This window comes from Hydra vulgaris, chromosome 09 (genome assembly GCF_038396675.1).
Source record: "Hydra vulgaris chromosome 09, alternate assembly HydraT2T_AEP".
Taxonomy (NCBI): Eukaryota; Metazoa; Cnidaria; class Hydrozoa; order Anthoathecata; family Hydridae; genus Hydra; species Hydra vulgaris.
This window is the reverse complement of record NC_088928.1, coordinates 7805001-7930000: the sequence shown is the minus strand read 5'-3', so window position 1 is coordinate 7930000 and position 125000 is coordinate 7805001. Positions and strand designations below refer to the sequence as shown.

The 125000-nt window shown below is 27.6% G+C and overlaps 4 protein-coding genes and 1 long non-coding RNA gene across 5 annotated transcripts in view; 4 read left to right on the top strand and 1 right to left on the bottom strand.

The window, feature by feature from the left end:
- Positions 1 to 9460: 9460 nt before the first annotated feature.
- Positions 9461 to 51304, top strand: LOC100199212 (TOG array regulator of axonemal microtubules protein 1). The gene is made up of 18 exons (XM_065804642.1): positions 9461 to 11272; positions 23593 to 24007; positions 26966 to 27051; positions 27363 to 27424; positions 29970 to 30778; positions 31227 to 31308; positions 31531 to 31635; positions 38018 to 38123; positions 38642 to 38728; positions 38813 to 38961; positions 40166 to 40439; positions 40750 to 40874; positions 42311 to 42356; positions 44293 to 44427; positions 49482 to 49526; positions 49710 to 49881; positions 50558 to 50644; positions 50729 to 51304. The coding sequence occupies exons 1-18, from the start codon at positions 9536 to 9538 to the stop codon at positions 50968 to 50970; spliced, it is 4764 nt and encodes a 1587-aa protein (XP_065660714.1). The 5' UTR covers positions 9461 to 9535; the 3' UTR covers positions 50971 to 51304.
- Positions 51305 to 51778: 474 nt separating this feature from the next.
- LOC100202798 (uridine diphosphate glucose pyrophosphatase NUDT14) lies at positions 51779 to 54853 on the top strand. The gene is made up of 4 exons (XM_065804643.1): positions 51779 to 51973; positions 52057 to 52100; positions 52216 to 52280; positions 54332 to 54853. The coding sequence occupies exons 1-4, from the start codon at positions 51887 to 51889 to the stop codon at positions 54781 to 54783; spliced, it is 648 nt and encodes a 215-aa protein (XP_065660715.1). The 5' UTR covers positions 51779 to 51886; the 3' UTR covers positions 54784 to 54853.
- Positions 54854 to 66548: 11695 nt separating this feature from the next.
- Positions 66549 to 68537, bottom strand: LOC136085236 (uncharacterized). The gene is made up of 3 exons (XM_065806525.1): positions 68393 to 68537; positions 67042 to 68341; positions 66549 to 66933 (listed from the first exon to the last, which is right to left on the bottom strand). The coding sequence occupies exons 1-3, from the start codon at positions 68535 to 68537 to the stop codon at positions 66549 to 66551; spliced, it is 1830 nt and encodes a 609-aa protein (XP_065662597.1).
- Positions 68538 to 99544: 31007 nt separating this feature from the next.
- Positions 99545 to 101348, top strand: LOC136084533 (putative nuclease HARBI1). Its single transcript, XM_065804641.1, has 3 exons — positions 99545 to 99875; positions 100210 to 100447; positions 100697 to 101348. The coding sequence occupies exons 1-3, from the start codon at positions 99617 to 99619 to the stop codon at positions 101016 to 101018; spliced, it is 819 nt and encodes a 272-aa protein (XP_065660713.1). The 5' UTR covers positions 99545 to 99616; the 3' UTR covers positions 101019 to 101348.
- Positions 101349 to 119614: 18266 nt separating this feature from the next.
- LOC136084998 (uncharacterized) overlaps positions 119615 to 125000 on the top strand; it is a 13290-nt gene continuing 7904 nt past the window's right edge. Inside the window, exons 1-3 of the long non-coding RNA XR_010640987.1 lie at positions 119615 to 119925; positions 120037 to 120181; positions 122234 to 122352. This is a non-coding gene — a long non-coding RNA (uncharacterized LOC136084998). The remainder of the gene's footprint in view (positions 119926 to 120036; positions 120182 to 122233; positions 122353 to 125000) is intronic.

Here is a 125000-nt window from a genome sequence, read left to right as displayed (position 1 = left end):
CAGGCACATCTTCCACAATTGCAACAATGAGTTGACACTTCACACCTGTGTCACGAGCAATTAAGTTTGTGAGTAGGTGTGAACTTTTTTGTTGAGGACTTTTTGACTCGTCAACTTCTTCTGTGCTTATAATGCCAAGACTAATTTTCAGAAATGAACCACCACCATCTATTCCCAGCTTGACTAAATGCTGAGGGGCGTAATATCATGAATGCAAAACATGATTCGTTAGGTCTTGCAGGTTTTTGCAGTGAACCATTGATCCTTTTTCTTCTTTTCCCTTTTCCATGGTAAAATTTGACTCTGACAAGGTGAAGAAATCTGGAAGAGTTTGTCCAGCAGCAGCAAATTTTTGCTCAAAATATGGCTCAACTAGTTGAATCCCAGTGGATTTGTTTAGCATTGATGCTAGAAGTCTCATTCCTGTATTGGAAAGTCCAGTATTTAGTTGAACATTCACTAAACTTTGTGTTATAAGAGGTGTGCTGTTTACTTTGTGAGCAATGGAAGGGCCTGAATAAAAAAAGAACAAACGAGTTCATCTCTTTAAAAATAATTTCACAACATAATCTATTTTTTCTAGCTTATTGGTATAAAGTTCAGACCATTGCATAGGATGGTTCTCTATTGGTTAAACAAAATTCAAAGAAGTTACAATAATAGAACTATTATACACCTATTTTGGCCACAATTTTGATTGCTCTAAATCAAAACTATGTTATTTTATAGTATTTCATTGTATTGTAACAAGTAATGTGGTATAAATAAAAAACAGCTATGCAAAATTAATTTGAACGGTATTATTTTTTAATATGTTTACCTTGCATAGCGGACAAAAAATACTAAAAACCAGAGGAAACATATAATACAAATCACTGCATATTTTTGATATGTAAAGAAAAAAATACCTCAAATCTAAATGTGTACATGACAGTTTCCAGTAGACCGATATGAAATGTATGTTATTAGCATTGCCATTTTGCATATTGCCATTTCAAGAAGTTTTAGTGCACATATATAATATATTATAGTATACAGCAGCAAATTTAATATGCAAGGGGTCAAAATGATGTGTCTAAGAGATGAACTTCTTTATTCAAATGTTACCTGGTGTAACTGGAAACAATTTTCCACCAGTTCCTTGACTGAGTCTAACTGTTCCATGAGGAGAAGCTTCTTTGTTGCCAATGACAGATACTGCAATTTGCTCTGCCCCTTTAATGTCATCTTGCACCAATGACTGTAAATTTCTGTGTCTTGTTCCAGGTGTGCAAAAATGTCTGTGACCTCGAGTTATGACTGACTAGCATTGTGTTCAATTTTTTTCTGAAGATGGAGGTTGTTGATTTGCACTTGATGTTCCTGTTGTTGCAATAGTTTGTTCCTTAGTTTGTTGCTTAGATGAGGATTGAACAAAGATTGGATGCTGTTGATTTAAATTGAGCCTACTGATTTGGAAAATGAGGCATTCACACCTATTTCCTGTTTCTGTAAAAGGCTTTATAACAATGGAATCAAAATTGTAAAGTGGTGGTAGTGGGCTGTTCAAATCACCATTGTCTCTTTTTTTTTAGAAGAATACGGCAAGTGTTGCAAATTCCTCTTGGAACTCTTCACCTCAAATTTCAAATCACTACAAGTTTCAGCACTTGTGCAATCATAAAGTCAGTTAATTCTGTCACATTTTCTCATGCACAAAAAGCAAACAGTTTTTCTGCAATCTTCATGAGTTCTGGCTTTGCTTGGCATTTTGATTTGTAACATAAATGTTTTTCACCACTGTAAACAAAAAACTTGATATTTATATTTTCCTCAGAGTTGTTTACTTTCTACTTTTTATATTCTTTGGAACCTAAAAAGAATTTTTTCGGGAACTAAATTACTAAATATTTTTTAAAGTTCAGCTAGACATTTTTTATAATTTTATTCAATTGACAAATACATTTACTTTTAGCACTTTTAGCCAATAATTTCCACATTAAAATATATTTTATAGAAAATGGTGTAATTTAATTTAAAAGGTTGAATTCCTTGCTTTTGCACTCAAATACTGATTAAGAGCAATTAACTAAATTACAAAAAGAAACTAAACAGGAACTAAATTTTTCCAGACACTAAGCAAAGTACAAGAAAATTAGCAGTAACTAAATTTAGTTCCACCATAAATAAGTTACCAACCCTAATTTTCAGGTATTGTTTTTTTGTGTAAGGGTGGTAGAGGGGATTATTTTTAAATGTGAGGTTATCCCCATTTTAGGAAATTTCAAAATATTTTAAACTAAATTTTTACAAAGCAGGAATTAAAAATATATCACATTATTTGTGCTAGTCATTTTATTCATAATAATATGGGTAAAAAAATATTTCGATGAAATTACTGTAAGATAAAAGTAAAACTATTCTAATTAATTGTGTTTTGTAATATTTTGGTATCATTGTACAAGAACATTTCACTTTTGAAGAAAAGTAATGCCAATAAACAAAAATGATTTTTGACAATTTTTGGTTCTTTTTTGGATATTTTTACTAAAAACTTCAAATTGCTTTTTCTCCCTTGGACGGCGGTAAAAGATTTTGAAAATTTGCCAGGTAAGTCACCTATGTGTATATAACAAGACCCCAAAAGGGTTTTTTCGGTGCTATCCAAATGTATTAACGTCCAATATTTACAACCCTCGGATTTAGGGTCGGCATTCAGCAATGCTGACCTAACTGCCGACCTAAAAGTGTTTGGGATTGGCAAATAAATTGCCAACCTTGTTTTGATGTTTTATTTTTATTATTATTACATTTTTTAATAATGCAATCCTCAGTCTCAGATTGTTCTGATTTTTAAACAACATAAATCCACCATTTTAAAAAATTGTTTTGGTCCTAGTTTTTATTAGATATGTGTTGTTGAAAATTTGTACTTTTTTCATATTTTGGGGGAAAGAATCCAATGAAACAACTTAAAATATTTAAAAACAAACATAACACCTCGTTTATCACAATTTTACTTGGGCCAGTCACATTTTCTTTTTAGAAGCTGTCCTGAATGGTTAAGTTATGTTATTACAAAGAATTGGAGAATGGTCTTTTCTAAAACAGAAATAAAAACATGGTCAAATCTAATTAAATTTATTGCCTAAAAGACAGGTTTTTTGATAAATTGAAAAAGAAAAACAAGCAATAACTTGACAGTTTTTTAACTGAAACCGTTTTGGCTACATCAAAATGTTATTTTAGTTGTTGTTGACTCGCTGTTACTGTTTCCTTTGTACTTTTATAAAATCTGATTCTAAAAAATTATGGTTTCAATACTCTAAGACAATTAGAGCACAAAGAAGTTCAAGAAACAAAACTAATATTTAAAATTTAAAACTCAACAAATTGAAATTTATTAGTTGTAGTATTATAATCATTCACATGTTATATGTTTGCCCTGATTTTGTTGTTGGGACATTGAATACTTCAATCAAACTCGACAATGGTACCCAATAGATATCATATCTCTGTGGCCAAATGAAGTTTTGAGAAAGACAGTGAAGGTGCATAAACTTAATTTGAATATCATTTGTAGTAACATCTATCTCTTTAACTATGCCTAACCACCAAAAGAATCATACATGCATGCAACAAATTCATTTAGGTTCAGTATAATTACAACATCAGACATTACTGCTTTTGATAGTATAAATCTGTCTACACATTGAACTTTTCCTTTTAAAAACTAATTTCAACTAAAAATAAAACTAACTTCTGGCTCCTGGAACAGTATTGCCTTTTCATCTTCAAATTCAAGTTTCAAATCGATCGTTTTGTTGCTGTTGCCTTGCTTTTACTGTTTCTTTGGTAATTTTATTCAATATGATGGTGTTTATGACACAAATGGTGATGCAAAACTCAAGCATATCATTAACTGTCAGTATTTGGTTCTTCAATGGTCTTTGTAAACTTGCTGTAATCTTGAAATCTGCTCTTTATAAAAACTTTTTATAAAGAGCAGAACATCTATCAGAGAAATAATAAATTTTATTGATATCCACTAAATATTCTTTAATGTACTCTACAATTTTCTTTTGAAATTTATACTCAAAGGATGTATTATGATCTTTGGTCACAGAGTTTGTACAGCTTGGTCCCACACTAATACACCATTTTGGACACAAACTACAAAACTTTAAAAATCCTATTTTAAAATTAGGGTATTTACTTTTAAAATCAATATAAAGTTCATGAAGTTTCCACAACAATAATCTTTTTTGTTGTGGGGGACCACCTTTAACCTTAACACAATCTTTTTTACCAGTCATCATTTAAAGCTTTTTTGAATCCACAAGATTCCATTTTATCAATATACTGTCATACGGGGCTACTTGGACCCGAATTTGATACATGTTTGATGTTTGTGTTTCTCTCTCATATTTATGTCAATGTAAAAAAAACTTGTTGTTGCTAATTTATGAACTTATTAATTACTAATGATGATTGTAGATAAACAAATATTCGGTCCCCCTTTTTTGGGGGATTAAGGTTGGGTTCAAGTAGCCCCTGTTGTGGGGCTACTTAAACCCATATTGTAAAAAGCCCTCCCCCTTTTGAGGTATCTGGCAAGTCTCTCGGATTGCTGATGATGTTTAGGATTTCACAATAATTCAAAGATTAAATGATGTCAGTGGGTAGCCAAAAGTTGAAACTTTATTCAAGTGATCACAAAATGACAGTTCTTCTTCAGGCGTGAAGACAGCTGGGTGCCTTGCATGTTTCTTTGTGAAAATAAGGCGTCATCTTTGAAGAGCTCTCTTAATGCTGGAACAGCTGATTTTAAGTTGATCTTCAGTAAATTGTTGACTCATAGCTCCACATTCAATATTAATATAGGCTTTCTCTAAGTCTTGATTGGTATAGTCTTAGTAAGCTCTAGATCTCAATTTTCTTTTATATCCGCGAACCATTCTGGTAGAACCAGTTATGATAGCCCGATGTATACGCAAAAAGGTGTATAATAATAGCTTTAACCAACCATCAACATTATTTAGGTATGCATTTTATAACCTAACAAATATTAAAAACATGGTTAAAATAACAGATATATCAACTCCTTTTAAATATATTATTACACTTTAGGGTTTAATGTTAATGGAAAACAAGTTTAATCATTTTCAAACATAAGCTGCTACAATGACATTTGGGTTTAAGTAGCTCCAATTTTGAACTTCAAACATAAAAGGCAACTATAAATTTTGATTTTTGAAGTTCAAAATTTATTCCAATTTTGAACTTCAAAAATTAAAGGCAATTATAATTGCTACATTTTGTAGCAACTGATACTTCTTTTATGAAATGTTGTTAAATAATTTTTATCTTTTTTGGTTTTTCTGGACAGAGAAAAGTTTTACACTAAATTTTTACCATTATTGTAGTTTCCTTTAAAAAAATATTTTTTTGATCACTTGCAAAAAAATTTAATCTTTTTTTTTTTTATGTTACTTGATTTGAGTAAGTGTATGATTAACTTATTTACTTTCATACCAAATAACTCTATAAAAAATAAACAAGTAAATAAACATTTTATTTTTTTGGGTAACCCTAGTAACCCCAGTTAGCTCAAGTAGCCCCGCATGACGGTACTATTATTTATTATCCCTAAAAAAGAAAGAAAAATGTAAAAATCATACAATGTGTGCATGTGGTCAAGGTTGTTCAGGATTAGAAAATTTCAGATCATTAATGAACACTCCTATATATAAACATTTCTGAATAAAACTACTAAGGAAACAGAAAAAGAAAGTCAAAAACAACTAAAATAACAGTTTATTATAGCCCAAACTGTTTTAGGTACAAAACTTTCAAGTTACCAACTTTTTTTTCTGTTTTGATTTTTCAAAATATCTGTTTTTTGAGTAATAAACTTAAGTAGATTTGAACATATTTTTATTTCTGTTTTAGAAAAAATTACTCTCCAGTTCTTTGTAATAACTATAAGTTAATTATTCAGGGCAACTTCTGAAAAAAAAAAAAGTTGAGCTACATCAGCCTTTTTGTGACTCGCCCCAGTAAAATTGTGATAAACATTTAAATTTTAGGTGTTATGATTGTTTTTCAATATTTTAAGTTATTCCATTGGATTCCTTGCCCTAAAATATATGAAGGTACAAATTTTCAACTTTCCAACACACATCTTACAGAACTAGGACCAAAACCATTTTTTTAAAAGGCAGATTTTTGTTGGGTAAAGGCAAAGTCAAAAAAGCTTTAGAACTGATTAAAATTAGAAGATGAAATTTTTAGAATGTCCATAATTTACTAAAATCTTTAAGTGGTTTAAAAATCAGCAAAGTCTGAGATTTATGGTTACATGCCAAGGATGTTTTCACATGGCATTGCCCAGTAAAAGATTATTACATCTGTCCAAAAACATCTGTAAAGTAGTCCAAGATCATCTGTACGCTATTTTTCAACATCTGTATTTTTTTTTAACTCCATTAACATCTGTCCAGTATCATCTGGGAGTTCATTGAACCCTAACAACATTTTTAGGAAGATGTAACAACATCTGGTAATTCTTCTCTAAGTCCAATAACATTTGGAAGAATTTCTTCCAGATGTAATTATATCTGAAAAAAACTGTATAAGTAACTACATCTAGTTAAAATAATGCATTATTGTTTCATAGTTTTTTCCTAATGTAATTACATCTGAAAAAGTGCAGTTATTTTTATTTAATTGAAAAGATGTAGCTATATCTGTAGAAATCACAGATGTATTTGTACAGATGTAGTTAATCTTAATATAATTAAAAAGGTGTAACTACATCAGTAAAATCTTCAAATGTAGTTGCACGAAAGTTGTTATATTTAGATAATTAAAAAGGTGTATCTACATTTGTCATATTCATATACTTTTTGTACAGATGTTGTTGGACAGATGTTATTAAACCTCATTATATTTAGAGATGTTGCTGGACTGATGTAATTAGACATAGCAAAAACTGATATTGTTACCTTAGTAAGTGACCGGGGCCCCGGCTAAAAATGAGACTTTTTTCAAACCTGGTCCTGGCCCCGGCAAAACTATAAGATTTAGCAGGGGTTGATAGTTAGCGCTGTAAAATCTTCAAATGTAGTTTGCTGTAAAAAATTTAAAATGCATCAAATATTATAATTTTATGCTTACATTTGCTTAGTTTAAATACTAAGAAACGGTTAAATAAAGACTTTAAAAGTTATTGGTTGTATAAAAATAGAAAATATAAAGATGGGTAAGAGTTATAAGGTTTTTTTTTGATGTGCGAAGAAAACAACTGGATTAATAAAAGTTTTTAAAGCATGAAGGGACAAATACAGTAAAAGGATGCAACTTATTGAATAAGAAACAACCAAGAATGAGTTATCGTAATAGAGGTGATAGTTTGTTTGAGCATCGAATGTGATGGTATTTGAAGAAAAAAGAAAGAAATACAACCTTACAACAATGGGAGTGTGGCTGAAGCTTAGCAGATAAAGCAGGTCTAATTACGTTAACAATCTGCTTTTAGACTTTGTCTAAGAATAAGAGAGTTGTTATTCATCAATGTATGATTGCCATTATTATTGCAATATTTTTTTGCAGTAAATAAGTTCTGTTGTCTAACAAAAACTGTGGATTTTAAGTCCAGAATTTAAATCCATAAGCCACTGCAAGCCTTTGGCTGTTACAGAAGAGAGATCAAATTCAAAATTGGCTGCTTGTTGTAAGCAATCAAAAAGTGAAGATTTTTTGTCAAGACAAGAGTATGAAGTTGAGTTGTCAGCAAATAGAGCCGCTTTAGATGTAAAATTTTCATGAAGATCGATATTGTAGATACAATACAGGAGCAAAGATAGAGCAATACAGGAGCAAAGATAAAAGCTTGTGGTACCCTTAAAGTTACTTGAAATAAAGAAGAGTGTAGGCCTTCAAGAATAACTTCACTACTGCAGTTATAAAGAAATAATTTAATAACCTTAAAAACCTTTATATAAAGAAACTAATAACAGAGTGAAGACTAAAGTGTTTTCTAGATTTTGAAAAATTGGAACCACTTATTTAGCACTTTTTAAAACTTTTTTTTTAACCTTAGCATTGGAAGCCAAAGTGATTTGGATGTTTAACAATGGGTTAATCTGTTTAACTGGAAGGAAGAGTATGGCCATTAGATTCAAGAGTCAAATTAGAATAAGATTTCTTTGCAAATAACTATGCTTTATTCTGGGGAGAAGTAAAAAAATCAGACCCATGAATTAGAGATTAAATGTTAGATTTACTAGTTAATGACATTGTTGAAGATTAAAAAAACTAACTAACATCTGATATAAGATACAAGATTTAGTAAACTGAGAATAACAGAGCTTAATATCAGATGGGACCTTTTTACATTGGCTTCATGGAATAATAAAAAGACATTTGTTCTTAAGAGAGATGTTCTTGGTAAAAAGATGAAATAAATGATTAATAAAGCAACTGCTCAAGATGGTGAAAAATGTGGAGTAGAATGAGGCTTGACTTAAAATTGAAGAATAGAAATAAAGGCTTCCAAACTTTTAGTTCAAAAGAAATAAAAGCTGCCAAGGTACACTTTATGCATACATATTATGGATATAAATATATATGTTTGCTATTTTTTTAGATGCTGGCATTTGATATCCTTTCATATTTAAATTTAAGTATTTATATGGTATTTGCCAAAAGAGAAGATGATCCAATGATGATGATGATGATGATGATGATGATGATGATGATGATGATGATGATGATGATGATGATGATGATGATGATGATGATGATGATGATGATGATGATGATGATGATGATCATGATCATGATCATGATGATGATCATGATCATGATGATGATGATGGATGATGATGGTTATGATGATGATGATGATGATCATAATGATGTTTATATATGCATATATATACAAAGTATAAAATAAACTTTAAATTAAAAAAAAATACTTTAGGATGTATAAATGTTTATACAGCCCCAGTCTCAAACCTGGCCCCGGCTATATTTTATCAAACCCGGCCCAGGCCCCAGTCAAATATCAACCCCAATTGCTTACTATGTTAAACTGACCCAATTGCCTTTTTTGATAATTTTTGAGCAAGTTCTCCCTATTTTGGTAAACTAGATGTAGAGAATATGCTCTCTTCCATGTTCTCCTTTTTTATTTGGTTAATGTGTGTACTGAAGCCCCCAGTAGCTTCCTATTTTCAGTATGATGTCAAACTGCCTATTAAAGTATGCATTGAGTTATATAGACCCATTAGAATGTGCATCAACTGAAACTTTTAGTTTTATCAGGCACTTTTTTAGTTAAAAGAAACAAGAAAAGTTTTCTATTTTATTTCAGCCTAAACTATGTTATTTATATATATATATATATATATATATATATATATATATATATATATATATATATATATATATATATATATATATAATGTTTAACTTTTTAGGAGAATTTTAACATAAAAATACAAATGCAGTTAATACTTAAAGCTCTGACTTTAGTCAGAATTTCAACATCATGATTCCAAGTGTTTTAGAGTTTGAAAGATCACATAAATTTCAGGGATGCAATGGGTTTGATACAGAATCAAAAAGAGTTTCATTTCTAGAAAAAGTCCAGGAGTCTTTGAAACGAACAGGAGGAAGATTAGTTTATGATAAGCCATTAGATTTAATTTATGTTCTTAACCAAGCTCTATATGATGAGTTACCACATACAAGATGCATAGCAATGACGATTTTAATTGATGCAATACCCCTATATGGAATGGAACTTGATAATCATTTAAAGTTGCTATTTCCTGGAATTCTCGACAATCTAGTTAATTGTAATCCACCAGTAAAAAGATGCGCTCTTCAAGTGCTGCATTTATATTTTAAAAGAAATGCTGATAAATCTCTTATAATTGACTGTTTATTGCGTCATGGTTTTACAAACAGTAATAAAGTATTGCGCAATGAAGTATTTTTAATTGTTCCTGCATTGGTTCGTTCAGGTTTTAATAAAAAAGATTTGAAAGAACTATTTGTATCAGTTTTAAAAATACTGCCACAGATCGATGTTGCAGATTCCAAACTTCCAGTCTTGCTGTGTCTTGAACATATAAAGGATAGTATTGGTGAAGAGTTTACTAGTTTCTTAACATCATTAGAAAAGAATTTAATTGATTCATATAACAATATAATGCTTAAAACAAGTTTTTCAAGGAAAGAAAATATTATAGGTAAAAGGAGGCTTATAGCTGTAAATGAATCTCCAAATTTTAAGGAGTCTTTTCATGTTGAAAATAAATTATCTTGTGATCTACTTTTTGGATTTCTTCCGCAGACAGTTATGGATAAATTGAATAATCGTGCTAGTTTAGAAGATCGCTCATATGCTTGCAATGAGTTTATTAAGCATCTTTCTTCTGCAGAGGTTATATTAGTTCAAAGCAATGCTGAATCACTTTTAGAGATTATAAGTACAATACTTGTGGAGTCTGATTTAAGTGTTGCCCTGCCAGCGCTATCTCTCTTACATAGACTAATTACAGTTATTGGTCATAGTGTTAAAGAACACTTAAATATTTTAACAAATCTTATGCTTAAAACAATGAATGATCCAAGAGCTGTACTTAGAAAATTGAACCTATGTATTGGGTTAACAGTCATGCACAATCTCTCTCCAGATGTTTTTCTTCAAAATATTATACCACATTTATTCAACAAAAGCGCAAGGGTTAGAGAAGAAATAATTAATATGATTATTGGAGGTTTACTTACCTTTCCAGCATCTAGTTTTAATTTAAAACAGCTTCCATCACAAATAACCTTTTGTTTGTTAGATAAAAAGAAAAGAGTCAGACATGCATGTTTAGAATGCTTAGCAGTTCTTGCTCATTCTCTGGGATCAGGACATCTAAAACCTTTAGTTTTAGCAGTTGACAATCTTGAATCACAATATGAAGGAGTGTTAGCTGCTGTTCAAGCACGATTAAGCCGCTCTTTGCTTCCAAGTATAAATGAAGAAGGTCTTATTCAATATGCTTTAGTAATACCTTCAAATGTTGATAAAATGGTTTGTCACTCGCCAGATGTTGCATGGATTCTTTCTGGGACTGTTGTAAATAATCACAACAATTATGAGAGTCAATTGCATAGCAATTCGAGTGCTATCAAAAGTCAACTCCATAAACATAATGGTATAGAAGATGCAAATTTACAGTTCGCTTCACAAAGAAGTGCGGTTGTTCGTAGTGCACCACTTTACCAGGTATTTTAGTTTCATTATCAATAATTATTTTATTACGGTAAGTATTATTTTATGTTTTTATAAATTATGTTTTATAAATTATTATCTAGTAGGGGCATTTCACATTAATTGACCCTTAGGGTACCACCTCAGACTTGCTTCAAATTTTATCTACCCATATATTTTATTGGTGGGATCATGACATATACTATCTTCATTATTCATAACTATACTAGGCTCAGTTAGGCATTTTTTTATTTGTTCACAGTGTACTTATGTACCTGAAGAGTTATTCCTCAATATGAATGCATTGTTTAGACCAGCCTGAGAAATAAATGAAGCAGGTTCAGGTTTTAAATCTGGTCTTTGGCAATACCATAAGGGTGTTTCACTTTCAAAACTCATAGTGAGAGGAGATCTCAACTGTCTCCACATCATCTCGGAAGGACTCCTTTATCTTCCTGCATTAAGTATTGTTCTGTAACTTCTATGTGGTACTGGTGTAGTGGTAGAGCGCTCGCTTCATAAAAGAGAGGTTCTGAGTTCGATCCCCACTACGTCCCTCATAGTACCACGCTTACCTTGCTCGTCAAGGTTTGTGTTTCAGAGTTAAAGAGTTGAGAGAGAGTTATAACCACAATTAAGTAGCCTCCTCGTCTGTAGTGGCCTTCTGGGCCTTGAGGAGGTGAATTTAAAAAAAACTTAAAAGCATTCTGCTTAAATATCCACATAATAAACCTTTATCCGGTGAATAAGCTTTTAAACACATCTTGGCTGTCTTTACCATTCTTTCAGCTGCTCCATTCAATTGAGGATCGTAAGCTGGGGTCTTATAAGGTAAGCAACCTATTTTCTTCAGCCACTGGTATAAGGTATTATCATGAAATTCTCTAGCATTATTGGATACCAAGACTTCCGGAATTCCATTTCTTTAAAAAGAAACTCTGTAATACTGCCTTCACTATGGCAGCTTAAAAAAAATCTATTAGAATTAAAAACAGTCCGACACCCTGTAAATATAGTAAATGACCGGGGTTGATATTTGACTGGGGCCGGGTTTGATAAATTATAGCAGGAGCAGGACCGGGTTTGTGACCGGGGCTGCATAAACATCCTAAAGTATATTTTTTTATTCAAAATTCATGTTATATTTTGTATATATATGTATATATAGACATCATTATTATCATCATTATCATCGTCACGATGATGATGATGATGATGATGATCATCATCATCATTATTATTATGATCATCATCATCAACAGCATGAAAGAGGAAGGCTAAAGCCTGATGGTAATCATCATTACCGTGATCATCATGATGATCATCATCATTATCATCATCATCATCAGACTTTAGACTTCCTCTTTTATGTTTTTATGTTTTTCTAATATAAACAATCTAGAGCATTTTTTTTTACTAAACTAAAGCTCATTCATACAATATGTAAGGTACTCTCTTCGAGTTTTCTTCTTCTACCATTACCATTTTCTACTTAAGCTGCTACCTCTCTACATGCTGATACCTAAATTCATTTAATCTTTTCTAACAAATGTTGTACAATACAACATTTTTTCTAATCTGTCTAAGATTATGCCTCCTTTACTTGTCTTGCTACAGTCACACCACACATCCATCTGATCATCTTCTGTTTCTGCAAATACTACACCATATAAATACTAAAGTTGATATAACAATGAAAGGATATTGTATGCCAGCATCTAAATAAATAGCAAACATATATATTTATATCCATAATATGTATGCATAAATATTATGGATATGAATAAATGTTTGGAAGCTTTTATTTCTTCTCATTTTAAGTCAAGCCTAATTCTACTCCACATTTTTTACCATCTTGAGCAGTTGCTTTATTAAACATTAATCATTTTTTAAATCTTTTTTACAAGAATATCTCTCTTAAGAACAAATGTCCTTTTATTATTGTAAGAAGCCAATGTAAATGTAAAGTCCTGTCTGATGTTAAGCTTTGTAGATACATAAATACATTTATTTCACTATAAAATATGAAAATTTACAATAATATTTATAAACTCACATAAATAAGGTTAGGTGTCACTCATATAGTTAAAAACTAGTCAATGGAGTGACACCTAGAAAAAAAAATTTATAACCAAAATTAAAACTATATAAGTAATATAATACAAATAATAACAAAGCTCAAACAAAAAACTACAAAAAAATAATAATAATAATAATAAAAACCAAACTTATAAAAAATAAAATTTAAAAACTAAAACGACACCAATAATAACTAAAGAAAAAAATTAAAAATTAAGTAAACATAACAACAGCAGCAATACAAGAAACTCTTGCAAAGTAGAAAGTAAAAAATAAAATAAAGTCCAAATAAATAGATTAGTATTTGTTTTTTACTTACGATTAATCGTAAGTAAAAAGCGAATAGAAAAAATCAAATTTAAATACCAATAGGAATGATAATAATATTAAGAATAATAATAGCAATATTATTAATAAATTAAGTGACAATTATTACAATAAAGTAACTATATAATATTAAAAAGTCAATATTAATTTTCAAACAAAAATTTAATTTATAAGTACAGACAGGCGAAGTTACAAACAGTATATACTGACAAAATGTAACAATTACAATATACAGCCTACCACACGATACAAACATTTATTGTAAAAAAATAATTTATAATATACAAAAATACTAAACTTATGCACACAACAATATGACATTATAATGACATATACGATAATATAATAAAAATACATGAGAATATAAACATCGCTCATATAAACATCGCACAAGGCAATATAAAAAAAGCACAAAAATACATAACAAAACTAAACAAAGATTAAAAGTACACAACATTATAAACAATGTACAAAAATATATTTCAATCTTTGTTATTCTCAGTTTACTAAATCTTGTATCTTATCTCAGATGTTAGGTTCTAGAGACTTTTAGTTAACATTCAACAGTGTCATTAACTAAAGTAAGGCAAACATTTAATCTATAATTCATGGGTCTGATCTTTTTACTTCTCCCCAGAATAAAGCATAGTTATTTGCAAAGAAATCTTACTCTAATTTGACTCTTAATATCAATATAAATATATATATATATATATATATATATATATATATATATATATTTATTTATTTTTTACAATCGAGGTTATTTACAAATAGTTAAAAACTAATCTTAAGTAAATACCATGAAAGAGCATTAATAATACAAATAATAATGATAAAAATAATGATGATAAATTATAAGAATAATAAGAAAATTAAATGATAATAAATCAATATCAATTTTAAAACAAAAATTGAATATAATGCACAGACAGAAAAGTTACAAACAGTTATGTACTGACAAAATGTAACAACCTACCATGTAACTAAAACAATAACTGCAAAAAAAAGTAACAATGATTTAATAAATATAAGTCTTAATATCAATAATCATATAAATAAAAGTAATATAAATATTTCATTAAAAAATAACAATAAATAAACAAACAAAAAATTTTCAGTAATACTCACAAATAAAAACGTGTCACCCACTTACACACAAACATTTAGTCACAAAAAGTATAGAGTTTTCATAATAAATGACAATATTAAACTAAAAAAGTAAATCATATCAAGCAAACACATATAGTCTTTCAAAAATAATAAAATTTAAAAAATATTCTTTTTCCTTTCTTCAAAAATGGAGCAATTTTTATATATTTTTTTAAGTCTTTTAAATTACTTTACATTTTCGAATGTTTTTTTTCTTTTAACTTTGGATTTTTGTCTTTCCTTTTTCTTATCTCATTTTTTTCTTTCGTTAATTTGTTTAATTTGGTTTTTAATTTTTTTTTAGTTTTTGCTTTTTTATCTTCTTTTTTTTTTTTTAATTCTCTTTATTTTTATTTCATTTATTTTTCTTATTTTTTTCTATTTTCTTTATCTTTCCCTTTTTTTTTTCAATAAATATGATGCTTAAATATAATGATTATACTCTACCTGACAGTTAAACAGATTAACCCATTGTTAAATATCGAAATCACTCTAGCTTCCAATGCTAAAGTTAATTCTCAATTAAACACTTCCACAGTTTATGCTCCAGACAAGATTTCCATCATAGTCTTAAAAAAGTGTTAACCAGAACTCTCTTCAATTTTTGTTAAACTTTTAAAAAGTGCAAAATAAATGGTTCCAATTTTTCAAAACTCCAGAAAACACTTTGACCTCTCCAACTATCCTACGATTAGTCTTCACTCTGTTATTAGTTTCTTTATGTAAAGGTTTTGAGGTTATTAAATTATTTCCTTATAACTGCACTAGTGAAGTTGTTCTTGAAGGCCTACACTCCTCTTTATTTCAAGTAACTTTAAAGGTACCACAAGCTTCTATCCTTTGCTCCTGTATTGTTTCTAATCTACAATAACAATCTTCATGAAATCTAAAGTGGCTCTATTTGCTGACAACTCCACTTTATACTCTTGTCTTGACAAAAAAATCTTCACTTTTTAATTGCTTAGAACAAGTAGCCAATTTTAAATCTGATCTCTCTTCTGTAACAGATTAAGGCTTTTTTATTTTTTTTTTAAACATCTTTGCTTCCAACAAGGCTGCAAGCAACCACTAATTAGAGTTGGAAGTTACTGAAAGAGAAAAGATGAAGATTGTAGAGCACTTAGGTACAGTCACAGAAAAAGAATGACACTTAATTGAATGACGAGTAACACGAGAATGAATTTTAGTAGATGGCGCAAGAGACGCTAGCTCTTTAAAGCAGTGCCCATTATAGTATTTGTAGAAAAGCGAAAGAGAAGCAACATTACGACGATGTGATAATGGTTGGAGGTTGGCTGCAAGGGTAAGTCCAATTATGTTAACAATGCGTTTTTGCACCTTGTCTAAAAGAGAAAGGGCATCATTAGAAAATCCGCCCCAGATATAGCTGGGGCAGATTTTCTAATGATGCCCTTTCGTTAACAGTATTCCATACAAGGTCGAAGGTGTTTCAGAAACAGTATTCCATACAAGGTTGAATTTGAGATTTATAGAAATAGAGAATAGAATCCGGAGTAAGAAAGTGTCAAGCTGGATAAAGAGATGCAACCCTAGCAGATGCTAATTTTGCAATGGATTTGATATATTGTTTCCAAGAGCAATCGGAAGTAAAAGTTAATCCAGAAGATGAGGGGTAGATGACTCATCGAGTAAATTATCGTTCATAAATTTAGGAACTGAGTGTATATCAGAGAGTGTTGGCTTCTTATCATGACAAGAATAAATGGTAGTATCATCAGGCAACAATGCCACCTTAGATGTGAGAATATATGGAAGATTATTAATGTAAATTGAAAAGAGTATAGGGCCAAGGATTGAACCTTGAGGAACCCCAGAAGATACAGAATAAAAGAAGAGTGTTGTCCATCGAGGACAACTTTAATACTACGATTGGAAAAAAAGGATTCAATAATCTTAAGGATGTTACCAGGTACACCGTAAGAAGAAAGCTTATGGAATAGACTAGCATGCCAAACCTTATCAAAAGCTTTAGAAATGTCATGAAGGATAGCCTTAACCTCTTCACATCTATTTAATGCACAATAAAACCTTTCGGTTATTACTGTTAGCAAATCAGCTGTAGAACGAGAAGATCGAAATCCATTATGATGATCAGAAATTCAGTTATTAGATTCAAGATAATAGATTAAGTGTTTGTTAATTAAAGGTTCAAAAACATTGCTTATGATAGGAAGAAGACTAATGGGTTGGTAGTTTGACAAATCAGATTGCTCTCCAGAATTTTTGAAAATAGGGATAACAGATGCCGCTTTCTAGCAGGTTGGGAAACAAGTTTCTGAGCACTTGTTGAATAGTTTTAAAAGTATAGATGACAGCTACGGAGAACACTTTTGCAAGACTATAACAGGTATGTTGTCCAGATCACAAACTGTAAAAGAGTCTAAGCAGGAAATCACTTTAGATACAGAAGCTGGAGTGATACAAATGTCAAGCAATGGATCAACCTGTTTGTTGGCAATATCAGGAAGAACGCAGCTAGTGGAATCAAGAGATGATATTGATGAAAAGTTTTTAGCAAACAATTCAGCTTTGTCTTTAGGAGAGGTGACAAAGTCTGAACCATACAAGAGAGGTGGAATAACAGATTTGCCCTTATTATTGATACTATTAAAGATTCTCCAGATGTCACAAGAGCCTAATTTTTGTGATGAAATATGAGATTTCATGACCTGAGAATAGCGGGCTTTGGCGTTAGACAAAACCTTTTTACAATCATTTCTAGCAGTAAAAACAGACGTCTGTTTTCTTGAGAATTGTTTTGCTGATTGATATGGAAGTAATGGTTTCGATTGGCAATTGCAGCAGCACGATGTGAGGAAAACCATGGCGAAGAGTGAGGCTTGACCTGGAATTGTTGAGAGGGAATAAAAGATTCCATGCCTGAATCCATGAAGTTTTGTAAGAAGCACATTTGTCAACAGGAAGATGAAGATTTCTACCCAAGGGCCATCACAAAGAAAATTATGGAAGGAGTCCCAGCAGCTTTAAGGTAATTGTGAGAGGTACGATGATAGGGGGATTCAAATGATGAAGAAGAATGAGATAATAGTTTTAGAGAGATCAAACTGTGATCAGAAGCACCTAAGGGTGAATGTGGAGAAACTGAGTACTGACTAGGATCAGAAACAAGTCGAGTAGAGAAAGTAAATGATTCGGGTTATCTGGAAACCAAGCTGGAAAGTTGACTGCTTGAGTTAGGGATTGAGAAAGGCAAAAGTTGTGGGGTTTAATACCTGCGTGGGGTTTAATACCTTGGCTCTAGTGTCACTGACACTAGAGCCAAGCTATTAAGTGTGATGAGCATTAAAGTCACCAACAACAACAATATTAGCTGATGGATAAAGAGAGAGAGCTTGGTCAATATGATCAGAAATAACATCAAAAAGAGTGCAGTTTTGAGATGAAGGAGAGCGATATAGAACAAAGTGAAAGGCGGTAGAGTGAAGTGGTGCTAAAAGAAAGCACATGAAAGAATAGTCTGTGTTTCCCGACAAATGGGTGAATTGTTACGAATGTAAATGCCCAGGCCAAGCATGTGGCTATTGGAGTCTTTATGAATTAAAGTAAGATAACCATCAACACTAAGATCACAAGATGAGACAGCTGAACTCAAATTAGTCTCCCAAAGAGCAAGTAGGTCTGGTGAACTTTGCAAGAGATAAGACTTAACAGAAGAAAAGTTACTTCGAAGACCACGAATATTGATGAATGATAGGTTTAGAGAACTTGGTGATGATGATGGTTTTTTATATTTTATAGTTTTTGGTACTTTATTCATTTTTAAATTTGTTAAAGAACTTGACTCAAAGCATAGATAGTACTCAGAACACTGTTTAATACCCCAAGCAATTGCCTCATTACTATCAATAAACCCTAAGCTGTAACAAAGGACTCCAAATGTGGCCTTGACAATGCACACCAAAAGTACAAACAGGGACACCATCCATTAATACTTTGATATTTTTCAGCTGTTGATGGAATCAGCCTCTCTGAGAGCTACCACAGAGTTCGGGAAACCTGACTACCAGCAAGCCTCAGAACCATAAAACTGAGTTTTAGAGCTGTTCCCTCATTAGGAGATAATAGAATGAGTGCCTAGTCATAAAAACAGAGACACAAGCAAAACCCATGCATTGAGTCAAGTAGATCCAGCATTCAACATCCTAAATTGGAAGCAATGTATTAAAAATACATCTGCGCTAACATAATAGATGAAGGAGGGGTGCGAGGCTGGTCAACAGATAGAATCTATTTACCTCTTAAGTGGTAGTTAAGATTGCAATGGCTCATAGATTTATATTCTGGACCTAAAATCTAAAAATTTTGTTAGATAACAGAACTCATTTACTGCAAAAAATTTTGCAATATTGTTGGTATTCGTATATTGACAAATAACAACCCTTTTACCCTTAGACAAAGTTTAAACGCAGATTGTAAATCTAAATAGACCTGCTTTATCTGTCAAGCTTGAGCCACTCTCCCAATGTTTTAAGGCTGCATTTTTTTCTTTTTTTTTACAAATACAGTTATGATCCATGCTCAAACTAGCTATCATCTCTATAACGATAAACCAAAACTCATTCTTGCTTGGCTTTTAATTCAACAAGTTGCATCCTTTTACTGTATCTGTCCTTTCATGCTATAAAAACTTATTAATTCAATTTTTTTTCCTTGAACATCAAAAAAACCATATAACTCTTACCCATCTTCATGTTGTCCTTTTTTATACAACTTACATTTTTTTAAGTCTTAAGTTATACGTTTCCTAGTATTTTAACTTATTCTCTTTTTTAAAGTGACTTATAACTTAATTGTGGTCGCTTGCAATCTTGTTGGAAGTAAATTAGAGTTTAAAAATATATGAATGTAATAAATAGTAAATGGAAGCATAAAATTATAATATATAAAGTATTATGTAAATAATACATAAGTATTATATAAGTAATATATGAAGTTTTTTTTCTAGCCCCGGCTATCAACCCTCTTCTAAATCTTATAACTTTGCCGGGGCCTGGGCCCCAGTCACTTTCTATATACATGGGCATGGCCCATATGCACTCTGCACCAAGGTTTATTTTCATTTGGTCACATATGTAGCGTCCTCTCTTTCTTTACTTTTATCTCATTTTTCACAGTTTTTTACATATTCTTCAACATCTTGACAGTAGCCAGCCCACCAAGCTTCCAACTTTAATCTACATCAAGTTTTCATTGTGCCACAATATATGTCATCATGGATTTGATGAACTTCCTTCTCATTGTTTTAAAAAGTACAACAAGATCGCCATTAAATACAACTGTATTTTCAATAGTCAATTTATTCCTATTAGATTTATAAGGTCTTTCTGCCACAGAGCACCTGCTCCAATTATTTTTGCTAATTCTGGTTTTGATACCCATCAATACTCTATCACTTTCTGTTTCTTTTAGTATCTGCTCAAGATTCACAATATCTTGCTCTAATAAGTGTATAAAGGTTTCTCAGTCCTTTTTTTTATCTTGTGGTAGAAAAGACATCTCGATCTTGTGGTAGAAAAGAGATCTCGATAATGCATCAGCATGAGGAATGTTTTCTCCCTTTTTATAGCTTATTTTGTAGTCAAAGCCATCATTCGCAGGGCCTGTCTTAAAATTCTAGCAGATGTCTCTTTAGACAGTTTTTTATTACAATCAAATATAAACTCTAATGGTCTGTGATCTGATATCAATTTAAATTTCCTACCTAACAAAAAATGCCTAACTCTGTGAGTAGACCATACAATAGTCAATGCTTCTCTCTCTATATTAAATATCTTATCTTAGCCTCTGATAAAGATCATGAGAGATACAATACATGATGACTATTTTGTAAAAGTATTCCAGATATAGCTCTTTCACTGACATCAGTTGTTAATTCTATATCTTGATTGATGTCATAAACTTTTACCATAGGTTCTTCGCAAAGATTCTTTTTTAGCAACTCAAATGCATGTTGATGTTCTTTCCTCCACTCGAATGTAATTCCTTTCTTCCTTAAATTATTCAAAGGTAAAAAAATTTCAGCATATTTTTCAGTTTGTCGACCATAAAAGTTTACTAGTCCTATAAAGGACTCAAGATTTATTTTGAGTATTCTTGACCAAATTACAAACCAGGGTAATTTCCTTTTCTGACAATTTGTATCCTAAAAATGAAAGACTTTTTGTTTCATTCACTGATTTTCTTTTATTTGTACTCATCCCAGATTCTTTTTATTAGCTCAAATTTTACTCAAATTTGATTTAAGCTCTTTAGCATTTTTACCACCAACACATATATCATCTTGAAATATAATCATATTGGGAATTATATCACCAACAACAGATTCTATTGATCTTTGGAATATCGCAGTTGCAGTTTTTATTCCAAACAGTAAATATGTCCTTAACAATCCAAAAAGAGTATTAACTGTTGTTATTTCTTGTGCCTCTTTGTCCATTCTTATTTGATGATAAGCTCCCTTGAAATCAAATTTAGCAAAATATTTCATTCTTGTCATTTTATGAAATACAGTCTCAATATTTGGAATAGGGTATAAATCTGAGCATATCTTTTGGATAACACTTATTTTGTAATTGCACATATGCACAAATCTCCATCTGTTTTTCTAACAACCACAAGTGGTGAAGCCCATTTGCTTCCACCAGGAGGGACCCTTTGGAGCAACCCTTGCTGTATCATTTCATTGAGTTTATCTATCACTAATGTTCTTATGTGAATAGGAAGAGGTCGAGATTCAAAATAAGTTGGTTGTTTGCCATTTTTTAACAGTATATTTGCTTTGTAATTAATTAAATGCCCATGAACATTAGGTTCTATACTATTAACTAATTTTGTTGCATTAATATTTAATATATCCATGCGACAATAATTCGTGCAATATTCATTTTAGACTCCAAATTTGCCTCAAATTCGCCAATGACTTTAATAATTGAAGAGCAGTTTTCCAAAACTTGTTAAGTCCATTTTTTCATCTGAATTCGTATCATGACTTACTAAGTTTTGGAAAAATGTCAATATTTTGTACTTACTTTATATTGCCATATAACAAGTTTTGCATGAAACGGTTTTATTCATTAAATAGACATCAGAGAGAATTTCCAGAAAAATGAGTTATCTCATTTTTTTCATTTTTTGACTTAACCACTTTTGGAAAACTGCTCTTCAATTGTACCATCAAATTGTTTCAGTTGGAGATTCAGTTTTAAATTTAAGTTTAGAAATTAGTTCCCAAAAATTTTTAGGTATGATTATGACCTGACTTCCGGTATCAACTTGCATTTTTATATTGTAATCATTTATTTTTACATAAATCTCTAAGTTTGCATTATTCATGTTAATGGAATATGCATTAGCATCATCGATCTTTATTTCCTCTACTTTTCTTTCATACTTAATGTTTGCTTTTCATTCATTTTTAAAGTGGTTCAATTTTCCACATTTTTTACAACTTTTCCCAAATGCTGGGCACTTTCTAGGTAGGTGCTGAAGGCCACAATATTTGCATTTAATTGTTTTTTCTTTATTTTTATGAATAATATTAACTGAAGGTAGATCTAAGTTGTTTTCAATGTTGCTTTGTATGCTAAAAGAAGATATTTATCAATCTCAATTTTTTTAAATACATTAACATAAATACAAAAATTCAAAACAAAACAGTTTAAGCAAAAAAGATTTTAATTATTAGAAAAGTTTTTTTATATCCTCTATACAATGTTATATAAATGGATTTTCTTTTTTTTTTGCCTCCACAGCAGCACCTTTTATAGTAGCAGGACTGTCTTTCGAAATTTTTTGTTTATTAAGTTTCAGACGATAATTTTTTTTCAAAATATCCTCAGCTTGTTAGGACTAACTACCTGAACACATTAATAACATAAGTATCTCTATCATGACATGCTCAACAAATTTCTCCAAGTGTTTTGATGTTTTTAATTTTAACTTTTTTTTAAAATTCTCTTGTTATAGTATATATCTTTATATATGTTATGTTATATAATATTTAAAAACTTCCAAAGTGTTTTGTTTTATATTTTGAAAAAATCAAAAAAGATTTAAAAAAAGAAACAAGGTGCCAGTGGTAGGGTTTGAACTACAGCGCTTTGCTTCAGAAACTCTGCAAGCTAGCCACTTCAGCCACTAAAGTGTATTGATTTTGAAAGGTTTTAAAGCTATATAATAAACAAAAAACTTCATAAAACGGTAAATAAATTCCTTAAATCAAAATTAACGAGATGCATCAGTACAGTTTTCAAGTAAAAGTAAAGCAGTAAAACTTGATATATGTTTTAATATGTTTTAACATTGCATAATTTGAAGTTTGCTCAAGTTAGATATTTGAATACACTTTCATTCACATTTTCTTATAAAAAAAGTGCTGCGACTCTTCATCACTATCAACTCGGTTGCAATGACTGCCAAGAGTTCTGTGTCAAACATGCTAAAAGGGACACTAAGTTTTGCATTACATTTTTTTGTATATATGTGTGTGTGTGTGTATATATATATATATATATATATATATATATATATATATATATATATATATATATATATATATATATATATATATATATGTATGTATATATATATATATATATATATATATATATATATATATATATATATATATATATATATATATTATATATATATATATATTGTGTGTGTGTATAAATTAAATAAAACCACAAAAAATAAATATATTTTTCATTTTATTTATGTTTTATTTATAATAGATATCGAATGAAGTTGTTGATCATAAATTATCTGATTTATTGACTAGTAAAAATTTAAAGCAAAAACAAAATGAAAAAAACAAATCATTTGAGAATGAGTTAGATAACGATCAAGCTTTCCTTCGATCAGAGTCAAACAGCTCGTATTTTGAAATATACAAAACAAAAATGAAGCAGATAAAAGCTGCAGGATTGCAAGCTGATATTAATGTTCTTCAAAATGTTCTCCCTATGAATAATAGATCAAACTTCCACTCTCCTGAAATGCTTAAAAATACATTGAAAATCGAATCATACTCAAGATCATTTGTCACAAGTCCCAATTTTAATATATCACCTGTTAACTGTGGAGTCTCTTTGTCCCCTTTAGGTTTTTTGTCTACTGGAAGAAGCAATGCCCACTCTGATAAACAAGGTAATGTTTTATAATTATGCTCAGTTTTTAATTTCTTATTAAATTAAAACTAAAACCATACAGAGCATAAATAATGGGTTTTAAGTATTAATTTTTTGAAATTGTTCTAGATAAAAAACATAATGACCAACCTGACTCAAGCCAAAGCTAATTCTTTTTTTAACCCTGGGTTTAACTCATTTATTAAACAAACTTTATTATATTTTTGTTTATATTTTTATAATATTTTTTGCTACATTGCTATTTTTTTAAAAATTTTCTTAAAATAACGAATTGAATTGTATCATAAAAAAAAAGTTTATAAAAATATTAAAAGAGAAGAAAATAAACTAATCAACAACTTTTTTTAATGGCTATCATTCAATAAATTAAAAAAAAAAAGTGATTTGATTAGCTCGAATTGATCAAATTATTGAAGTTTGTTCAAGTGTAAAAACCTTCATTATTTATCATGTAATAAGTCTTGCGTAGAAACTGCTTTTATCAATAATCAGAATTGAGATAAACCTGTTGCTTGAGGTTTAAAGTAGCAGTGAAGTAAAGTAGTGATGTACTGATTGCACATTTTTGGCCGATGACAAAAAAAGACTGATACCAATAATATAACTTAAATATTACAGGTCAAATCAGGATTGAGATCACATAATCACACAGCTACTGGTATTATCTAATTAAGTATAACCTGGCATATGTCTCATAATATGTTGTACAATTCTAACTTAAAATACACCTTGTCTTGGGGTTTTTGACTGAATTTAGGCTAGAGATGGTGTTTTGATAAAAATATTTGTCTTGGGCAGATGTTAACATCCAGCTACTGTCTTGTAGAAAACTTCCTGGGCAAAAATTTTAGGGGTAAGCTGAAAATTTTTTTAGGCCAGTCTTACTCCTTTTTTATTAATAGACTGGCATTGATTCTCAACTATATTAATGATCTTTCCAATAATCTTACCTCTAAAGTGGTTTTTTCTAGATGAAACAAGCATATACTTTGGTCAAAAAAGTTATGAAAATTTAATTGCTTAGAAAAAACATCCAATCTTGAGTGTGATCTCTCTTCTAAGACAGCATGTTGATCCTGTTTTCTTTTCTTCATTCCATTCTAGAGCTTTATAAATCTCTTATTCATCCTTCTATGGAATACTCTTGTCATATTTGGGTTCTTTTAATTGTGCTCATTCATCTTTAGACATAATCCAAAAACATATTATTAATGTAGTTGGACCTGCTCTAGCTCCCAAGCTTGTGCTTCCGTCCCATTTGTCATATGATTGCATCTTTTTCTATTTTCTACAACTACAACTACTACCATGATGGCTGCTTAAGTGATGTACATCTCTCAAATATCTCTTGTTCAATCCCAAAGCTCAATTTGTTTCAACTCAAAACTCTTGTTCTACTTAAACTTAATTTCACATGACTCATCATTTAGCAAAGTTGCATTCTTTTACTGTAACTGTTCCATCATGCTCAAAAAACTTTATAAAATTTGTTTTTTACCTTAAGCACAATATTTAGGAGTCCTGTTTTCATGTTTTCAACACTAATGCAGTTTACAGTTTTAAAAGCCTTCTCTCAACCGTTTTATTTTTATTTAAATTTCTTCTTTGCTTTCTGTTAACTACCAATTTTACATGCTATTGATTGCAGTCTTTTTTATTAAAAATATATATTAAATTGAATAATTTTGTCTTAAAAATAAAAAGTATACCTATATTATATATAAAGAGTGTTTGTTTAATCTATAACTATTTTCATAATGCAGGATTAAATTTTTTTTTAAAAGCAATCGTTTAGAAAATCAGTAAGTTAATAAATAAAAGGTCAATGCAATAGCGATACCAATTGTGTAAAAAGCGGCTGATTAAGCCAATACCTATGCTGATGCCGATTAATAGATACATCTCAAAAGTAAAATTAAAATTTTTTAAAAATACTGTCTTTATTGGTGAAAAGCTGACATCTGATTGTGTTTACCATGTTTCTCAATTTCTCAAAAATTTTATGAAATCTCAATATTGCCAGTATTTTTTGTCACTTTCCATAGCCCTAATCTAAGCATAATATTTTCAAAACCAGCTTTAAAGTGATCTCCAAATGCCTAGACAATTTGTGTTCATATTAAAGAGAATTTTTGTGGAATTTTTTTGATTAAAACTAGGTTGTTTTTTTTTTGGTGAATTGGTAACCCTAGGTGAATTTTTTTGATTAAAACTAGGATTAAAACCTAAAATTCTGACTAAAATGGAGAAGGCAAACTTTGTCTAAAACTAAGTCTAAACTTTGTCTAAAAGTTAGTTTTCTTGGTATACATTTATTATTTTGTTTTAATCAAATAAAAATTCAGCCTAAACATTTTTTTTAAACATTCTCTTTGATATGAATACAACTTGTTTTGGCAATTTAGCAGGGTGGCCAGCAACCTGGAAAACCTAAAAAAAAGTCAGGGAAATTCTAAATTATGTTAAAAAGTTAGGGAAAAGTCATGGAATTTATTGAATTTTGCAAAAGTCATGGCAATTTCAGGGAATTTTAATGGATTCAGTAACGATATAAATATATATATATATATATATATATATATATATATATATATATATATATATATATATATATATGTATATATATATATATATATATATATATATATATATATATTGTTTCTGGGTAAAGTTGTTTGAATTTTCTTTGTTATTTTTTTATTGCTACATTTGTTAAATTTACATTGGTAAGTCAGGGAAATTTCATTTTAGTTAGGGAAAATTAAATCAAAAGTTGTCTGGCCACCCTGTTTAGGATCACTTTAACCTGGGTCAAATCTCTGGTCAATAATTTTTAGTCACTACTAATTATATTGAAGCCTCAGAAACCAGTGTGAGTTATTTTACACTAAACTAAGTTACTTGCTTTTATTAGTGTCTATTACTATATAAACAGCATTTTAAATAACATTTTTAGATCATGACCAACAAATAAAAATAAAGCCTACTTTAGTTCGATCTGCTTCAAGCAAAAGAAATACAAGTGCTTCACTTAAAAAAGAGGTTAAGCTTGTTTTTTTTGTTGGGCATATTACGATAATTTTTTATTGTTTTACTTTTTTTATTACATTTGTTGCATTGTGCTATATTATTTTAAATTTTATTTACTTTTAATTATTATTATTTTAAAATTTCATTTATTTTTATTTGCTACTATAAATTTTTATATAATGCAGATACTCCAGATAACCCTCAAATTTTTTTTTTTCTCCTAATGATGATGTGTTAGTTTTTAATTGTGTGATTTTGTTTTTTCGGTTTCAAAATATATTTATCAAAATAAATTTTGAATTTTTTTCTTCTTTTTGTCAAAGGACCTTCTTCAAGTTGATGATCTTGCTCACACACTACCAAAATGTCGAAGTCAGTTGCGTCGGTATACTTATTTCTTTATCATTCTTTTAATAATTTTAAATAATAATTCTATTGGTTTATCTGAATAAATTTCTCAATCACTGTTTTAGTTATATGTATTTATATTGTACATTAGTTATATGTATCTATATTGTACAATACATAATTAAAAATTATTTTTTGTTAAAATTAAATGATTATTTCTATTGTATTAAGTAGTATTTTTTTTAAATAAAATATTTCAAGTATGTAGATGGTTTGAAAATTGTTTTCCAAATTCTACAACATTAAATGTTCACAAATTTGTAAATTGTTAAAAATTTGTGACAGAATGTGTCAAGACATAAAAATGTGTAATTTGTATTATATGTTTACAAATTTTGTATGACTTAACTATGTATATAGTTTATAATATACCTATATTAATATGAATTTTTATTGAAATTCGTTCAAAATTTCGCACCCGTTTTAGGAAAGGGTTGTATCTCCAAAATGCAAAAAAAAACATCGTATTCTCTGATACATCTCTTTTCTATAATGGTTTTCAACACGATGGCATATACGCCTTTTTTTTTAAACTATTTATAACTCATTAATTATAAATAATCTAATCATAATACTTTAAGATAACATGGACAATATTCCATAGTTTATACTGTCCAAATTTCTCATTTTTGGCAAAAATTGACATACCTTCCTTTTCTATAACGGGTGCGATTTGTACAAATGTACAAATTTCAGTGGTTCCTCAAGGTTCTATACTTGACCTTATACTCTTTTTAATTTACATGAACAATTTCCCAGAAATTCTCACATCTAAGATGGCATTGTTCGTTGATGATTCTACCATTTATTCTTATCTTGATAAAAAACCAACACTCTGTGATTGCTCAGAGGGGATATTTGAGCTTGAAAAGGATCTCACTTCTGCTACAGCATTGAGCTCTCAGTGGCTGGTAAACTTTAAATCAGATAAAACTCAATTTTTTTCAGCTAATCATAATTGCAATAATCTAGATCTTCCTATATTTATGAACGATAATGTACTTGATGAGTCATCTACCCTTTGTCTTCTAGGATTAATTCTTATTTCTGATCTTTCCATAAAACCATATATCAAATCCATTGCAAAATTAACATCTGCTAAGGCTGCATCTCTTCATCATGCTTGCCATTTTCTTACTCAGAATTCTATTCTTTATCTCTATAAATCTCAAATCCGTCCTTATGTGGAATACTAATGCCATATCTAGGGCAGATCTTCCAACGATATCCTTTCTCTTTTAGACAAGGTGCTAAAATGCATTTTTAACAAAGTTGGACCTGTTCTTGCAGCCAACCTCCAACCATTATCACATTGTTGTAATGTTGCTTCTTATTCGCTTTTCCATAAATACTGTAATGGGGACTACTCTAAAGTGCAGCTAGTGTCTCTTGTGCCACCTTCTAAAATTCATTCTTGTCTTACTCGTCATTCAATTAATTCTCATCCTTTTACTGTGACTCTGTGACTGTGAATTATTATCTTTCTCTATTAACTTTATCTTTTCTCTTCCAGTAACTTCCAACTAATAGTGATTTGCTTGCAGCCTTGTTGGAAGTGAAGATGTTAAAAAAAAAAATCTAAAATTGTATAATTGTTGTATATGTATATGTTGTTAAGTTAAACATAACATTATGTTTGTTATATTGTATAATATAATTAAGTAATTTATTATTAACTGTTATTAATTATGCCATTTTACAATTCTGTAAATATAATAGAACATGATGTCAGACGCAAATAACAAAAAGGCCAGAATATATTATTGCTTTCAGGCTTAATATGTTTTCCAACAGAAAGAAAAACTTTCACTAAATCACAGCACTGTGTTTTGGCTGTACTTACATAAAAAGTTGCAACAATTACTGTATTTTGGTAATACACACTAAAAACTAAAGGTAGAAATTTTTAGTTAAGGTAGGATATGTGATATACCCTTAGTAAGGTATAATTTTCTACCTTATAAGGTAGAAAATTATACCTTTAAGTTAGAAAGTTGTATGAAAAATAATTGTTTTTAATATAATTTTCTACCTTAAAAGGTAGAAAATTATACCTTACTAAGGGTATATCACATATCCTACCCTAAGGTAGAAATTTCTACCTTTTTTTTTTAGTGTGTAGTTACTGAGTGTATATATCTGAGTGTATATATTTATAAAATAATGTAAATCAACCTTTGTGTGTGTGTGTGTGTGTGTGTGTGTGTGTGTGTGTGTGTGTGTGTGTGTGTGTGTGTGTGTGTGTGTGTGTGTGTGTGTGAAAATATATATATGTATATGCATATATATATATATATATATATATATATATATATATATATATATATATATATATTTATATATAATATATGTATATATATTTATCTACATACACTTACACATGTATAAAATATAACATGAATTTCATTTAAAAATTAAATTATATAAAAATTGTATTAACTTTAAGCACTTATGCTGGTTTTTTTGTTATGAAATTCACACATGATAGTGCGTTCCACTTTAAAGATATGATTAATGTTTAGGATTTCTGGAAACATGGGTTCTCCATTTCCTTTACGTCCTACTATACATAGAACACCATCAGGACGCATGTCAGGAAAGTATGTTTTTGAAATTGAACATCAGAGTGATTCATCAAATCTTGAAAATATGAAAATGTTAAGCATCTCATCGCCAGCTATATCAGACAATGCATTTGCTCAAGAAATGATCTCAGAGAAAGATACTATCTTTGATAGGAATATGAAATCTCCATTTATCAAAACACCAAAAGCAAGAATTATGAAATCCCCAATAAATAGCATAAATAATGAAACCGACTTAACTGACAGAAAGTATTTTAAAAACTCTATGGATCAATCATTAAAAATGCAAAGCACTTTTCAAGATAGTAATACTGATAATAACAACAATACTGCTTCATTTGATACTGATGATGTTAATACTCAGAACTTTATAAAGTCCTTAAGTGTTAAGAAAACTAGATCAAAAAATCACAACCTTTCAAAACAAGACCAAAAGTTACACAAAAAACACAAAGGAAAAATTGAACAACAAGAATTAAGAATGCAAGAGGAGGTAAGATTGTGGAAAGAGAGTGAGGAGCAGAGAAAAGAAGAAGATAAGAAATATATACTGGAAGACATCAAGAAAAGTTATGTAGTAAAAAAAGTTCCAAAAACAAAAGAAAGAATAGAAGTCAAAGATGTTGCTGATGCTTGTATGGAAAATTTAGTTGAACAGATAGATTTGCACAGAAATGTTGAGAAAAAAGATTTTTCTAACAACTTAAATTGTTTGAATACTTCACTGGATTCGCGTGATAGTTCAGGTTAGAATTTTTTTTTAACTTTTTTAAATATAAACAATAAATTTTACATATATTGCAGCAAAAAATATATATATATATATATATATTTAAACAATTTTAAAATGTATTCTACAAAATTAAGTGCTCAATGTTCTTAAAAGAACAAAGCAGTTATATATTAGTAGAAAGTCACTTAACAAAAATTTTTTCATTTTACAATGTGTTTCATCAATAAAGACTCATCAATGCATTTCTGATGAGTCTTTATTGATGATTTCTACTAATATATATATATATATATATATATATATATATATATATATATATATATATATATATATATTTATTTACATATATATATATTTATTTACATATATATATATATATATATATATATATATATATATATATATATATATATATATATATATATCTATATATATATATATATATATATATATATATATAGGGTTTATTGCCCAAATAAAAAGCACATCAAGAAAGTCTTTGCAGCTTATTGAAAACCAGCTTGTAACAAGAGATCTGCCTAGGTAGTTTTTAACTGTATTATTGTATAAATTAAACTGTTATATAGATATGTTTTATATTAAACTGTTATATAGATATGTTTTATATTAAACTGTTATATAGATATGTTTTATATTAAACTGTTATATAGATATGTTTTATATTAAATATGTTATTTAAATCTTTTTTTTGTTTATAGCAGTTCTGTGCATTTTTTAAATTTATGTTTGTTTTGTAATTTATAGTTGCTCTCCTGTTGAAGGTAAAGTTGATGAACCAGACACTTTACAAAATGATGTGTCATCCATTACTATTGCTTTGCAGCTGCTAAAAAGTAGTCAAGAAGAATGGTATATTTTTTGGAAAAAAAATTAGCTCTTTTATTATTTAAAATTATTTAACTGTTTAACAATAAACTATCAAAAATCAACTTACCAATCATTGGAATAAATGAAAATTTTAAATAAAATATAAAATATATCGTTGTTAAATGTCTTACCCTAAAATATATCGTTGTTAAAGGCAGTTATCAATTAAAAAGTTAGTGAAATTCATTGAAATTTTTTGTCATAAAAGTTCATTACGATTAAACATATTTAATATTTCACGTTTATAATATACAAAAAAATATGTATATATAAATAAAAAAAATATTGTATTTACTGTCATGCAAGTTTATTGTTATTGTTTAAACTATTTGGAAAAGCCGCATTTAAAAGTGGCATACACAATTAAAATAGATCCAAGTATCAAGCTTATTCATTCAAAGTTTAAGAGCAAACAATTGTATTGTAATAAAATGATGCAAAAGAATTTTTGGAAGAAAAAAAATGTACGCACAACTTTACAGGCAATTATTTTTTTTAAATGTCAATTTTTTTGGCCAAATTTTTCATTCTCAATAAATTCACAAAATTTATTTATTTTTATGTTATATTGAGACCTCATTTTTTAATATAAAAAACAAGTGAATTGAAAATATTTCTTGATTAAAAGTTTGTCATCTTACTTCTTAGTTTAATTATCTATTTTCTTGAGGATGAGGTTAGGTTTCTTATGCCCACATTTAACTTTCTGTTTTAGGTTTTTCAAGACTATGAAGAAATTTTTTTAATGGAAAATAAAGAAAGAGAAAAAAAATAATTTAATTAAGGTGTCCAAGTCATTATGTCAATATGTTCAAGTGAAGAAAAAGGAAATAAGAATTTATATGTAAAAAATATTAACGAATGAGATTTTTGACAAAAATGTAAACATTAATGGAAAGAAAAAGTTAATTGGTTTACAAATCATTTTCTCAAGACAAATTCTCAAGAGTCTAATTTTAATATTACTCATTCACTGTAAACACTTTATACTTGTAAGGCTCTTTTTTAAATGTTGTTAAGTAAAGAATATTTTGTGAAATTCTTATGGTACTAATGGCAGCTGCAATATTTACAGACCACATTGGCACCGTAATTAAAAAAAGAATTAGTTGAATGTTTAAAGAGTTGCAGATTTTACTGCATTCTCAGTGATGTAAAAAATATTTATCTGAACAGGATTTAATTTTTAGTTTTTATTTTGTTGTTTAGGTTTTATTTTGTTATTTTAAAAAGTTGAGTTTTTATCTATTGAAATAGCTGAGAATTCTTATGCAGTAGGGTTGAAAAAATGTATGTTAGCTTTTACAAGAGTTGTTTGTAAAAAGTGTCATTGTTTATAAACATCTTTTAGTTGTAAATCTTGAAGGAGCTTTTTTTTGTGCATTTAGTAATTTTGCTTGGTGTTATTAACTGGCCATAAATGTTACATTTGGCAACAAAGCTATCTGTGATTATCTGTTGATTATTTTTCAAATTTATCTAATTTGAGGTTGAGTGTGATTTGTATAATATATTTTCTTAATAGATAATAATAAAAACATATATATTTCCTATCATGAGAAAAAATTAAAAAGAATCTTTTAAAATTTGGAAAATTATATTTGGCAAAACCAAATTTGGTCAAGGAATCCCAAAGAATTCTTGATATATTGGAACTATTTTTAATTAGTCTTTTTACAAATGCAAAGGTAGAATAAATGTTTACCCATATAAATTGTGTAAAAAATAGCTGGAGAAGCTTTCAAACGCAAGATCATTTGGAATCTCTACTTCCGACATGTGAAGAGGGTGCCAATGAGGGTGCCAACAATGATTTTAAAGCTGATACTGATACAGATGAGTATTACTATAAAGTAAGATGGACTTTGTTTTTTTTTAAAAAGGAAGAAAAAAGATTTACACACCGTAAGTCTTTTATTAAGACTTAGTTATGCACCAAATATTAGCAGTAGATAAAGAGAAAAGGTTTAATGACGCCAGCTTCTTCATAATTTTAAAATATGCGCCATGGTTTCTAAAAATTAGAACAGCAGCCTCTGCTCCAGGATGCAACACAGCGATGTTAAAAGACTCTTATGAGCTGAAGAAAAGTATTTGCTCAAGGAAGCATCTTTTTTATTTAATAAAATGAGAATTAAAATAATACTTGCTCTATCATTATCACGAATACTATTGAACTCGTCTATACTACAAACACCCCCATCTGCAAGTACCAGTGCACCAGCTTCAAGATGCTATTCACCAAAATCTTTTACAGCAGTAACAGTTAAACCTGCATTTGTTGAGCCAACTCCAGTAGTTAAAATTGAACGCTTCATCAACTTTGTTGCATATTTTAAAAACTGAGATTATCCTGTACCTATAAAGTAATATAAACATAAACTTCTACTAAAATAAATCAAATAGCCAATTTTAAATTACAAAATATATTACTGTTTGCAAAAGTAGTCATACTGCATATACATATACATAAACACATACATACATACATACATACATACATACATACATACATACATACATACATACATACATACATACATACATACATACATACATACATACATACATACATACATACATACAAACATACATACATACATACGTACGTACGTACATACATACATACATACATACATACATACATACATACATACATACATATATATATATATATATATATATATATATATATATATATATTTATTGATAAATGTTGTATATTGCTGGAAATACAACTCTTGTCTGTTTAAAAAATAGATCAAATAATAATAATATTAAAATATTTTAAATGAGAAAATACAACTTTATAATGGAACTTGAAGTTTCATGCCATTCGGCAATCATCAGCCATATTATTCAAATATAAAATAAAAACTGTTAAAAAATAAAAAATACAAATTTAGCGTTGCAACGGCATCTGACGTCAAGTGTACGTGATCCGATATTTGCTAATCGCCGGTATCAAAGTTAGAAAGTAAAAAAATTTTCCTATGTCTACAAGCAGAAACCAATTCACTTTTTTTATTAAGTAGTAAACCACTATCAAAATTCATAATAAAATATTTTTCACTGATGCAAAGGTTACACCTTTTTGTAGATGGATTATAAGATTGGCATCTTTTAATTATGTTCCATTTAATTATAGGCATGTTACCTGCGTCTTTGTGTTTCCAGATCTCTTTGGAAAGTTCTGTATCATTTCTATATCTGGTTGCATTAAATGATTTAAGGTGGTTTGCAAATCTGAGCTTGAAAGCGTTTTCACTGATACCGATGTAATATTTTTCCGTAAGACTGGGATTAGGTGATGATAAAGTGGCTTTATATACAACGTTTTTTGATAGACATTTGTTATTTAACGGGCATGCAGTTTTCTTAATGCAGTTGCAATTTATATCATTAGTGGTGAGTTTGTTGCGCAAAATTTGTTGGTTGTGTGAATTAATAATAGATCGAATATTTGGCATGCAGCTGTAACTAACTTTTATTGTGTTTCTGTTAAAAGTTAGTTACAGTCATATTGTTTTCCAGAAAAAAGGCATATGGAAACTCAGACATATCTAGCAAACTTATTAGTAACTTTATTAAATTTAGAAGAAAGTGAGGACAAGAGTAAAATTTTCAATATTACTTGAGTGTGTTTTAAATCTTTTTAGATTGTTGATTATTTTTTAAACTTTGTGAAGGTGTATCTTTTTTAAAAATAATTTTTCAACAGTTTAAAATGCAGAAACATTTTATTGAAATCAAAAAAGTGAAACTTAAACAAAATAAATTCTAATTATATTCTAATTATTTTTTTGTGTAAAAATAATCTGAAATTTAAGTATAAAATATATTTTGTCTTATTAAACCAAATTTTTGTATCTAACTTTTTTTATGATGCTGTATAAAACATACATTGTTGTAAAACAGTTTTTAAAATGGGTGGGTTTTAAAAATAGGCAGAGTTTAAAGAAGGTAGAGATGATTTAGTCACCACAATCTTTTCATAAAATCCTTTATCAATTGTAAAACAAGGTTAAGTTTTCTTATGTAAAATTCTGTTAAAGTATAAAGCCTTAATAAACAATAATAAAAGTAATAAGATATATATAATAATAAGAATTAGTAAATTTTTAAGACTTGTAAGTATTAATAAGGGATAGCAATTATTGGGTGCGCTTTCTTTACTCTTGTTTTCAGGTAACAATCAATATAAAATTTTAATGTAATTATATTAAATCTGGTGGATTGTGCTTTGACACAACATTAAGAAATACAATTGTTAAGAAAGTATTAACTTTTAATAATTATTAAATGAACAATTTTTAACAGTAAAAAATTCAATTTGTTTGGAGGCACCATGTCTGAGAGCTGAGGATGTGTCATATTCATAACAACATTTTTGTATTTATTCATAAAAAAACATTACATATCATAACTATTAAAACTAAAAATTTGGTAGATCATATGAATTTGTTTTAAAGAATATTATAAAAATGAAGTTATTTAAAACTTTAAACAATCAATTTTAGGGAGTCGGGGAACCTAACCTTATCCTTGGGGAGGGGGAGGAGAAACTTAAGAAACCTAACCTCAACCTCCTTATGCAGCTAGCATTTTGTATACAAAATGGTGGTTTGTGTATGCATTCAGCAATTTTCCATTATTCAAAAACGTTTATTTAGGAGGTATTTTTAAATCATCTTTTATTATCCTTTATGCGATGTTTATTTAGAAAATATTAGGTTGTTAAAATTTTTATTTTAAAGAAACTGATTATTTTATAAACCATTTTTTTATTTTTTATTTAAAAGACTTTAAACTAAATATGATTTTAAAAATTTGAATCAAGTTTAACAGGAATGTAAAATAGTAAAATGTAGAATGTAAAAATTAGTTTTTAAGGAATGTAAAATATTTTTGCAATAGTTATTAAAGAAGAAAATTTTTTTTCTTATTATCTGCTAACTAGTTCGTAAACATAAAACATAAGTCTCTCCATCATAAATTAAAATGTGTGAAAGCAACAAAAAAACAAACAAAAGATATGTGTAAGATTGTTTTACAATGTTAAGTATTAAGAAATAAATTATAAGGAAATAATCTTTTTTGAATACCAAATTATATAGATTTAAAAATATAGATTTCATCAGTAATTTTTGTTATATTTGTTTGAATGATTTTTTACACGGTTAAAAATTTAATTCAATTGCAACGCAGTACTTTAAAATACGCTAATGATGCAATTTAACTTTGTAAGTATCAAAGCTGAGTTAAAGTTACATTTATTTGCGTTATGCGTTTTTATTATGCCACGAAATCTCCTAACAAGCCCTGAATATATATATTAGAGATGTGCTGAGTACCTTGCTCGGTTCCAGTTTTTCCAGGTCCAAGCACATCTAATACAGATTACACAAAAAAATGGGCAGAATAATCCAAGCCAGATACTCTGTACTTATTTTCTGATTATGTAAAAAAACTACAGGTTATTCTTCATCTCTCTATTTTGGCAGTTTTCCTGGGTATGTATGTGCTAGGTACCTGGTTCGGATTATTTGCTAGTTTTTTCAGGTAATTAAAATATATGCCAGGTGTCTGGTTTTGACCCAGAAAAAAACTGCCAGAAAAAAATTAAGTTTACTTCTACTCTATATGTTACTTAGAAACATTTATTTTCAATACGCCAATACGTCAAAATATTGTACAATTAGTTTTTGCAAACTCAAATCAATATTTATTTCATTAAAATATTTTAAAGAAGTTATGGAATATTTTTTATTTACTATTTACTTATTTTTAAGGTAAAACCTGGAATCTAAATATCTTTTATAAAAACAATAAGATTTTTAAAGTAAACAGCATGAAATTCTTTTAAGTAACTTTTTTAATTTAAAAAAATCTTATTTTCAAAATCAAGACTTTACAGTGATATATTGACCCTGATATGACTATGATATATTGGTTTTGGCACCTAAATTAATCCTAAACTTCATTTTGTTATAGTGTAAAAATAAATGCAATTGTTATACAAGTTCATTTTTTTATGTATATATATAGTATAAAACATGAATAAAATATATTTTTATATTTGATAAATAAAAAATTATAAAAATAAAATAAAAAAAGTTTGTATTAAAATGTTTTAATTTTATTGCAAAAGGTTTGAGATTAAGAGGTTCTTATTAGCATGGTTTTCACTGTATTTGAAAGTTGCAAGCTGTAACTGTCTAAAAGGGGACATGCTTTTACTGTATTTAAATGTTGTTTTGTTTATTAAGTTGAAATTTTTTCCTTTAAATTGCAACAGCTTAATTATTAAATTAATACAATTATGATGTCAAAAATCAAAACTGTTTTATATTTTTTATACAAGGGAAAATAAATGTGAAGGGATAGCTATGGTTCGCCAGCTTTTAAGGAGTCATCAAGATGCTGTGATCGGACAGTTTCATCTGATTGTAGAGGCTGTTTTAAATGAGGTTTGTTTTCTACGAAACATTTTACACACTTTTACTTTTAAAATCAGTGTTGATGTTTATTTTGACATCTGTTAAAAAATTGACAAAATTCAAAAAAAGGTTTAACATCGATGATACCATTCTTTGTCATAAAAAAATGTAATATTGTATTTAGTGAATTTTAATAATTATTAAATAAAAATTAAATTGCAAAAAAAATTATTTTCAAAAGTACCAAAATATAACTGATAATTATAATTTATAATTATATTTACTTGATAATTATTATTCATAATTATAAATTCTTAAACATTACATTGTGTATTTTTTTTGTGCATAACGTTTTTTTGTGTGTATTTTTTTGTGTGTAGTATATTTTTTTGTGTATTTGTGCATAGTTTATTTTTTTTGTGTGCAGAGTTTTTTTGTGTGTGTATTTGTGCGTTGTTTATTTTTTTGTGTATTTGTGCATTGTGTATTTTTTTAACAGTTTGTACAATTTTATCACTTTGTTATTTATTTTCTATATATATATTTAGGTCAAAAATCTTCGCTCACAAGTTACTCGTGCAGCACTGGGTTGTGTAGCTGAGCTAATTGAATATGTTCCAAAAATGGCTGAATCAGTATTTATATCTTTTTTTTATTTTTAATTTTTATATCTTTTTTTTTTAGTTGCATATATTTTTAATGCATATATTTTGTCTTAGGAGACAGAGGTTATTTTAAAAGGGATTCTGCAGAAAGCTGCAGACACAAATCAATTTATTCGCCAAGATGTAGATACAGTGATGACAAATTTTGTTGCTAACATTAATTCAGTTAAGGCGGTATCTGCCTTGATAGCTTTTGGTACCAGGTAATTTTTTTTTATTATGACTTTGTTACTGGGAAACTTTATTTATTGTTTACAGTTGGTATCAGGTTATCTTGGTAATTAGTATGTGTTAGTAGCTTTTTGTTAATAGGTACCAGCTGATAGTAGCTTTTTCTTGTTTATACATGGAGTACAATAGTTTAAATAAGTACTTTATTTGTACTTGCAATTGAATGGAACAAATGAGTGTTAAATTAGTTGAATGGAAACAACAATAATAATTAACTCTTTTGATGATTGAAATATTTTTAATCCAAGTTGACTTTTTTAGAAAAAGAGAAATAGGTAAACTTTTTGCACTATTCATTTTACTATTAATTTTGATGATTCCATCAGATGCTAAATCCTAGTTTATGTTTTTAAACCAGCTTTTCACTTTCTGTGTAACTTTTTTTCTTGATTGTGCAGCCCTTCACACTGCATCACATTACCATGTTTTGTAAATGCTTTGTTTTTTTTATTCATAGAATTTTGTGTTAGTTTTATTTTTTATTCTTAATTGAAAATTGCCATTCAACTTTTGCATTTAAGACAATCAAGTTGAAAAATTAATTTTACAAGAAGTAGAAATGGTGTCATTACTTGTGATAATGGGGTTTAAATATTGTTTAAATATTGTAATTTACTAAACTATGCCAAGCATCCAAAATATTATTTACATTTCCAACAAAACTAGCATGTTACAGTAGTGTTTTCTAAAAGTTATAAACTTTTTCTATTCTATTATCCTGGAATGTATTATTTTCAAAACTTTGAAGCCAGCTTTTTAAGTGTAGAACTGTTTAATTGTAACTCTCTTTTTTCCAAACTTTTACTTCATTTTCAGTTGATGGCTCAAAAACTAGTTGATGGCTTAAAAACTAGTTGATTTTTTAAAGAAACAATTGTGTTTTTGGCTCCATTTTATTAATATTTTTTGTTTTGTTTGGTTTTATTCCTTTGATCAGACTTTGTCTGAATGACACTATCCTTATTATTTGATTTTATTGTTCAAAATCATTTACATGAATCTGTATAGTTTTTTTTATTTTTATTGATTGATTAAAGAAAATAAGGTTGTTATTGTTGTTTAATTTTATTTATTATTTTGAGATCATTTAAACTTGCATATGAATTCATCAAAATTTTAATAGGTTTAAAATTATGTTTTCATGAATATATATTTGTAATCAATATTTATTAATAGTCATCGAAATGGGCAAGTTCGTAAAATCTGTGCAAAAGCCATGGCTGATATTGCTGAGAAAATTGGTTATTCTCGTTTATTGTCAATTCACAAAGATATTCTTGTTGTTTCTGCAAAGTTAGCAACTGATTCCCAGCAAGATTCACGATATCATGGCAGACGTATTTTAAATTGTTTACTTGACTGTCCAGATTTAGATAAACATATTGTTAAAGACCTTCCAAAAGCAAACATCATAGCAGTTCAAGAAGTCATTGAAAATCTTCGACAAAAGGCAAATGTTTTTTTATTATTGTCTATTATTCTATTTTTACATAAAAAATTTTAGGTTTTTAAAAAATTATTTATACCTATGAGTGAAAGATTTATTTTAACCAATCTCTATTAGTAAAAGATATCTCTCTCATTCCTTATATTTTTTAAAGTTTTACTTTTTGACAGCTGATGCACTTTCTATTTTAAAAAAATATTTTGAAACTACCGTGTAAAAAAATAGCATTATTGTATACAAATCATGAAATATTTCAAAAAATCAGAGTTTCATAATTTACTTGTATTTTATTTTTATTTTTTTATTCTAACAGGGTTTAGGAGAGCCACCTACTGGGTCTGCTACTTCTCGGGTTTTGCAGAGTTCTTCAGGACTATCTCCTACTAAAAGTAGCAAGATTAGAGCAGAACACATCTCTCATGAAGAAGATATTGCAAGGTCCATGATTTTTTTATTATCTATAGCCAAATAAACATAGGGTTCGGACTGTTGTAATTGTAATTATAAAAATTAAATTCAATAACACATTACAATACAATAATATTGTATTGTAATACCAGAGATGTAATTAAAACATTGTTTATTGTTATTGTATCGCTGTGATGAAAAATAATTACATAACTATTGTTTTGTTTTTGTTCTAACAATACATTGAAATCATAAAACTATTGTATTGTATTGTTGTGATGTAAAACAATTACAATAAATTTTGTATTGTATTGCTGTGATGTAAAACAATTACAATAACTATTGTATTGTATTGCTGTGATGTAAAACAATTACAATAACTTTTGTATTGTATTGCTGGGATGTAAAACAATTCTAATAACTTTTGTATTGTTTTGATAAAAAACAATTACAGGAACTATTGTGGTGTATTGTATTACTATTTCAATGTCCATTATGCATATATTATTATTTGGGCACTAGAAAGTTCAGAGACACCCATGACGATTATTTTTAGCAGTCATTTACATATATAAATTTTGTTTATTTTGAGAAGTGAAGTTAAGCCAGGAAAGCTAAACAAGTATATATATTTTGTATACTTAATAAATATTAAATTCAGGGCACCTGTTTCTAGCAACCATTTACATATAAAAATTTTATTTATTTTGAGTTCAATAATATAACTGTTTAAATAATAATTTATTTAGAATTAACATTAATAATATTCAAAATCATACAAATAAATAATTTATTATATGTTCGTAATTAAATAATTAATTACTATGTGAAGTTAAATTTTTGATTTTTTTTTTAATTTTGTCTAAACTGATATCAAAATGTTTCACCGGACGATGATGTCTAAATTAATTGATTAACTGCATAAAGCACATTTTTATTATTATAATTAAATGCTAATGAGTAATAAAAACAGCATTAGGGAATCAGGGAAACATCGACCAGGGTAATTATGTATTAGATTGTCTAAACATGTGAACTAATTTTATTTTGCAACAAATTTTTCATGTATATCTATAATCATGATCATGTATGTACATAATTAACAGTAGAAGAGGAACAGGTCAGATTATACTCACTTTTATAGAGCTATATAAAGTTTGCTAGGACAAGAAAATATTTAGTAAATAAAATAGAAATAGAATCATTAATTATATATTAGTTGTACCCTATTAGAAAATACCCTATTTTAAGGTCACATGACTCGGAGATGACATTGTTATTGTATTACAGTATTAAAATAGTTGTAAGTCAAAGGTATTGCTATTGTTTCTAAAAAAGTAAATACAATAAAAATAGTTATATTTTCTGTTATTGTTTTCATTACAATTACTACAGCCCGAATTCTAAGTAAACATCTTTGTTTGAATAAAACATTTTTTAATGTTTTAGTAATAACTTTTCTACAGGTTAACACAGAGAAAAAAGAAAACAAGTTTGAAAGAACTAACAGAAGTAAGTTACTAAAAAATGTTACAGTTTTTAAGTAAATTAAGTTTATTGTTTTTTATATACTCATTGTTTTGTCTCTATTTATATTTTATTATCCTAAAACTATCCTTAATATACTGGAATCAATTTATTTAGAATCTTATGCTTTATAAGCTCTATTTTCTGGTTCACCCTATCAGATGCACTAACTTTTTCTGTTTTTAACTGTTTCATAACATCCTCATTCTTCTGTTCCTTAAATCAATAGCACACATCAACCTGGTCATCATTTTCTTTTTTTAAAGACTCTGCATATCCTCTGCTTTTATTTTTTCAATTTTAACGTCATAAGCATGTTTAATATAAAATGAATTGTATTTAAGCTATATCACAAACCACTACACTCTTTTGTCACCTCATTGCTTACAAACTATTAACTTTCGAGTTCCAATTCCTTTCTGCTATCATCAAAATAATTTTAATACAGTTCAACAAATGTTCATTTATCTTAAGTACAATTATCCCATTATGTTCCATTTTTTAACTACATTTATTACTAACTCTTTGAATGAAATTTAGTAACTCTTTGGAGAGTTTAGTAAAATAAAAAAAAAGTAAAAAAAATAGTGATTTAAAGCCAGAATTGTTTTTGACTTCACATCTCTGGAAACAAAACAGGACTAAGGATGGAATCTTGTGGTACCCCAGAACTTACTGAAAATGAAGAAGAGTATTATCCATCAAGGACAACTGATACTGTCATTAGAAAGGAATGGTTGAATAATTTTAAAAACTTTCCCAGGTCACATGATAAGAGCTTATGGAGAACACCAGCATGCCAGACTTTATTGAAAGTCTTAGATATGTCAAGAGCCATCATCCTTACCTCATCGCTTTCATCTAATGCACAATAGAACCTTTCTGTTATATGTGTTAAAAAGTCAGCAGCAGAACGAAAGGATCATTTGTATTTGTCAAAGAGTTGTTAAGCTCAATATGATATTAGAAGTTTGTTAATTAAAGACTCAAAGACTTTCCTAATAATAGTAAGTAGACTGATAAAAGTTAGAGGGAGTGATCTCCAGAATTAAACCTAATCCTTGGGAAAGATAATAAAATCAGATCTATGTATGAGAGATGTAGTGTTAGACTTGATACTGTTAAAGATTTTCTAAAATTTGAGATTAAATACTAGATGAGACAGATATGTGTAAAATGCTAAAATGGATAATATTAAAATGCTAATTTACATAAAAGACAATGAGGTATAAACTTAAAGACGTAAAACCTTCAAAATAGTTTAACAAAATACTTATTGATGAATTTAGTACCTTTTTGTTTTGTTTTACATTTGAAAGAATAAAAAATAAAAGTTTTTCCAAAATAATTTTTTTTTAAAGTTTTTACTTTAAAGTTGAGAGGTTTTGATACATGAGTATATGAATTTTGTTTAACAGTAACATAATATGTTTTTATTAAAATTAATTTTATTTTAACAATTTTAAAATAAATAAAAATTATTATTATTTATTTTAAAATGGTTAGAATTTATTTTAAAATTTTAGATTTAGAAAATAATATGAATAAAGTTAGGGTTTTTTAACACTTATCTTCTTCAAGATCCATTTTTTATATTTTACTATTATATTAAACATAATTTATTTTCTTTATAAGTTATTAGAAGTTACAAATAAAAATACTTGAAGTTTTAAAAAAATGTTACATTAGTTACATTATTATTATTGATGTAGCAGAACTTTTTAAACCATTTTAGCAAATAAAACTAAGTATTTTTAATCCAATAGTAGCTTACCTGATTTTTTTGTTTGTCATGCTATTTAAATAAGAATATTTCTATTCTTGCAATGATCAAACTGTATATTGTCCACTTTTTTTACTAACCCCTTTCAAGATTTTTACTGATACCTTAGATTGCAAATATAGTAAGATTACCAAATAGGTTGGAAAAGCAGTTGATATGGATTCTTTACAAAAGCTAGAATCAGCAAATTGGAGTGAACGATATTCTGGGTTAGATGATTTTTACAACTTAGTGTCTATGAATCCAACTGCTGTTTCTGCTCAAGTTGTTAAGGTAGTAATACTTTGTATTGTTTAGTATTTTTTCATAGTATTAAATGAATAGGTTTACATGTATGTGCATATTTATATATATATATATATATATATATATATATATATATATATATATATATATATATATATATATATATATATATAAACAATTTTAAAATGTATTCTACAAAGTACTTTACTTTGTAGAATACATTTTAAAATTGCTCAATGTTCTAAAAAGAATGTAGCAATTATAAATTAGTAGAAAATCACTTAACGATAATTTTTCTCATTTAACACTGTGTTTCATCAGATTTTCTGATGAGTCTTTATTGATGAAACATAGTGTTAAATGAGAAAAATTTTCGTTAAGTGATTATCTACTTATATATATATATATATATATATATATATATATATATATATATATATATATATATATATATATATATATATATATATATATATATATATATATATACAAATACAAATACAAATAATATATATATAAATAATAATAATATATAAATACAAATGATATATATATACAAATAAAGTATATATATACAAATAAAAATACAAATAATATATATATAAATAATAATAATAATATATATATATATATATATATATATATATATATATATATATATATATATATATATATATATATATATATATATACAGGGCCGTAGACAACTTTTTTTGATGTTTGAGTTAAGCAACTTTGAAACATAAAGAAAACTCCATATTTAAGTATGTTCATATATATGAGGAATGAGGATGCTATGCAAAAAATTGTGATGATTGGAGACTGGGAACAACAAAAGCCCCAAAATTTTAGCCCCCCGCCCTTCCCCCCTTCCCTTACCCCAAATAAGAGGGCAATGAGTCAAATTTGTTTTTGTTTTTTTAATTTTAAACTTCATTTATATTCATTGACAAATTTCAAATTTGATTCAATAATCTCTTTTTGATCGGCTTTTATGACTTTATAAAGTTTACAACCCGAACAAAAAAAGGTTATTGAATTAAATTTGAAATTTGTCGATGAATATAAATAAAGTTTGAAATTAAAAAAAAATTACAAATTCAACTCATTGCCCGCTTATTTGGGGCTGGGGGGCTAATGTTTTGGGGTTTTTGTTGTTCCCAGTCTCCAATCGTCGCAATTTTTTGCGTAGCATCCTCATTCCTCATATGTATGAACATACTTAAATATGGAGTTTTCTTCATATTTCAAAGTTGCTTAGCTCAAACATCAAACCTAGATTTACACTAAAGGCGACATTTTTTTTATTCCTCTTTTTACATTTTTTAATTTTTCCTGTTTTTGCTTTATCGTTTACCTATTTTTATTTATACATATTTAAATTTAATATTTTGCCATAAAAATACATTTTTTGTATCTATTTTTGTTGTTTTAATTAATTGTTATATTCCATATATTTATTGCTTTATTTATAAAAACAAATATTTATAAAAATATAATAATTTTTAATTAAAAATTACTGCAGTTGATATATTGCAGTGTCAATAATACAATAAAAAACATTCACTTTAAACAAAAGTTTGCTATCTTGAATCCTATGATCTTGTTGTAAGTCATCGTAAAATAATCACTTCTCCGGATGTTTGTGAAAGTGTTAGTAGTGTTTCAGTTTCCTATTTGTGCATTTGAAGTTAAAATTATTCTCTCCCATAAATTACGGGTAAGTTAAAGTTCTGTATGCCCATACATTGAGAGTAAAATAGTTGCACGAGAAAAATCTATTTGTTTACTCTGGAGGTTGACAGAAGCTTTATTAGTTGCACAAAGTATTCTTTCCCAAACAACAATGAATACAGTGAATTCAAACTTTCCAATAGCGTTCCGAAGGCTGTTGATGTTGTTCCTCTCGATCTTGTTTAGACTTTCAAAACAATTTGTGTAAGTACTTTTATAATGTCACCATACCTATTTTTTCAGCACAGGCTGCATCTACTCAAGAAGACCACCTTGTTGGACAAAGTCTTTTTAATTTTAATGCCATTATATGTTGTGATGAGAAAGCCAACTCTGACTACCTTTCCAAACTAGATCCAAAAAATTGAAAATCTGACTTAATGTTCCAAAGAAAGTTGTGTTTATTACATTGGCTTTAACCCCGCATCATTGATAACCAAATTGAGATTATGAGAAAAACAATGTACTGATGACACAGGTGCGGTAGTTATCAAATCTTCTTATAATTTTTGAACTCCGCCTTTCTTTCCACTAATTAAACTGACACCATCATAGCCCTGGCATCATATCTACTCTAAGTTTAAACCTTGCATAGTTAGCCAATCACTTACCTGTTCTGTTAATTCTACTGTAGTGGCATCTGACATCAAGAAATCCAAGAAAAGATTCATTTATGTCACAATTTTCAGAGTTTAAATCTAGTTGGTCATATTTCCATAGTCATACATTGATGACTATGGAAATATGACCAACTCGGCTGATATTGCTTGGAGTATCAATTATTATAGCATAGAATGGACACTTCTTGATTTTTGTGATCAAATGATATTTTACTGCTTCAGACATATCAGAAATAATATTCATTTTGAATTTTAGGGCTGGCATACTTTCTGGATCCAAATGGTAAACATGTCACCTTTTTTAAAATTGGGTCAAATTTAGTTTGCCTAAAAACCATACCCAAAAAATTTCTTCCTTCACACTTAACTGTTGATATTATTTCGCGGTGTACTCGAAAAGACAGGCAACGTTTTGCAAGGGGCAGTATAATGTTAATGACTCGATCAAGAATCTTTCTCCAAAAATTCAAAGTTTCATTGCATTTTCATGATCTTTGTCTAAACAATCTGGCATAGACATTAAAAGCAGATATATAGTGACTTTCCATGCTGTCTAGTATTTTCATTTAGATGACAAGATGATCCTGTTACACCATCAATCCACTGCCAATTAAGATTCGAATCACATCGATCAGCAAACAACCATTTTTTTATCAAATTGGAACTCTTTGTTGTTTGAGGAAAGATACCACAATAGTTAGAAATTGAACTGAGGAAATATATGAATTCATTTTTACTTTTCTCTGATACACGTGTTCTTATGTTGCTTCATTTAATGAGTTTATAGTATTGATACTAGAAATAGAAATTCATTAAATGTTATATGTTATTTGCACAGATATGATTATATCAACATTTTCCCTTATAATAGGTGATTCAAAGTCAGGAAGAGAAACACTGTGTTTAGCAAATAGATTTTCTTGAATAGTTGGATCTGGAGTTTTTGAAAAAAATTGGTCAAGTCATTTTCAATTTTTTAACAGCAACTTTTGCTTTTTGCTTTTTTCTTACGGTTTCGTAAAAACGTTTTTGGTTTTAAAAAACAGTATTAAAGAGTCAAAGAACAATTTGTTTACTTGTAATTTTACATGTATATTTTATATGTATATTTTAATTTTATATGTATATTTTACATGTAATTTCATTACTTTGCAAATAAATTTATTAAAAGTTTGAAGTTTAATGTTTTATAAACTAACTTATTTAGTAAACTGTTCAAATTTTGAATAAAAATTTTATTCAAACAGTTTTGTTATAAAACAAGCAATTCAATTGCAATGCAATTCAATTTTTCTTTGATTTTGTAGATTTATTAAAACTCTAAGTATTTTGTCAGTTCAAGTTAAATTTTCCCGTTAAAATATCTTGGGGCCCTCTTCATTGTTTAGGGCCCCTGGATTTGTCCACTCTGTCCATATGATTGTTGCACTACTGCCCTAACCCTACCCCACTAACCATCAACCATTGTAATATATATATATATATATATATATATATATATATATATATATATATATATATATATATATATATATATATATATATATATATATATATATATATATATATTGAGGTCGGCAAAAAGTTGCCGACCTTGTTTCTATGTTTCATGGTAAGACCTTTGTATCAATTTTTTTTTGCTGACTTGATGCTGAACTCTAAAAGATTGAAGAAGACAATTTTCCTAATTCCGAGGGTTGGTATATACATACACATACATATATTATAATAATACTATATATATATATATATATATATATATATTATATATATATATGTTACTGTTACCCGCAGTACCAGGAATTAGCATATAACTAATGTTTATAATAATATAGATAATATAGTTTTGCAACTTGAAGTTTCATGTGTTTCTACAATCTCAGACAAGTAACAGAAAAATTTATTTTGCTACAAATTTAGAAAATTTCGGTTTTTATTCAGGTTTTCAATGGAAACTTGTAAATAATTAGTCAGTGGGTGTAAGTTATTTATTAGTGATTAGTTTATAAAACTGATAAATAAAAATTTATAATTTAGGTTATTTTGTTTTAATTAGACTGTTAAAATAATAATTGGTATTGACATATATAAAATTTAAAATGAGGTAAAATAATTTTGATTGTAAATAATTTTTGATTGAAAATAATTTTTTTATTGATGATTATGGAAACACATGAAACTCCAAGTTGCAAAATTATATTATCTATATTATTATAAACCTTAGCCATATGCTAATTCCTGGTACTGCAGGTAGCAGTAACATTTATTTATATATAAATAGCTCTAGTGTAACTATCAAGCACTCTTAATATATACAATAGTTATATGATATAATAAGATTCTTCTTTTACATTCCTATATACACACACACACACACACACACGCACACACACACACACACACATTATTTACATTTAATTTTTTTAATGTAAATAATAATGTGTGTGTGTGTTTTTACATTAGTATTTTTAATTTAACTTTTTAAAACACAGATAATTCTTGAATGTTTGTATTTTTTAATCTTCTGCAAAATTTTATTAAAAAAATCTGTTTTAGAGTTATGACAAGTTGTTCTAAATTATTAGAAATTTTATTAAAGTTAAATGCATTTTTAAATATACTAAGTTTACTTCTAAACAGTTTACTTTTTATAGTGTTAAATGTGTTTTAATGTATAATAAATTTATTTGCTTTTTTTAAACGTATCCATTTTTTTATTTTATTAAGATATTTGACAAGTTTTCTCCAAGATTGTGTGATTCCAACAGCAAAGTAAGAACTAATATATAAAAATAAGTATTATGATTTTCAGCATAATACTAATAGTAATAGTAAATAGTAATAGTATTCTCATAAATACTCTTTTAAGTAATATCTTTGTATAACATTTTGGAAACATGTAATAAACTTTTGTATATTTTTTGTAGAAACATATTTCTTTAAAATTTTGTTTAGGTAAGTCTTTATGCTTTGCAAATTTTAAATCAATGTATTCCAATTTTACGTAATGGAATTTCACCTGCAGCTACAATTCTAATTGAGAATTTAAAAACTTTATTGGCATCTAAAAATGATACAATATTTATTGCTGCCAAAGATTGCATGGTATCCTTGACTAAACTAGTTGGTAATTGTTTTTTGTTTTGTTTTTTTTTAAACTGGTATATTTATTTAAAAAACTACTTTAACTTTAATAAGCCTTTTTATCAAATATATTCTAATGTTATATAAAATATATTAAGATTAAGATTTTTTTAAAGAAGCCAAAATAATAATTTGTGGAACATGTTTGTAAACAGCAATATCCTCAAGATGTTACAAACAGGTCAGTTATTGGCAGGACATGTTATGTTAGGAACTTGAAAAAGATGTTACAGAAATTAAGAGGACATGTTAGAAACAGAAATTTGCAGAGGATGTTACAGGTATTTAGAGGACATGTTAGAAACAGAAGTTTGCAAAAGATATTACAGGTATTTGGAGGGCATGTTAAAAATCTTGGTCCAAGAAAATGAACATTAGAGTTTTTTAAACTCTGATAGGGCCTAAACATGTTATCTTGAACATGTTAAGGTGTCAGCCATGGCTTAAACCTGAATTATTTCTTTCAAAATGGCTAGAGAAAGAACTTCAAAAAGTTTTCTTTATATTACTACAATAAAATAGTACCGCATATATGGAACAGCAAGAGATGTTATAAAGGAAAAGCGCCTATTTTATTAGCAAAATAATCACTTTTTTAAACTAGTTTTACGATTGATTGTTTTTTTTTAAGTTGTTTTATTGCTGTTTTTTTATTTTAGATAATAACGCTCTTGTGTTGCCACTAGCCACAGCAGTCCAGTATTCTAATTCAAGAAACAGAGCTGAATTAACTGATCTATTAAACAGTGTGTGCTTTTTTATTATTATTAATATCGAACTACTCTTGCTGATTTTTAATCCACATATTGTTGTTTATTTTTTTGGTTCAGATATCATTCCAACAGTGTTTGCACGAAAGCCTGGCACCATACATAGAGTGATGCTTCCAGTGTTATGGAAATTACTAGCAATGCCTTATAGTAATGAGTCATCTCCTGGTCATATATCAATGCAAGAAGCTCTAGTAAAGTTCATTCATACACTTTATGATTGCATTGGTGTAGAGCTTAAAAATGAAGCTGCAACAAAAGAACCTGTTATATTGCAACGAATTGAAGAGTTAATAGGATAGTAGACCTTGCAGTATTGGGGTGTAAAAATATCTTTATCTCCTCTTTATCAGTAAAGATATAAATAAAGCTTTTGAAATCATTTTAGTTAAATTTAACTAAAATTTGAAAAAAATAAAAAACAGAAAACGCTGAAGTATTCTTCATTGATGCACTTTGCAATATAGATTTTTATTGTAAATAGTCAAACCCAAATTGTAAATAACCTGATTACGTTTATAATTGTTTTATAATTTTTTTTTTTTAATGTTTCTTAATGTAAACTATAAATTAACTTATTTAAATTAATATATTATTTTAATGTAGCAGGTCTATGAAATATAGTTATGTCATTAATATTTGATGTTTTATATTTTATAGTTTATTATTTTTTCTGTTCCTTAACATACTTAATTAAACATAACATATTCATAAAAATATTTAATTAAACTTTTTTTCCGCATTGGTAATAACGTGAAAAGGTGGCACAAGGTACATCTAACTTCCAAAAATCTGACTATTCCTAAAACCTTCCATTGGTTCTTTCTACCAAATCTGTTGGATTTTTTCAAAATTTATATAAATTTAGAAGGGGCACCACAAGTCTGAATTTTACATCAATTGCAATTTATTGAAGTTTGTTTGGAAAATTGTAAAATAATCCAGTTTTTGTAATAAAAGTAAAAATACATTGTTTCAGAATATTTGAAGTTTATATTTTCATGTACTTATGTGCACACATGCACAAAGTGTCTTCTCTCTGTGTTTCACTAATCCACTACAATATCACTAATGATGGAATTATTATGTGACGACTTATTTTAAACAATTATCTTTTTATAGAAATTATATTTAAAGATTGCATCAAGAAAATAGTAATAATTGTTTTTTTAGTCGAAAAAAACATTTTTTGGATTTTTGTGAATTAGAGATTTTATAATGAATTTTTTGGAAATTAGCAATCTAGAAGTTTCGCCAATGGTCGATTCACAATTTGTAGTCCCTTCGCGTGTTACGTTCAATCAGGTAGATTAATATTTTACTCTTTGATACGTCTTAGTTCATTTGTACTAATATTAATTTACTACTATAAATATATTTAATTTTAGAATGGAGTAAAAAGGACATGGGATTATATCAAAGCACATGATGCGTATATTTTTTTGTTTTTAATTGCTATTTCTTTTTGTGTTTCCTAAAATTGTTTATTTAAAACAAGTAATCATAACTGTTCTTAATGAAAACATAGTTATCGTTTATAATTTTAGAGTAGCGATTCTTCTTTTTAATACAACAAAGCAAGCTTTTATTCTTGTAAAGCAGTTTAGACCAGGTAAAAAATTCTGCTTGTTAAATGTTTAATTTCATTTTTGTAGTTGTGCTGATTTAGAAATTTAGAAATGTAAAAAAAGAAGCAAAATAAAAAAGTGTTTCAAAATACAAAAAAGAAAATAATTTTGAATATTTCTCAAAAATAGTTCAATACCTTTTTGGGTGAAACTTTATACTCTTGTTGATAATTTATAGATAGATAAATTGTCATCAAGAATATCTGTAAAAGTATGTCGTTACTGTAAACTTTTTTATTAGTATTTCAATAATAGAAGTAGTATAGCGACGCTAAGCTTATTTTATAAATAGAAGTAGAAGATCATTATTTGCTCATTTGTGCGGCGATTTTTACTCAAGGGTGTTACTTTTATTTTTAATTTAATTAAAGGCTCTGCGAAGGAAACCTTTTGATCTTTTTTGTTGTGTCTATTAGTTGAATTTAGCGTTGCATAATTTATGGGCATCCCTTACCCAATATCTTTTTTAATTATTTTATTTTTACCCTATATATTTTTAAATATTTTTGTCAGTAAAACAGAGTATAAAGTTGCAGGTTGATAATATATCTTTAAGACAATAAAGATAATTACACCCTTAACCAACTTTAAGTGGTTTTAAGTGTTAGCTTAGGTTTTTTTATGACAATTTGATTTTTTTTTTTGTATTGAAAATGGGATTAAGGTGGCTAGGATGTATAAAGAAAATGTTTGCAAAAACTCTTTTCTTTTTAAAAAAAATGTTTTGAAAGAACACTTTCAAAAACGAAAAAGATTTGTATGTTATCTTAAATCAATTACTTATTTCGAATTCTTAGTTTCGATACAATATTTCATATTCCTTAAAATAATGTGCCGTTTTTTGTTATAGGGGAGAGTGCATTATAATGGACCCCTTATGATGAGACGGTCCCCTATCAAATTTCTTTCTTAATCAATAAAGTTTTTATAGCAAAACTTTTTAGCAAAAGAGTATTTTAAAAGACTTTTGAAATTTTGATGATCAAAATACTTTTTAATGTAATTATTAAAAACAAATTTTGTTGTATGTTATATTTTCTAAAATTCTAATATGTTATCTTGTAATTTGTACATTATTAATTGGAGAATCGTCAATTAATTTCCTTTTTGAACTGCAAAGCAATGATATACTTTAAACGAGTTGAAAAAATTTTTTAAAACAAATTTGTAAATAATATTGACAATATTGTAACGAAAGTTACAAAAAAAGGTAACTAAGAAAAATAATTTATTAAAAATGACAACCGCAAGAATTATTTTTACAATAGTAGTTTTATACTCAGTAACGGGAGAGATATAGATACATTCTGGCTCAATCGAATTTATTTTGAGTGTAAATTTTTAATAGGATTAATGAACAGATGACTATATGTATTATCAACATATTAGTCACAGTTAATTCTCGAATAAAATTCGGGTTTTATTCAGGAGTTAAGGAGCCCGTTTTAGGCTAACACCAAAATGGTGAAATGGGCCCCTAGTATATCTCTTTTCTCTTTTCAACAGTTGCTTCTTAACGTAAGACATAATTATACTTTTAACTTTCTGATATTACACTGAAGAGCATTTTCTGAAAAATATATTTTTTGTAATTTTCGGTTGGTTGCTGCTAGTTGATTATATCATTTTTTGAAAAAGGGCTGTTTTAGGCCACTCTCCCCTACGTTGTTTAGTTTCTCGCGCTTTCTGTGATTTTTTGCACAGAAAATTTTTTTAAACTTTTAACTCTGTTTAAGAATACAACAAGGTTGTATTTAGACATTTAGCGTCAGGTGCACTGAAAAATGCTGTCTTTTTTATCTATTAATTAATGGCAATCGATATATATATATAACACTCCGCTTCAACATTCTAGAGTGTGTTTGAAACTACCTGTTCTAAGCAAGAAAAGTTTTCATTCAACTCCCTAAATTTTTATATTTTGTTTATTTCTTTTTTTACTTTGTTTTTGAAATTCTTTGTGATATTTTAGTTTTACATAAAATGTTAACTATCTAAATAAAATCTTTGGTTTTTTCATTATTTTTTTTATTAGCTCTTTATATGGCGATTAATGAAAGAGTGAACTCAGAAGATATATCTGTTTTGGAAAAAAAAGAAAAAGAGTTAAAAATATCTGTTCCTTTTGAAAAAGGTGTTTCTTATGAACTCTGCGCTGGAATAGTTGACAAAGACTGCACTCTTGTTGAAATAGCTCAAGCGGAGATATTGGAGGAAACTGGCTACCAAGTTTCTATTAATAAAATAAAGCCATTGTTTGAGTATAACGCTGTAGGTTTTTCTGGCAATCTTACGACAGTATTTTTTGCTGAAGTTACTGATGAAATGATAGTTAATGAAGGAGGCGGCAATAAACACGATGGAGAGTTTATCGAACTGTTTTACTTACCTATAAAAGATGCAAAAGAGTTTATATATAACAATGATTATCCAAAAACTTCGTCAGTCTCTGCAGCCATCGGATGGTATTTTTTAAACTATTCATAAAATTATTTATAAATAAAACTATCAAATCAGATTAATAAAAATGTTTATGAAATAAAAAAAATACCTTATAGCACTTTTCGTCTGCTGCGCAAAAATGTTTTTGTGCGAATAAATCAACTAATAAATAAGCTTTTATTTGAAAAGGTTCGTTTTTAACTATTTGGGGAAGGTTATGTTTTGGGTTTTTTTTTTTTTTTAGTTTCCTATAGAACGTTGCCACGACGAGTTATAATAGGATAAAAAATTTTTGACAGCCTAAAGGAATGTTTTGCCACTCACTTTAGAATCCAAAAGGATTGTAAAGCAATATAAGATATGAATATAAATACTGTTTTATTGATACTTGTATATAATATTGTTTTTTGATTGAGTGGTAGTTGACACGTTCAGGGTTGAGCTCAAATACAAATATTTTAATTCTAGATTCCCGAATACAATTATATGTAAAAGACACTTTCCAAATAGATATACAAATATTTGTATTTTAAATTTAGGAAAAAACATAAATATTTTTTCTTAACCTAAAATACTTAAGATAAACATTTTTTGTGTTGAAAATGAAAAAAATTGTTTGTTATAACAAAAAAAGAACGAATCTCTTAGTTTTCTTTAAAAAAAAAACGCAGTCAACTTAGTTATGGAACTACAAATACATTCATCAAGTATATTTAATTATTTTTAAAATTTTTTAATCGAATACGAAATAAATATAACCTTTTATTGTTAATTACAAATACTTATTTGACCCCAATCCTGGCAATGTTAAATAAGTTTCCTCTCAATGCAGGTTTCAAAGACATTTTGCATTAGTGTATAAGATCAAGTTTACGCTCTAGCGGCGAACGGACACGATTTTCTTACAACCAGTGAAATTAAAAAATAAAAATAGAATAACTAAAGATATATCAAGACGAAACAACCTAAGAATTGACGGCATACCTAAAAGCAAAAATGAAACATGGGAAGAAACAGATGAAAAGATCCTGAAATTCTTATCTGAAAAATTGGCCGTTGAAGGAACTGAGATAGAAAGGGCACATCGTACAGGAGTAAAAAAAGAAGGGCGATCTAGAACAATCGTACTGACGCTACTTAGGTATAAGGATAAATCTAAAATATTAAAAAAAAAGAATCGACTTAAGGGGCTTGATATATATGTAAATGAAGACTATTCACAGGAAACAACGACCATTAGAAAGAAATTGTTTTTCGAAGGAAACAAAACGGCGAAAAGGTCATTGTCAGGTATGACAAAATTATTAAATTAAACAATATCCAAAAAAAAGTAACTTTTATTTTTATTATTATTATTATTATTATTATTATTATTATTATTATAAAGTTTTTTTTATTTTTATTTTTCGGTTGCAAATATTTATTATGGAATCGACAGACAAAACAACTGAAATACAATATTTTGATTATTTTGATAATGAAAACACTCTTTCACTGAATAGTACTAACAACCCGGGTAAAAATATTTCTGAAAACATAAAATTCAACTCTAATTATTATAGTATTGAGGAAGTATCTTGTTTTATAAAAGCGTCACAATCTGCTTTCTCAGTGCTGACCTTAAACATACGCAGCATGAGTGAAAATTTTGAAAACTTTAAGGCAATGCTACATGACATAATTAACAAATTTAAGGTAATATGTCTTATAGAAACATGGTGTAGAGACGATAAATCTTAAACTCAAATTCTCAAATACAAGGATTTAAAGCTCTCCATTATACTCGAAGAAGAGGAAATGGTGGGGGTTTATGTTTTTTCATACATAATATTCTTTTACTCAAAAAGCTAGAACACTTGAGTGTACTAAACGCAAACTGCGAATTGATAAACCAAGATGAAACAAATGCGTTTATAACTGCAATATAATGATGGTGGCAATATAAAATCTTTTGAAAAGTACTTAACTCATTATATAAAATTAACTCTGGCGCGGTGTTAACTCACTTGCAAATTGCTTCCAGAGTAGTACATTAATTAGGTAATCTAATTTATAGTATTAATTGTACATTATTGCATCAGTGCAATATCTGCCCGCTTTCTCTATACTATCTTTCTAACTCGACTTCTTCTGACTTTTACTTTATTATCCTTCGTATTTCCTAAACTCACTTACTCTTGGTCTCTGAAGCGAGTGATGATGCTCCTTATGGAGTTGAAGTCGTCTTTGCAGGCCCGGTTATCTGACCCTCTATATGGCAATTAGCCGGAGGTTAAACCACAGTACCTAGATAAATTTCACTTTCTCAAAATCAAAATATATGGTCAAGTAATCTTCATTCAATGATTGTTATTTGATATTTCAATTGAGTTTTTCTACTCCGTTTTCTATATTTACGACTAATTTCTCCATGTGTTGCATTTTTTCTTCTTCTTTAAAGTATATGTACAAGGTAAACAATAAAGTATAAATAATTAGGATGTTACTTTTTTCGTTTTATAGTACTGATCTTTATTGTATTGATAAATATTGATCAAATACTTGTAATGTAATTTCATGTTCTTTCTTCGTCAGTAATAATGTTACCTCTTCTGTGATACATCTGTACAATGCTACTCTTCTGGTCTAAAGGTTTATGAATATGCACATACACATACAAACGCACACACATGCATATATAGATACATACATACATACATACATACATACATACATACATACATACATACATACATACATACATACATACATACATACATACATACATACATACATACATACATACATACATACATACATACATACATACATACATACATACATACATACATACATACATACATACATACATACATACATACATACATACATACATACATACATACATACATACATACATACATACATACATACATACACGCATACACACATGCATACATACATATACACACATACATACAGTTATGTATATATATATATCCATTTTTTTTTTTAAAAAAAACATCTTCGCCTCCAACAAGGCTGCAAGCAGCCACTAATTAAAGTTGGAAGTTACTGAAAGAGAAAAGATGAAGATTTTAGAGCAAGATAACGATATCCATATACATATAAACACATATATATCTTTAAACACACATTCTTAAGACTGTACAAAATAACGTTGATTGAAACGAAGATTGAAAAGAAAACTAAGCTTAAAAGATTACAAAGTCCTTGGATGACAAATGGGCTTATCAAATCTCCTGAAAAAAAAAACTCTATGAAAGGTTTCTGAAAAAAACGACTTATAAAAATGAAAAAACATATAAACAATATAAAAATTTATTTAAAACTTTAAAAAAAACAATAAAAAAAAAATATTATTACAATTTATTAGAAAATAATATTGGTAACACTTAAAAAACATGGAGCATAATAAAAGAGGTTACAGGAATAATATGGTCCGTTAAAAAAGATACAACTAAAATGTTTCCAAAATACTTAAGAACACATGAAAGTGATATTGCAGCCTCCAAATTTATAGACATTGCTGAGAAATTTAACAACTTCTTTACAAAAATTGGGGAAAAACTTTACAATCGCTAAAAAAAAACACGCTACAATCAAACAAAAGCCTAGGGCTTGACGACATTAGCGCAAATGTCGTAAAAAGTATCTACGATATTATTGAATATCCTTTCTGCATATTTACAACATGTCTTTAAATCACGGAATATTTCCTGAACAGCTTAAGATGGCTAAAGTTATTCCTGTATATAAAAGCGGGGACAATTCTATGGCTTCTAACTATGGACCCATTTCTATTTTGCCCTGTTTTTCGAAAATATTAGAGCGCATAATGGACAATAGACTCTATAACTTTCTAGTTAATCATCACCTTTTAAATAATAATCAACATGGATTTCAAAAACGACACTCAACAGAACACGCTGTAGTCAAACTTGTAAATGAAACTTTAAATGGATTCGATAAAAATAAATAAACTCTAGGGGTATTCCTTGATCTTTCAAAAGCATTTCAAGAACTAGAAAATTTAAACGAATGATTTAAGGCCAACAAACTGTCGCTAATGTAGATAAATCAAAGCATCTTCTTAAATCAACGTAGAAAAAAGCAAATATATTCCTTTTATAAAATCTTTTGGTTCAGACACCCTCCCCTTAAAATTTCTAGAACTGGTTATCGAGAAAACTAAACTTAAAAGAGAAGACTCGATTAACTTTTTAGGTATAATTCTTAATGAAAGTGTTTGCTGGAGTAATCGTATCAAAAGGGTGGAAAAGAAAATATCTAAAATGATTGGAATTAAGTATAAATCAAAGCATCTTCTTAATACAACTTGTTTAAAAAATATTTATTTCTCTTTTATTCACAGCTGCATCAATTACTGTAACATATTCTGGGCGAATACTTATCCAACAAAGCAATTAAAATGCAATTTACAAAAAACAAAAACATGCATGTTGCTTGATATTAAACACAAACAGAGTAAACTTTCTAGCCCTAATCTTAGATGAACATTTACGTTGGAGTTTACATATAAAAAGTATTGAAAATAAAATATCCAAAAATTTAACAATGATATATTGGACCAAACCATTTTTAAACTATAGTTCTTTAAAAAGTTTATATTTTTCTTTTATTCATAGTTATTTAATCTATTGCAATATTGCATAGGCAAGTACAAACCATACAAAATTGTACTGTAAACAAAAACACGCGTGCAGAATAATTTTTCTTCTGCGCATACTTGGAGCATTAAATATATATAAGATCAACTTACACCAAGTTTTAATGTTCATGCTTAAAACAAATATAGGATTATCTCCTAAAATATTTCAATCCTATTTTGACAAAACAGTTCATAAATATACAACAAAATTTTCAAATAACAACTTTGTTGTCCCAAAATATTATTCAAAACTAACTTCATATTCAGTTCTTTATCGTGGACTTTACTTATTTCTTATAATTGTAAATACACATAAAACTAGTATAGAGCAGTTTAAAAATGAATCAAAACAGGCATTCTTACTTATGGATTTTAATATATCCGATTTTAAATGTGTTTTTTTAATTAAAACTCAAATACAAAAAAATAATTAATACAAAAATTATGTCACTGAGTGTATCAACATTTTATTTTATTATTACCTTAACTATTGTATTACCTCTATGGCGTTTGTTAATTTATTTACGTTATTTCTATGAAGTATACTAATTTATTATTATTTCTATGGTGTATATTGATTTATTTACTTTTTATTTTTAAATCTTACTTTAAATTTTTAAGTTTTAAGCAAATGATAATATCTTATTTATTTTTTCTTATTCACTTGAACTTATTCTTCCCTTAAATTTTGATTCTTTAAATTTTTCTTTAAAAGACAACGAGTTGTTATCTATTTTACTTTTATATTTTTTTTAATAAATAGTTTGTTAATTATAGATATTTAAATATTACGGTTTTTGTAAAAACGTTAGAATGGGGCTCGGTGATAAAGCTAAATAAGTCTTCTTCTTGCCCCGCCAATATTTATTTTTATTTATATGCTTCGAAACTGTATATATTATTAAACGGCAAAAAAAAAAAACAGGTACGAAAGTGTCAAACCTCTACTAAGAGAACTTGGAGTGCCTAATGTCTAAGAAGTAAATATTCTTAACATACTACTTTTTATGTTTAAGTTAAAGAATCTACTACCAAACACTTTCCAATATCAATTTATTTCTATAAACCACAAATACCAAACTAAGTACTCAATTAACAACTTTGTTATACCAAAAACTTTATTAAAACAAGCTGACTTCTCAATATCTTGCCGAGGGCCACGATTGTGGAACTCAATTCTAACAAGTAATATAAAGACTATAACTTCCACTTTACATTTGAATCGTGCAACAAAACAACACATATTCAATTTTGATTATAAACAATTACTAACTTACTTTTACTAAGCCTTTATTTAACTTTAGTTATTTAATATCTTATATATTGAATACGTTTTTTATTTTTTTATTTTTTCAATATGTATTTTCTTCAATATGTATGGATTTCAAACATAAGTTATTATATGAACGTAAAAAAAATAATAATCATAAGAAATAAAAATAAAAATGAAAAAAATAAAATAAAAAAATTTTATGCATGTGTATTATATGCAAGATTTTATCTAAATTTGTAACAACGGGGCTGGATGATAAGACAATGCCCTCTGCCAGCTTCAGTCGAAATTTTTCAAAACTTTATATTGTTATGTTGTAAAACATTGTAAAGCTTATTTCAAAGGACGAAATAAATAAATAGTAGTGCTGTGACCAAAACTAAAAATTGTAACTAACTTAACTAAAAAAACCGTAACTAAAATTACCCAACTAACTTTTTAGTCTAACTAAAATTAGTCGACTAACTTTTTAGTCTAACTAAATTTAGTCGACTAACTTTTTAGTCTAACTAAAATTAGTCGACTAACTTTTTAGGCTAACTAAATTTAGTCGACTAACTTTTTAGTCTAACTAAAATTAGTCGACTAACTTTTTAGTCTAACTAAATTTAGTCGACTAACTTTTTAGTCTAACAAAATTTAGTCGACTAACTTTTTAGTCTAACTAAAACTAGTCGGCTAACTTTTTAGCGTAAATAAATTAGTCGACTAACTTTTTAGTCTAACTAAATTTAGTGGACTAACTTTTTAGTCTAACTAAATTTAGTCGACTAACTTTTTAGTCTAACTAAAATTAGTCGACTAACTTTTTAGTCTAACTGAATTTAGTCGACAACTTTTTAGTCTAACTAAATTTAGTCAACCAACTTTTTAGCGTAACTAAAATTAGTCGATTAAAACAAGCTTCAGTAATAAAAACTGAATAACCTATGAAGCCATGAAATTTTCACACACGATGGCACATTATTGTGGCGGTTGAATGTCCCAAATATGGTTCATAGGGGCACGTCAAATCAAATTCGTAACGTATTAAATCAACTTTGATTATTAGAATTTTGTCCCAGCTCTGAGACAACTACCAATGCGGTTGTTGCAACTGTTTATAAATGGGCACGGAATCTAAAAAAGGCACCCTTTGAACGTTTAATTAACATTCTGCAGTTTAATTTAACGTCTAATTCGGGGTTGGGAAATCCAACTTGTTGGGGGTACTTTTGTTCTCACGCTTCAATCACCGCAATTTTTTTGAGAAACATTTTCATTTGACTTAACAACATTCTTGAGTTATGAGTTCGCACGATGCCTAAAAGTGTCATATCTGAAACATCAAAAAAATCCTGCCCACGCCGCTGGTAAAACAATATACGAAAAATAAAATTTTCGCAAGAATCACAAGCGAAAAGAAACTTGCTAATCGATTCATTTCGAAAGAAGATTTTTGAAACCTACCGAAAGGACTCAGTTAAAAAATAATATCAGTTTTTTACTTCATAAAAATTTGCGTGCGCGATAATTGACACTTATGAGTAATGAGCATTTAATTACTTACTTCATTGAACGGATTTTTTTAAATGGAACATTTCAATCTTGTTTTTATGACGAATTTCACGTTTTCTTCCGTAAGTGACCGTTCTTCAAGTGGATTTATCGAAAATTTTCCTTTCGAAATAAGTTTTTTGATCATTATTTGAAATAACAAACTAGTAAAAATTTAACATGTTGCTATACTGAAGATAAAGTTTCATTACAAACAGTTTGATATATACAGATATTTTATTTTCACATTTCTTGCAGTTAGGCGAATAAACTTCCTTTATAGATTTCGAAACGTAGATATTAAAAGCGATCATTTCTCAAGTGCTACTTCCGAAAGTGAAACTTTTGGAAGTTTTGGAAGAGCATTATTTGAAATAGCAACTTGCGAAAGTCTAATTTTCAGAAGTATTATTTGCGAAAGTTACTGTGACAAATTTTAATGCTTCTATATATTCGTTACGAATAAAAATAAATGCTAATTGTATATACCCTTTTGAAAGATTTTTTTACAGAAATCTTTGAAACCTTTCGGTTAACAACCCTATTTCAAAGGCTTAAAATAGCGACATAGGAAAAATTATCCCAGATAAGTAACATTCCTAAAATTGGATTTTATTATACATTGCCTATAAATTTTCATTTTCATATTAGTGATATATAGTATTGGAGCCAGCGAGAAGGAAAGGTGGTGTTGGGGGTATGACACTCACTATCTATTACCATGGAACTATAAGAGATGGACGTGCAACCTATTGTTTTACATCAAAGAGGCCGCAGAAATCAGCGAGCCATGCGAGTTTCCGACAAACTCTAAATATTCACCCGTCAACAAAAAATTCTATTAAAATGGCTGCCCTTAGATTTAAACAGAAACTCTGATCACGTGGTTTTAGTTTAAATTTTATAGCATTTGTTTAATAAGACTGTTCAGGATAAGTAACTACTTCACGTGTTGACAAATTACTAAACAAATTACACCAAGGAAAAGAAAATCAGTTGTCGGCACGAACAGATTTTCATCATTTTTCCAAGATAAACATTTGTAAATTTGGGAACTTTTTTCGTGTAAACAAAGTTCCATCAATAATAAAATAGATCTGTAAAGATAATTGTAAAATGACTAAAAAAAGTAAAGCGAAAAGTAAAAATGCTTAAATAGTATTTTTAGTCAAGGTCTGGTTTCATGCAACTCCTTGGTCCTTCATTCACCAGCCTTAGTTTTGTGTATTTTTTGAGTATTATTTCCGATATGTCGCCATTTTTTGCCTGGACTACTCTATAAGCTCCATAATATATATTCCACTGAGTATTGTTTTTTAGTAGGTGTATTTTCTAATGGGCTTTTTTATAACTCGTTTGATAATGCAAAACCTTTTAAAAAGTTATTCAAGTTAGTCAAGGCACATAATAACCCATTTGTTTTTGTCAAATAAAAATTAGTTTATATATAGCTGGTAAATCATGCTATATTAATATTAAATACTTAGTTATTCTTGCGGTTTGCCATAAATTGGCTTTGCTAAATTCTTTAAAACTGTGACAAATTATTTTTTTCTTTATTGTATTTATATTCATTTTATGTATGAGTTATTTATCCTTAACTGTATATATTTCTGTTGTTAAACATAAAAATAAAAAATTCTATAATATTCATAAACAATAAGTCTACAGCAATATAGTAGATGGTGTAGTTCCCTGGACATGAAACCAATATTCTCTAAGAAGCTACAAAACTAGTTGATATTTTGTATTATTTGTTATATCTCTAGTTATACATGTACTAAAGTAGTTAAGTAAATGATCTCAATTTCTATATTATTATCAGTGTTATTTCTTAAAATATAAGGAATATCTAGCTATATAAAATTAAACTTAAAATCTGATTCTATTGTAGCCATTCTTGACGATTTTTTTATTATTCAAATAAACATATGTAACTTATATCATTGTATAGAGCTTGACTTGACTTAAAAAACGAGGGGTCATTCGGCCTTTGAAGTTTAGCGGATTTAAAGTTATTGAATTTTTTGTAGTGCAATAATTGATGATTTTTTGACGAAAGGTATAGGGCTATGGAAAATTTGCATTGTTATGGCACCGAAAATTTGCATTATGTCACGCAAAATCAAAACAAAAAACGTCATAAAATATGCGAAGGAAGATAGTTATATATATATACATAGTTTCTATATACAAATCCTTAGAACCTATTCTTCAAGAAAACATAAATAAATACTTGTTATAAAAAGAGGAAAGAGTAAACTTGCAATTTCCACCTGGACACTTTTAAAAAACACTTTTTTTTTTCTATAAAAATAAACCTTGAAGTTTTGAAACGCTAAGAACTAAAAATTTATGTATAAAAGTTAAAAAGTGTGCACATTCCATTTGATTCGTCATCCCTTTTTTAATGTATACGGAAAGTTTTATAAAAATTGGATGTGTTTTGGTACTAAGGAATCCTAACCTCTAAAAGCTTTGTTTTAAAAAAATGTTCCCGCTTCGAGCTTTTTTCTTAAAAGTGGTCTTAAGATATGGATAAAATTTAAATGAAGCCATATAAACCATAGTACTTTCTATATATGACTGGAAAGAGGTTGAGTAACACTAATTGATGCAAAAAACCTTAAGGTGTTTGCTTAAGCATACAAAAAGATATAAGAGAGTAAAGTTCATGAAAGTTACGTGTTTTTTTTCAAACGTCAAATGTTTTTCGTTGAGCCGTGGAATCGCTATCTATTGCTGTTATCTTGAATAACTAAGAGGAAGTTGATGTAACTGGTTAGACGAGACCAAAAGTTTTCGACGAATCCGACAGACTTTATAATTTAATTTCTATTCTTTAAAACGAAAGATTTGTAACAATGCGCAATGAGCATGGTTCGCAAAAAAAAATAAAAATAAATTGCACGTCCATCTCTTATAGGCCATGCTGTTACCGATATTTAGTTTAATCATTCGGCAACTTAAGATGTTATTATAATTATTAGCAAATCTCAGCAATCGATATATATATTCTTATACTCAGCAAGTATAATTTTTAATCGGCAATTATTTATACGGCAGTTTTTAACTTACCACCTCTCCCCCCCCCCCCTGTATACTAGTGAATATACTTAGTCTCTAAATATTTAATTTCATATAAGCGATAAGAAGTACCAATTTATTAACGCTAACTTCCATCATTTTTCTCAACAAGCTTGACATTTAATGAGAAAGCTTATATATGCAACGTTATCATTACATTCATAATTAAAACTTTATCATTTTCTCATTTTTTCAACGTACGGACAAATAAGCACGGAGTTGCACTTAAATTGGTTGGCGTATTTAGGTTATGTTTGTTACAATTTAAGTACATTTAAGCTTCGGCAATTTATTTATTCTAAAATGCATACCAAATGTTAAACGTATTAATAGAGTTTTTAAAATGCAAAACATTTAATAGCATTTACCGAGAGGCTCATCGTCCGCATTTAAAAATGCTACCTCCGCAATTAAATCGTGTAAAACTGTAAAATAAGATAAACATTCTGTTAAATGGCAGCGGTCGCTTTATTAAACCAGAAAATTTCTTATCACTTTTTAATTACTTAAAAAATGCAGAATATCTATCATTTTAAAGTACATTTTCACTTTTTGTTTAAAAAAAAATTAAGTTACGATATATTTTTCCCAAAATAATGTGTTTTTTTTGGTATCAAAAATTTAATTTTTAGTCGTATATAAACTCATTTAATTATATTAAATATGGCTGTATACTAGGCAGCAGCAATTTTTGGCTTTAAATTGCTTCAAGCTGGAGTAGATAGTTTGTTAGAAAATAAGAGTTTTAGCGTGAAAAGTAAGATCTAAAGTTAACTAGAAGCAATCTTATTTATAAAGTAAGTTTGAAATATCAACTTAAATGAACCGCATTTCAGACGCCATTTTTTGTAGAATTGTAAAGAAACGGTAAGGTTAATGAAATCATTCATTATGAAATATAAACTTGGGTGGGTCATAATTAATACATGAAAATGTAAAATACATTTACAAATGTAAAAAATAAACTTAAATTTAAGTAACATAGAATCGGGAAGACTTGCTACGTTCATATTTTGCACTTAGTTTTATAGTCTAATTAAGCAATTCGTTTTTCTAAAAAAAAAAATTGAAAATCGGATAATGATACTTTGCAAAAAATTTGCAACCTTGTTTGATTGTTTTTAAAACAAAACAGTTCAAGTTCTAAATTTAAGAGTTTTTACTTAAGAACAATAAAATAAATTCAAAAATAATTATTACAACAAGGTATTTCCGTATTACATTGATTAAATTGCACCAATTTTAAACCAAATTAAAAAATTCCAAATTTTCGTACAAAAACATCAACATTTGAAAACATTCAGCCGTCATCCTGTTTCGCTTAGCATACAAATTGTTTAATGCGTCAGAAAAAAGGCGCTCACTTGGTGCACTGGTAGCAGGTGTACATAAAATCATCGTTGAAATGCAATACAATATTGGAAAAACATATTGATTTTGATGCCAAAACTCTAAAACATTTTGTTCGTGCACTGACAATCTTATATATTCACTGTTTTCTTTTTTTAGATCTAAGGTTACATTTTTGTCACTATCACTTCCGGAATCATCTTCTTCATCCTCAAATGACAACTTAAATTTTTTTGATTCCTTTGTCACCTTTTTAATTGGAATTATTTCACCAACTCTTTTTGAGAGATAAAAATCTGACTAAAATTCTTTCACAATTTTTAAATATTTCTTTTTTTCGTACTTTTCAAAGAATTGAAAACTTTTATAATTTGGATCCAAAAACGTGGCACACAATAAAAAGGAATTATTCTCTAATTCATATAAATCTTTGTAAGTTTGTAAAGATTCTAACAAATGTGATTTCAATATTAGAATTAAAGGAGGAGTTTCACTTTTATTCTTACTCAGCTGCTTCTCAAGGTACTTTATACTTGGAATAATTAAAGAACACGTTGCATACCTATCGCCAGATAGTAAAACACTTACTTGATTAAAGCTTAATAAAGCATTTACCGTTTCTTTTAAGTTAACCATTTCATCTTCATCGAGTAAATATTTTCTCATATCTTTGTATTGTTGTTTCGAATTAAAGATATCTTTTACGGAGGAGTGAAGCTTAACCACTCGCTCTGCCATGAGAAACGTAGAGTGCCAACGAGTTTTCATATCTTGAATCAAATGAAGTATGTGATTTTTTTCGACACCTTGTCGTGTTTGACTTTCCTCTAAGAAATCTTTAAGTTGAGAAGAATGATTGAAAGATGTAACAATTTTCCTGCACTTAGTTAATGTTCTTGCAATGAAAAAGAATTTAGACGAACTATCTTTTTCACCTTCTTCAACTAAATCTATGACATTTTTAACAACTAATTGCAAAACATGTCCCATGCATCTTATTGGTTGAATGTTTAAACAAACTTTTAAAGAATTTAGACAGTTGCGTACGTTACTGGCGTTGTCTGATACTATACTCATTATTTTATCATCTACTTTAAACTTTTCTACAATTTTTAGCAAAGCCTCTTTTAAATTATCTGCATCATGGCGGCCATTAAGGTATGCAAAGCCCAAACAAAAACTGATGAAATTTGTTTTGTCAGAAATGAAATGTGCAGTTGCAGATATATAACTATAGTTTTGACAGGACGTCCATCCGTCAGTAGTAATAGATAAAACTTTAATTGATAATAATTTTGATTTCAAAAGTTCAACTTTTTCTCGATATAAATCAGTTAAAAGAGGTCTTAACTTTTTTCGGCAAGGCACTTTATACTTTGGATTTAAACACAAAACAAATTCTTTAAATGCACTACTTTCTACCAACATTAATGGAAGACAACAGGCAATAATGAAAATTAAAAGAGCTCTATCAATCTTATCGCTAACTTCTTTTGACAAGCCACTCATAGTTCGTTTTTTTTTCGGCGTTATTATTTTGTGATCATGTTCAAGATGGTAATCTAATATACTCTTTGATGTTTTACAAGAGTACTTTTTAGGTCTGTTACTATTACATTGATTGCATATCCATTTTGATGTTTCCTCCTCGATTGAGTAATATTCGTAAGTAGTTTTACCTGCTTCTTCAATGGACTAAGCATTAACTTCAATTTCTGTTTGACCGGATGAAAAACTTGAACTTGTTTCGCTATTGTTATGATCTGCAGGGTTTTGTTCATCTATAGTCTTTCTTTTATCCAATCTTTTCTTCGTCAGATTCATCAAATCAGATATTGAAGCAGCATATTCAATTGGAGAAAACGTATTATTTTTCGACATAGTTTAAAAATGCAATTTCTTAAAGTAAATTTAAATATATATTTGAGAATAACGGTTTATCTAATATATAGCGGGAAACCATTACTTTGAGGTGTCAGTTAAGGCATTCCTTAAATTTTGTTGTGTTGAGAAATTATATGAACATAATATGAATTAAGACAAATAAATCAACTTAAAGACATTCATTAAAACTTATTGTTTTTAAGAAACTTAAAATACGTAATATAATTTGTGACAATTAGGTAATAAAAATGCTTTGTTTGTACCTAGTATTGCCCCACATTTTCTTTCATTGAATTAAATAAAAATTGGTTTGTTTGCAGAACAACTCCGCCAAAAACAGCTGATATTTTATACCGAATACATAATTAGTTATTAGCATTTTAATAATAATTAAAAAAAAAATAAAAATTGAGAGTTGAACAAGATTTATATTCAATTACACAATATAGAAATAATAAAAAACATTAATTGCGTAACAAATTGTTACGCAGTTAATGTTTTTTATTATTTCTATATTGTGTAATTGTTACTAATAACTACAATCATATTGTCGTCACTGTAAAAACTGCGTTTTATGAGTGTAGAACAAAATAAATTAGGTATTATTACCTCAAAAAATGATTGCTGGTATTATATAAAAGAAATCCGAAAAAGCTTCTGCATACAACGCATTTCAAAAATATGGCACCATTTTTTTTTCTAATAGTTTATGGTTCATTTTAATTACAAATTGAAAAAATCCAGATTTAAACCGCTTTTCATTGAAAGTTAAAACAAGTACTTAGTGATAAGGGGGGAGTAATTGGATACAGTTTTTTTACTATTACTAAACTCCAAGTGTATATCTCGCAAACCTAAGAAAAAAAACTTGAAAAACTCTGAAAATCAACTTTGAAAATGATGCCATGGAGATCTAAATTGTAACTTACAGCAATTTGTTATTAAAAAAATGGCGCTTAAACCACTTCACAACTAACACATAACAAGATTTAAAAAAAGTATTTTTTGGGTAAAAGTAACAATATATTTTTCGCAAATTAAAAACTTAGTCGACTAAATTTAGTCAAACTAAAAAGTTAGTCGACTAATTTTAGTTACGCTAAAAAGTTAGTCGACTAATTTTAGTTAGACTAAAAAGTTAGTCGACTAAATTTAGTTAGACTAAAAAGTTAGTCGACTAATCTATTTACGCTAAAATGTCGGTCGACTAATTTTAGTTACGCTAAAAAGTTAGTCGACTAATTTATTTACGCTAAAAAGTTAGTCGACTAAATTTAGTTAGACTAAAAAGTTAGTCGACTAAATTTAGTTAGACTAAAAAGTTAGTCGACTAAATTTTGTTAGACTAAAAAGTTAGTCGACTAAATTTAGTTACGCTAAAAAGTTAGTCGACTGAATTTAGTTAGACTAAAAAGTTAGTCGACTAAATTTAGTTAGACGAAAAAGTTAGTCGACAAAACTTAGTTAGACTAAAAAGTTAGTCGACTAATTTATTTACGCTAAAAAGTTAGTCGACTAAATTTAGTTAGACTAAAAAGTTAGTCGACTAAATTTTGTTAGACTAAAAAGTTAGTCGACTAAATTTTGTTAGACTAAAAAGTTAGTCGACTAAATTTAGTTAGACTAAAACTAACCTTAACTCCTACCCCTAATAAATAGTGTATCAAGTTTTGTACCTATTCTCAGATGAAAAATTTATTTGATTACGAGGTAGATTATTGAATTCTGATTGGCACAGAGCGTTTATTTTTTAAAGGGTACCATTTTACAAGAAATCAATATTGCTTAGAAGTATTAGTCAATATTGTTAATAATAAGGAATCAATCAAATGATGTTGCTTAAATGTTAAGAATGCTTAAATTTTGATTTAGTTATTTGACAATGATTAAGATATCTTACAGTAATGTATATAAACATACCTTAATATGTACTCAAACCTTAATGTGTACTCAAACCTTAATGTGTACTCAAACCTTAATGTGTACTCAAACCTTAATGTGTACTCAAACCTTAATGTGTACTCAAACATTTTTTTGTTGCTGTTTTTTTATACTAACTATTTTTATATTACCACTGTTTTTTATTAGTTTTGTTGTCGCTATAATTGTTGGAGTATTTATATTTTTTTCTGTTTATTTAATTTTGACTATTTATTCTTTAGTCACCTTTAAATAACTCTCTCCTTTCCTTTTTTAAACACGGTTATTGCAGCTATTATTATTATTATTATTATCATTATAACATTCATTGACTTGTTGTCTGTTAATATGGTCCGTTAATAGGGATCGTCCATAAAGTACGTACGCTCTTATACAACCTCCCCAACCTCCTCCACCTCCCTAAAAGTACCTACGCTTTTAACCTACCTACCTAATATTTTTTAATACTTTTTTCAATTTAGTGTCCTCTTACTATTATAATTGACTCACTGCCCCCATCTCATATACGTCATTTGCAGATTTCCTATATTTATATAGGAAATCTGCAAATGACTCACTGCCCCCATCTCATATACATCATTTGCAGATTTATATATATATATATATATATATATATATATATATATATATATATATATATATATATATATATATATATATATATATATATATATATATATATATATATATTTTAAAGAAAAACACGATATTTTTAAATCTTGATATGTTTCGCAGTTAACAATAGGAAATATATATAATTAATTACCTAAATAATTTATTTTTATAGACATAATCATTATTGCAGGCGAAGATTGTTTATACTATATTATAACCTATATTATTTTACGTATTATATACATATACATATATAATTATTTTTATTATTCTTATAATTTTTAATTTATCATCATTATTATTTGTACTATTAATAACATGTCAAAATTAAAAAAATATATATATATATATTATGAAAACTAATTATTTTATAATATATATATATATTTATATATATATATATATATATATATATATATATATATATATATATATATATATATATATATATATTATAAAAAAATAATAAATCAAGTAGTTTAAATTAAGCCTCAGATAAAAACTAACTTGTTTATTTAAATCATTTTAAAGGCTTTCAAAAGTATAGAAATATCTATATATAATAACTATAAGTCATTTAAGCTATTTAATAATCAACTAATACATAAACTTTTAATTAAAAAAATTTATTTTCAACAATAATTTACAAATTAGTTTACAATTAATTTACTACAATGCAATATCAAAATATTTTAAAGTTCAAGTGTATTACAGTTCCACACTAACTAATAATAAACGACTGAATTATTGCTTAGCTTTTGCTATATAATCTTCAACTTAGAAACATGTAACTTCATTATAAACCATTTTTCTATTGAGCATTTGAGATTTTTATTCCCATTTCGGTAAGTTGCTCACAAACATCAGACTCATCATTCTGTGGAGCCATTTGCATATTTGGAAAGTTATAACTTGGGGGAAACATAACATCGTTTGGAAATTGTTGTGTCATAAATTCATAAAAGCCAATAGGGGGTGGGGGAACAAATAAAGGAAGGGAAAAGATCGGCAATCTTGGTGTATACTCTGATGCAAAAGGTGAAAGGGAACTTTGCACCATATTACTTTCATTTGTATAATTTTCAGCCGTAAAACTTTCTGGTGTAAAAACTGCTGAACTAGCATTTTGATCTCTAAGCATCACTTGTAGCATACCGATTTTCATTTCTGCATCAAGTGCTAAGTTTTCAATTGTTTGGTTTAAAACACAAATGTCTTGTCTCAGATTTTCAACTGTATTTTTTAAAAAAGAGTTTTCGCGAATTAACGAGTTGCGGTGCAGACGAATGGCTTGGTACTGTCTTTCCAAAGCATACCGATTGAGATCAGAAATGTTTTTACTAAATGAACTTTTGTGGTCTTTAATTTCCCCAGGATATGTAGAAAAACGGAGGTTGCTGCCTTGTTTGTTAAAACAGTGTCTTCCTATAGGAGAACGACGGTGATCTATCAAAACACTAATTGGTTGAAAGCAGTCGTTTGTCTCTAAAGGCACCAGTTCGCGTAAAAGCATTTGACGATTATTAGAGTTAAAGTCTGTAGCGCTCGAAGAATAGTTCGCAACGTTGTCAATATTTTCATAACCTTCGGTATAATTTTTACTAGAGTGCAGTGATATAGACGACGAGTAGCCCTTTAAATTATCATCGTTAACAGCTTTGTTAGACAAGTATTGACTATTCTTATCAGCTTGGTTGATGGTAATAAAGCTAGATTTTTTGGAGGCTGAGTTGGCTTCGGTGGTAACTAACTCATCTAAAAAAGCGTCAGAGCAACTTTCCAATGAATTTTTTAGCTTATTAATATCTTTAATGTACTTTTGAAGTAAACTTTGACTAACTTGTAACTTTTTTTCTGCGTCAATAAAATTTTGATGGAAAATTTTAGCGTCTTCAATAGCCTCTTTTGTATGATTTTCGGCAATTTTAATTTCATTTTCCAACCTTCCAGCATTGCTCGCTTCATTTGCAACTCGGCTTTCGAGATTGTGAATAGATTTTTCTAACTCGCTGATTAAAATTATTTTATTTTCTACTTCTTTTTGAAACTTTATCTCAAGGTTATTTTTTTCAGCTATTAATTTGTTTACGGTATTTTCAATTTCTTTTGTTTTTAGTTTGCTCTCTTTTTTTAAACGTTTTACTTCGATTTTATGCAGTTCTTTCAGGCTGTCCACTTCAGTGCGAGAGATTAAATCAAAGGCGTCAATTTTATTATTTAAAGCTTGAATTTCCAGAAAGTATGAACTTTTAATTTTACAAATTTCCTCTTCGAATTCTTCTCTTTCGTCCATAACCTGACACTTAAGTTTCAAGAGCATTTCGTCGTCTTCTTTCGCTTTTTTATTAAGCTCAGCGCACTCAATTTTGTAGTTTGTAGCAATTAAACGGAGTTCTTCCATCTCGTTGACTAAGGTTTCAATATTGTCTTGCAAGTTTTCGTATTCTTCTTTAACGCATTCTTTTAAAACTTCTTCTCGATCACAACTAATTTTTAAGTGAATAATTTCTTTACCTTGATCAGCTATTAAATCAACTTGATCAGCTAATTGACGGGACAAAACTTCTAAGGCTTGCTCGGCAGCTTTTCGTTTCTCAATTTCGATGGGTAAAACATAATTTTGCGCAGATTCAAGTTCCTCGTGAATTAAGTTCAGTGTCTCGGCTGTAAGCAATATATTACTGGGTTTAATTTTATCAATGAGTACAAGATCTTCGTCTGAAAATGTGCCGTCTTTAATTGTTAATATGCTTGTTTCACGATCAAATTGATTAACATTAAAAGCTGGTGAGCAAAATAAAACTTTTTTATCTTCTGTAAAATAACGAACTTCATATAGAGTTTGCTCATCTTTTGGACAGAAATCAAGCTTTAATAAAACTGAACTGGTACCATCTTTTTCAGTTGCATCTAGGACATATTGGTAACATAAAGGTTCTGTGTTTTTATTTAGCTCATCTGAAACTTGAAAAACACCTATCTGATCATTTAAAGATGGAACAAAATTTAATAATGAAAATGTAACTGTTATTTCTTCGCTTTGACAATAACTTTTTTTAAATGATTGCAACAACACAGGAAAATTAGCCATTGAATTTTATTTTTCATTAAACCATTTTGTTTGTTTACATCAACTGACGTCATTACAACGGCTTCATTTTTAAATGCTTAATTTCTTTAGAAGAGCATCATAGGCTTTAATTTAAGCGAAATCGATTATTTCCGAGAAATTAACACAAAAAATTCAGAAGCCGAGAAAACAGCAGAGCTTTAATATATTATAGCCCACTATGTAGAACATGAAAAATATCCACACCCACACTCATGAAATATATACATGAAACACCATAAAATATATACATACACACACGCATACACACACACACACACACACACACACACATACACACACACACACACACACGCAAGTACAGCATCGGCTTTTTTAAGAGGGCGAGGTCGTGCGCCGTACAAAAGCGGCAAGTTAAATGAAGCGGAAATGTTGTAATTTTGTAACTTATAAATATTAATTTTGTGAATGTAATTTTGTAACTATAAATTTAAATAAAATAAAAAAGATCAAACACTTGGATGACCGTGATTACTTCGTAAATTTTAAAATAATCACAAATATTATGAAATTTTCTTTTTTTAAAAAATTATAAAACATAAACAACAACTGCTTAGTAAATAATTTTTTTTTGTTGATATTTTGACTTGTTTTTGCAATATCGTTGCTAGACGTAAAATGTAATTTCAAGTTTATAATAAATTTTAATACATTAAAAGCAGCATTGAACTAACTAATTTTTTTTTATGTGATATTTCGGTCTATAGAAATTAGAGCGAAATATCACATAAAAGAAAAATTAGTTAGTACGATGCTGTTTTTGATGTGTTATAACCAGAGACGATTTTACGGGTGTGTGGAAGGAGGGCGTATACCCCCTCTTCTTCCTGATGAAGGTGATTTTCAAGTTATAGTCGGTTTTTTTCGGAATTTAGTCGGCTAGTCGGATATTTGACACAACTCAGTCGGGTAAATTTTCGTTTTGAATACCTTTATTTTTTTATAGAAGTCGGTACTTTTTGAGAATTCCCCCCCCCTCCCTCTCCTCCCTTCATTTAATTTGTAGAATCGCCTCGGGTTTTAACTGGTTATAACTTTTCATACAACAAGAAATGTCGCTAAAAAATTTAATTTCAAATTTGCTTTGAAATAAATTAGCCCAAGATTTTCTTTTGTTCTTTGTAGCGTCTTCCGTGCGTTATTTCCACTTGGAATAGTTTCGAAAAGTTGCATAATTTATTTTATAAAAGTTTTTAGTCTTTTATTAAGACTAGACGTTATAATAAATTAAAATTTTAAACAACTACAAGTTTCATTTTATTTTATCTTCTTTAAGAATATTTTTTTATTTTTTTTTTTATTTTTAAATGAAGAAACAATTTTATTTAAAATGAACAATGCTTTAACTTTAAATGTCCATCAATTTTTGGCGAACTTTCGAGAACACTCGAAAATAATTGTGTAACTTCATTGCATGTTGAAGCAAACAATAAAACTAGTTATTTTAAAAGAATCTAATGATTAATTGGACGATATGCTACCAGAAACAGATAAATTATTAGATTGTGTTACTTGGCCAATCGTTTGATCTAGCAGCATTGTAGACCATTTAATTAAACTTGGTCCTGTTAAACTTACCAAAGACAAATATTTTAGAGATAGCAATGGTCGTTTATTACGATATTATTCACATTCTAAATATCCCGGACTTCGTTTTTGCTGTCGACTTTTTAATAGTTTGTTATATGTCAATATTGGTCTCTGTTGCGTTCAATAAATAAACCCAATTAATTAAAGCATAGGGATTTTATGAACATAGTATTTTCTATATAAAATGTTCTCTACAATTGATAGAAACTGCGGGTAAGAATAAAAATAGAAAAAATTATACATAAGAAAGAGCTTAAAATTATAGAAAAAGAGAGTTTCCGATAGCAAAATGTTCTTTTTCGATTGACGAATACCACTCTTTATAAAGAGTTATAAATCTAAACTTTCCTTGCTGAAAACAACATGTGTTTTAGAGGGAGGTCAGATAAACTGTTTACACCTCAAAACAGCAAAAAATAATTCCCAGGTTTGCAACTGGGACCCATATGGCAAACCCATCGGGAACCCGCCGGATCTTAGCCGCAGGGTTCCCGATGGATCTTTCCTCTGAGGCCCATATGAAAATGCTCGTCGTGTATCCCGTAAGGGTTCCACGAGCTTTACCCATTGCAAGTCATGAAAAATTACGTTTAAATGTTTAAAATTTACAGAAAAAGCAAATTTATGTATAACTTCATTGATTTATTTCAAAATAATTATTAAAATTACAGTCAAAATTAAGCAAACTTTTAAACGATTCTTTAATCGAATACTTTCACGGTTATCTCGCGAATTGGAAGCTTTTCCATTGTTGTTTAAACGACTTCTTTGAAAACCTCTTTACACAATATCTCGTTTCAATATGACCTGTAAAAAAATTTAAGTAAACTGTTAGTCTTAAATTTTATAGGTAACAAATTATTTTTAATGTTCTAAAACTCTTACGATTTCTCCTAAAACTCTTCGGATAAAAAATCGAAGGTAGAAAAATATAATCTTTAATTTTATAATCGACATTTATTTGAACGTTTTGAAATGTACTTGTAATAAATAAGCACATGCTTGTGATTCATATAATAAATTGATAACACTCCTTTAGCTACTGATGAATAAATTATATAAAACTATTATATAAATATAGTTTTATATTTATATTAAATATAATTTGATATATACTGTTTATAACTTTATATATAAACATATTGTATATAACTTTGTTAATACAATATGTTTATATATATATATATATATATATATATATATATATATATATATATATATATATATATATATATATATATATATATATATATATATATATATATATATATATATATACATATATATATATATATATATATATATATATATACATACATATATATATATATATATGTATATATGTATATATATATATATACATATATATATATATATATATATATATATGTATATATATATATATATATATATATATATATATATATATCTTATACTGCTGATTTAGGTAAGCAGTGTGACGTCATATTGAAATAACCTGCTGCCGGGGGCTAATAATTTTTAAATGTAATCTTTAAAATAGAGCGAAACTTTTTTCATTTTACACTAAGGTTTCATCAATTAAGACTCATCAGAAACCTTATATAACAGTACCGTGGCTACTACATCCAAGAACTCCCCTCCTTCAAAAGGGCCGCAAAATTTTTAAAAAATATAAATATATATATATATATATATATATATATATATCTGGGTGTAAACTAGCCCTGTGGAGTCCCATTAAATGTGGTATTCCCAAATGCTCATAAAATTAAAAAAAAAAGTCCTTTAGAAAAAAAAGTGGTGGTGTTGTCGGCCCTGATTATTAAGTCTTACTGCAAAGTCTATTTAAAGTAGTACATGTGCTTTGTCAAATAAGTTTTTTCAAGATATTGAGAAGCCGTTTGCCTCAGATACTACTCAGAAAATTTTGATCAATGCGAATATTAGGGTAAGTCTTTTAGTTATTGTTTTTCTTTTTTTGTTTGGTAGTTTGTATCAACTGAATTAGAATCACATTAACTATTATCTTTTTTTACTTATCGGCATTGACTAAAATCTTTTTTACCTATCTACTATTTCTAAAAAAAACGCTGCTGAAATATAAGTTAAATACAAAAAATGTTTTATAATTATAACAAACAGGTACTACAAATTTATCTAACAAAGAAAATAGATTTTTTATTTTACTGCTTGCTTGTATTAAAAGAAATGCATGTACATGAATGCCCACCAATGAAAAAGAAATATATATTTAAAAGAATACTCTTAAAATGAAAGTGGCAATGATATATTAGGGTTTTTTTCCTAATAATAATTAATATATACTGATTAAAATAATATAAAAGTATATAATTCTTAATACTCAAAGTTTAATTTGCTGTGTCATTGTGAAGCTAATTTAATTTTGTGTTGATTTCATATTCATCTTAGTTAAGTGTTACAGTATTTTTTTATTTGGAGTAGAAAAGGAAAGAGGAAAATAAAAAGACCTCACAAACACATTTTAATCTCGGCGGGGTTGGAAGGGGGTGGGGAGGAGAAAGTGGTGAGATTAGAAAATATTTTGACAAATATATATATATATATATATATATATATATATATATATATATATATATATATATATATATATATATATATATATATATATATATATATATATATATATATATATATATATATATATGGACACTAGTCCACAAACAGGAAGTTCTAAAGATTCATATATAAAAAGTAAGAAATTAGCAAACACAAACAATCCTTTAAATCAACGATTAAAAAATATTGCAAATTACAGCAAAAATCCATCAATTAGTAATAATCATTCAAAGAATAATAAACAAAATAATAAAAAAAATAATGTCATTACTGTCTTTGCCTAGTCTAAATAATAATTACAACGAAAATAATAATCAAGATTTAGCCTTCGTTACCCAAACTTTATCAAAAATTGGCCTAAACGTTGACTCGATCATGAAAATACACCGCTATCCAAAATCAAATTCTAACTTTAACCAATCTTCCGTATCGATTTTTTCTGTTGGTTGAACTAAAAACGAAAGAAGATTATCATCTAGTTATCAGAAACTCTCGTATCTTACAAAGTCATAATATTTTTATACGCCCAGAAAGAAATTCTGCTGATTAAACAAAGTTTAACAAATTATATAAAGAAAAAAAAAAAAGATTAAATGATCTTCTACAAAATAATAACACTCTAGATCAACCCTTTCGTTTTGTTGTCCGAGGTAACAGAGTTTGTTGCCTCAACCACCCAAAAAGTTCCGAAGTTAAAAAAAGCATTTATACCGATTGGCATCAATACATTGATGCAACTAAATATCATTGCTTCTAATAATACCACGTCAAACCCGAATCAGTTATACCTTCATTCTGTTAAAAGTCAACATCCAACTAAAATGATAATCGGTCACATAAACATTAGTTCAATTAGAAATAAATTTGAACCTTTAAAGGAAATATCTCATGGCAAAATTGATATACTAATAAAATCTGAAACTAAAACCAACCACTCCTTCCCCGCAACACAATTCTTTATTGAAGGTTATAACAAATTGTATAAACTAGATCGATCAAAACTCGGAGGTGGAATATTGCAACATGTTAGAGAAGATATATCCTCTAAGATACTAACCCTCTAAAATACTAACAAAAACTAATGATAATAGTAATTATGAATGCTTCTTTGTAGAAATAAATTGAAGAAACAGAAAATGGTTGATTACCTGCTGCCTAAAACCCTAAAATCCTAAAACCTCGTCAATCAATCAGTTATAAATCTTGGAAAAAATTCTCGATTATTTTTTAGGAAAATATGAGTATTTAATAGTCATGGTCGATTTTAATGCTGAGATAAAAAATGAATTTATGGAAAAGTTTTGTATTATGTATAAACTAAAATTTCTTATAAATGTATCAACCTGTTTTAAAAATATTCATAAATCAAAAGTAATTGACCTCATCCTAACAAATGCTCCAAAATATTTCTGTCGAATGCAATTGAAATAGGTTTATCCGACCTTCATAAACTCGTAATCTCGGTCTTGAGATGTAATTTCCCTAAGCAAAAACGGAGAATAACTACATACAGATCTTCAAAAACTATAATAACGAAAATTTTCAAAATGAGCTAATAAAGGAAATAAATTAAAAAAAAACGTACAAAACTTGGATTTTTTTGGATTTAAAGATACCGTAGGACTGCTAAGAAATACTAAAAAGTTATTTTTTGAAAAACCTCAAACTAAAAATGTTACCGTCAATAAAATCTTTTGGAAAACAGTGGAACTATGTTTTAAGGAGAATTCACATCTTGATGAAAAAATTGTTTTAGTGAAAAATGATTCTATAATATCAGATGATAAACTTGTGGCCGATATTTTTAACGCATATTATAAAGATACTATATTGCAGTTGTGCATCAAACCAATCCCTGAAACTAACAAAACTTTTATCCATGACCCCATAGACAATTTAATCTCTAAATACAAATCACATCCAAGTATAATTGCGATTAAGAATTTAATTAGAAATCCAATTACCTTTTCTTTCAAACATACAACCGTCAAAAAGGTATCTAACCATATTTCTCAACTAAATAAATCTAAAATACAACAAAAGGGCAATATACCAACTAGAATAATCAAAGATAACATTATTATTTTTTTGATTTTATATGTAAAGACTATAACTACGCTATTTCAAACAACATTTTCCAGACCTATTAAAAACGCTGATATTACTCGAATACACAAAAAAGGTTTCAAAGCAGATAAATGTAACTAAAGGCCAATCAGTATTCTATCCAACCTATCTAAGTTATATGAAAGATGTATGTATGAGGATATATAGTTAACTTCTTTGAAACATTTTTATCTAGACATCAATACGGTTTTCGTAAAGGTTATAGTGCTCAACAATGTTTGATTGCAATGAACAAAAAGCCTTAAATTACAACGGATACTTTGGCGCATTACTTACTGATCTCTCTAAAGTCTTTGATTGCATATCCCATGCGTTACTAATTGCCAAACTAGATGCCTATGGTTTTAGTCAAAACAGTTTAATGTTTATGTTTTCCTACCTAATGAATAGAAAACAAAGAGTAATAATGAATGATGAATTCAGCTGTTACACTGATACACTATACGGAGTTCTGCAAGGTTTCGTTCTCGGACCTCTGTTATTTAACATTTTTATATGTGATTTATCTTTTTTTCTTCCTGCCGTTGAAGTTGCTGGATATGCAGGTGACAATACTCCATACTGCACAAGAAAAGACGTTTTTTTTTGCTTAGGGAAATTTTCAAAATCGAAGGATTTTGAAAATCGTTTTGATAATTTAGCCAAAAATAAGTCAAAAGCAGCAGGTTATCTGGAATCTCTTAGTAGGTTTGATATTTTTCAAATTAGAAATTTAGCGCATGATCTTCACGATAATTGAGGATGCTAATACAGCACTTCAAGCTTACTAGTCGGAGGGGATTAAATTAAAATATCGTCAAACCGGACAAAAATAATATAAAGCTGAAATTTGGTGCATAAAATGAAGACGTTCTATGCACCAAATTTCAACGTAGAGCAATCAACGTGGCTTTTTTTACGTTCATCATTGGTTGAACGTAAAAAAAGCCACGTTGATTGGGCTACGCGAACATTTCTTTTGGGACAAAAAGTAGATTAATTTTAATTCCTCCTAAACTAATTAACATTTAAATAAATTAAAATTATCAAAAAAAAGGAACAATGACTTGAAAACCCTTTTTTTTAAGTTTTTTTAAGTTTTAAAAGTGTACATTTAATTCAACGTTTTAACCACGCAAAACTTTTTTTCAATGTCTTAATATTCTTTTGCTGCGGGAAACTTGACTAATAAACAGAACAAAACGCTAATATATGAATATATAGCTTATATATAAACAAGACAAAAAGCTTAAATAAAAAAGAAATTTATTATCTTAAAAAAATTTTGTGAGTCGAATATAAATTTTCAAAAAATGCTATGTCCGATAAGCTTATCATATATATCTTTAGCATTTATTATATTTGCATTTTTTTTTTTCAAAACAAATCTTCAAATACCTTTCTCTCGTTTTCAATTTTATAACTTAATCCTTCAACTTAAATGATTCGATTTCTAAGACTTAAAATTGTGCAATTGTATCTAAAAATACCTCACAAACTTTAAATATACATATATTTTTAGTATACAGAGGAAATCAACTAAGTCCATTTTTGGCAGTATGGAGTTATTTATACCACTACTTAGTATTTTAAGTTCTTTATCGTGTGATATACCACACAAATTTAATAAATCAATTATTAATAAGTTATTAAGATTTTTTATTTCAACTATTACACAAAAACTTATTATTTTAACTTTTACGTAAAAGCCTAATTATTTATTATCTCAAAATGATGTTTTTGGACATGCATTTCACTTGTACACCGATGATATACAGTACTGTGAATAAGTTTTAGACCACTTACATTTTTTCAAAAAATCTCGGAGAATTTTTCTCTAATATTTAAGTTTGTAGTTCTAAATTATAAACTTATTAAAACACATGTATTTTACACAAAATATGGAACAATTAAAAACTTTTTAATGTCAAACTTCATAAAAAACTCTTAATATTTACTATGTCCTCCTTTTGCCTCAATCCCAGCCAATATTGGCCGGGGAATAGATTCATACAAGTTAGTTATAAAATCCTAGGGTATGTTGTGCCATTCTCTTTGAAGTACTTCAAAACAGTCTTCAGCATTTCGGGGAGCATGTTCGACCTTTTTTCTGTCCAGGTAATCCCAAATATTCTCAACTATATTCAAAACTGGACTCTGGGGAGTCCCCAATTCCAGTACTCCTTCCGCTGCCATTTCATTTAAATAATTTTTTGGCACTCGGGAACAATGTTTTGGGTCATTGTCCTACTGCAGAATAAAATTATGACCTATTATTCTCATTCCGGATGATACAGCATGGTGCCTTAGGATATCCACATTACGTTCCCCGGTGAGTCGCCACCCTATTTTGATCAAATCACCTACTCCAGATGAAGATAAACAGCCCCAAACTTGTTAAAAGCCTCCTCTGTGTTTTATAGTAGGGTTTAAACACTCAAATTGATAGGCTTTTTCATTTCTTCTTCAAACATATTGGCGTCCTTTCGTTCCAAAAATTTCGAATTTGGACTCATCGGTGTACAGAACTCGATTAAACATTTCCTGGGCCCAATCTTTGTGTTGTTTTGCATATTTAAGTCGTTTTTCTTTATTGCCACACCGTAATAATGGTTTTCGAATTGCAACACACCCTCGTAATCCTGATTTAAGTAGGTACCGTTGAATAAAAGAAGAGCTTACATTTTTTCCAGTTGCTGTGTTAATGTCTTTTGCCAGCTCGGTTGATGATTTTTTTTGTATTTCTTAAAGATAGGGTTTTTAAATATTTATTATCATCTTTTGTTAGCTTAGGTCTCCCACTTTTCTTTCTATCTTCAAGGGAGCCAGTTTCTCTAATTTCTGTAACAGCATTCTTAGAATACCCTGTTTTGGATGTAGTTGTTATGACACATCGTTTTAATAAATAAACAAACAAATCCTTCATGCTTCCTCATCAATTTTGTTTATTTATTCAAAATAATATATTCTTTCAACTTTTCTTATATATTATTAAACTTAAGTACGCTTTAAAAAAATTACATAGGAAAAAAATTGTAAATACGTCTAATTAAACAAGTGGTCGAAAACTATTTTTGTGTAATATATATATATATATATATATATATATATACACAAAAATAGTTTTCGACCACTTGTATAATTAGACGTATTTACAATTTTTTTCCTATGTAATTTTTTTAAAGCGTACTTAAGTTTAGTAATATATGAGAATATATATATATATATATATATATATATATATATATATATATATATATATATATATATATATATATATATATATATATATATATATATATATATATATATTTATATACAAATTATACTAAAATATTTATGTGTATATGTATATATCCTTATCTCGTAGTCGAAGCAACTTTAAATTTAAAAAAAAGTCTCTTTTAACAACAATTTTGCTATCTCAACAATTAAGCTACATTTTATTATCTTTGAAAAGTCAGAACAATCAAATAAATGCGTACATTAGTTTTATCGTTTTTATAAAAACCGCAATAATAATGACAAGAAAGCTTTTTTTAATTAATTGTGTTTTTTTTTAAAAAAAAAAACATTTTTTAAAACATGCGCGGAGTGTTCCTAGATCGACTATCTTATAGCCTGCTGCTACAAGGAAGTGTTGCTACATCGACTATCTTATAACGGTTATAAGCTATATTTTATATATAAAATAATAAAAACATATATAACGGTTATACATAAGACTTATATATAACTGTTATAAGCTATTTACATAAGGGCACATTTGACGGAACATTCCGTGGAACATGGAACATGAACAAACATACTCTTGTGTGAACGCAATTTAAACAAAATTTCACGCAACATTTGAGGAACTTTTGTACCCTTTCGATTTTTTTATCTCGGTTTCATATTCTTTATGAGGTTCAATATGATCATCTGATTGCCATCGCTCGTTTGCGATGGGTGCTAAAAAAAATACTTTCACAGCAACACTTGTCTTAACTCTAAGATAAACACAATCTCTCTTGAGCTATAACAAAATCCATGTAACTCAGCCGAAATTATTCTCTCCTCTACTTTAACAATCGCAAATCTTTTTACTATTAAAATACTCAGCTTCTCAACATTTTTTAACAAATCTTTCCACTTAAACTCAATCTCTCCACTCACACTCGCATCCCACTCCATTTTATCTCTACACAAAATTTAAAAAATTGTTTTTAGCCTGGCTGTTATAGGTGAAACAATGCCTAATGGATCGTAAATTGGTGCCGAAATTTTTAAGATATTTCTTTTTGTTGTTTTAAGTTCACGTAACATTTTTATAAACTCATTAAATTGGAAAATAAATTCATCATTTTTGGAATCCCATTCGATTCCTCAAAATCTTTTATACTCATGCTCACTTTTACCCGATTCCGTTTCTAAGTAAGTACTGTCATCAAGATTGCTTATTGAATTTTTTATTTCCTTATTTCTTATTATTTTCTCATTAAAATCAAAATAGTTTTGTAACATTTGACTGTTTGTTTTCATTTTCCTTAAATTAAAACCATCTTCAGATATAATTATTTTTGACTTTTTATAAAACTCTTTACCGAGTAATTCCACGTCAAAACAACCAATTTTTTTTTTAAATGCAACCCTATGTCTTTGGATTTTTTTTATATTTTTACCATAGTTAGTACATTATAAAATAAGATAAATCCCAAAATTTCAAGGTCTAACTCCCAACGGTTCGTGAGTAATGGTTGTTTTAATTTTGGCTACTATTATTGTTTTGGTCATTTTCCGCCATTTTTAAATTTACATTTCTCCTTATAAAACCAAGTCTATAAACATTTGAGTTCTAAAAATAAGTGACTTAGTTAATTTCTAGGTGAGGAATTTGAATATATAAATAAAAAACTCATTTTATAATTAAAAAGTACCTAAATATCAATTATAAATGTTAAAATAATGGACACCTGCCCCAGTAAAATTTTTAGGTGTGCAGTAAATTTTTTAAGCCTAAAATTTCAAATTAGATCATTGTATGTTTGAAGAACATTGTGCGAAAAAATCATTTCTGCCAAATACATAGTTTAAAAATTAAATGAAAAATATTACAAAAAAAATACAAATATAGCATATTTCGCTTATCGTAGTATTCAAAATAAATAAAAATGATGCATACTTGAATTGATATACAATTTTTTATAATATATCCATTAAAAACTATTGATTTACAAATATATACTTATTAATTTTGTTAAAATCTTTTTTTGAAAGTTCATATAAGTCTGATATTATTTTTGGTGCACTTATTAATGTTATTACATTAATGAGTGCACCAAAATGTTATTGGTGATTGGTATCCAACAATAATCATTCCGTTTCGGCCAGATAAACTGTTCAGATGGACCATGTGAATGCATAAACTTTATTTTTATATCATAATATTCTTCATCTTTTTCTTCAACTACTGCAATTCACCAAAACGAGTCATATGTACATGCGTAATATTTGTATTTCTGCATTAGCTCAAAATTTATTAAACTTAAATTTTGGTAACTTGATTTTTTAGTTATATTAATAGATTTTGGATTTATATTGTTACTAGTTTTTTAAATAACATAGATGTTTTCGAAACTGGTATGCAATGATGAAATCTTCGACTTCCTGGTATTGTTTTTCCCTTCTCAAATCGTTTATTTTATGTAGCTCTAACATTAACCATAGTTCCTTTATCAATTTTAAATAACTCTATTGTGAGCGTTTTTTGAGTGCAAAGTTCAAACATTGCATCGATTGTTAGTATTTGATTTTTCTTTGGACGTTTTCTTGCTGTTGTTCGTTTTACTGTATTACCTATTGCATCACAAGAAGATTTACCATGACTAGTTGCAAAAAATATCCATTCAGCTTTCAATAATAAATCTTCTGAGTGATGGCATAGATTTTGAAAATTTTTATACTGTCCTCCACATCCATCAGAAAAGTAATACAAGTTGAAAATTAAAGAAGGGTTTCTTTGATATAATTACATAAAAAATATTTGAAATCAAATTACCTTTCTTTTTTTTTTTATGCACTTTATAAACATTACAACAATTGCCATTTTTCTTTTCAAATCTTTTTTCAAAGTAGTGAAAATGGTGATTACAAATGCTGAATAGTTCTTCACAAGCACGCAACTCAGATCTCCATAAAATGTTTTGACGAGTATCAGTGTCTAGGTCATGTAGTAAAAAAATCTCTTTATTTCTAGAATATGAGGTTTTATGGCATTCTGACTTCAAAACTTTACCAATATCACATGAAATTATTTTGATAATGAATTTAAAAATGTTATACTTGCAAATTTAAGAAATGCATAAGTATTAATTACATTATTTATGTAGAACTAATCGCAACATTTAAATTAGATGAATATGTCTGAATTCAGCAATTAAACTTTGATAATTGGAAAAGACAAGGAACCAAGGAACAAAAAGGAAACAAAAAATACATTAAAAAAACTTTCATAACTTGAGAACCACTTAGATTTAGATTTAGGTAGGAATTATCATTTTTTCCCAAAGTACTTTGGCGAAAATTGAAAAAAAATCAGAGAATTTAGGGTTGTATGGCCTGGTTGTTTTGAAATGGAATTACTCTTAGGAAAAGAAATAAAAATTGCACGTTTAATTCAGGAGCGGATCCACGATTTTTTGGTGTTTGAGTTAAATAACTTCCAGGTAAGTTCTATATTTGAATGTTCATACTCATGTCATTTAAAGATGTTTTGCAAAAATTTGCGCTGCAAAGAACTTGGGAACAAAAATACCCTAAAAATTAGAAATCTAAAACGTGGGGGAAATTAATTTTTTGAAATATGAATTCTAATATCCTAAACTAGGTAAAAATTTCTTTAAGGTAATGAAATTTCATTGAAAAATAATGATTTGTTTAGTATTCATACCTAATTAAACAACCCCCTTCGTTTTGAGGGGGTTGTAAACTTTACATGGTACCTTCTGAATGCCAAATGATTTTTTGACAAAATTTTAAAAACATGAACAACTTTTAGTCTTATTAAAGTAAGTAATTTTTCTGTTTGGAAAAATCAATTCCCTTCACGTTTGGGCGGATGATTTCTACTTTTTAGGGTATTTTTGTTCCCAGGCTCTTCGCAGCGCAATTTTTCGCAAAACATCCTGAAATGACATAAGTATGAACATTTAAAGGTTTGGAGTATAGAACTTAGCTGGAAGTTATTTAACGCAAACACCAAAAAATCGTGGTCCGCCCCTGCAATTATATATACATTTTTAGTACAAAAGTAAAATATTTACAAAACTATGTATTTGGCATAAATGATTTTTTCACACAATGTTCTTCAAACATACAATGATCTAATTTGAAATTTTAGGCTTAAAAAATTTACCGCACGCCTAAAAATTTTACAGTGGCAGGTGTCCATTATTTTAACATTAATAATTGATATTTAGGTACTTTTAATTATAAAATGAGTTTTTTATTTATATATTTAAATTCCTCACCTTGAGATTATCTACGTCACTTATTTTTAGAATTCACACGTTTAAAGGCTTGGTTTTATAAAAAGAAATGTAAAATTAAAAATGGCGGAAAATTACCAAATCAATAATAGTAGCTAAAATTAAAACAACCATTACTCACGAACCATTGGGAGTTAGACCTTGAAATTTTGGGATTTATCTTATTTTATAATGTACTAACTATGGTAAAATTATAAAAATAATCCAAAGACATAGGGTTGCATGGCCTGGTTGTTTTGACATGGAATTACTCTTGTATGAAAATGTTTGAAGTAAACTATATTATATATATATATATATATATATATATATATATATATATATATATATATATATATATATATATATATTATATATATATATATATATATATATGCTTGCTATTTAAAAACATTTTAAACATTATTATTTATAAAAACTCATTAATCATAGAAAACATGAAAAATTTTCTTCAGTTTTAGTACTGTGAATTAGTTAGTACTGTGAGGATTCCATAAAGTTCTTATTTAATGTTTCCATGAATTAGAGATAAAACACACTTAACATATGAAAGCAGTAGTGGGAATTTTAAATTTCAAGTTTTATTACATATTGCCCCCACTTGACTCCAATAATATTCAATTCGCTTTTATTTTGATAGTTTGTTTATATCATTTAAATAACAAGTATTAAAAGCATATGAACTGCATGAGGTTTGTTGTTAATTGGCAGAAGCTATACAGAGTTTTGAATTAGTATAAATAGTATAACTTCTTTTTGATAAGATAACAATTGACCTTTCACTTTATTACACAGAGACTCGTTGGTTGATGGTTTTCATCAACCAACAAGTTTTCTATTACTGTAGCAACTTTTAATTATAATCCTTGAGTCTCTAAACCATTGCGTAGTGTTTAAAAAACGTATATTAACTATATATAGTTGTCAAAGTACTATATTTCTATCAATTTTCACAAAAAACGCAAGAATTTTGACCAAGTAACGGCTTATAATTAAGAAAAATTGACAATAAATGGTAAGAACAAATTATATTATTAAACCATGATTTTTGTTTCACCGCAAATACGTATTTTTTTAAATCTTATTCAAATTTAGAAAAGCGATTGTGATTTTAAGAAGATTTTATTTTAAAAGAAAGAGTCTTCAGTTTGGGTTTTTTTGCTACAAATATTTATATATTTTTTGATACCGCAAAATTAATCATTTTAATTTTTTTCGTCTTTTTATAATTTACAGACATGATCACTTAACGGAAATATGTCGCAGTCAACAAAATATCATACAGACGCTGTAGTATTTTAAAATTGCCTTAACTACACCGAGTGGTAATAGTAAATATAATTTACAATATTTTTTTACGAAATTGAAAATCTGTCGATGAGTTTAAATTTAATGTAAAATTGTAAAGCTGAAAACGTTTAAATCGCGATAAACAGTATAAATCTGTTTATCTTTATGCAGCACGAACTTATCAGCCACAGACGAAAAATTAAATTTAAAAACTATAAGAATTTACATGATCGATGTACATAATTAGGCATATGTCTAAAAAGAAATTAGGATTATAAACGTGAGTCAATCAATTATATTGCTACTAAAAATAATAAAACCTTTTTCTATATGTAGCCAAATCTTGGAATCTGGTTTAAACTAAATCAGTAATGTAACACAGTAGGTCATAAATTCTAACTTTCTAAGAGATGAAAATCATATTGATACATTATTCTAATACGGTCAAGATAAGATGATAAGTAATACTAAAAATAAAGATCCCAGTTTTAATAATAGTAAAGAGAAAATAAAGTGACAAAAAAATTTGTTAAAGATCGTGTATTCTATCATTACTATTTGTCGGAAGAAGTTTTTGATCCCGTTTGAACCCTGATTATAATTTTGTCAAGTTTTAATAATTATCATCAGAAGGCAAGTTAGTTAGTATCAACAAGCATACATTGAAATATATCAATGAACATCTCCAGTTTTATTACACAAGACTGCGTATGTTTTTAATAACTTGCATTTTGAATTATAAAGAAGGAAGAATAACTGCCTAATTTGTGTTTTATTAAACTTTTCTTAAACTAAAAATATAATAATTGCTGAGTTCAAAATGTCGCCGAATTTCACAAGTTTACACAGCGCTCCAAAGAAAATGCGAACTGAAGTTAGTTTAATAGAGAAAAGCATTGGAGAAAAACAGTACTTCTTTAAAACTTTGGCAACCAAATAATATATTAATGCTGTAGAATTTTCGGTATAACAATATTCTTTGTAAAGGAAGACAAAGAGCTAATACAAGAAAAAGCTGTTTATATATGCATCGATATAATAAAAAATTGTCTTTGTTTCTTGGTGTTCTTGGTTAATCAAGCATTTGTAAAAAAAAAAAAGTAGAATACCTATATCCAGACTTTGGAAATCATTAAAGAATTTTAAATGATTTTTCTAGAACTTTTCAACACTGACATTAGGGGAGAGTATGTACCCTTAATCCTGAAAATCTATCAGGCCAATTTACTGAATATATGTTTTCATTTTGACCTCTAAAGTAACAGTACATGATACTTTATACCTTATTAAAATTTAATAATCATTTTTTTACCGGAATATCTTAAGTAGATTCTAAATTATAAAAACTAAAAACACACAATTGGGATCAAAGGTGCACAGTATTCTCTCATGATCCTACCTATATGCACCCTTGATCCTATGCATGTATACTTGATCCGAGGTCTAATAGTGTAAGAATTGTTTTTAAGTAATCTAATATGTATATATATATATATATATATATATATATATATATATATATATATATATATATATATATATATATAAATATATATATAATATATATATAATATATATATATATAATATATATATATATAATATATATATATATATTATATATATATATATATATATATATATATATATATGTATATATATATATATATATAAATATATATAATATATATTTATAATATATATATATAATATATATATATATATATATATATATATATATATATATATATATATATATATATATATATATATATATATATATATATATATATTTAAATTTTGTTTAAATGAAAAACAGCATTTTAATAACATTTAAAGTTTCATACACGACAATCATCAGCTAATAAAAAACATAAAAAACCGTTAGAAAAAGCCGTTTAAAAATAAACTCTTTTACAAATTTTTAAAAGTAGCAATCTTCTTATTTCCATCCAATGCAATATGAAAATAGTTAACTATTTTGACGTTACATTTGACCTCAATAAAAATTCTTTTCAACTATACCGTAAATGCGACAGTGAGCTGAATTATGTTCACTCTGATTCGAACCACCCACCTAGTATTACCATAAGACTTCCTCGCACTGTTGAATTGAGATTTTCTGCCACGTCAGTAAATGAATCTGTTTTTTATAATGCTATACCACCTTACAAAGAAGCTTTAAAAAGTGTAGCTATAATTGTAAACTGAAATACCAACCTCAAGTTACGTTGACTAAAAGCAAAAATCGAAATCGAAAAGTTATATTGTAAAACCCTCCATTTAGTTAGAATGTGGAAACAAAAATAGGCAGTCGTTTACTTGCATTAATTGACCTGCACTTTCCAGTAAACCATGAATTTCACAGAAAAACCATGAATATTTAACAGAAATTCAATCAAAATTAGTTATAGCTGTATGCAAAACGTAAAGCCTATAATTAGTTAACCACAAGATTTTACACAGTGATACAAATTTGAATGCAAGAACTTGCAACTGAATTACAAAGACTGCTTGCCCATTAAACAATCAGTGTTTATTAAGTAATATTGTTTATCAGGCTACTGTGATTGATGAAAATCCTAATCCTAAAGAAATAAAAAAATATATATTTTGGTATCAGCAAGACACCATTCAAACTTAGATACGCAAATAATTTAAAATTTTTTGATGTTGTGAAATACAGAAATGATACCGAGCTTTCTAAGGAGATTCGGATTTTAAAAGAAAAAAACATAAAGCACACAATAAAATGTCCTTACAAACCAAACATCACAGGCTGCATTGTAATAACGTTTCCTTGGCATATAAACTGACCGATGGCTGCAGCTTGTGACTCCAATGTTATGGAAAGAACAGCATAGTTATGCCATTTCTTTAGCTAAATCTAAACACACAATTGAAACATGGCTTTCGTGGTTGTCAAGAAGTAAAAGCACTTCATTATCTGGTGAATATTTCACATTTTGAATAAAATATTTCATCTATTCTAAAAACGTTGCAACATTCATCCAATCTGATGGGTTTCCAACCCTAACACATCCAAGTGGACCACCATTTATCATACTTCTTTTGAAATAAACTCTAGGAAAAATAAAAAATTGAAGGGATTGAGTTTCCTATAACATTAACTGCACACGAAATTATTACTAATGTCCCTCTTTCTGCTGAAGTTATCCTTCCAACTTGTTTATCTCCTTTACCAACAGTTACTTTAACTGATTTTTGAACAGTTTTGAAATGTTTGAAATGTTTTATGGCGAAAACTTGCGTCGCAAACAAACATCTTTTGGATTGGTGAAATATTCTCCAACTATATAACAATTAAAAACAGTTGCTTATGTCATACTAGTAGCTTCTGGATTTGTAAAGATAAGTCATTCCTTCGTAATATAAAATCACGAAGACACTGTTTCTCAGCAATTTGTAAATTTTTTCTCAATTTAAGAATGTGTTTTAAAAAAGTCACTGCGAATTCAAAGGTAACTTTTCGTGTTGTTTTGGTTGACAATCCATAGTAAAACCCTTAAAAGATAGTCTGATAAAGATGTTTCTTCTTCGTTAGTAAAGAGTTAGGTCTATTAAGTAATTAAATCCAAATATAGTCTGCAAGACTGTTTTTGAATTTAATTGATATTTCCTTACATATCTCTTAAGTGTCATTAAATTTACTTCCCTCTTCTTAGATATACGAAAAACTGTACCACCCTTAAGAACTGCATTAACAGCTGCTCGCATTTCATTTTAATTTACTTAACCACTAGGCGGTTTACTGGTTTTTCTTTTTTTAAGATATACCATTTTTAGCTGTAAAAAAATTAAACCTCTTTATATAATTCAACTATATTCTTAATTTTTGGATGAAATTAAGAAAGACCTTTATTTATAAGGATCTTCTTTATTAACAAAAACACACAGATATATATATATATATATATATATATATATATATATATATATATATATATATATATATATATATATATATATATATATATATATATATATATATAAATATATATATATATATTTATATATATATATATATATATATATATATATATATATATATATATATGTATGTATTTATTTATTTATTTATAAGTCAGGTCAGATTATCCTACTACTGTTAACATGTAACCCACATGTTACCAGTACAAACACGTAAGCCAACTCCGGCTTTAATAAACCTTGGTCTTGAGATTCTCATCTTGGGCGAATGTTAAATGCATCCGGCTATTTTCTTGTAGAAGGACTCCAAGTCAAAGACTTAAGGGGTAAACAGATTCTATCTGTTGACCAGCCGCACACCCCTTCCTCATCTATTAGGCTGGCGTAGATGCATTTATAATACATTGTTTCCAGTTTAGGATGTTGAATGCTGAACCTTTCTGACTCATTGCATGGGCTTTGCTTGTATCTTTTGTACTTATGACTAGGCAACTCATTCCACTATCTCCTATTGAAGATACAGCTCTAAAAAGAGTATTATTCGGTATCCGATTTCCGACCGGATAACCTTATCCGGTTTTTTATGTACCGGATATTTTATGTTAATGCCAATTGAAAATTGAAAGAAGTCAAAAAATGTCATATTTTTAAATAATTTAATGTTAATGGTTTCTATTCAATTATGTTATTATTATTATTATTGAAATACAACTAAAACTATATATGCGCAAAAAATACATCAGGCTATCGCTCATTTCTAGTTCTACCTGAACGTGGAGAAATTAACATTTTTAGCTTTGATCACTTTTTCTCATAAATAATGAAAACAATCTTTCGAAAATGCAGAGGATGCAGGTGGTGCTAGTAACTTAAGTGCTAATTCTTTTAGCAGTGGAAACTTCTCTTCATATTTCCAATAATTTGAAATGTCATTACTTTTTTCTATAATTGAGTAATTAAAAAAAACATTATAATCTTGAGTAGCTTTTAAAAAGGAGCCTTGATCAGAATTTAATACATTTTAAACTTCTTTCAGCAGCTGAAGTCGATTCAATAATAACTTTTTTCTCACAACTTGCATACAATTTATAAGAAAAATTTTTTGCATAAATATGCAGTAGAGATGTGCAAAATGACTTCTGACCAGATTTATTACATCTCCTACTTACCTTCTTTCCACATGGAATGCAAATTGCTATGAAATGACAGCTATCATAAATTTTGAAAAGTTTCCAAAAAAAAACTCGCCTTTTTGAGGTTTATCACGGTAAGATATTGTCATAATAAACTATATATTTTAGGATATGGATAACATAAATTTTTTAAATATCCGGGTATTTGATATCCGGTCGGTTAATAAAAAAGTGTTATCCGGGATACCTCTACAAAAAACCATTGTCGTCACCAAGTTCTCTAAATCTATCATTAACTAATATTTCTTCGAAGTAACTTTTCTTCTGTTGAGACTTATGTCTTGCAAAGTTCATCACACCTACTTGCTCTTTGTGAGACTAATTTAAGTTCAGCTGTCTCACCCTGTGATCTTAATGTTAATGGTTATCTTCCTTTAATTCGTAAAAACTCCAATAGTCACATGCATGGCCTGGGCATCTAAATTCTTAATAATTTACCCATTTGTTGGGAAACTAGGTTTGAATCCACAGATTATTATTTTATGAGCTTCTGTTTAGCACCACCTCACTCCATTGTCTTTCTCTTTGTTCTGTATTGTTCTCCTTTATCTCAAGACTGCACTCTTTTTGATGTTATTGCTGATCAAATTGACCAAGTCCTTTCTCTTTATCATTTAGCCTATTAGCCTATATCGTCGTTGTTGGCGACTTAAATTGCTCATCACACTGAATGACTTGGCTCTAATGTCAATGGCTCTAAAGGCGTTAAGGCCCATAACTTTTGACTTTCTCAATATATAACTTTGTTATATAACTAATGTTCAGTTTTTCCACATTCACCCATAGGTGCTTCTGATCATGGTTTGATCTCTCTAAAATTATTTTCTCATTCTCCTTCATCATCAAAATCCCCGTATTATTTTACCTCTTACAACTACCTTAAAGCTGACTGAGACTCTTTCAGTGATTTTCTTTGTGATGGCCCTTAGGTAGAAATCTTTCGTCGTCCTGCTGAAAATTGTGCTTCTTACGTAACTTTTTAGATTCAGGCTGGCATGGAATTATTTATTCCCTCTCAAAGATTTTCTCCCATTGTTCTGCTGTAATATCCAATCGTAACCATTACTTTCATATCTATCAGTAAAACAGTTCTCCAAAAAACAGACGTCTGGTTACTACCAAAAATTAAGCTCACGTGACTTTTGGAGAATCTTTGACAGAATTTACAAAAAAGGCAAATCTGTTATAATTTTATTCTCTTTTTCATTAACTTTTAGCAACTGAATATTGATGTTGACACATGAAAGTTTATTTAGAATATACCTTTAATACTAAATTTAATTTATTTAAGTCATTTTTATGTAGGGTTACCAACTAGACTCTGCTGTAAAGAGTACATTTCAAGGCCAACTTGGTTTATTTGCTGTTACCATTAAAGCTAAGCTTTGTTTTTCAACATGCATGTTTGAAAAACAAAGCTTAGCTTTAATGGTTTTTCATTTCAGCATGTTTCAATCTTTCAAGTATTTCAGGTTTGTTGCGACACTCCCCTTCGAATCTTGGCACAACTTCATTTTTTTTTTTTTTGTGTCGGTACGATTCACGTGTTGAATGCAAAACATTTGTTGCAAAGCTGCTGCAAGTGATTGGGCTGATTGCAGTTGTTTTTCAACCTCTTTTTAAATTTCCATTCTAATAGCCGGAGTTACTACTTGAAGGTTGTTTGCAGATAGGGTAACTTTAAGGGTGACTAACGTAGTGTAGTTCCTAGTGCTAGTACAGGTGATGGTACTATCACAGATTCTGGTTGTTGAGATGATGAAGGCTCAGGTTCAGATGATGGTGTTTTAAACGTATTAGCAATTTGCTGCTTTGACTGATCGATTTTATTAATATCGATTGGAAACAAGCCAGAATTCTGAAACTCAGTACCTATTTGGGTACGTGTAAAAACTGGTATGGTGAATAATTTAGCAGATTTGTTATGTGAAAATTCACCGCTTTGTACTTTAACCACTGCAAGCGTAACTTACTCTTCGGTGTTTAGTTTTTCTTTTTTCTTTGCATGCAAGTTGATTCGAGGCATATTTTATGTTACAATAGATTAAACAATAACCTTTGAAATTTATGCACAAAATTTATAGAGATAGCTTTATCACTTGAGACTTAATTATTTATTAATTAAATTAATTAATAAAAAACGCATTTAACAAGAGAGTAACAAACGTGTTTCATTCATTCATTAGAATCATTTAATAAAAACAGTCAGTAAAAGTCATTCATTTAAATTCAGAAAAATTTCATTGAAAAATTTGTTCAATTCAAAAAATTTATAGTTGGAGATTAATTGGTCACTTTTACTAAATTAAGTTCCTTGGAAGTTAATTAAATTTAACTTTCAAGAGTTTTAAGTTCATTTTTCAAAATAATAAAAAAAATCTTATTACGCATACAAAAATTAAAAGTTTATTACAAATTTTTTTTATAAGGAGCCAAAAAGGACAGTTTGTCCTAGGCGGCTGATATCCTAGGGGGCGCAAAATGAAAAGAACGTATCTAAAAAAAAAAAAAGGTTGTTCATAAAATTAAACTGTATCATCAGCAAGTTTTTTACTGATTCTGGTAATAGTCTATTTCTCTCATCAGACCAAACTCTCTTCATTATGCTGGTCGTTCTTTCTGCATTTGCATTGTGCGCTAAATTTACGAAAAAAAAAGTACATATCTTGAAGGAAGTGAATATATTTAAAAAAATAATTTAAAACTCAAACAAATCAAATCGCAATCGATAATTAAACTTAAATAATTTTCTGCTTTCGCCGAAATTAGGGATACTTATTACATTGGAATATTTTTTCGGTATCATAGCATCAGAAAATTTTTTTAAAAAAAAAGAGTACACTTATATAATTTTTAGAAAAAGTAGTAGAAAGAGTAATTTTACTTGCTCAAAAAGAATACGTGTACTCTTTAAAGAGTACGGTTGGTAACCTTTGGTGACCCTATTTTTATGGTTCCGAAAGTTAAGGTTTATGTCATTGTCGCATGATAGAAAAAGTGTCATTGTAAAATGTTATTTTAACCAAGAGTTTATTTGCGAAATCAGAATTAATTTAGCGTGAAAATGTTCAATTTGTTGTTCGTCAGATTTTATACTTTATAAAATATATATTTCAAGAAAATAACGAAAGAACTTTTGCAACTTTCATGTAACGTAAGTTAACGAAAACATGATAAAGTTTCGTTTTTCTAAAACTTAGTTTAAAAGTTTTTTAATAATATATGCGAAAGAATATCAAATGTTAAGTTTTTTACATTTAATGTTTTGTAACGATACTTAGTTAAAGCGCATTTTTACTTTAAATACGTGTAACGTAAGTTAAAAAGCTACACGCATTTACAAAAGTTCTGGGTGCTTATTTACAACTCTTTCAAGTCAAAAATTTGCGTAAGTTTTGGCGTAAGTTCAAAGTTACGCAAAGTCATATTCACAAACTTTGCCTAAGCAAAAACTTAAGTTTTTGCGTAAGTTTTTACTTACGCAAAAAGTCTAAAAAACGGTATTCACAACATTTTCCTAAAAAGTGCTCAGCGAAGTTTACGCAAGAAAAGTTACGTCTGCTATTTTCTGACTTACGCGTTTGGCGTAACTTTAAATCATCTAATATTAAAAAATGGCGTTTTAATTATTGTAAAAGATTTCAGATTTTGTTTGTAACTGCCAATAAATTATATACTTATATTAATATTATACTGCTATACGTAAGTTATTTACTTAAAAATACAGCTATAACCTTTTTTTTAAACAACAACAACAATAGAAATATAATATATTGCTATTGTTGTTGTAAAAAAAAAGGTTATAGTTGTATTATTTAAGAAATAACTTAACGTATGTTAATATATGGAAAATATATTATTATATTTACCAAAAATATAGAAGTACTACATAAGCTTGTTTTAAGGTGAAAAAAATATATACATACATTTTATATAATGGATGGTTCACTCTAAATTGAACCATCTATTAGATGGTTCAATTTAGAGTTACATACATACATTACAAATTACATACGTATTAGACTAATACCATATAAGAGAGCTAGCTCTCTTATATGGTACTATATATATGGAGAGCTCTCTAGAGCTCTCTTATATGGTATTAGATGGTTCACACTAGAGCAAACCATCCATTATATAGAATGATAATATGATTATATAGATATAGAATGATAATATAGATATTATATAGATATGAGAGCTCTTATAGCTTGGCTAAAACAAGGAGAGCTGACCATAGTAATACTATGGTCGCTCTCCCTGTTTTAGTTTGTATAACATATAGTTTTATTATGTTGTATATGTATACAATTGTAATATTTATATAATTTAGTATATGTTTTAGTTTGTATATAATAAAGTTGTGTTATAATACAACCATAAGGTATTATAGTATAGATATATCCTATAGTTTTGTAGTATGACAATAAATAGTTATTGAGCTAACTTAATGATATATATGAGAGTTATTAAGATAACTTAATGATTATATATGATATATCCATATTAGTATGAATATTTCATATAGATTTGTAGTAAGCCAATAACTTAGTAAGTAAGTTAAGTTACCTTAATAGCTATTTATTGTCATATTACAAAACTATATGATATATCCATACTATATTAGTATAGATGCAATATTATTTAGGCATTTTATTATATAAACAGAGTAAATGAAGTTTAATGCCCCATAGGGCTTAATACCCCACTTTACTCTACATATAATAATAATGTACAATATTCATCAAAGTCTTTTAGTAATAATATATATTACTAATACATGTACATTAATTAAATTTAATATACACATAGATTTTGTTACTATATGTTACCCATACATACACACGTATTTAATATATGTGTATGTGTGAGTAACATCATTGTTACTCATACATTTTTACACACACATTTTATTATAATAAAATATGTGTATATTAAATTTAATATATGTATATATATTAGTTATATCAACAGCGTGTTTATCAATAACGTGTTCATTGCGCATAATAATAATATTATTATTAGGTGCAATAAATACGTTATTGATTTAAAATTACTAATTTAGTAATATATACAGAATAATATTATATGATTTTATATAGAATAGCATATTAAATTAGCTATTTGAAATGCTATTTGAAATATTCTAGTTAAAATGGATATTCAAATGATTCAAGAAATTGAATTCCAAAATCAAAATTGGCGAAAGGCTCATCGTGCTGTCCTTAATAATTTTTCAGATGTTGAATGTCGTCAGAAATTTCGTTTACCGTTGCGTAAAATATCTGAGATTGTTAACACTCTACAGGATGATCTGTCTTCAACAACTGGCCAAAACAATTCCATTTTACCAGAAACTAAAGTACTTGTATCTTTAAGGTTTCTAGCAACAGGAAGCTTTCAAAATCCAATAGGTAAGAATTATATTATGTGTATATATTTATATATGTTATTGAAATGTATTTAAAAATACTTAAAAAAAAGTAAACATGTTAGCTAATGCTTCACTTAATTGATATTAGTCCAGTGTTTAGATTATAAATGTACGTTCTTTAAGAGACAAAAACCAAACATGATTTTTTAAATTAACAGAACATATTAATTTTTTTAGAATAACTGCAATTTCACAAAACTATGTATTATTTTGTAAGGTTAAAAGTTAAGGTCACACATCTTGTATAAAATCACAGTTTTTATTCAAGAATTGAAAGAAAGAAGCTATGAAAGTTTATTATTTTTTAATTTTAGGCGACACTTCTGAGATGAGCCAGGCTAGCACTAGCCGAATAATCCATCAGTTTTGTGAGTCATTTATGCAACACTACAGCTACCTTGTCAAATGGTACAGTTGTCAAGAAGAAATAACTAACGTGAAACAAAGTTATTTTGAGGCTTGTGGAGTAAAGGGTCTTTTGGGCCTAATTGATGGTACAATGGTGCCCATCAAAGGAGTCACTGGGGCTGATGAGCCAGCTTTTATTTGCAGGTAAAAAATAGTTTTTAAATGAGCCAAAGTAATCTTTAAATAGGCTTGAGTAGTATACAAATTACTATTAAATAATATGATTGACATTTTTAATTTTTTTTTATTCAGTATTTATTACTGTAGGATCTAAATGATCATATTGAAGAGTTAAAATTCTAGTTCCTAATTATAGTTATAGTGTAATTATACATTTTAACTTATAAAAATTCGTTCATTTTGCTTATTAATATGTTTTGCTTCATTTTTTAGAAAAGGCTATTCAGCTATAAATTGCCAATTTGTTGTCGATTATGATGGACAGTTCAGAGATGTAGTAATTAAATATCCAGGATCATGTCATGATGCTTTTGTTTTTTCAAATTCTACTTTAAAACAAATGATGGAAGCTGATCCAGTTGCAGGTTTTCTTTTTGGTGATTCAGGATACGGGTTATCGCCAGTCATGATTACACCATTTAGTCCTGCAATTACCCCTGAAGAAATGTTTTTCAACAAAACCCACTCAAGGGTTCGAAGTAGAATAGAACGTTGTATTGGCAGTCTCAAAAACAGGTGGAGATGTCTACATTAAAGTGGCGGAACTCTTCAATATTCTCCTACCAAGTGCTGTTCGATCATTTATACTTGTGTATTACTTGAGAATATGTGCGATTCATTGGGTTTAGAAGAGCCAGATAATATAGTAGCTAGCGACGATGCAGTTGGTAACACTGAGATGATAACAGATAATAACAGCACTGAAAATAATAGTAATTTTTATCACGTTGGTCGAAGACAAATCAACCAAATTCGACTTGGTTTAACTAGAAGAAATGATTTGAAAAACTATATGTTTGCCAATAGACATCCCCATGTTTTATAACGTTGTGTTATTAAATAAAACTATTATTTAAAAAAAAAAGCTTTCTTTATTTAAGAAATTTAGTGTGTAAAATAAAAATCTTTTTTTAAACTTTAATAATGATATTTATGTCTATGTTTTTGTGCGATGTCTACGTCTATAAGTTCATATGGGATTGTATAAATTAATTTTTGTTTTATTTTGAAAAGATGTTAAATTAATTAACAAATATAAAATAACATTCAATTTATTAAAACTATAATATTGATTTGACTATTCTAAGATGCTATTAATGTGCAAAGGGTCTTAAAAATTTAGCTTTTGTTTTTAAATCAACATTAGAACAAATTATTTTAAATCAATAATAGAACAGCTATGCTATTCACTTAAGAATTTTTTTTGTTTCATGTTTCATTTTTTGCCATTCGAACATTCGTTTTTAGCTAATGATGAACATTTTTAACTATTATTAGGTAATAAATAAAATTAATAACAAATCAATTTATTAGATAATATGAATTAGATAATGTACATTTATTAATTATTTGAGATTGCTGAAGCGATTTCTTTACGGGAATTAGTCATCTTTTCAGATGACTCCGCGAGACTTTTTGTTGACTCTGCAATGCATCTTAAGGTGTCGCCAATACTTTCCAAAAGTGGTTGATCAGTTAGAATAGTTGGCTTAAGAGCAGACGCTATTTGCTGTCCGGTTTCAATAATTTGTTGACCAAGCTTGGACATGTTTATCATATAGTTATCTACATTTGATGGCGATAACTTTGTCTTTTTTAGAGGACTTTAGTGACTGTTTACACTCGACATTCTAAAATTAAATTTAAATTCGATGTTAAGAAATAAAACAATTTTAAACATAAGTAGTAGTTTATTTATTTTATTTACTTTTGTTGTAAAACAAAAATAATTTAAAGGAAGTGATGCACCTGTTTTGTAAAAATTGACTCAACAGACGTTTTGTCTTGTATTGTCAAAAACGTAGGAGAACTAGTTGATGCAGTGGAACTTAGCAATTCTTTGGTAATTGAGGATGTATCGTGGAACAATGGTGTCTATAATTCAATATGAGTACTGATTACTGCCAAAAATTGAAAAGAACACTAAGGGATCAAAATACAAATAACATATTTTTTGGGAAAATAATATAAAAATACTTTTTTGGACTCTTTTGAACTAGTTTGCACTATATTCTCTTTGTAAATCTCATTATCGTTGCAATCTGAAGACTGCATATTGTTGCTAAATTATACAAGTTATATATATATATATATATATATATATATATATATATATATATATATATATATATATATATATATATATATATATATATATATATATATATATATATATATATATATATATATATATATATATATATATATATATATATATATATATATATTTAGCAAATAATAAAAATAAGCAAGAAAATTTATTAAACTACCGCATTGCACAAAAAATAGTTTGCATACTGATCAACCGTTTGTTCCTTTGGCTGTAGTGAAAAACTCCCTGATATCTGTTGAAAAATAAAGTCGTTATTCGATGTGGTAGGACTTTGAAGATAGTCAATACCTCCAGTGATTCCCTGTAAATATATATGTATATATATATATATATATATATATATATATATATATATATATATATATATATATATATATATATATATATATATATATTTATATATATATATATATATATATATATATCCATATATATATATATATCCATATATATATATATATATATACTCTTCTAAAATCATTACCATGTATGAAACTTTTGGCATCTTAGACACCATTTGCTGATCAATGGAGTTAAGCTCTTCCAATCCCTCACCCCCGCCAGTCTTGTTTAGACTAGAAATAATCCGTGCTGCTTTTCCCTTGCTTTCAGATTTTTGATCAGATAGCTTCTTTTTACATTGTAGCACTGTGCGGTCTGAACCGACAAGAGAAACCTGGTCTGCAATTTTACTCCATGCATCGTCTTTTGTAAGTTTTGAGATTGCTAAAAATAATTGAAATTTTTTATTAACATTAAAAATGTTTTATCATTATTATATAATATATATCTAAAATAAATCTTTTTTACAAGGAGAAAATTTTCCATCAAGCAATCTCTTATTCTCGTTATACAGCTTGACCAAAAGTCCTATCTGCTCAAGCGTCCAATTTTCAGCTCTTTTCTAGAATCTTTCGTGATTTCTGACACTAGAGTAAATAATTTCTCAAAAAATTTTAGCATCAACATATTTATCATAATGCCAAAATAAAATAAATAAATAAAACGCCATACATAAATTAAAGCACTAAACTACTTTTTTGTACCATTTAATATAAATTTATACTACTATTAATATTAAAAATGATTAGTAAAATATTTAGTAGAAAAAAAGAGTTAATAAAAATAAAAACCTACTTCTAAGCAGCAATATTTATTTATTACTTATGCTACTTTGAAGAACTTTATTTTGTTAACAAAAATAAGTATAATAAATAAAATATAATAAATAAGTCTGCAGATATTTTATAGTAATCAGTAAAGGCATTAAAAATTAATATGTACATTTATAATTTTTAATTATTTCCTTATTAGATCATTTGCTGAGTAAATAGTATATTATTTTAATTTAATTAATCAAGAAATTAGTTAAAGAAACATTTAAAATTTAAATTAAGTACGTGTATTTCCCCAAATAAGGAAGAAATTACTAGAAACATCTCTCTCAATCGTTCATTCTCCTTAATTCTCCATCTCATCTTCACTTCCTTTTTTGGGAAAATATACGTTCTTAGTTATATATAATTTATATATAACGTTCTTAGGTATAAATAATTATATAATAACTTAGTTATTATATAATTATATATAAGACACACATGCAGATATAAATATATATAAATATATATATATATATATATATATATATATATATATATATATATATATATATATATATATATATATATATATATATATATATATATATATATATATATATATATATATAATATTTTTAGTAGATACCTATCAAAACAAAAGAATTTAGTAATACTAACTACTTATTCTATACAAATAGTTTTTAAATATTTGCGTAAGTTTTTGCGTAAGTTTTGCGTAACTCATGCGCAACCTTAACTTTACGCAAACGCTACGAAAAAGTTGTGAATACCAAATAGTTACGCAAAAAATAGTTTGCGTAAGTTTTTCATAACTTTTGCTCAGCTACGCAAGAGTTACGGAAAAGTTGTGAATAAGCACCCTGGCGCTTTTTCGTTAACAAAACGAATTACGTCATTAAGTAGTTCTCATTTCGTCGCGCTGCGCAGCGGTCTGAAAAACATGATTTTTGGTCAAATTTAAAATTTTTATGTTTATATACTAAATCGATAATGCTGAATCCAAATCTGAAAACAGTTTTTGATTTTTGTTGTTCAGATATCGCATAAGCGGCCCAGTCAAGAATTTCAGAAAAAGTTGTCATTTTGTTGTTGTGGTTTCATAATATATCGGATTTATATATATATATATATATATATATATATATATATATATATATATATATATATATATAAATATATATATATATATATATATATATATATATATATATATATATATATATATATATATAAAAATTATATTAGTGTATTCTACAAACTGAGTGCTCAATTTTATAAAAGAATAGTGCAATAAATTAGTAAAAAAACTTATCTAATTTTTGAATAGTTCATAGCTGTGTTTCTCCATCAGTATGTTGATCAGAAAGAATACATTTTACATGTGGATTTACATTTGGTAGAAATATTCTTCCCGATGAACCTACGATGGTGAAACACGGCATTAAAGTAATCAAAAATTAGATAAGTGTTTTTACTAATTTATTGCTCTGTTCTTTTAGAACTTTGAGCACTCAGTTTGTAGAATACACTAATATAATTTATATATATATATATATATATATATATAAAATAAATATATATACCCTAATATATATATATATATATATATATATATATATATATATATATATATATATATATATATATATATATATATATATATATATTAGGGTAGGCCAAAAACAAAATATTTTGAGAATTTAACATGTCTGCAAAAAAACGTGATCCTTTTCACATATGAATACAAACTCTAAAAAAAAATTTGGAAAAAAATATCATTGAGTGTTGCCGAATTTGATTTGATTATTTTCATTTTTAGTCTAAAATATGTCAAAATAAGGATTTTGTAGGAAAGTGAAAAAAGATTAAAATTTTTATATCTATAGGAAATATTTGTTATTTGAGGCTGTACATTTAATAGGCAACACATTTTTGAACCGTTTTGGACCTCCCCCATGTATAATTTTGTGTTACTTGTTTATCAACTCCTCCCCCGCCCCCTCTTTTATGCGCAGTGCTATTATTGTTAAAAAAGATATATCTCTAAGTAATTTTTTGCTAAAAATTTACTGAATCCGCTATAATAAGAATTGTAATTAAAAGGTTTTTTTCACGTCACATTGTAGCTAACCACCCTTTCCATGTGATATTTGGTGACACTTTCAATACCCCTCCCCCATATGGGGAGGGATTTACCACAATACAAAAAATAACTGCTTTTATAACCCCTTTTTAAATCATATATTGCCTGGATTACAGAAGAGTTATTTTATTTGGAATTTTTTTGGGGTCTAATTAAAAACAGAAAAGCTAATGAAAAAGTGGTTATTATTTATACTCAGCTAAATCAACGAATAATTGCTTATTATTAAAATTGCCTACAACTTTTCTGTGATTTTCAACCACGTTAAAAACTTCGTTTCGTACAGCCTCGTCCTAAAGATAAGAAATATTATTTATCTATAATTTATTCTAAAAGTAGATTTGTATGATTATTTAGATTTTTATTCATAATTTCTTCTCAACTAATTTTACGGTTTACCTTTGTAAGTATTTGGAGATAATCAGAACACAACTTAATTCCTCTCTCGGCTGCGTCATTAGTCACTTTTAGAGTTTTGATAAACAGCTTCATTTTCAAATAATAGGCATTGTCGTCCCATTCTGAAGAAGGAATTTTAAGCCATTTTCCATCATCTTTTAAATTATGAAAAATCAACCAAGTCTTGTTCCCAATATAAGATAAAATATCGGAATTTTTTCTAATCACTGGAAGAGTTGGTTTACCGCAATTGATACCAAGTGGTTTTCCGTATTCTAGCATTTTTTTTTGCAATTTTATCTTTATCATTTAGAGAAAGTTTATTTGAAAATAAACTTAATACAGACACCTGCTCGGTTAGATACCAAGAGTGTCTGCTTAAAACATATTGGGCTTTTTCAGCAGGTACACCGAAGTTTGGTATACCTTTAAGTGCTTCTAGATCATTAAATAATTCTATATCATTAATTGGTGCATCGCAAGCCTTTGACGCTTCTAACCAAGCTTTAATGTAAATGGCTGAGCTAAAAGTCAAAAAGATTTTAAGGTTTTTTAAATCAGATTCGGGTAAATCTTTTTTAAATATTAACATCTTTGGTGCATACAGCAAATGCGCCATCCATCTTGCATGATGATGAGCACCACATGTTTTCCATTTCTTGGGCTCTTCTCCACCTAATTGAAAAATTACTAGTTCTGCAGCCTCTTTGTAATCTTCTCTTGGGTGATGCTTAGAGTGCAATACTTTCTCTAAGAAATTGCGAGTTTCACTTGCTTTTTGTTTTAAGAATGAATTTTCAAGATCAAGGGATCTATTTGAAAGTTTGAGAGGAATTTTTTTAGAGTGAAGCCATTCTTTTTGAAAATTATTAAACTCTCTATAATCATTAGATGATGTCTCTTTTTGAAATAACGCTTTCGACCCTAGGATTAATTCTAAAACATGATGACGACATGCAAGCCAGAAAAGCGTTTTTATAGATTTGCATTCTTCAAGAAGAGTTGCCGCTCCGTTTCTTACTCCAGTATTACAAGCCGTTGTATCGAAAATTTGGGCAACAATATTATCTTTAAGATCCCATTTTTCTAAATCTTCTATGATTCCTTTACATATAGAATGACCTGTGCCTGACTGAATAGGTTTAATAGATAAAATTTTACCTTCCTCGCAGTTTGGAAAACCACTTACTAAAACAGTTAAATAGTCAAACTTTTTACCAGATATTTGCTTCATAAGTTTCCCATCCCAGTGAAGAGTTAAATAATCTAATCTAACTTTTTTTTTAAATTCTGCCATTATATTTCTTGCCATAATTTGTCTATTTTGCTTACGTGCTCTTCTAATTGTGTTTATTGAAATATCTACATCATTAGCTTTAACCCCACCTAAAAAATACAGAATATAATTTTTCTTATCAACTAATCACACTAATAAAAAACTCATGAAACTGATTAGTGATTTAAATATCAATCAAAAAGTAACCTAGAACCAGGATTGCTGAAACATTCATCATAAGCTGTGCGTTTGATAGTTTAGATCTATCAGCAGTTGCTGTTATCATTTAATGACAAACAAAGTTTCTTGGCAAATTTAAATTGATATTATCTGATACAACATTTTCCATTACACCCGCAAAAGATTCAAAATTATTTACTTCATAATCAATTTTAGAAGAGCTCTGAGAATCTGAGTACATAGAACCTCTAGACGCAGCAAAAAATGATTCTTCAGTTGAGTCACTATCACTTTTATAAACGCTGAAATCAATTTCTTTATCATTTAATTTTCTTTTTTTTTCTTTATCGATTCTTAATTTTTCTTTTTCTTCCTTCTCTATTTTTCTTTTGACACTCAATTTTAACAAATTATCTTTTCCACCTAGTCCTCCGGTTTTTACTCCACTTTTGAGTGTTGAAAACCAGAGAATATCTTCTTCTGCATTTAAATTTGATCTGGTTTTTTTAACATATTCTTTCCAATTCGGAGAACTAATATCAAAAAAATTATCCATTATTTTTCTAAAGCCTTGAATAAGTAAATCTTTTTTTGAAAAACATTTATGTTTAGACTTTGCAAGACTTCTCCATTTATCATGTAACTTAATAATACTTTCAATAATATACTTTTCCTGCTTGCAAGGAATATCAGCTTTATCCTAAAAAACTTTAACGGTTTTCATTGTTAATTTTGCAGCTAATTTTAATTTTGAAATGTTGCTTTTAGTACCTAATTCTTTTGTACATTTAGAAAACACTTGAATTGAATTGTTCATCATTTTTAATTGATACATTAACAAGCAAAACAGAAGATGAATTTAAGTTTATTTTCAAATTGAAAAATAAAGTTATTTTTGGAAATAAAAAATTTAAGTTATAAAAATCTTTAAATAGTATAAACCTAAAAAATCTGTAGACATCTCTAGTAGTAGGCAGAGAACTGGTATTAATATCTGCCAGCAGATATCCAACCAACCATAATTCATTTGTCGATTTCAATACTTTTGAGTATTTCTTTTTAATTGACTCAGTCAAATTATTTTTTACAGACAAATTCTCTTTTCTTTTTTGTGTATGCAATGCCATGTTAAAATGTTAAAATGAATTAAATTTTATGACTGCTAGAAAAATAATAAAACGTAAAACATCTTCATTTCTTAAAAACGAATGGAAAGATGAATATGATTATAGAATTAATAAATTTAGTTGCTTTCTTAAAAAATATATTAGTGTTAAGATACGTGCTTCTTCGTTTTTTTTATTAACCTTGTTTTTTAAATTATCTTTAAACACATCTAAGCCAACTTTGTTGTTTGAAAATAACAAGTTATTTTATTTTAAATCAAAAATCTTTAAGTATCGTAAAATTTCATGGTATTTAATTATATAAAAAAAAATTTTAATTACATTTCTTTTTGTACGTAAACTTTATGATTAAGCGGCTGTTACTTATGCAAAATATTTAGAAAAAAAAAGAATAATTCGAATCAAAATACAACAAATTAGTTAAAACAGATAAAACACTTCTGCATGCTGCAGTAGATTATGCTGCTTACATTATTTTTAAATAAACAAGAATGCGCCGCGTGTATTGTTTGTTTACATGAAATACAATAGAAATATGCCGTCATTAGTAAATATTATGCCGAACAAATTAAAAAACGGAACAGAAGTAATGGAAGTTTTGTGTTTTGGATTTAGTCATATAACTGAAACTTAAAATGAAATTCGGCAGAACTTAGAGATGAGCTACATAAACACTTTCATACAAAAAATGATTTTTATAGTAAAAGGAACAATATTTTATGCAGCTACTAGAAAAATTGATACTTTGAAAAATATATGTGGGACTGTGGCCTACCCTAATATATATATATATATATATATATATATATATATATATATATATATATATATATATATATATATATATATATATATATATATATACATATATATATATATATATATATATATATATATATATATATATATATATATATATATATATATATATATATATATATATATATATATATACATATATAAAGATCTTTTTTTTTGAAAATCAACTATAAGAACCTATAAAAATAAGGATTAAATATTATGTGATAATTTTTTTTAATCATTTTTTTGTGAAAAAGTTGAGAACCACAAAGAATTTTTGGTGCTAAATGCGGCGAAAAACACTCGAGAAATTGGAAAAATAATAAAGTTGAGAACCACAAAGAATTTTTTGTGCTAAATGCGGTAAAATCACTCGAGAAATTGGAAAAATAATAAAGCGATCACATAGTTCGGTGCTAGCAATCATCAAAAGTTTCAAAGAGACAAAATCTTACGTTGATCGCCATTGTTCTGGAAGACCGCGTTTGACAACACCGAATGATGATCGCCTTTTAATCAGGTTGGCAAAGAAAAATCGAACCATACCGTCGCATGAATTAAGAAGGGAATGGAAGCTTTCAAATAGACGTCAAGCATCGGCATCACTTGTACGTAGGAAACTAATAGCTAACAATATGTTATGGAAAAAAGCTGTTCTAAAACCGCGACTTACCAAACAACACATAAAAAAGCGAAACGAATTTTGCCAAAGCGTCAAAGAATGGTCTAATAAGAAAAATGGAGGACAGTAATGTTCAGTGATGAGATGAATATCGAGGTTGATAACCAAAAAAACCGAATTATGATTCGCAGGCAGACTTCAGAAAAATATAATCTCAATTGATTCGCTCAAAGAACAAAACAAGATAGCGGGTTGGTTGAAGTATGGTGCTGCATGACATATTATGGTCTTGGTGTGTTTAAGTTATTTGATGGTCGACTCAACTCTATTTATTACGTCGATATTTTAAATAATAACTTGTTACCATCAATTGATGCACTTGAGCAAAGCGTTCCGTTCATTTTTCAGCAAGACAATGTACCATGTCACAGAGCTAAAATTGTCTCTGAATGGTTTGAAAGCAAAAATATTGAGCGTCTAACTTGGCCAAAATATGCATTTTTTTTAAGTATTTTTTAAGTATTTATAAAATATTCCATATATATTCTAACATCTAGTTAAATATATATGGAATATTTTATAAGAATAAAATAAAAATGAATATTTGAACTATTTTCAACAATTTAGGTAGCAAGTACGATTGTTTTTGAACATGTTTTTATAGAAATAAAACAAAAATAGAGACACTAGTATTTTTGATAACATAAAATATTTTGGGTACTTTAAAGTTGGTTTAAAAAATTATATCTGAAGCTGATTTTTTTTTTTTTTTAATAATATATGCATATTAGGATTTAATAAAATCATATCGATCAAGTCCAACCTATATATTTTTGTATTGCCTGGACAGTGTTGTGTTTAAATAATAAAATGACAAAAATTACAGATTTTTTTTTTTTAATTTTGGCCAAAAATCAAGTTTTTCAGACCACTGTGCGTTGGTTTGACCTGAAACTTTTTATATTAGGAGAATTTAGAAAAAAAATCTTTTACTTTTTTTTAATGTTAGTTAAAATTCTTTGTCGTTTTATTATGAATTCTTTTATGAATTCTTATTTTGGTTGACATATATAAATATATAATTCTTATTTTGGTTGACATATATAAATAAATATAAATAAATAAAAATAAGAGTTATATTATTATTTTTATTTAGACGTTAAAAAAAATATATATTTCCTTGCTATTTCTCCTAATATAGAAAAAGAATCAGTTAGAACCTATTTTAATTTTGTTTTAGTAAATCAAATCGTTTGTAAATGCAATTATGGGGGGTCTTCTATAAAGCACGTCACCATATATTTGTCAATTCTTAATCCATTTCCTCCTGTCACAAACGATCACATATACCTGAACCCTCTCTCTCCCTCCTAAACCGTGATAGCAGTTTTTACGTCAAAAATGTTTTAAAAGATTTAAATTTTTTTTTTTTTTAATATATTTCGCTGTTCATATAAAAATAAAATAATAAAATTACAATGAAACTTTTACATTAAACAAAGAATATATATAAAACAAACAGGGGCTCAAAGAAGATACGGATGACTGGTGTCACCGCAATCTTTTCATAGAGCCCCTTTACTATAACATTTAAAGCCTACATGGCTTTAGTATATATAAAATAAAATATTTTTTCTGAAAAATACTGTGTGAAGAATAAAAACTCGTATATACATACATACTCATATATAAATATACACATACACATATACAAACACACATACAAACAAACTTACACACATACTTACATATATGTCAGAAATTAAGGAGATGCAATTTCATTTGTCGTTTAAAAGAGAAAGTGCTGTTCAAGTTATTTATATTGTTATTTTTTAATTGATTCCATAATGACGGGCTGTGATTAATAATTTAGAATTTCGACACTTGTGATTTTACTCTGCTCAAGTGATAGCACAAAAATACAATCTTCGGTCAAATACCAACCATAACGGTTGGTATTTGACCAAAGATTGTATTCTTGTAAAAACGCCGATGTAAAAATATCAGAAAATACTTTTAGCAGCAAGTTATATATTTATACTTATGTTTATACATAAATTATTAATATTTGAAGCGAATTAAGTTTTGATATATTTAACAAATTCATGTATCCGTTAAAGGGGAAGGTTTTTCTCATCACTTTAAATAGTTAACTGCTTTACATGCGCGGTTTTGTAGGCTCTGTATTCTTATTTAGTTTTGCGTGAGTTAGCCCAAACAATATTAGCGTAGGAGAGATGACAATGAACAAGACCAAAGAAAAGCATTTTGCGTGATTTATAATCAAGAAAAGCCCAAGATTTATATAATACACTTACAGTAGAAGATATTTTTGCTTCAATAAGACTAATATGTTTTTTCCATGATCGGTTCTAATCAAATATTACTCCCAAAAACCTTGTATGATTTACACAATTTATTTCATTTTTATTGATTGACAGTTTTGGCAACTTTAACGGGTGATTAGTTGATTGTCTTATTTTATGGAAGAGGGTAAAACTTGTTTTTTCACAATTTAATAAAAACTCATTAGATATAAACCATTGGCTAAAGCTTTCTAGTTCAGTGTTCATTGTTTCGAACAATATATTTACATCAAAATTGTTTTAGAATAAATTTGTATCGTCTGCATACATAACTGACGATTTTTTATAAGAAGCTTTATTCATATCATTAATATATATTTAAAGGCCACAAGATTGATCCCTGTGGGACTCTGCAAACAATATCAAGAGCTCCTGACTTCTCCAGGACAACAAATTGTTTTCTATTATAAAGATAACTTTTAACCCACTTATATGTTAGGCCTTTAATGCCGTGATCAACAGTATCGAATGCCTTAGAGAGATCAATAAGTACTCTAAGTACTAGTTCCCCTTTATCAAAGGACATAGGTATTTTATTGGAAAGTTCAACAATCGCATGTTCGGTAGAGCAGTATCTCTAAGAATCCAAATTAGTTTTTGTATAAAAGCATATTTAATGTCATGCAATCATAAATTCTAATAAAAATTACTCTTTAAAATATTTTTGAAAAGACAGGGAGTAGTGATATAGGGTGGTAGTTGCAAACAGAAGAACAATCACCATTTTTAAAAGCTGGATGAATTTTAGATAAAATAATGGTTTACTTATACTATACATAACATAGATAGCTACATTACTGGTAATGTCGTCATATCTACATGACTTGTTACGCTTTAGTTCAAATAGTGCTTTGTTAAATTCGTGCTTATTTGTTTTTTCATTGGATATGCTATTCGCAGGTTTCTCTCCCAAGTATTCATCAAACACTTTAGTTGACTGAACTATGTTAGATGCAACAAAGGAAAAAAAGTTTTATAGAATTTCTATAAACTTTTAGAACATGTGGTCAATAGAAATTCTATAGAATTCTATAGAATTTCTTTAGAACCTCTCTTAATTTCTATAGAAGTTCCAATAGAACTTTTTTTCTACTTTTTATTTTATAGAAAAAAAAGTTTTATAGCAATTTCTATAGAAATTAATAGACATTCTATAGAAATTTTATAGCATTTCTATATAATTTATATAGACCATATGTTCCAAAAGTTTATAGAAATTCTATAGAACTGTTTTTCCTGGGCTGACATTAACAAATTATTTGTTAAATTTTTGACATATTTTATTCACTTGTGAGTAATTCCACGTCAAAACAACCAATTTTTTAAAAAAATGCAACCCTATGTCCTTGGATTTTCTTTATATTTTTACCATAGTTAGTACATTATAAAACAAGATAAATCCCAAAATTTCAAGGTCTAACTCCCAACGGTTCGTGAGTAATGGTTGTTTTAATTTTGGCTACTATTATTGTTTTGTTCATTTTCCGCCATTTTTAAATTTACATTTCTCCTTATAAAACCAAGTCTTTAAACATGTGAATTCTAAAAATAAGTGACTTAGTTAATCTCAAGGTGAGGAATTTGAATATATAAATAAAAAACTCATTTTATAATTAAAAAGTACCTTAATATCAATTATAAATGTCAAAATAATGGACACCTGCCCCAGTAAAATTTTAAGGTGTGCGGTATATTTTTTAAGCTTAAAATTTCAAATTAGATCATATTATGTTTGAAGAACATTGTGTGAAAAAATCAGTTTTGCCAAATACATAGTTTTGTCAATATTTTACTTTTGTACTATAAATGTATATATATTGCCATGGTAATTTAGGAAAAATGATAATTCCTATCTAATTTGAAGTGTTTTTTAAGTTATGAAAGTTTTTTAATGCATTTTTTAATTTTCTTTTTGTTTTCCTGTTTCCTTGTCTTTCCAAATTATCAAAGTTTAATTGCTGAATTCAGACATATTCATCTAGTTTAAATGTTGCAACTAATCCAATATAAATAATGTAATTAGTACTTGTGCATTTTAAATTTGCAAGTATAACATTTTTTAATTCATTATCAAAATGATTTCATGTGATATTGGTAAAGTTTTGAAGTCAGAATGCCATAAAACCTCATATTCTAGAAATAAAGAGATTTTTTTACTACATGACCTAGGCACTGATATTCGTCAAAACATTTTATGGAGATCTGAGTTGCGTGCTTGTGAAGAACTATTCAGCATTTGTAATCGCCATTTTCACTACTTTGAAAAAAGATTTGAAAAGAAAAATGGCAATTGTTGTGATGTTTATAAAGTGCATAAAAAAATAAAAGGTAATTTGATTTCAAATATATAAATACTATCTGTAATAGTATACAACACGTATCTTAAATACCCTTTTTTTTTTTTAGGTAAATTTTAATGTTGGCTAGACACTTTGAGTCATTAGGATTAAGAGTTTTACCTGGGTGGAAGTTATGTGCTAGCTGTTAGTCAAAGGCAGTTTTATCAGTAGAACACCCTACTGAAAATGAAGTAGATGAAATATTGACAGAAGAAGATGAACCATTTACTCATATTAATTTATCCCTGGAAGTTTTAGGAGAATCTCCAATTAATTTACATTCTGTTGCTTTACATCAACGTGTTGCATCTGCAATGAAAAAATATAAAAAATCAATAAAAAAAGATTGGTGAAGATTGAGCAGCCCATTATGGAATAAGTAATTTGCATTTTATAGATAATTCTACTGCGTCTTCTTCGAAAACAGATTAAAATAAAGCATCTGATCTGGATAAACTGACACTCTTGATGAAAGTAAAGATAAATGCTTCTGTCTATAAAAATAAATTTAAAATTCTCACTTTAACTCCTGAATCTTGGTCTAGAGACTATGCTTCTAACTACTTTGAAGTTAGTGTGAATGCTATTCGAACAGCACGTTGTATGAAACAGGAGAGTGGCATACTTTTACTTCCATTGGACAAAATTGAAAAAAGTGTTCCACTTAATGTTGTCTCCATTGTTCAAAGTTTTTATGAAGATGATGAATACTCACAAACATTGTCTGATAAAAAAGATTATGTAAGTGTTGAAAAAGGAAAAAATAACAGAATACAAGTACAAAAACGATTGCTATTGTGTAACCTGAAAGAATTGTACAGCAAATTTAAAGTTATAAATCCAGGGATTAATCTTGGAATTTCTAAATTTTGCAGTCTGCTTCCTAAGTGGTGCGTAAGTGTTGGAGTCACAGGTGCTCACTCAGTGTGTGTATGTGTTTATCATCAAAATGCAGTTCTTCTTTTATATGCAATGAAATGGGATATAATTTATAAACATTTAATGAAAAAGGTTTGTTTTCAGTTATAAGTGTGTTTAGTTTTCAAATTGTATAACTTTTCTGATGGATGTGGAGGACAGTATAAAAATTATAAAAATTTTCTAAATCTATGCCATCACTCAGAAGATTTTTTATTGGAAGCTGAATGGATATTTTTTGCAACCAGTCACGGCAAATCTTCTTGCGATGCAATAGGCGGTACAGTAAAATGAACAATAGCAAGAGAAAGTTTGCAACGTCCAAAGAAAAATCAAATACTAACAATCGATGCAAATTTTGAATTTTGCACTCAAAAAATGCTCACAATAAAGTTCTTTAAAATTGATAAAGAAACTAAGGTTAATGTTAGAGCTACGCAAAATAAACGATTTGAGAAGGGAAAAACAATACCAGGAACTCGAGGATTTCATCATTGCATACCAGTTTTGAAAACATCTATGTTATTTAAAAAAAACTAGTAACGATATAAATCCAAAAACTATTAATATAACTAAAAAATCAAGTAACCAAAATTTAAGTTTAATAAATTTTGAGCTAATGCAGAAGTACGAATATTACGCATGTACATATGACTCGTTTTAGTGGATTGCAGTAGTCGAAGAAAAAAATGAAGAATATAATATAATAAAAATAAAGTTTATGCATCCACACGGTCCATCTGAACAGTTTTTCTGGCTGAAAAGCGATGATTATTGTTGGATACCAATTACCAATGTAATAACATTAATAAGTGCACCAACAATAATATCAGACAAATATGAACTTTCAAAAAAAGATTTTTACAAAATTAATAAGTATATATTTGTAAATCAATAATTTTTTAATGGATTTATTATAAAAAATTGTATATCAATTCAAGTATGCATCAATTTTATTTATTTTGAATACCACGATAAGCGAAATATACTATATTTGCTTTTTTTGTAATATTTTTCATTTAATTTTTAAACTATGCATTTGGCAGAAATGATTTTTTCACACAATGTTCTTCTAACATACAATGATCTAATTTGAAATTTTAAGCTTAAAAAATATACCGCACACCTTAAAATTTTACTGGGGCAGGTGTCCATTATTTTGACATTTATAATTGATATTAAGGTACTTTTTAATTATAAAATGAGTTTTTTATTTATATATTCAAATTCCTCACCTTGAGATTAACTAAGTCACTTATTTTTAGAATTCACATGTTTAAAGACTTGGTTTTATAAGGAGAAATGTAAATTTAAAAATGGCGGAAAATGAACAAAACAATAATAGTAGCCAAAATTAAAACAACCATTACTCACGAACCGTTGGGAGTTAGACCTTGAAATTTTGGGATTTATCTTGTTTTATAATGTACTAACTATGGTAAAAATATAAAGAAAATCCAAGGACATAGGGTTGCATGGCCTGGTTGTTTTGACATGGAATTACTCTACCCTTAGTTACACTTTCAGTTCCAGATGTGACATCATCAACATAAAAATCTTCAACTAATCTTTTTACAAACTTACCATTACATTTTTCATACTTTTTGAGGTGATGTCTTATTGTTCCATTTAATAAAAAGGGACTACAAGTCAGACCAAAAACTACTCTCAAAAACTTGTAAACAATCAATTTTGAGCCCTTTCTGCATCAACATTTTCATACCAGAAAAATCTTAAATAATTTTTATGCTCACTAGAAATTTCTGCATTTAAGAAAGCTTATCTGCTATATATAATATCTGCTAATATGGCAATATAATTTAATCGGAATCGCAGTAGCACTTCAAATGTTTTGGATATTAGATTTTGCTCTGAATAAAGACAATCATTCAAGGACAATCCATTGTTAGAACAGGAAGCATCAAATGCTGCTTTTATCTTAGTGGTTTCCTTATCTTTTCTTACAACTGGCCTGTGTGCTGACCTGTTTTCCAGATTCCTTAGCAATTGATTGTCAGGAACTCTTTCAATATTTTTATTTACTTCATATTCTTTAAAAATGGCGTCATAATCACTTAACAAATTCTTATCACCCAATCGCCTCTTTAACCTATTCAGTCTAATCTCACTTATTTTATAGCTATCTGGTAAACAATCATGATCTGGCTTAAAAGGCTGCTTAGTTACATATCTCTCACCGTTATGCATAATAACATTTTCGAATTTATGTATCACACACTCATCAGTAGATTCCGTTTTCTCCACACTCCAAAATTTCTTTCTCTCGACCACTTTCCTAATCATGACTACACAATTTTCCAACCAAGGTTTCCAAGTTTACTCTTTCCCTTAATCCAATGTAAAGCCACTTCAGAATCTGTCTAACAACTAACATTACTAATAATTACTCAATTTTCTATTACTCGTTTCACTTCTCCAACTAATTTGCTCAACAGCAAATAGTTCTAACCTAGGAACAGACAACTCTTTCAATGGCGCTACCTTTGTTTTGGCTGCCATTTTTAAATAAATATGTACAACAACTCAGAAAAAAAAATCGAATTTTCGTCACAATCAACACCTTCAACAATTAAATTCTAATTTTATCAAAACTTCCCGAACAAAATCACAAATAAAAAACTCAACTTCAACGTTCAATAATTCAAACTTTTCTTAACTCTTTCTTCTTTCTTTAATCTTTTGATTCGGTATCTCTTTATAGTTTTTCATCGGGCGCCTTGTAAAATCTCGAGGATTGAAAACTGTGCCTTTGGAGAGACTATGTATGTAAACTAGTACAAAATACAAGAGTGTCTATTCAGCTCCACCAACAGAATATATAATAAAAAAGAAGTCTGTGGAGAGCATGCACCAATAAATTATCCATTAACAATAATAACAATAATTAGATTACAAATGCCACATTTAACAACACCCACTTACAATAATTAAATAATAAGTATCACTTTCAACATGCTACTTTACAATTGTTAAATTATTACTGTCACTTTTAACACGCTTCCTTACAACTATTAAATCAAATACAAATATTAAATCATTGGCGTTTGTTCTATAAAGTATCAATCAACTAAATCATGGAAATATATTCCTTCTGAAATCAAAAATGCATATCTGAAGACAGAAAACAGGACTTTTTTTTATCAACAAGATTAGATAATTTATCGAAGAGAAAAATAATAAAGTTTTTGTTGTGTTATTGTTATTAATCTCTTAATCTTTACCTGCTGAGTGAAATCTGGATACCATCTTGCACTTGTAAAAGTTTTTTTTTATTGCTTTTTTATACCAGTACTTTTATTATTGTTGTTGATATTTTTGTTGTCATAGTTATTACTATCATTCTAATAACAATATTAGTATTGTTTTAGTTTTTTTTTTTTTTTTTAATTTAGTTGAATATAATCATTATTGTTATTCTTACTGTTATTAACATTGTTATTTATTCTTATTATTAGAAGTATATTTAATTTATTATTATTTATTTTAATATATATTATTTATTATTATTTATTTTAATAGTACTTTTATATAAAATTATGATCAGAAAAACTCATATATAGTACTGTATAATGTTTTTTTTTTTTTTGTAAACTCATTTATAACCTATGTTTCGGAAAAAGCTTATTAACTAAATATAAAGACCTAGCATCTGAAATTTAGGCGTTTAACTTTAGTGTTTAATTTATTATAAATCAAATGTGGATGCAACTTAAATTAGGCTGTTACTAACAGCCTAGTTTAAGTTGCATCCACATTTGATTTATAAAACATCAACCTGAAGTGAATTATCAACAACAAATTTTCCGAGTTATTCCTTTTAAAGACAAAACAAACTGATTGATAAGGGGACATGGACATATATCTTTATTATTAATTTAAATTTGATTTTTGAAATGGTTTTATATTAAATAAAAATAATACTTTGATAAATTATATTTTTATTATAAAACAGAGAAGAAAAATTGGGTTTCATTGCTAAATTGTTGAGTGTAAATTATGTAGTGTAAGTTATGAAGGTAAACTTAGTAGTTTATTATTGGAATTTGATTTTAACGAAATTGTAAAGATTTTTATTTATTTAACAATATAAAAACAATAAATATAAAAAAATCTAATTTTAAATTTAGGAGTAATGGCATATAGCGCCAGCAATGGCATAAACCGGAAATTCAATTATCACGATTGCAATGACAAGCAAACTGAGATTGGTTACATTTCACTTTAAAACCTCTATTTGTATCATTCATCAATTTAAGTTATTATTTGTTGCAGGTATTTATTTATTGCTCAAAAAAGTTTTTTATTATCTAGAGTTGTTTGTTGCTTGGCCTTAGTTAATTATATTAATATAATTAACTAAGGCCAATATTGAGTAATACCTTTATGGTACCCAGCCAGCATTGACAGACGGGTACCGTATGGTTTTTGTCTGGGCTTACGGGAGCAGGATTTTAACGGGTAAGTGTTTTGGTTTCCGGATGGGACCCACATGTTAAAATCAAGCAAATTTGCTTAATTGGGTTTTAACTGGTTTTTATCAGATCTTTCGCTCTGGGGATTTGACGGGTTTCCCATAAGGTTCCCAAAAGGTCAAAACTGATAATTATAACAAAACTTACTCAGTAATTATTACAAAAATCATAACAAAACTTACTCGATGATTGCCAGTTATAACTCGTACTGCGAGTGAAATAAATTTAAAAATTTAACTTTTATGCATTATATTGTTTGTATACATTATATTTAATTAAAATTGTAATTATATTTAATTAAAATTGTAATTAAAAAGAAATTTTTTTTACGATGTATTTTTTCACTGTGAAACTCCATTAAATAGACATTGTTTTAAAATTTCATTTATTACCATTATGAATGAATTTTTTTAATATATTTTTAAAATAAATTTACAAATTTTAACATATGTTTAACATATGTTCCAGTAACTATGAAACATGAAGTAACTATTCCATTGAGACACTGTTTGCATTTTTAAAATGATCAAAATATAAAGTTTTGTTTCTGCCAGTGGTTGTAATAACTGCTTTGAGTTTAATCAAGACTTTGGTTTAGTAAGAAACATTTAAAAAGAGCAAATAGGTGAACGTTGCGATGGATAGGTTATATTTAGGGAATTTAAAGCTTTTAAATCGTTTTTACAGATCCACTCTTTTCCATTGATTTTTCTATATTGTATGCAAGCAAAAATGACTGATGTTAACGAAGTTTACCCACCATGAGATATAAATATTAGGTGTTTACATATAAATGCAAAAGATAGCTTTATTGTTATGCATCTACCAAATTTTTTAATCATTGATATTATTTGACTTTGATTTAAAATTGTACGCTTGTAATATTAAAAGTAATATCATAATATACATAATATTATTATGTATAAGTTATATATTCTTTATATAAAAGGTATTTATATATAATTATATATTATAATAAATAACATAAATAATATAGTATATGAAAAAATTATATATAATATATATATATATATATATATATATATATATATATATATATATATATATATATATATATATATATATATATATATATATATATATATATATATATATATATATATATATATATATATGAAGACCTCAGTGGAAAAACCGGCGTTGTCACGTTTAAAAAGTATTGAGAAAGTATTTGTTGATCATTAATAAATGTCTTTATTTAAAGCAAAGAAAAAAAAATTTTAGTATAAAAAATTACAAAATGTTTTGTTTTTGAATAAATTTTAAACAAAATAATTATAATATAAATTTTTTTAAATTACTTAGTTTCATTTGCTTTAAATAAAGACTTTTATTAATGATCAATAAAAACTTTCTCAATACTTTTTAATTGTGACAACGCCGGTTTTTCCACTGAGGTCTTCATATATATATATATATATATATATATATATATATATATATATATATATATATATATATATATATATATATATATATATATATATATATATATATATATATATATATTATTTTATATACAAGTTGTTATTATTAATAATTACTTATACTTACAATACTTATATTGTATATACTTATAATACTTAACTTGTGTTTATAATACTGATAAAATTTTTATTGATATGAACTTTTGCAACTTTAACATAAATAACGATAACTAAAAAAAGTTATTATATAGATCATGACCATATTTATTATAATTGAGTTATAGTAAGTTGAACACTGTTTTTGTTTTCCATAACTTAGTTTTAAAATATTGGGATAAAAATATTAATTTCCAGGTCATAGGTCTTATATGATTTGTATCTTATGTATATCTTGTATTTTACAGCTTGTTTAAGAGTATTTCTGCTTGGTGCACTCTGACTGTTAACAATATTTGTATACTGGTATGAGTAAAAGTGACTTTAACTACCAGAATGTATTTTTGATAAATATTAGTAATGACAGGTTAGTAAATATAATTATAATAATAATGGTAATAAATTTTATTAATTTCTATTTAGTGATAGACTTATGTATGATAGAATTGCATGAACTTTGGGAGATAAATATAATGATTTGAGTGAATATTACCTTTGTTTATCACCGCGATTAGAGTAATGTAAAAAAATATTATTTTTATCTAAAGCATATTCCGCAAAAGTTAATATTTTCTAAAGTGTTAAATATTATTATAAAACACGTATTAAAAAAAAACATGTATTGTAAAATAAAAAAATTATTCAAAATTTCAAGTATAAAAAATATATATATAAAAATATATATAAAATATATATAAAAAATATATATATAAAATGTATATATAAAAAGTATTCAAGTATAAAAAAAACACATGTATTATGATAAAGTATATACATCACATTAACTATGTTGTCTGTAAGTTAGGGGTTGCAGCTGATGTTTCAGCTTCAGCTTTAAACTCATTAGCTTCAAATTAAAGCTGAAGCTGATCAAGTCAGTTCAATCAGCTTGATAGCTGATAGTAAAAGAGAATAATACTCCATAAATATTTTATATTAAAAAAACATGTAGGAAATTATTTAATGAAAATCTAAAATAGTGACAAAATTTAAACATACATGTAAGAAATTTGAAATAAAATTTGCAAAAAGTTTTTGCTGTTTATAAATGTTGCTGTCAGAGCCTAGGCCTAGGACTCGCAATTTTGGACAACCCAAATTGGATTTTTAGAGATTTGTTTAAAAAGTGGTGCCCAAAAACCTAATTCAATTTTTGATTATCTTCATAATATTTTGGTAGAGTTCAAAATCCTTTCAAAAGATGGTTTTATCTGTTAAAATATTGAGTATGAAATCAATCATGCTGTTATTATATGTGATGCACCAGTTAAAGCATTTGTTAAGTATATTAGGGGCACAATGGTTATAACTGATGTAAGCGTTGTGTTCAGAAAGGAGAGTGGTGTGACAAGATAACACTCCCACATATTTCATCAATTTTAAGCACTAATTTAGATTTTTGTCATTAAAAGCATTCTGAACATCTTAGTGGTGTGTTAAATGGAATTAAATTTTGACATGGTGATAAAGTTTCCTTTAGCCCTTATGCATCTAGTATGCTTAGGGGTATGCGAAGACTCATCAATTTATGTTTAAATAGCCCAAATGTTGTAAATTGTCTCAGATTACAGTCAATACTTTATTTGGAGGATTGTTCCAGATATGTGAATACATTCCAAGAAAATTTTCTGAAAAACCTAGGTCTTAATTAGATATTAAAAAATGGAAAGCAATTGAACTTAGACTTTTTTTAGTGTACATGTACTGAGCCAGTTATTTAAAAGGGATGATTTAGCCAAAAATCTGCTCAAAACTTTTAGTTCTTTCAATTACAGTTCTAACTTTAAGTTTTATTTTGTTTAAAAAATATGTTGATTTTGCTTGTCAGTTACTTAATCATTTTGTACAGTTATTTGGTGAACTTTAAGTTTATAAGCTCCATTCTTTAATGCATATTGGAAATAATACATTTAAATTTTACGTACTTAATAGATGTCCCTCATTCAAATACAAAACTTTTTCAGATCAATTAGAAAAGCTTGTTAAAAGAACAAAGGGTTGCTCAAATAAACACATACAAGGATATAAACAGAAGTTTAATATTCCTAATTTTGATGGATCAGTAGCCATTGCATTGAGACACTGTTTACAATTTAAAATTATCAAGGTTTAGAATGTTTTGTTTCAGCTAATGAAGGTGATATTTGTTTTGAAATTACAAAAAAAAAAAAAGGTTTATTTAAAAAGGTTTTAAAAAGCAGACGAATCCTGTGACGAATAGGTTATGTTTGAGGAATTTGCATTTTTTTAGTTGTTTTAAATATATATATACAAATAAATATATATATACATATAAATATACATATAAATACATATATATATATATATATATATATATATATATATATATATATATATATATATATATATATATATATATATATATATATATATATATATATATATATATATATATATATATATATATACATATATACAGTGGGTTGCATAAATATAGTCGCTACTTTGTTTGTGTGAAATTTTTGTTTTTTTTACAATTATCTTTGAAATAACTAAATAATATGATTAAAAGTGTGTTAAATGTCTTAATTAATTGATTCTCTATCCAATGTTATATAATTAGAACTCATTAGGTTAACCAGTCTGTAGTAATTATTAATTTAATTAGAACATACCTGTATTTCTAATGTAGCAAAAATATAGAGTCAACTAAAATATAGCGACTTAAGTTGAAATATCTCAACAAAATGTTATTAAAGCGATCTAAAATTTGGTGGTTGATTACTTTGAAACTATATAAACGTTCTTGCAAAAATAAAATTATCATTTTTATATCTTGAGTTTTTCGCATTGGTAATTATTTGGTAAACTAAAAAGACAAAAATGGGCAGAAAAGCTGTTTCATACAAGGTACGATGGCAAATTGTAGTTCTGCTAAATGATAAAATTAAAAAGCCTACGAGAAATAGTTTAAATGTGCAATGTTTTGCTTAAATGTATACAAACAACATTGAAAAACCACGAGCTACATAATGATTTCAAAGATTTACCAAG

Bases quoted from the DNA above. Each gene is read 5' to 3' on its own strand.
- LOC100199212 (XM_065804642.1), top strand. From the start codon at position 9,536: ATGATTCCAAGTGTTTTAGAGTTTGAAAGATCACATAAATTTCAGGGA. The intron at 31,309-31,530 runs GTAGTTTTTAAC...TGTAATTTATAG, and splicing joins GTAACAAGAGATCTGCCTAG to TTGCTCTCCTGTTGAAGGTA. The intron at 42,357-44,292 runs GTAAGTTACTAA...ATTACCAAATAG, and splicing joins GTTTGAAAGAACTAACAGAA to GTTGGAAAAGCAGTTGATAT.
- LOC100202798 (XM_065804643.1), top strand. From the start codon at position 51,887: ATGAATTTTTTGGAAATTAGCAATCTAGAAGTTTCGCCAATGGTCGAT. The intron at 52,101-52,215 runs GTATATTTTTTT...TTATAATTTTAG, and splicing joins TATATCAAAGCACATGATGC to AGTAGCGATTCTTCTTTTTA. The intron at 52,281-54,331 runs GTAAAAAATTCT...TTTTTTTATTAG, and splicing joins TGTAAAGCAGTTTAGACCAG to CTCTTTATATGGCGATTAAT.
- LOC136085236 (XM_065806525.1), bottom strand. From the start codon at position 68,537: ATGTCGAAAAATAATACGTTTTCTCCAATTGAATATGCTGCTTCAATA. The intron at 68,342-68,392 runs GTTTTTCATCCG...AGTCCATTGAAG, and splicing joins CAATAGCGAAACAAGTTCAA to AAGCAGGTAAAACTACTTAC. The intron at 66,934-67,041 runs GTTTTTGGATCC...TCTCTCAAAAAG, and splicing joins TCCTTTTTATTGTGTGCCAC to AGTTGGTGAAATAATTCCAA.
- LOC136084533 (XM_065804641.1), top strand. From the start codon at position 99,617: ATGGATATTCAAATGATTCAAGAAATTGAATTCCAAAATCAAAATTGG. The intron at 99,876-100,209 runs GTAAGAATTATA...TTTTAATTTTAG, and splicing joins AAGCTTTCAAAATCCAATAG to GCGACACTTCTGAGATGAGC. The intron at 100,448-100,696 runs GTAAAAAATAGT...TTCATTTTTTAG, and splicing joins GAGCCAGCTTTTATTTGCAG to AAAAGGCTATTCAGCTATAA.